The sequence below is a fragment of the Apodemus sylvaticus genome, chromosome 10 (genome assembly GCF_947179515.1).
Source record: "Apodemus sylvaticus chromosome 10, mApoSyl1.1, whole genome shotgun sequence".
Lineage (NCBI taxonomy): Eukaryota > Metazoa > Chordata > Mammalia > Rodentia > Muridae > Apodemus > Apodemus sylvaticus.
Genome location: NC_067481.1, coordinates 21,879,957 through 22,006,792, shown reverse-complemented (window position 1 = coordinate 22,006,792; position 126,836 = coordinate 21,879,957). Strand labels below are relative to the sequence as shown.

Below are 126,836 nucleotides of genomic sequence, written 5' to 3'. Positions count from 1 at the left end.
TCAAACCCCAGTACCACAAAAATCATGGTGATGGTATGCCCCTGCCATCCCAGCACTCCAGATGTGGAGGACAGAAGCACCAAGAGCTGACAGCTGTTCTCAGCTGCACAGCAAGCAAGAGGCTAGTCTGGGCTACATGAGAACAGGTCTCAAACAACAATAGAAAATTAAACTTTAGTATTTCTCAGTTGTATACAGCTACTCTTGAAAATGTTCCCCAAGTTGAGGTTAGATTGAATCATTCTGTGATGAAGAAATAAGTGAACTATTTATATTTATCCCATTAACACTTCACTTGGGAGGCAGAGGCAGGCAGATTTCTGAGTTCGAGGCCAGCCTGGTCTACAGAGTGAGTTCCAGGATAGCCAGAGCTATACAGAGAAACCCTGTCTCGAAAAAACCAAACAAAACCAAAACAAAACAAAACAAAAAACAAACAAACAAAAAAAGGAGGCAGGTCAGGGGCTGGAGAGATGGCTCAGTGGTTAAAAGCACTGACTCCTCTTCCAGAGGTCCTGAGTTCAAATCCCAGCAACTACATGGTGGTTCACAACCATCCATAATGGGATCCAATGCCCTCTTCTGGTGGCTATAGTGTACTCATATACATAAAACAAATACATAAATCTTTAAAAGGAGGAAGAGGAGGAGGAGGAGGAGGAGGAGGAGGAGGAGGCGGTAAGGGCCATAAGTCAAGGTGCCCGACACCAAGCTTACAATCTGAGTTTGATCCTAGGACCCTCAGGGTGGAAAGAGAGATCCCCTCAAATTGTTTCCTGAACTCCACAGGTATTCTCTCTCTCTCTCTCTCTCTCTCTCTCTCTCTCTCTCTTCGAGACAGGGTTTCTCTGTATAGCCCTGGCTGTCCTGGAACTCTGTAGGCCAGGCTGGACTTGAACTCAGAAATCCGCCTGCCTCTGCCTCCCAAGTGCTGGGATTAAAGGTGTGCGCCACCACTGCCCGATACATTCTCAATATTTATTTATTCACACACACACACACACACACACGTGTGTATATATATTAAAATAATTTTAAGAAATTGGGTTGAGGAGATAGTTAGGAGATGTACTAGGGAAGAGGTGGGATCCCAGATGGAAAGACATGGACTTTGCTGCAAGAAGCTCATAGTCAGCTCGGGAGCTACACCTGCACCCACATGTACCCAAGCAACTACAGTGTGATTAAAAAACACCATTCCCTCCCCCCCCCCAAAATGCAGCAGACGAGGAAGACCTGGTGGGACATGCTTATAATGCCAGCACTGGGAGGTACAGGCAAGAGGATCAGTTCAAAGTCATAATCAGCTACACAGATATTTCTAGACCACCAGGATACACAGTGAGACCTTGTCTCAAAATAACAACAGGGCTAGAGAAATGGTTCCGCAGTTAAGAACATTAGCTGTTCTTCCAGAGGACCCAGGGTCAATTCCCAGGACCCATACCATGGCTCACAACTGTCTATAACTCCATACAAGATCCAATACCCTCTTCTAGCCCTCTTAGGTACCGTGTACACACTGGTGTACAGACATGCATGCAGGCAAAACACACATACATGTAATTTTTTTAAATTACGATAACAGCAACAAATAACTAAGGATATTTCAAGGACAAAACATGTTCACATCTATGAGGAACACATCAGAACAGTTGATAGGATCTTGTGGAAACCTGCACCGCCCCTTTTCAATTTCCTTCACTTGAACCAGTCAAGGATGGGGTTTCCAGATAGTTCCTGATAAGCTTATGCTGTATATGAGCTGAGCCTCCTTTCTTTTCAACCTTCTGCTTGGAACCAAACCCAAACTTTCAAAACAAGCTGTTCTCTACAAACACAGAAGCGTTTAGCAGCTGAACTTGCTTTCAGCCACCGTGTCTTTGGTGGAATTTGGCCCCTTTCCCAGGAAACAGTGTTTCCATTTCACAATGTAACAACAGGAAGAGTGTGAACCTTGCTTGGGATATAGATTCCTGCAGGGCCACTAATTTCCACATCTCCATTGTGCTCTGCTTGGGAGCGTCCAGCTGTGCGTTGGCGGAGTGACTCATGTTTCCCTCAAGACACATATTCCTGAGTCCCAGGGGCTCTGACTAGTGTGCAAGGCCAATTAGCTCAGACTCTGGTCCTGGATCCCCTATGTGGCTTCCAAGATATAATGGCTTCCCCTTGAGATGAAATGGAAAAATGCCACTGAGCTATGCAGATACTTATGCACCAAACATTGTGTGGCTTACAAGACATTGAGTGACCGAGTGACCATTTGACAACGAGAAAGGTACCCCAAAGAAGCAGGATCTATATGTACTGTTCAAACGCCTAATAGTCTCTTGAAGGAAATGCACAAAAAGTAAAAGATGGCAGGTTTTTGTTGTTGCTGTTGTTGCTGTTGTTGTTTGGTTGGTTGGTTTGAGTTGGTTTGGTTTTTCCAGACACAATCACTGTATGTAGCCCTGGCTGTCTTGGAACTTACCATGTAGACCAGGCTGGCCTCAAACTCAGAGATCCTCCTACTTCTGCCTCCTGGGTGCTGGAATTAAAGGTGTGTGCCAACACCATGTGGTAAAAGTTTTAAATTAGATATGGTGACTCATGGTTATGATGCTAGCCCCCAGGAGGCAGAGGCAGGAGGATTACTACAAGTTTGTGGCCAACCTGGGGTTGCATAGTGAGTTACAGGCCCAACTGGGATATATCTATATCTAATCTATACACACACACACACACACACACACAGAGAGAGAGAGAGAGAGAGAGAGAGAGAGAGAGAGAGAAACTTTGTTTCAATAAACAACAAAGAAAAACAAGATGCTGGGGGCTGGAGAGATGGCTCAGCGGGTAAGAGCACTGACTGCTCTTCTGAAGGTCCTGAGTTCAATTCCCAGCAACCACATGGTGGCTCACAACCATCCATAATGAGATCTGACGCCCTCTTCTGGTGTGTCTGAAGACAGCTAGTGTACTCATATAAATAAAATAAATAAATAAATAAATAAATATGTAATAGGATTTCCAGAATAAAAGGAAGAGACTATCTTTTAAAAAAAGTTTTTGTTTTGTTTTGGAGACAGGGTCATAAAGTAGTAGTTCACGGCCCTCAGATTCAGTATGACTCTGAAGATGACCATGAGCCCTTGGTCCTCCACCCCAGTGCTGAGATCATGGGCGGGTCCCATCATATCTAGGCTAAAGGTTTTCAGTTTTAAAAAGTTTAAATGTACAGGAAGAAACCACTCTTGTGTCAGGGTCTCACTATGCAGCCTGACTGGCCTGGAACTAGTTCTATAGACTAGGCTGCTCTCAGACTCACAGACATCCACCTGTCTCAGCCTCCTCAGTGCTGGAAGTTGAGGTATGAGTTACACATTCGGTTCAAACCCCAGACCTTCTGCATGCTGGGTAAGCACTCCAGCCCCAGAGATACAGCCCCCGACTGGATAACTGTCTCTTTAAAGGGCTCCCTTCAACTGGGGTAATAGCCCCTCATTCTGCCCTAGACTTTGATAACGGACCTGTTGAAGGTTACATGACACTCATTCTGAAAGTGTCGCCCAAGTTCCCATGAGATTGGGTGGAGGGGATTTGTCATAGCAGGGACAGCGGGAAGTGTTCCTTTTCCGTCTAATCAGGTGGACAAAATATGTGATCTGCCCATTACTACGGCAGTTAACCTTGGTCACTTAAGGGTCAAGGATGCCATCTGCCAGCCAGATTTCCCGAAGGAAATAACTCTTTATCTCTCTTATAAACAGTAAATGTTTTTACAGGGCAATATTTTGAGACTATTTTGTAAAAGTATTATTTATTTATTATATGTAAGTACACTGTAGCTGTGTTCAGAAACCCCAAAAGAGGTCGTCAGATCTCATTACAGATGGTTGTGAGCCACCATGTGGTTGCTGGGATTTGAACCCAGGACCTTCGGAAGTGCAGTCAGTGCTCTTAACTGCTGAGCCATCTCTCCAGCCCTGAGACTAGTTAATTGTTCCATTTCCCAATAAACTTTTGCTCATTATTTTAAGAATGCATTGACTTTTCTGATTGAATTAATGATTTCTATGATAGCTGTTCAATGATAATTTTTTAATTTAACTTTTTTATTATTTACTTATTTATAGTTATTTATTTGTGGGTACAAATGTTTTGACTGTATTCATGTATGTGTACCATATGCATGCCTGTTGGATCCCCTAAAACTTTTTGTGACCTACCATACAGACGCTGGGAATTGAGCCCCAGTCCTCTACAAAAGCAACAAGCAATCTCTCCAGCCCTAGAATGGTAATTCTCTAATTCCATTTTATTTCTTTTAAAGATTCATTTATTTTATGCATATGAATACACCATTGCTCCCTTCAGACACACCAGAAGAGGGAGTCAGATCTCATTACAGATGGTTGTGAGCCACCATGTGGTTGCTGGGAATTGAACTCAGGAGCTCTGGAAGAGCAGTCAGTGCTCTTAACTGCCAAACCATCTCTCCAGTCCCCATTTTATTTTTAGGGGATCCAACAGGCATGCATATGGTACACAGTCTCTCTCTTCTATTTAACTTATATAAACTAGAGACTTTTGAATTACTATTTTATTTAATGGTGTATAATTTTTTTTTACTCTCACTATTTTTGTTTGTTTCAACTACATCTCCTATAGCCTAAGCTAGGCTTGAATTTTTTTTTTTTAGAATTTATTTATTTATTATATGTGAGTACACTGTAGCTGTCTTCAGACACCCCAGAAGAGGGCATCAGATTTCATTACAGATGGTTGTGAGCCACCATGTGGTTGCTGGGATTTGAACTCAGGACCTCTGGAAGAGCAGTCAGTGCTCTTAACCACTAAGCCATCTCTCCAGCCCTAAGCTTGAATTCTTGATCCTCCTCCTCCTCTACCCATTACAGGCCCGCTTCACAACCACCAGTATCATCCGTTTGTGTTCCAGATTTGGAAGCGGAAGGTCCTTCAGTCTAATTTATGTTCCGTTTTACCAAGTGTGAACCATTCCTCAGACTCTCTCATATTGTTTTCTACAAGATACTCCATGTTGCCAGGCAGTGGTGGTGCACACCTCTAATCCAGCACTCCTGAGGCAGAGAGGCAGGAGGATCTCTTTGAGTTCCAAGCCAAACCCAAACCAACACAAGATACTGGATGCGACCTTCCCAGCTCCTCCCTGACAGCGACGCTTTCTTAGACCCTGCTGTGGGCTCGCCTTGTCTACCTCCAGCACGGGGCAGCACGGCCGTAGGCTGAGGTGATTAGTAAAGGTCAGGTTTATTGGCGGAAGAGAAAGGGAAGAAGGAAGGAAAGGAAGGCAGAAGAGAGAGAGAGAGAGTTGGGAATCACAACACAGTGGTCAAGCGATCACTTGGAACACTTGAGGTCCTAAATTCGATCCTCTGCCCCGCCCCACGGTAACCCTCTCGCATCGCTAAAGGAAAGAAAACGCACTATCTGGTAGTGTTAAAATCATGCAGAACAATTACAACTCCTTAAGTTTTGTTTGCTTGCTTCTGAGACAGTCTCCTACAGTCCAGTCTGGGCCTGAATTCTCTGTGAAATCTGGGATGGCTTTAAGTTCCCGATTGTCTTGCCTCTCCTTCCTCAGCCTTGGAGTGACAGGTAGGCACTACCCCAACGCGTTATTGCTGTGCAGGGGATCCGTTAGTGCGTGCTAGACCAGCTCTCTATTAGAGGATCTGAACCTCCAGCCCTTAAATATCTTACCCAGAGAACGCTGTGCGCAGTGATCAACAGGCAACCAAGGAAGTCAAGGAGAACTGAGTCCCACCGGCTCCTCTTCTGCTTCTGGGAGAGTAGGAACAGCAGTCTCGACGTGTCCAAAGACCCTACTACATAGCACAATCAGGACCCCACCTTCGAGGAGAGTGAGGGGCGGGTCAGCTTCAGGCTCAGCTCTAAATTATTCCACCAGAGGGCGCTCTGTTGCAGCAATGAGTGTGCCTATTTCAGGTCTAAGGCAAAGATGCACTATCTGGATTTCCTCTCTGCGTCCTTCTCGGAACTCTTCCATTTGGGAACCAAACGCTGGGTAAAGTTCCGGGACACAGCTGCTTCTTGAGGAAGAAATCATCACCTGTTTGATGGGGTGTTTTTCAGGAAGGCAGGCCTTGTCTCTTTGTCTTAGGAGCTTGACGACAGATCCTATGTTCCACTGCAAAATGACTTTGACAGTATGTTTGGGGGTCCTAACAGACTCGGCTACCCAGTAAAGGTAGCCATGTTCCCTGCAGTTATTAATATAAATATGTGTCATACACTGGAAGCGAGCCGCCTCTTGGCTCCATGGGCTACACAATCTTCCCTTGCTTTGTAAACTGCCTTTTATTAATGATTCAGGGAGGGAGGAGGTTCTACAATTTTTTTTCATTTTTTTTTTATTCGATATATTTTTTATTTACAAGGTTCTACAATTTTAAACATATTATTTTTTTATTTTTCATATTAGGTTAAGTCTTAACTTGAAAAAAAAAGTCACAAGGTCTATGGTCCACACAATTTCACACTGAGTACCCCTGTTTTTAAAAGTCCTTACTGAGAGACAGACACTGAAACAGAGGTAACGGGACTTGCATGGAGTCAGACTGCAAGGAGATGCACAGGAAGGGCCCAGAAACCATCACTCTTCTTGTTATTTTTAATAATACATATAAAAACCAGAAAAGGGTATTTCAGTTAAGGCATGCTGTAAGCTGCCCCGTGCGGGTACTGGGACTCTGGAAGGGCACACAACACACTCTTTTGTTGTTTTTGTTTTGCTTTTTGGTTTGAGGTTGATGTTCAGTTTTTGGTTTGGTTTGGTTTTGGTGTTTCGAGACAGGGTTTCTCTGTGTAGCCCTGACCGTCCTGGAAATCACTCTGTAGACCAGGCTAGCCTCGAACTCACAGAGATCCACTTGCCTCTGCCTCAAAGGTGCTAGGATTAAAGGTGTACGCTGCCACTGCCTGGCAAAATTTATTAATTATTTGTGTGTGTGTGTGTGTGTGTGTGTGTGTGACCTTACTCCTGTGGAGGTCAGACTTTGCAACTTTGTGGCATTAGTTCTCACCTTCCATTTTTACTGGGTTCCGAACTCAGGTCCCTGGACTTGCTCAGCCAGCACCTTTACCTGCTGAACCATATTACCAGGTTGTGGGGGGAGGGGAGAAGGGCTTTCTTTTGAAACAGTCTTCTTACGAGGCTATGTAACCCAGGCTTGACCTCCTTATCCTTCTCTCCGAGTGCTAGGATTATAGATATGGACCCCCATGCCTGACGTTAGTAACATATTTTGACGGGTAAAAGTTCTTAATTTTAACTTGAAGTTAAAAAAATTAACTTGTAGACCAGGCTGGCCTGAAACTCAGATCTTAAACACCTGCCTTTCCCTTTCAAGTGCTGAGATTAAAGGCATACACCACTACTGCCCAGATGTGTGTCAAGTTTCTATGATGATACTTCTTTTATTCCTGAGATGGTTTCTTTTTTTTTTCTTTTAAGATTAATTTTTCTATTGATGTGTATACGATTTATAATTGTTGGGAGGTGAGTGCAATACCTTTAGAGGCCAGAAGAGGGCACTAGATCCTCTGGAACTGGAATCACAGGCAGTTGCAGGCAGCCTGGTATGGGTCTTGAGAATCCAATTCGGGTCCCCTGGCAGAGCAGACAACCTTCTTAACTGCTGTGCTGTCTCTTGACACAACTGGGTGCTCCTTCACCCAGCTTGGGTCTTGTGCCCCAATCACCTCTTTCTCTGAATTTCTCCAAAGTTTTCTAAATTTTACTAAGTCTAGGAGCAGGAGCAATGGCTTTGAGGTTAAGAACGCTCACTGCTCTTCTAGAGGATCAGAGTTCTGTTCCCAGAACCCAAGTCAGATGGCTCACAACTGCCTGTCACTCCAGCCCCATGGGCCCAGCGCCCTCTTCTGGCCCCTATAGGTACCTGTACTCACATGGTATACACGTATGTACACAAAAGTTTTTGTTTTTTGTTTTAAGGTTTATTTATTTTTTATATGTAAGTACATTGTAGCTGTGTTCAGACACACCAGAAGAGGGCATCTGATCTCATTACAGATGGTTGTGAGCCACCATGTGGTTGCTGGGATTTGAACTCAGTCAGTGCTCTAGAAGAGCAGTCAGTGCTCTTAACTGCCGAGCCATCTCACCAGACCATACACAAAAGTTTTAAAAATGTTTTTTACCAGTTTGCCAACTTTTGGGTTGGCTGGTCATTATAAATTTCCTTCCTTCCTCTCTCAGTGTTAAGGTGTATAAGTGTCTTGCCTGCATATACATCTGTGAGCCGTGTTTGCCTAGTGTCCAAAGAAGCTATAAGAGGACGTTGGCTAGCTGAGCAGTGGTGGTGCACACCTGTAATCCCAGCACTCTGAGAGGCAGAGGCAGGTGGATTTCTGAGTTTGAGGCCAGCTTGGTCTACAGAGTGAGTTCCAGGACAGCCAGGGCTATACAGAGAAACCCTGTCTCGAAAAAAAAATCCAAAAAAACAAACAAAACAAAACAACAACAATAACAAAAAAAACAAAGAGTTGCTCTGGTCATGGTGTCTGTTCACAGCAGTAAAACCCCAACTAAGACAAACTGCCCTGCACGATCTGGGAGCAAACCTACACAGTCCAGAAGAGTGGCCAGCACTGTAACTGCCGGGCTGTCTCTCCAGCGCCCTATTTTCTCTTATCTTTGTTTACTACTTCCTTGTTAATGCATTTTGCTTTTTCAATGTCCAGAAATGAATGTTTAGCTCATGAATTTTTAGCCTTTTCTTTTTCTTTTCTAACATATTCATTAAAAGCTATAAATCTCCATGCAGTCCAAGCTGGCCTCAAATTCTGGATTGCTTCAGCCACCCGAGGGCTGGGACTGCCACCCTTAGCTGTCGAGGTCTGATCCTCTGCCCCCACTCCACCCTAATAGCTGTAGCCACACCGAGAAGTGACTTGGCTCAACAACATGTTGACCACATCTCCTCTTTAGTTCTGTAATATCTGAATGTTCTGCATGAGGTTTGCCAATCTTAAAAAAATTCCACAAAGCTTTACATAGGACCCAACAAGTCAAGGTCAATATGAACTGTTATGCCCAAATATCTTGAGCCAGAGCTGACCACTGGGCAGCCCTTCCTGCACCTACGTATGAGCTCACTAGGTTTTTCATGGCTGACCCTAAAGAATGCTACTAATAAGCCAAAAAGTTACGACTATAATACGCATGCTCTGTTACCTCAATTTTCTGAAATCCCGCTGTTCACCACTGCCCCTTACCTGACTCAGGACCAATCAGCTTAAAGATTAGCTGATAATGCTTTGTCTAGTGAACCACCTGCCCCTCCATGCCCTTTAAGCTTTTGAAGAGGGTTTTTCCTGTAAAAGGTCTACCCCGAGAGCAGACAAGTTGTAATTAGGCTCCCGAGTCCTTCTTGCCGTCCTGGACAGTTAATGCTATGGGGTGCATTCAATAAGCTACTCCTGCTTAACTAAGATCAGGGTTTACACGGTTTGAGCAGAGATTCCTGAACATTAGCCTTGCAAACATTTTATTATAAAATAAATGTGAGCTTAGAGAATGGTCACAAGAAAACAAACATGAGAGGCACCCTGAGAGGCAGGTGTCCCACACAGTTGTTACCTTACCAAGATTGCTTTATCATTCTCCGTCACCTACATCTCTACATCACCCATACACACCACAGGAGAGTTGTAGACGCTACCATGTCCTTTACCCCAAATTCTACAGCACTATTTCCTAACGACAAAAACACAGTCTTTTATGTAACCACAGTACAACTGTTAAAATGAGGAAATTCAACACAGATGTGATACCATCTAACCCATCACAAAATCTCATCAACGGTCCAGTGATGACGCTGTGAGCTTTCTCTGACACAGCATCCAGTACAGGATCGTACATCGCATTAAACTGTCAAGTCTTCTTAACTTCATTTTTTTAGATTTTCAGTTGATGTCTATGAGTGATTTTGCCTGAATTTTTATACATACACCATGTGCATGCCCGCACCAAAGAGAGTATTGGCTCTCCTAAAACTAGAGTTATGGATGGTTGTGAGCCTCCGTGTGGGTGTTGAGAGCAGAACCCAGGACCTCTGCAAGAGCAGCAAGTACTCTTCACCACTGACCCATCTCTCCAGCCTCTTGTTTGTTCATTTCAGAGCAGCCTTTGATTATAAAAGGCACCCAGACCTTAATACAACTGACTCCGTGCTGGAAGTACTACCCAGGCCACAAAACTCAGCATACAACCATCACCGCTGCCAAAACGGAAAACAAAGACCTAATCCATCAAAATTACAGTTCTGGGAAAGTCTCTAAATGTACTTGATAGGTCATTTCTCCACCGGTGAGATGAACCAATTCAAGCAAGATTAGATTATATTAAAGGCAGGTTTACTGGAAAGCTGCTCTCTAAGGAGTTCGTTGGTCCCAAGGATTGAGGCCAGGGGAAGATTGAGGTCCCTGGGAAGAGAGAAGGGAAGGTAGAAGAGAAAGAGAAAGGGCATAGAGGAAGAGAGGAGAGGAGAAAATGGTGTGTGTGTGGGGGGGGCATGCAAAATATCTGGATTATATAGGGAGGAGCCTCTGGGGAAAGGGCAGCCAAGCCCCTGGGCTGGAAAGTTTAAGGTTGGGGGTTGGGTGTGACAGGTAGGGACAGAGGGATGCTGGGAGAACCTGGAGGCCAGGTCTGCTTTGATAGGTAAAATATGCACCTCAGTCCTTTGTTGGGGGTGGGAAACCAAACAGTACTAACCTTGCATTTTTGGCTTCTTTGGCTCTGCTTCTGGCTAACTGTCCTTGTTAACTAGAGTGTGTCAACCTACAATATGGTTTTGGTCTTAAAAGCTCACCCTGCCGGGCCATGGTGGCACACGCCTTTAATCCCAGCACTCTGGGAGGCAGAAGCAGGCAGATTTCTGAGTTCGAGGCCAGCCTGGTCTACAGAGTGAGTTCCAGGACAGCCAGGGCTACACAGAGAAACCCTGTCTCAAAAAAACCAAAATCCAAAAAAGAAGCTCACCCTGATACAGGCTCTAGGCTACACTGGGACCCCAAACATACAGTGCAGTTGCCAGCCAGCTAAAAGAGACTTTCTATTGTCTGAACAGTCTTCCCTGGTGGATACCCCACAACATCATGTCACTGGAAAATTTCTAACAAGCTAGTTGTTTTTGTTGCTGTTTTAAATTTTATTGTCGGCCTGGAGAGATGGCTCAGCAGTTAAGAGCACTGACTGTTCTTCCCAAGGCCCTGAGTTCAAATCCCAGCAACTACATGGTGGCTCACAACCATCTGTAATGGGATCTGATGCCCTCTTCTGGTGTGTCGGAACACAGCTACAGTATACTTACATATAATAATAAATACATCTTTAAAAAAACAAAATTTAAATGTTATTGTTATTGTTACTATTATTATTGGTCACACCCTAAATGTAGTGGTCAGAGGGCAGCTTGGTAGATTGTGGTTTTCTTTCTCCTCCTTTCCTTTTTTCTTTCTTTTTTCTTTCTTTCTTTCTTTTTTCTTTCTTTCTTTTTTTTTTCTTTTTTTTTTTTTTTTTTTGAGACAGGGTTTCTTTGTTTAGCCCTGGTTGTCTTAGAACTGGATCTGTAGACCAGGCTGGCCTCAAAGTCACAGAGATTTACCTACCTCTGCCACTAGAGTACTGCTGTGTGCCGCCACCACCACCCAGCCTCTTTCTTTCATATATGGGTGCCTGGGGATTGAACTCAGGTCCCAGGCTCGCACAGTAGGTACTTTAATCTGCTGAGGCATCTTGCGATCCCAGAGTAGGTCTTTTGTAGAATGCATGCTAATTTTAGTTGACTTACTATATGCTGTAATTAGATTTAGATTATGTAAGAGCTCAGATTGATTCAAGGGCGACAGTGAAGCAAGTTGCCCTTTGGGGCTTTTGGAAAGATAGCAACGCAGGGGCTCTGAGGAGAAGTCAGGCTCACAGGCCTAAGTGGGTCCTGCTCTTACATGGTTGATGGAGATGTGGGTGGGGGCAGGGGAGGTCTCATGACTCAGAGTTGATGAGTAGCCATGGTATGTGCTTGAAGTTGTCTGTGATCTCCAATCAGCAGGGGAAGGGGGAAGGTTCAGCCCTTTAGTTAATGCGTATCCATCAGAAAGCAAGCTCTGGATAGCTTAGGGCACTTGGTAAGCATCCTTTGGGGAAGTGAGGATTAGAGGATTACAGAGTCAGGGACAGCCACAGCAGGGTGTCTGATCTTGTGGAGCAGCTGTGAGGGCAGAGAATTTACTTAAGTAAATTAGGTGGTGCTTGCCTCCTCACTACACTGTAGCACTTTTTTTATTCTAATTAATAAGTCATTATAGAATGGCATTTTCATACATATACACAATATATATATATACACATACATACATACATACACACACAATATATATATATACACATACATACATACACACAATATATATATATACACATACATACATACACACAATATATATATATACACATACATACACACAATATATATATATACACATACATACATACACACAATCTTCTTCTATATACACACGTTTTTGCTACTGGTTTTAACATACATTAATTGATTTTTTATATAACATTATTAGCATTACTGTTATTTTGAGACTAGGCCTCACTCTTTTAGCCCAAGTGGGCTTTGAACTCATGGACAGGCAGTTCTCCTACCTTAGCCTCCAGGGTGCTGGGAATAAGGCTTATTTGTCCTCCTCTTTCCCTTCTTCTTCTGGCCTTCTTCTTCTCTCCAAATAGTCCCTCTTGCTTTCATTGTAACTATTCATACATAGGGTCTCCCCCCCAAATCAAGTATCACTAGTGTTGTTGTAAGATAATGATTTTCTTTCTTTTTTTTTTGAAAATTTATTTATTATTATGTAAGTACACTATAGTTATCTTCAGAGACCCCAGTAGAGGGCATCAGATCTCATTACAGATGGTTGTAAGCCACCATGTGGTTGCTAGGATTTGAACTCAGGACTTTTGGAAGAGCAGTCAGTGCTCTTAACCAGTGAGCCATCTCTCCAGCCCAGATAATGATTTTCTAACTCTGCCGTTTCTTCTACAACTGGTTGGCTCACTCTCACCAGCCATCAGTGTTTACCCTGCTATTGTTCAATGGATTATATCATCCATTTACTACTGAGTTGTTTAAAATTAGCCATCAAGTCAATAGCGATTTTCAAATGTCTTTCAAGACAATCCGAGACCAGTGAGATGGTAAAGATACCTGCTATCAGGGCCTGAGGACTTGAGTCCCATCCCAGGCACCATGGTGGAAGGAGAGAACTGGCCACTGTAGGCTGGTGTATTCATTCATGAGCAAACGTGTGTGAGCGCATACACAACCACGATGGAAAAGACATTGAGGTGTATTTTCTATATAAAACAGTTCACTCCTTCCAAATGGCCAACTTAACTTTGCCAAAGCCATGCAACGGCCACCGTAGATGAGTCTGGGAACATTTTCACGGCCTGCGTGGCAGGTCCTTTCTGCCCATTTATTTTCAACTCTATAATTTAAATGCCTGGACCTTATACAGTAGGATGCCATTTTTCGTCCAGGATGATTATCTCTGTCCTTTAACTGGATTGTCTTTTTTCTTTCTTTCATCTTCTTTTTGTTGTTGTTGGTTTGGCTTGGTTTTCAAGAGAAGGTTTCCTGTGTAGCCTTGGCTGTCCAGAAACTCACTCTGTAAACCAGGCTGGTCTTGAACTCACAGAGCTCTTCCTGTCTCTGCCTTTTGAGTGCTGGGATTAAAGACATGCACCCGCCACCCGGCTCACTTATATTCAGTAATGAAATTGATACAGTTGAATTTACTGTTATTGTTTCATATTTCCCTGTGCTTTCTGCTTGTGTCCTTGGTTGTTATTCTTCTGTTGTTCCTTCTCTTATATGGAATAAATTGTGTACTTTTTTAGAATTCTATTCTTATTTATGTGTTTGTTTATATGTGCATATGTGTGTTATATGTGTGCATATGTGTGTACGGAGGTCTGAAGACAACTTGCAGGAACCGGTTCTCTCCTTCTACCTTGTGGTCTCCAGGTTTCAGCTGTCGGGCTTGGAGGCAAGTACCCTTAACTACTTGAGCCATTTTGCCAACCATAGCGGTCTATTTAATTAATTCAATTTATTTTTGAGCCACAATTTCACCATGTGTCCTCAGCTGACCTGGAACTCATTATACAGACCAGACTGGCCTCAAACTCAGAGAGATCTCTCTGCCTCTACCATGCAAGAGATTCAAGGTGTGTGCCAACAGGCCTAGTCCAAATTCTTTATTTTATTTTCTATGCATGAATGTTCTGCCTGCATGTATGTCTGTGTAACATGCGTGTGTCTTGTGTCCTCAAAGTCCAGAATGTTACAGTCCCTGGAACTGAACGTATAGACTGTTTTGTGTTACCACATAGATACTGGGAATTTAACCTTGGTGTTCTAGAAGAGCAGCCAGGTAGCCAGTGCTCTTAACCACTGAAGGATTTATATATATACATACATATATAGGTATATATGCATACATACATATATAGGTATATATGTACATGTATGTGTGTATGTATATATGTATGTGTACATGTGTATGTATACGTTATGAATGGGTGTGTGCAGCTGTGCCTATAAGAGTCAGAGAACACCTTGTCACCTTCAGGAATGCTGTCCCCTCCGTTGAGACAGGGTCTCTCTTTGGCCTGGAGCTCATTGACTAGGCTAGGCTGGAAAGCAGTGAGCCCCACCCCACCTGCCCAGCACTGAGATTACAGGTCCACACTGCCACGCCCAGCTTCCCCCCTCGGCTCCAGGGATTGAACTCTGGTGCTCCTGCTTACTCCTGTTTAGCTGTGCCTGTTCACATCTTTTTGGTGATTATCACAGAGATTACAGAAAACAAACTTCCGTGTCTTACAGTCTACTTAACATTAACTCCGTGACAGTTCCCATGGAATATGAGACTCTTAGCCGTTTTTACAGCTCTGTTCCCATTCTTTTTTTTGGGGGGGGGGAGGCTGGAGTTGCTTTTATTTTATTTTATTATTTTATTTTTGAGACAGGATCTCTTTATGTAGCCCGGCTGTCCTGGAACTCATTATACAGACTGACTTCGAGCTCATAGAGATTCCCTGTGCCCCTGTCTCCCAAGGGCTGGGATTAAAGGCCTGGCCACCACTCCTGGCTATAGTTCCATTCTTTTTGCAATAGTTATCACCTGCACCGCATATGTCATACAATGGTCTAATCACCACACTATTTTTTTTTTTAATTAAGAAAGGAAAGAGTCAGACTAGATTGATGGTTCAGGGGTTAAGAGCACTGGCTGTTCTTCCAGAGGACCCAGGTTCAATACCCAGCACTCACACAGCTCACAGCTGTCTGTAACTCCAGAACCAGGGATCAGATGCCTTCACACCACTGAACATGAGATAAAATTAAATAAAATTAAAAAGAAAGAAAGAAGCCCTTTCAAGCGCCTGCGTGTTTACTCGGTGTGGTCCTTTCATTCCTGGTGATGGGAGGTTGCATCTTGTGCTATTTATCTCTTCCCTGCAGCAGAAGAACTCCTTTCACAATCCACAAGATTCACATCTAGCAGTGGCAAACTCTTCGTGTTCACTTATTTTCCTTCCCCTCTCTCCTCCCCTCCCTCCCTCTCCTCTCCCTTCTTCTCTTTCTGGAAACCCTCAAACCCAGGGCCTTGTATTTACCACCAACTTAAATCTCCGGACCCTGCTCTCTTTTTTTTTCTTTAATAAAGAATATTTTCACTGGATCTAGAATTTTAGATTAGCAATTTTTTTTAGTACTTTAGTAATATAATTTCACTTGCGCACACACAGAGAGAGGCAAAGATAGAAAGAGAGAGAGAGAGAGAGAGTTTCTGGCTAATTATGATGTGCCTATGCAGGTTTTCTTTGTATTTGTTCTGCCTGCGGTTAGGTAAGAATTTCTTGGAATCTTTTTTCCTGCCCACTTCTGACTCTCCCTCTCACTTCCCCTTTCCCTTTCTTCCTCTTCTTCTCCTCTTCCTTTCTTTCCCTCTCCCCCCCCCCCTGTCTCCCAGTGAAAACTAGGAAATGAGATAAAGTCTCTCTATGAAGCTAAGATTAGCCTGAATTTACTGTGTAGCCCAGGCTGGCCCCAAAGTTGAAATTCTGTTGGGATTGCAAGAATGGAGACTTCTTGCTCTGAATTCTTGGAGTTCAATTATACACCATCAATTACTTGTATTATTGCTGGGACAAAATGCCTGAAAGAGATCTACTTAAGGAAGGAAGGAAGGGTTTATTTGGTCTAAGGCATTGAAGGTGTAGTCCTCTCGTGGTACTGCACCACGTGGCAGGATGACGTCAGGGTGACGTCAGGATGACGCGGCGGGATGACGTGGCGGGATGACGTGACGGGATGACGTGGCTGGTCATACTGTGTCTGCATTCAGGAGCAGAGCAAAATGAGAGCGATTCCTCAGCTCCCTTTCTCCTTTGCATTGTCCTGAGCCCCAGCCCATGGGATGACACAGCTCTTTCAGGAGGAGTCTCCCCACTTCATGTAAGCCTTTCTGGGAACTCCCTTATAGACACTCTGAAAAGCATGTCCGTGGCGATCCCAGATCTACTCAAGTTGACCTGAAGATTAATCATTACAATGTTTTGCACATATTCTTTGACACAATCTCTCACTAGGTAACCTAGGCTAGCCTCAACCTGAAGATCCTATTTCAACCACGCTCTGTAGCCGGTGAGCTCCCAGGATCTGCCTGCCTTTGTCCCCCAGTGCTGGGGTTACAGGATCAAGCCTGGCTTTTAGGTGGATGCCGGGTACTCGAACCCGGATCTTCATGCTTGCATAGCAAACCATCTTACTAAATCTTATTAAACCGTCCTCCCAGCCAGCCTCCTCCTTTTTAGCCTGAGTTCCCCATTTCCTAGCTTCTAATTTTTATTCACAAAACTGTTCTGTTAGAAACGTTTTGTTACCTTTACTCCTCAATTTCTGTAGAGAAGTGGAACACTCCTGCACGAGTCCCCAAAGAGCTCAGCGTTTGTTCTCGCCTTCCACTGTGTGGGTCCCGGGAACTGAACTCTGGTCCTTGACAGCAAGCAGTCTTACCTGCCAGGTTTGGAGAAAAGAGCAGTGTTATGGATTTGTGTGTTTGTTTGTTTTTGTTGTTTTTTAATCAGGGAGACATAGTCTCGTTCTGTTGTTCAAGCTGGACTGGAACTCACTATGTAGCTCAGGCTAGCCTCCAATCTGCGGTGATCCTTTTAGCTGTGCCTCTTAAGTCATAGGCTGGAATTAAAGATCAGTGCTACCAAGGTGGGCAGTGGTGGTGCAGGCCGCTAATCCCACCACTGGGGAGGCAGAAGCAAGCAGATCTCTGTGAGTTTGAAACCAGTCTGGTCTACAGAGTGAGTTCCAGGAGGTCCAGGGCTGTTACACAAACAAAACAAAACAAAGGAAAACAAAGGAAAACAAAAAACAAACAGAGATTAGTCCCACCATGTCTGGTCAGATTTTTAAGTTAGAGTACAAACTACTACGGCTTTTCCTTGTGGCATTTTTCCTGTCTGGGGACTCCTTGTTTCTCGTTTTAGGAGCGCCTTTGTTTCCTTCTCTGTCCTTGAGCGCAGGTCTGACAGTCTCAGCCCTTCCAGCTAAGCCAGCATCTGCTTCATCCGAGGCTGCGCAACCGATTGCCTTTTCTCTTGAATATGGCTCAGAGTTCTGTGACGTCATTTTATCACCAACTTTGATTCATAGTGCGGGTATTGCAGATGACACTGTACAGAGAAAAGTCTGAGTTCTGTCACACTTCTGTGGAAATTATGAAAATGTTTATAGTCAGAGGAAATAAAGCCTGAAGCTGCTGATCGCCCGTTTATCTTTAGCTAAAGGCTGTCGCTTGCATGTTGAGCTAGAGACTTGGGAGGTTTTAGTCTGCCTCCCTTTCTCTTCTCCCCTCCCCCTCCCCTCCCCCTCCATTCCCCTCCCCCTCTCCTCCCCTCCTCTTCCGTTCCCTCCCCTTCCCCTCCCCTTCCCTTCCCCTCTTCTCCCTTCCTTCCTTTCTTCCTTTCTTCCTTCCTTCATTCCAAAAAGGTCTCACTTAATGGCCCTAACTAGCTTTAAGTCACAATCCTCCTGCCTCAGTTTCCCAAGTAGCTGAGATTTCAGACATGAAGCGCCTGTCTCTTCGCACTTTGTTCTCCATTCATGAGATTTCCTCCCAGAATCTCTAACTGCTTGGTTTATCTTTTCCCTCTAAGTTCATAAAATTGTGGGGACTCTTTCAGGGTTTAACTGTTAACATGTAGTTAGTCCAGCAGGCTAAAAGTCGTTGAAAAAAAATTGAAAAGGGAAACTGGAGCTGGGGGTGTCGTCCGCTTGGCAGAGGGCATGCCTGGCATATGGCTGATCTTTGCTTTGCTCCTCAGCAAGGCAGAATCCACAGAGAGCTTATGCTGGGTAGTTTTCATCCATTTGACACAAGGAAGCGTCATCTGGGAAGAGGGAACCTTAACTGAGGAGTTGCCTGGTCAGATGGGTCTACAGGGGGGGCCATCGTTTTTCTTGATTAATGATTCCTGTGAGAGGGCTCTGTCCCCTGTGGGTGGCACCACCCGTAGGGGAGGGGAGGATCGATGAAACGGTTTTTGTGTTAGAGTAGATATGCCTCAGCCTCCCACCACTACAATAGCCTTGGCAACACTTTGGGGACTCTCCAGGACCCCAACTATTGGCCCAGATATATTAGCCAGAATAACCGATGTTCTATAAGCTAAAACATAAAACTAAAATAAGAGAAAGTCTAAATCAGGAATAATTGACACAACCTGGCACAATGGCGCACGCAGAAATCCTCCTGCCTTTGCTCCCAAGTGATGGGATTAAAGACATGCGCCACTACTGCCTAAGAAACAAAATTTGTAAAAAAAAGAAGGCTCTCTCGCTTTCTTGATTGCTGCTGTATTTCCATGACGGAGCCTGGAGCCTAGCATCCGGCTTACATGTAATACATAGTTTTAAAAGAAAGGGCAAGGCGCCAGGCGGTGGTGGCTCACACCTGTAATCCCAGCACTCTGGGAGGCAGAAGCAGGCGAATTTCTGAGTTCGAGGCCAGCCTGGTCTACAGAGTGAGTTCCAGGACAGCCGGGGCTATACAGAGAAACCCTGTCTCGAAAAAACCAAATTCAAAAAACCAAAAAAAAAAAAAAATAAATAAAAAAATTTGAAAAGAAAGGGCAAGGTAAGGGAGATTGGGATGTAGCTTCTTCCCTCAAACTTTGATTATTTGTGTTTCTAATGTGTACCAGCAGTTTTAAGGCTAGAGAGCAGGACATGTTACAGATGAGCTCTGTGTTTTGTCTTCCCGATTTGTTTCTTTCTTTGGTGCTGAGAATTGAACCCAGGCCCTCCAGATGCTGGCTGAGTTCTCCTCTGTGGAAGCTGCTTCCTCAAAGCTGCTTTTTGGGAGGCTGTGGGAACCTCTGGGCCGGGGTCTTCTACAGACCAAACACTGTCTCAGGTTCAGGTTCCTGAATCTCTAATTTCCAGCCTGAGCACTCCCTCTGGCTCTTTTGTTTGTTTTATTTTGTTTTGTCAAACAGTTTACTGGTCTTGTGACATTTCAAGAGGGAGCCATGGGCAGCAGAACCTGTAGAGTGTGAAGGGAATGTGTAAAAGCTTGTGTTCTCCGACACACAAAATGTTTCCTTATTTATTTATTTTAGTTTTTTGTTTTGTTTTGTTTTTTGAAAAAAAGGTTTCTCTGTGTAGCCTTGGCTGTCCTGGAACTCTATAGACCAGGCTGGCCTCAAACTCAAAGATCTCCATGTCTTTTTGACCTGAATGTTGGGATTAAAGGCCTAAGACACCACCACCTGACTCACTGTAAGAGAAGAAAATTATTCAAAAAGAAGGGGGCTGGAAAGATGACTCAGCAGTTAAAAGCTCTTGCTGCCCTCACAGAGGATCCAGGTTCGATTCCCAGCATCCATGAGGCAGCTCACAACCACCTGTAACTCTATTCCAGGGACTTCAGTGACCTTTTCTGGCCTCCTTGGATGCCAACCATGCATACGACGCATATACATACCTACAGGCAATACACACACACACATGTAAAATAAACGTAAGTAAATCTAGAAGCAAGAAATCTGAGTGGCTCAGTTGGTAGAACAGTTTTCTAGCAGTTGAGAAGCCCTAGATTAACTTCCCAGCACTGGGTCAACTGGGTGTAGTTAGTAGTCCGTGTCTGTAACCTCAGCTACCGGAAGCAGAGGCTTGGAGAATCCTTTGTAGTAGACACAGAGACATTAAGTCTGAAAGGAAAATATTGGCTCAGCATCCCCAAGACTAAATTTTCAACACAAAGGAGATGTAGTTGCCTCAAAGGGACAGAGGGCAGACAATAAGAGACAAACACAGGAGACAGAGGGGCATTCTGGTGCACATCAGAAACACGAATATTCAAAGTTTGAGGGAAGAAACTACATCCTAGTCTCCTTTACCTTGTCCTCCAGGGAAAGGCAGGGAACAGGATGACAATGGACTGCCTCTGGATAGAGAGGAGACAGACCTGGCACACAGGAAAATGGCAGTTTTTAAAGATACATGGACACACACACCGTGCTAGGATGAGGTGTTTAATTTTGATTGGGCATGTTAATTAGTGAGCCAAAAGGGGCTTCTTTTTTTTTTTTTAAAGATTTATTTATTTATTACATGTAACTACACCGTAGTTGTCTTCAGACACTCCAGAAGAGGTCATCAGATCTTGTTACAGATTTTTGTGAGCCACCATGTGGTTGCTGGGATTTGAACTCAGGACCTTCAAAAGAGCAGACAGTGCTCTTAACCGCTGAGCCATCTCTCCAGCCCCAAAAGGGGGCTTCTGATTGCTGGACTTTAATACTTCCATACTTTCTTAGCCTCAGAAGGAGGAAGTAGCCAAATAAGGGAGTAGGCCTTGTGGCTAGCGTTAAAAATATAATAGCCAGGTGGTAGTGGTACATGCTTTTAATTCCAGCACTCAGGAGGCAGAGGCAGGCAGATCTCTGAGTTTAGGGCCAGCCTGGTCTACAGAGTGAGTTCTAGGAGAGCCAGGGCTAGACAGAGAAACCCTGTCTTAAAAGGGAGATGTGCAAGGGCATGCTGGCCAGAGTCTGCTCATAGTCCAGGCTGAGTAGGACCAGGAAGTGAGACACTGTCTCAAACAAAAATCAGAGGTGGGTGGGGAGCTCGGTTGGAAGCGTGCTTGTCCAGCACACCTGCAGCTGGGGCCCCCTGCTCCAGTCAAGGCAGGAGTGGCCCTGCACATCCTCTTATCCAAGCACTCGAGAGGCAGAGACAGGAGGATCTGAAATTCAAGGGCATCTTCAGCCACATGAGAGTTGGAGGACAGCCTGGGCTACATGAGACTCTGCTTCAGGAAAAAAGAAAAGGAGCTAGAGGAAGCATTGTAGCCACACAAACGGCTGGGAATCTCTTTATAAATACAGCCACTGTCTCTGCCTGTTGAAAAACCCCAGAAGCACTAAAACTATGCAACAGTGTAGACACTTGATTTTGAAATAGTATTCCTCTCCAAAAGGAAGCAGAGCTCCTTGGAGAAATGGACTGCAGGACAGGGAAAGTGTAAGCTAAACTGGGACATCCTCTTCTAACAGAAATTCATCAAGTCCCTCCAGCAAAGAGGGAACCTGTCAAAAAAACGGGAAGAAAGTCCCTTTCCAGTAAGGGCTGAGCTGTTCCTTCACAGAAAGCCTTTGCTAAATAAGAAGTAAACACGTGTAGATAAATATAAAAAGGAACTCCCTGAAGGCACCAGCCAGCAAACGTCAGAAGCCTGGAGAGAAGGCCTCACTAAGGCTTGTTCTCCTAGTCTCCGCTGAGCTGTCATGAGTGTTAGGTTTCAAATCTGGAAAGGCTGCTGAGGTGCCTGTTTAAAGACCTGGCTGCCACGCTCTCCCAGCATCCCTGAGTCCCATCTCTGAGTACAGGGCCCTTCTGGCTGGTACACCCCTCCCCATACCCTGAATTCTCCAGTGCAGGGCTGGGCTGCTCTTCCCTATATAATCTGGACATTTTGGATACTCTGTACCCTTGAGCCTCCCCCACTGTCTCATCTCCCTTCTCCTTCCCATCTCCCTACATGGTTCAGCTCAGCATGGTCATGTCGACTCTGGAGTCTCCCAGATGTCCCTGCCTCTGACTATGCTCTTCCGTATATCTAGAATAAGCCTTCTACTCCACCGAGGACTGTTACATTTCATAAAACGGCTGTATAATGCGGCCGGAGGGAGGATCTTGTGTTGGGGGAGGGGCATGCCAGGTGTACCTGAACAGTCAGTCAGTCATGCCAAGTGACAGGCTTAGTATAAAAGGGAGTTTATTGGGAGACGGGAAGGGGAGCTGGATAAGGGTAGAGACAGAGAAAGGGGGGACAGAGAAGGACAGAAAGAGAGAAGAGAGAGGAAGAGACTGGCCAGGAACACGTGGTGACAGAGAGAGTGTGAAGAAGCGAAGCGGGGAGAGAAAGAACAGGGGATGGAGAGAGAGAGCTGGGGTGCACCTCTTATGCACCGGGCTGGCAGCTGGTGGCAGGTGATGATGTAAGCTGTTGCTAGGTCACTGTTGCTAGGGTCCTGGGAGGAGTGAATTGTCTGTAAGCCAACCAGGACCTTTTTCTTCACTTTTTCTTTCTTTTTCTCATTCATCTGATGCTGAAACCTGGGACCAGTCATGTTCCTTTTCTTTCCTTTTTATTTCTGTTTTTTTTCACTCAGCAAATACACACACACACACACACACTTCCAGAACAGGTCTTTAATCCAGGCTGGCCTTGAATTTGTGAAATTGTTGAGGGGGTTTCTTGAACTTCTGGTAAAATGGTCCTCTGAAGAAAGCTATGATAACCACCTTAATTAAGCCAATTAAGAGTATATAAGTGCTTTTATTAGCCAGTGACCAAGAACGGGCTCTTGCCTCAGAGTCTCTTGGTGCTGAGGCACTGGGATGCAGCATTCTAAAGAACAAAACCACAATTACCACAGTGTGTGAAAGAAGTCAGAACCACATCTGTCTTCTCTCTTTTTTTTCCCAGAGTTTAACAGTGTTTTCCAGACACCACATGACTTTAATCCCAAATGCTAGGATTAAAGGCATGAACCACCATCACAACCACTTAGCCAACTCCTCCCTCCCTCCCTTCTTCTCTTTCTCTCTCTCTCTCCCTCCTTCTCTCTCTTTCTCTTCCTCCCTCTCTCTCTTCTTTTGGAACAGGCTCTCCTGTACACCAGGCTGCCTCCATTTCCCCAAGTGCCAAGATTATAGGCCTGGGCCACTGCATCTGCCTTAACTGAAAACTTTTTTTTCCTACTGGAACCTTCCATGTCTTTCTCAATCCAGATGAATCAATATAAAGCCAACACAGTTATCATTACTAGCTTATTTTTTCAAAAACCTAAAGCCGGTTTCTCAGTCTCATGGGTGAGTATTTGCAGTCTGAGGTCACAGAGACTTCTCTGGCCTGTGTGGTCCGCCCCACTGCTCATTCCCATCATACTTTGTACATTTCACTTCGTTAGGACTCCCCTCTGCACAGCATTCCAAGGCTCACAAGCTAAAGGACTTCCTGCCCCATGTGTCTGAGAGTCATGAGGGTTGCTTCAAATGCTGCGTGCCTCAGGCTCATTCACGCCTCCTTGTCTGTGTAATCATTAATGGAACCAAAGGGAGTTGGCCCTTGAGACATCAGAGACCGCCTCAAAATGCATTTTGAAACGTTGTGGGTTTTTTGTTTTGTTTTGTTTTGCATTTTACCCAAAGACCTTTCTCTTAAACGTTCTTGAGATTTGAAAGTAAAAGCCTGAGTGGCATTTTGCTAAACTCAAGAGTAAAACTGAAAAATAATCCCCTTCCATGGAAACAAACTGCCAATCAACACCTCAAGAATGCCCAAAGGTTTAGTGGGTCACATGAGGGTTCTTGTACAGGTCTCTTGCCTCACACTCAGATTCTTCACTGGACAAGGTAAGAAATAGAATTTATTCTTATATAAAAGAAAGGCACTTTAAAATTACTGGACTAGCTGCAGATGATCATTGGCTTACTGTTCTTTCAAAAAACCGCAGAGATAAACTTGTGTCTGTATTTGCTTGAACACATGTGTGTGTAGTGTGTATGTGTGTGTATGTGCATGCATGTGTGTGCCTGTGTAGACCAAACTCAACAGGTGTTGTTCCTCCGGTTTTGTGCAACTTCTTTTTTGTTTTTTTGTTTTTTTGGGTTTTTTTCCGAGATAGGGTTTCTTTGTACAGCCCTGGCTGTCCTGGAACTCACTCTGTAGACCAGGCTGGCCTCAACTCAGGAATCTGCCTGCCTCTGCGTCCCAGAGTGCCGGGATTACAGGCGTGCACCACCACCGCTCAGCTGCAATTTATTTTCTTATTTTTATTTTTTGAAACAGGGTCTCGCTATGTACCTCTGGCAGTTCAGGGACTCACCATGTAGATTAGGCTGGCTTTGAACTCACAGAAATCTGCTAGCCTGTGTCTCCTAAGTGTTGGGATTAAAGGTATGTGCCACCCACTCAATTAGACAAGTCTGGCTGACCAGTGTGTCTCGGATGGATCCTCTTGTCTCTTTTTCCTCAGAGTCGGGATTACTCGTGAGCGCCATGCCAGCCTTCTGTTTATGAGTCCTGGGGATTTGGTTCAGATTCCCATGCACGTGTGGTAAGCTCTTTACCACATGAGCAATCTCCCTAGCTCTCAGACGTCAATTCTTTTTCTTTTTTTTTCTTTTTTAAGTCTCTCACATCTTAGGACCAAACCAGAACCTTGTACTTTCTAGGCAAGGATTCTATCACGGAGTGAAAGCCCAACCCCTATAAATTCATACAGTTGAAAAATTATGTACAGCAAATTTCTTTACCAGAGTTTATACCAAAGGTGTAAGGACTAAACAGTTCTCCCTCAAATTTACAGCTGATCTAGACTAGTGAATGTCCCCTTATTTGGGGGTATTTTTCAGATGTAATTAAGACAAGGCCCTATTGGACTTACATGGGTTGTAATCCAGTAATGGATGTTCCCATAAGGTTGACAAAACGTGTATTCCAGTGTGTCTCCCAGAGTGATACACCCAAAAGCCAAGGAATATCACTGATTGGTAGCGTTCACCACGAGCTAGGAAAAACGGAAGGAATCTTTTCAGAATTGTGACCACACACACACTTTCATTCAAATCTGTAGTCTGCAGAATTGTCAGAATCTAAACAAAGTGCAGTGGGTTACTCCAGCAATACCAGCACGTGGGAAGTAGAGGCAGGAGGATTGGGAGTTGCAAGCTAGCCTCAGCTACATAGTGAGCTCCAGGCCAGCCTGAGCTACATACATGAGACCCTGTACAACAAAACCTTCACAGCCAAAACCCTCCGAAAATAAGCTACTCACTCTGTGATGATTATGGTAGTTAAAGGACCGCCATCCAGGAAGTATACAGACAGGAGTGATAAGGGCAAATATTATACTTCAAAACGCTTTATTACTCTCCTCTGGGCCCAGACACCTAAGTTGCATAGATTTAGAAATAGAACTAACTCCTCACTGGTGAAAATTTAGCTAATTACCACACATTCATTCTAAGGGAAAAATAGAAAGAAAAAAGGCGTCTATATTTATTATAACTACAGTAACAATTCTTATAACTTTGTGTTTAGTTTTTGAGACAGAATCTCCGGTAGCTGAGGCTGTCCTTGAACTCTTGATCCTTCCGTCTCCATCTCCCAAGTGCTAGGACTACAGACATTTGCCAGCATAGCTTCTGTTTATGACTTAAACTATCTATCTATCTATCTGTCTATCTATCTATCTATCTATCTAGAGTGTGTGGATGTGTGTTTACATGTGCACACAAACACAGGAGTCTCATCTCACTGGCCCTCTTGTGACTTTCCAGTGTTCTATTACTTCGATCCTTATATCGGCTCTCTACTTTGTCTTTGTGAAGAATTAATTAATCTTTGTTATTTAGGTGTCTAAGCCAAAGCTCAGTTTAGACTCGGTAGCTTTGCCTCTCAAATGGAATTGCTACGATCTTTTAGGGTGGTGGGCATACTCGACAACATCTTATTTTATCATTTTGTTTTTGTTTGTGTGTTTGTGAGATTAGGACTCACCCTGTTGCCCAAGCCAGCCTAGAAATTTGGGCTCAATGATCCTACTGCCTGTTTCCCACAGTCAGTAGACTACAGGTGCTTAACAATATACCAGTACACTTGACTTAACAGCATTTCTTTACCTTTTTTCTTTTCTATGCTTATAATTGAACATCTGTGGTAAGCATATGTTATCTTTGACCCATACCCCCAACTTCAAATGCATTTTTTTGTTTTGTTTTTGTTTTTTGGATTTGTTTTTTTCGAGATAGGGTTTCTCTGTGTAGCCCTGGCTGTCCTGGAACTCACTCTGTAGACCAGGCTGGCCTAGAACTCAGAAATCCGCCTGCCTCTGCCTCCCAGAGTGCTGGGATTACAGGCATGCTCTACCACCGCCCAGCCAGCATTTAATTTTTATCTTGTTGGATACTGTCTCAAACTGGCTATATCCTCTGATAAATGGGTGTATCTACCTGCTAGGGTTATTGTGATAGTTAAACAAGTCTGTATTTACAAAGCATGGAGGAAATTTCCTGGTACATAGTACAGTATTAATCACTGTACTCACCCTTCTCCCTTGTAATTTCTTTAGATGCTTTGTTGATCTACTTGGCCTGGTGTTCACTAGGAGGCAATCCTCCTGCATCAGCATTCCAAATTACTAGGGTTACTAGAGGTATGAACCAATTACCTTCCCCCCCCCCCCCCCCGCCCCCCTGTATTGAAGAGTACTTCTCAAGGATTTTTTTGTTTTGTTTTGTTTTGTTTTTTTGTGGATGGGAAATGTACCTGCTCCATTTCATAGTTGTAGACTTCAGCAAATATATTACCTGTGATGTATCATCTAACAGATAGAAATTCCCTCTCTGACCATAAAGAAAGGTGGTGGATAGAAAAATAGACCAAATCATAGACATTTGAAATTAGTGAGAGGCAAGATGGCCAGGAACAAAGCACAGGAAGAAAATAAACGAACACGGGGGGTGGGGGTGGGGGGAAATGTCTGGCAGGAGATGAAAGGAAAAAGAAAAGGAGCCGCCTCCGCGGCTTAACAGCTTAAAGCATTTTCAGACAAGCCTGAAGCCTGAGTTCAATCCGCAGGTAACATGGGGTTAAAGAGAGAACCAACTCCCACTAAGTTGTTCTCTGACTTCCATACCTACCCCATGCGCACAAACACACCTGATATTATTATTATTCCTCTAAGAGGATGTACTTTCAGGGAAACCATGGCGCAGGGTGTAGAAATGGCTCTCAAGTGAGTTATAGTCCAGGATAGGCTTTCTTACAGGTAGCGTATGAAACATTTCCTTGTGGTTAGGAAGCAGCTGACTCTGAGGTTAGCTTTTTTTTTTTTTTCCCAAGTCGATGAGGAAGGAAGTGACAGTCCTTGTGAAATACTTGGCAGAATTTCAATTGCCGGTCCCTGTCTGCCTTACCAGGACAGTAGAAGGAGCTGCAAAATGTCAAGATGTTAAAGTCTAGGTCTCAGAAATGCTGCCTCTCAAGAGAATTGTAAAGAAGCAACACCTTCAATTACCATATGCAGGGGAAAAATCCAAATAAAACGTTCTCTGTGTCCATCTCTTTGTTCGGGCTCCCAAAACACCTTTTGTAATACTTTGACCAGGCAGACAAAATTATCAGTATAAGTTTTTTTGTTTTGTTTTGTTTTTTAAATCTGAAATACCTTCCTCACTACTCTTGAATATCAATGAGTTCTGCCACCCGCAGAGACTGACTGACCAGTTCTCCGAGTTCCTCCAGATGTTCCTGCTGACTCCTTACTCCTAAGAGGGGAAAAGGACTCTATCAATATTTAGAAAGGGGGATTTTAAGAAAAACTAGGTAGGTATCATTTTGCATTCAAAAGATATATGAGGAACTGAAAACTCCTACGTGGTCAGATGGGTTCACAGGAACCTACTAAGCAAGATAAAAATAATTACTTTGTCAACATGTGGTCTTCCGGGGCTTTTCTTATCATTTGGATAAGAGTAAATCCTAGGTAGCTGTTGGAAGAATGAATCCGATACTTTGTACGTGGACGAGATCGTATGTCTCTATTACAGGATTTATCTTAAGTCGCTCTCCAGACTGGGGCTCAAATATTTTCAGAGGTCTAAGAACGACAAAGGATGTGTGTATGTAGAGAAGATGAGCTTTGAGCCCCCTTCAGCTCTCAGATCATTCTATAATGAATGTGCCCATTTCTTTCATGCTGCTTTCTCCATGAAAAGGTTGTGAACTGGTTCTCTAGAAAGTAGAGATGGCAGGTAACCTTGCTCCGCGGATAATAGAAAGGATTCTGATGGGCTCAGAAGGCAAACACTTCAAAAGTCACAAGCCCAGCCCTGCTGACTTCCAAACCGGGATAGAAATCACACCCCCGGAACAAAGATGGCGACTGCACACCAGGACTCGCCCGAGCCCCATAGACTCTGCACTGCGGCAGCAGGGGAGAGGCAATATCCTATTGGTCAACTGAGATGAAGTCATCTTAAGGGCGGGACTCGGCGGTGGCGTGGGGGCGGAGCCTTGCTTGCGTACGCTGGTCGGCGACTCTGCTCAACCTGAGCCGGGGGCTTTGCTGCGGCGGCTGCGGTCGCGGCGGCGGCGGAGCGGACGAGAGGTGAGCGAAGGTTGTAGAAAGAGCGCTTCCCCGAGTGGCCTTCGAGGGGACGTGGAGCGCACTCCGATAACTCGGACGCTTGTCAGAAGAATTAATTAGCCAGGATCTTAGGTCTCTGAGAAAAATATGGGGGGCTCATCTCCCTCTTCGGACACCCTTCCTGTGGGCAGAGGAACTAGAGGGCCACTGCCCAGGGATGACCCGGGAAGGGAGGAGGCGAAAGGACAGAGGAGATCGGATAGGCAGAGGGATCTGGGGTTATTTCTTAAAGTGTCTTACGATTTGGGGATTTCTCCCTTAACCAGGAGACAGGTTATGCCTGGTCCAAAAAAAATTCTGCTTTCTCACGGTGCAGCCTAGAAATGAAGAGGTGAACGACAAATGCTCCCTGCTAGAAAGGAAGGATTGGAAAACCCGAGCGAGAGTCCTCCTGGGAGGGTCTTGGGTTTGGATTACCCTTTTGCAGAATTACTCTTTCTTCGTATTTCATTTCGCGACCCCCGAAAACTGTTTTTCCAAATTCGTTTTGTGTTTGCTTTCAGTGGGGGTAGAGTTGGTCTGGGAGAGGCCTGTAATCATGAAGGAACAGGAGGAGGGCGGCAACTGGAGGTTGTCGTCGCTGTCAGCTCCCGGTCTGTGCCTGTCAGACATGATTTCATGTATTTTGTGGTTGTGGTATCTAACCTTATTCAAGGTGGAAAGGACTGGTTATAACTGATGTGGGTGATTCATATTCTTAAGTCAACCCACATAATCTCTTGAGAAATGCTTGCTTCAGTCGAGTGTGTTATTTTGCTCTCCTTGAACACCAAATGCAGAACGGATTTGTTATTTGGGTTCCTCAAAATGTCTTCCTGCCTTCCCGAAGAGCAAATTTTCTGGGAAACGTCAGTCTTTACCTATCAATTAACATGGAATATGCATGACGTTACGACATTAAATGATGCAGTGCATGAGCTGATGAGGATAGATGTTGCAGATGGTGCTGGACGAAGGCTGAACAAGAGCTTATAGAGAATAATTGCATTTGATTGCATGATAATTTCATTTTCAGTACCACTGATAGCGCCAACTGCTGACCTGACCGGAAACCTTCAGGCTCCTAGGAGAGACGTGACAGATGGAAGAGGGCAGTTGTCTTGAGGATGGGGATGAGTCCTAGGAAGCTGCAGGGGTGGAAAGCTTTTCCTCTGGCTTGTTAAAAGTGCTTTGTCATCACCAACGTATTCTGTCATGCCTGAATTGAAATTAAGTTGTGTGGGCTTCTTTGTCTTTTTTTTTTTTAATGATATTAATATGTTGGGATTCCTTAGAAGAAGAATACTGTTTTCCCAGGAGTTTGGAAGCTTGACCTCTTTAGCCATGGCTTTCGGATAGTGCTGGGCATTTTAGATGTTGGAAGTGGGCATTGGCAGTGAGAGGGGAAGCTAGTCACATCTTTTGTATAAGAGAGTAATTAAAGTCTCTTTTATTGTTTCCTGCTCACAAAACAAAAACAACCCCAAAATGAAACAGCAGAGAGGAGGGTTTTAGCAAGAAAGTTTGTGTCAAGTATGAAAAAGCAAGCAGTAAGGACTAAAAGCTCTGGGCATGCTGGTATAACTCTATAATCCTAGCTCTAAAGAAATGGGGACAGTGCCGTTGGTGGTGGTACACTATCCCACCACTCAGAGGCAGAGAGGCAAGTGGATCTCTGTGAGTTCCAGGCCTGCCTGCTCTACAGAGTGAGTTCCAGGTCAGCCAGCGCTACACAGAGAAACCCTGTTTGGGGGTCAGGGGTTGGGGAGCAAAACAAACAAACAAAAAAATATAAACAGAATGGAGGCAAGAGGATCAGGATTTCAAGGCCAACCTTCACTATATATTGAGTTTGAGGCAGGTTATGGGTTGTATAAAACCCTGTCTCAAAGAAAATAAAACCAAACCCTCAGGTACTGTGAATGTCGCTGCCTCATATTAAAGAGCTCTTTGGGCTTCTCAGTTCCTGTCCTTATTCTGGGTATATTCTTTTGTATTGTGTTGCTCCAAAACACTGTCAGTCAATCCTGATTCCTTAGGTAGATTACAAAGGAAATGACTCTTTGTCTAGGCTGCCTAGTCTGGGATTTAGTAACTGCTCTTGGCAATTTCTCTTTCGTGGGTTTCTAAGCCAGATAGCAAGATTCCCCTCGGGGCATGTAGGAAAAGGTCCTCACCTTGGGTCTTGTTGGCTCTTGGCCCTATAGGTTAATTCTCAAGCCACAGCATTTTCTCTCTTGCCTCAGGTTGGAGTGAAGTACCATCGCCACCATGGGGGAGCTTTTCCGGAGTGAGGAGATGACGCTGGCCCAGCTCTTTCTCCAGTCCGAAGCTGCGTATTGCTGCGTCAGTGAATTAGGAGAACTTGGGAAGGTTCAGTTTCGGGATGTAAGTGAAGAGCTTTGCTCGTTGTGTTGAACGGCTTTGTCATGAGGGTTTTCTCTCTTTTCTATTTGCAAAGTCACAGCATAGCACTGGCTTAATACTGGTGGACGGGAAGCTCAGGTCATTTTTTTGTCTTTCTAGAGACAGAAATGATTTTTCCTTGGACAGTCATCTTAAGCTGGACATGGAGGGTCATCTCTATAACGTTAGCACTTGGGAGGCTGAGGCAGTGAGGTGATTGATGAACCTGAGCTACTGAGTGAGACCTTGTCTAGGAGGAAGGGAGGAAGAAGAGGGGGAAGAAATGGAGGAGGGGGAGGAGGAGGAGGGGGAAGAGAGGGAGGAGGAGACAAAAAACTCAACTGAAACAAAAAACTAAGCATGATGGGAAATGGCCTGTGATCCCTGTACTTGGCAGGTAGAAGAGCAGTGTTTTGAATTCAAGGCTATCCTTGGCTACATAACTAGTTTGAAGCCAGCCTGAGCTACATGAGACATTGTCTGGAGGGAAAAAGAAGAAAAATATTTTAAGTACTCTTGAGGTAGTTGTTAGGAATGCTGGTAGAGAATTTTTACTTTGAGTGTCCTTTAACGCTACAGCCTGATATCTAAAACCAAAACCAAAACCAAACCAAAAAACAAACAAACAAACAAACAAACAACCCTGTAGTTTCCTATACAGTAGGATCTAAAAGAAAAAAAATTAAGACAAAAATCTAAGATATCTAGGTACATCAACTTACATAGTATGTAAATAAGAATATATAATAATTCACTGTTTTGGATCCTTGGAAAGGATCTCAAACTAAAATGATGGTCTAAGAGTTATATATATATATGCTCTGGGAGTTTTTAATCTGAGCAAGAAGGCACGGTGCACAGGACTGAAGGCTGTGGGTAGTCAGGAGTGGGGCAGCGTGTTTCCAGCTCAGATCCTACAGGCTCAGAGTTCCAGGTACTTTTTATAGACTTTATAATAGAAAAAGAAGAAAAATATTTTAAGTACTCTTGAGGTAGTTGTTAGGAATGCTGGTAGAGAATTTTTACTTTGAGTGTCCTTTAACGCTACAGCCTGATATCTAAAACCAAAACCAAACCAAAAAACAAACAAACAAACAAACAAACAACCCTGTAGTTTCCTATACAGTAGGATCTAAAAGAAAAAAAATTAAGACAAAAATCTAAGATATCTAGGTACATCAACTTACATAGTATGTAAATAAGAATATATAATAATTCACTGTTTTGGATCCTTGGAAAGGATCTCAAACTAAAATGATGGTCTAAGAGTTATATATATATATGCTCTGGGAGTTTTTAATCTGAGCAAGAAGGCACGGTGCACAGGACTGAAGGCTGTGGGTAGTCAGGAGTGGGGCAGCGTGTTTCCAGCTCAGATCCTACAGGCTCAGAGTTCCAGGTACTTTTTATAGACTTTATAATGGTCATGCCTTCACATTTATCTATGGGAACAATCGATTAAAGTCCCTCCTCAATGATCTTAGCCCCAGGGAGACGAGCACATTCTCCGTTTTTATACATTTTTGTGTCTTTGGTGCCTGTACAAGGTATTCACATTGCTTGGTTGGAACGAATTCATGAATTAAACAAGAGTGATCAGAACCGGGCAGGGTTAATTGATAAAGATCCCGGAGCTGGTAAGTTCTTAAGAAGTTAGCTGGCAGGTGCTTCTACTGGTACTATCACAAACATTGAGCTCTCCCTGTCTTCAATAACACTTATCATTTTCTTTAAAAAACAAAAAAAAATTTCCTAAAAACCAAACCGGACATCATAACTTGTATCTTCAGTCCCCTCAGAGTCCTTAGGAAGCCAACCTGGTCTACATAGTGAGTTCTGGGCCAACCACTGCTAGATAGTTTTTGTAACTAAGAGGTTACAGTGGGGTCGAGGAGGCAACTTAGCTGATAAAATGCTTGCCACATAGCAACTTTCATTGAATCCTTCGATGTAAAAAGGTAGTTGTGGGTGGGTAGCATGAGTCTGTGATTCTAACCCAAGGGAGGCTGAGACATGTGGATCCCTGGAGCTTGTTAGCCAGAGGGCCCAGTGCTATCAGTAAGCCTCCCGTCCCTACTGAGAGATCCTATCTCAGAAAGTAAAACCAAAACAAACCTCGGTAGATGACTCCTCGATGTGAAGGTTGACTTCTGGCATCCGTGTGAGTGAGTGTGCTCACACACACACACACACACACACACACACACACCACAGAAGCACCAAGGATCATGTGCATCTTTAACATTTTTGATGTTGTCATAGTGTTATGCTCCCGTTGGCTGTGTCAGGTCTGTAAATACGATAATTTTACAGGTATGAGATGGGCTTTTGTTTTAATCTGCACTTTCTGTGTGTATAGTTGGCATCCTTTTCTCTGCTTGTGGACGGGGACTTTCCTCTTCTGGGAACTGTGAGTCCCCTTCCTCTGCCTATAGCTGTCCCTGGGAGTCCCTGACTTTTGCTTATTGACTTGGGAGATTTGCAGAATTTCCTAGGTTCCTCTCTCTCTCCCCCTCCTCCTCTCCCTCCCCCTACACCTTTCCCTCCCCCTACACCTTTCCCTCCCCCTCCCTCTCTGTTTCCCTCTCCCTCTCTGTCCCCTCCCCTCCCCCTCTCTGTTTCCCCCCCTCCCCCTCTCTGTTTCCCTCCCCCTCTCCCTCTCTGTTTCCCTCCCCCTCCCCCTCTCTGTTTCCCTTCCCCCTCTTCCTCTCTGTCCCCCTCCCCCTCTCCCTCCCCCTTCCCCCTTCTCCCTCTCCCTCCTTCCTTCTTCCCTCCTATGTCTATCCTGCTTCTTTTTGTGACAAGGCCTTGATTTGTAGCATGGATACGTGGATGGTCCTGGGACTCACTAGGTAGTCAGACTGGCCTTGAACTCACAACAGTCTCTTCTGCCTCAGCCTCCCTAGTGCTTAGGTGTACCTACTATGCTAGTCTTCTTCTATTATTTGTGTGTGTATGTGTGTGTATTTGTGTGTGTGCTTGTTTGTATACACTTGCATGTGTACATGTATACACATGTGTGTAGAAGCCAGAAGTCAATATCAGGTATATTTCCCAGTTACTTAGTATTTTATTTTATTTTGTTTTGTTTTGTTTTGTTTTGTTTTGTTTTGTTTTGTTTTTTGACACAAGATTTCTCTGTGTAGCCCTGGATGTCCTGGAACTCTGTAGACCAGGCTAGTCTGGAATTCACAGAGATCTGCCTGTCTCTGCCTCCTGAGTGCTGGGATTAAAGACACGTGCCACCCCTACCCTACTTCCACCATAGTTTCCCAGATGTGGTTTCCTCCATGAACCTGGAGCCTGTCCAGCTTTCTTCCCTGGGTTCTAGATAGCAAACTCAGGCTCCTGGGTTCTAGATAGTGAACTCAGGTTCTCTTTCCAAGGCTGGCTCTTTACTGACTGAGCTGAGTCCCTGTTCTATTATTAAAGATAAATTTGATCACTCGGCTAATGCATTAGTTCTTAGATTTCAACAATGTAAAAGTATCTTATCCCTTGTATAATTAATAAGTAATCTGGGGTCATATTTCTGAAAGTTGTGTGACTATCTAGTTTCCCAGAACTTTTTTACCCAGAAATATTTTTAAAGTATTTTTTATGAGTATTGATATTTGGGTTTTGGTGGGTTTTGTTTTTGTTTGTTTGTTTTTTGAGACAGGGTCTCACTATGTAGCTTTGGCTGTCCTGGAACTCTGTATGTAGACCAGGCTGGCCTCAAACTCACAAGAGATCCTATTGCCTCTACCTTTTGAATGCTGATATTAAAGGCATGCAGTACTATACCCAGACTACTTATTATTTTAAAAAATATTTTTTGATGATGATGATAATGATTAAATTAATCCATTTTGCTTCTTCAAGACAGGGTTTCTCTGTGTAACAGCCCTGGCTGTCCTGGAACTCACTTTGTAGCTCAGGCTGGCCTTGGACTCTCACAGACCCACCAGCTTTGGCATCCTAAGTGCTAGGGTTAAAGGCGTGAGACACCATGACTGTCTTTATACATTATTTTTAATTATGTGCATTGTATGTGTTTGTATGTGGGTATGCACGTGCGAGTGCAGGTGCCTGAGGAGGCCAGACTCCCCCTGGAGCTGGAGTTACAGACAGTGTGAGCTACCGTGGACGTGGGTGCTGGGAGTTGAACTCAGGTCCTCTAGAAGAGCAACAAGTGTTCTTAGCAGCTGAGCCTAAGTTTCAATGTACCCCAAATAAATTTTTCCTTTATAGCTTGTGGGTTTTGTTTGTCTGTCTGTCTGTCTTTTAATGTTTGTCTGTCTATCTTGATTTCTTAACCTTTGAATACTTGGGAGGCAAAAGCAGAAGGCTAGCCAGCTCAGGGCTATCCTGGGCTATAGCAAGTTGTATTTTTGCCACTTTTTACTGCTGTGACTGAGTAGGCGGTGAGGTGCACTGCTATAATCGTAGCACTTGGATAGTGAAGACAGGGAGCTGAGGAGTTCAGTGTCGTTCTCCTCAGCTCCATATTAAGTTTAAGGCTATCTTGGCTGTGTATTAGACCTGATCTTAACAATGCAAGTGGAGGAGCTAGAGAGAGGTTACGATATTTGCTGCTCTTTCAGGAGACCTGAGTTCAGTTCCCAGCATCGCATCAGGCTCTGCAGCTCCTATTATTTTTACTTTAGAGAGAGGCACTATCATAACATTTATTTATTTATTTACCCATGTTTGTGTTTGCTTATGTATTTATTGTTGGTGCTGGGAATTGAACCTCGGGCCTCACATGTGTTAGCCTATGAGCTATTTCCAGCTCTTTTTATTTTGAGATAGAATCTTACTAAATTGTCCAGGCTAGCCCTAAATTTGCTCTACAGCCCTGGCTGGCTTTGAACTTAGAATTCTGTTTTGACCTCCTGAATAGCTATGATCATAAGGTCTGTACCACATCCAACTCTGTTAGTTTATTGTTTACACAGTCTCCTGTAGCCCAGGCTTGATCTCTAACTTCTAAGGGCTGAGGATAGTATTCAACTCCTAATCCTCCCAAATGCTGGGATTACAGTCAAGTACCTGGGTTTACATTAGTTTTTGTTTTAAGTTTTATTTACTGCTGCTGCTGGCGGCGGCGGTGGTGGTGGTGGTGGTGGTGGTGGTGGTGGTGTGTGTGTGTGTGTGTGTGTGTGTGTGTGTGACACATGTGGAGGTCAGAGGACAGCGTTTTGGAATTGATGCTCTCCTAGCCCTCTAGCTTTATGAAGGCTCCAAGGGCTGAACTGAGACCATCAAGCCACCTTGCCTCCAGGCACACTCCTTCGTGCGCTGAGCCTTGCAGTGGTTGAACATTTTATTCCTGGGCTGGAGAGATGGCTCAGTGGTTAAAGCACGAGCTGCTGTCATAGAGGAGCCATGTTTGGTTCCCAGTTTCACATCACTCCAGTTATGTGGAATCAGATGTTCTCTTCTCCATGGGTGCCTTTCTCTCTCTCTCTCTCTCTCTCTCTCTCTCTCTCTCTCTCTCTCTCTCTTTCTCTCTCTCTCTCTCTCATACACACACACACAAATAAAATGTATAACTGGAGTCAGCAAGAAGGCTCAGCAGGTAATAGGCTCTTCTTAGTCAAATCTGACAATCTAAATTTGATCCCTGGAAGCCCACGGTCACTTGGTGGAAGGAGCAAAGAAACTTCTGCACCTTACCCTGTCACCTCCTCCACATGTGCACTAGGCCAAGCATGCACCCACACACATACATACACACACATACACACACACACACAGTACATGAACAAATGTTAAAAAATGTATCCCTAATAGCTCAATAGCTCAAACTTTTTACCCTCGGTCAGCTACTTGTCATTTCCTCCCTATTCCCTTCTATCTGAAAATTTGTGAACTTTGACCCACACCTTCCCATACTGGCCACACCTCTTGTCTCCCTCTCCAGTAGCCATGTTGTAACCACCTTCCTCTCACGACTTCGGTGGATTCTAGCATCTAAAATGTCCGTGTCTGAGGCTGAAGAGATGGCTCCGAGGTTCAGAGCAGTGGCCGCTCTTCCAGATGGCTCAGGTTTGACTCTGAGCACCCACGTGGCAGCTCACAACCATCTCTCATTCCAGTTCCAGAGGGCCTGAGACCCTCTTCTGGCCTCTGAGGGCTCCTTGTATGCCAAACATACATGTACCACCTATACACATAAAAATCTTAAAAAAATAAAACCTAGATAATAAAGTCATGGTGTAGGTCGGATGCAGTGTGCCTGGTGTGTTCCATTCAGTATAATGCCTCCTGTTTTCTTTGTCCATGTATCTCTTGGTAGGTTGATTCTGTATATCAGTTATTGGGAATAACTCTGCATATTGATTTCAGTTCTTCTGTGTGTGCCCAGAAGTGGGGCTGCTGGATTATATAATAGTTCTCTGTCCGTTCTAATTTATATTCCCATCAACCCTGCACCAGAGTTCTCATTTGTCGACATCCTCAGCAATTCAAAGCACTTGTCTTTTCAGACAGGTCTTACTGTGTAGCCCAGGCTGGTCTAGAACTTGCTTTGCCCTCTAGGCTGGCTTTGAACTCTAATCATTCTGCTTCTACAGAGTTGGGATCACAGCGTATACCCCCAAGCCTGACTGCCATCTTTCTAACATTCTAACAGGTGTGAGGTCTTACGGCTTTAGTGCATAATAAAATCAGACTGTTGCCAAAAGATGACAGCCTGGGGCAGAAGAACAGATATTTGCCTTCGATCTCCTTTGCTTGGGAAGAAAGAGAGAGGAAAGCCAGGCAGAGAGCCTGTATGATATGGCTGCCCAAGTTCCAAGCAGAGGGAAGGAAGGGAGCTCACCGCTTCTGCTAATTTGTCTTGTGCTGCAGTCACACAGGAGGCTAGCTTTGCTTGTGTGGCTGGCACGAAGCCCTTTATATTGATCAGTAGACAATCGTGGTTAGAGTTGCACTGTACACTGGCTCAGAATTACATTTCCGTTTATGGCATGTGCTGCTCATAACATAGATTGCGGACTCGGTGTTTGAAGTCTTGCTGTTATGTTCTTGTTCTTTCAGTTAAATCCAGATGTGAATGTTTTCCAGAGGAAATTTGTGAATGAAGTTAGAAGATGTGAAGAAATGGATCGAAAACTCCGTATGTGCAGTGTGGTCTTGTATGACATTCCTATGCTGAGTCATTTTTTCAAGACAGGGTTTCTCTGTGTAGTCCTGGTCATCATGGAACTCGCTCTGTAGACCAGGCTAGCCTTGAGCTTAGAGATGCACTTGTCTCTGCCTCCCAAGCTCTGGGAGTTGAGGTGTGCTATATTCTCATGGGATTTTAACAGCAGAACTATGTTTCAGAATTCCAAAAGCTAGGACTTGGAATACTGTCAAATTTAGATGTCATCTGAGTAGTTTATGAGAAGTGTAACATTCTCTAAGGCTTTATGGATTAGGATATTGATGAATGATTAAAAACTTGATTCATACCCCACAACATGTCTTTAAGGTGTGGTGGCATCTGTCTTTAACCCTAGCACTCAGAGACCTGCTCTCTCTCTTAGTTCCACACCAGTGTGGTCTACATAGACACTGTCTCAAAAAAAAAAAAAAAGAAAAAAAAAAGAAAAAGAAGAAATAAAGAAAGAAAGAAAGGAAGGAAGGAAGGAAGAAAGATAGGTGTTACCCTCATGTGATTCTAAGGAGCCTGTAATTTCCTTAACATACTTAAGGGCATAAGCAGTCGTAATGGAGTCAGCATTTGAAACTAGATTATTCTGTCTGGGTCTAAACCCATGCATGATCTTGCCACTCTGCCAAGTTGATAGGTAAATTGGTCCCTATTTTTAAAAAAAGTCAGTAGTTGTCATGGAAACGTGTTTCTCTTTCAGTGTTTTGGGTCCTTTCGTGCTTAATTTTTGGCTTCTGATGTTTAAAAAATAACCCAGTTGTTTCTAAATTAAACGAATCTTTTTGACCTAGATTGCTTGCCTCACTTGTGTTATGTGTCAAATGCTCTGTTGATGCTGCATTCTTCTGGCTCACTGGTTGACCAGTCATACTTGCTGGGAGAGCTATCCTACCTGAAGGCAGTGCGACACATGGGGTGGAGAGGCAAAGGGACTGCCAGCCCAAGTCAGCCCTGGCTGTGCATGGCATGGGGGGTGGGGAGCTGCTTCTTTTGTTTGCCAGTTCTTAGAATGAAGCTCTTTCTAGCCGGGTGTCCAGGTCTTTGTAGAGATGTCTTCTCACTGAGAATTCCAGGCATGTGCACTACGTGTGAATGTTCTGCCTCTATCATTTTTAGGATTTGTTGAGAAAGAGATAAGGAAAGCTAACATCCCAATTATGGACACTGGTGAAAACCCAGAGGTGCCCTTCCCCCGGGACATGATCGACTTAGAGGTAAACAATTCTCAGATAACTTTTCTACATAAGTGCAGGAATCACCTTTTTCGCTGGTTGGCACAGAGGAGTTCTTGCCAATCTTGTGAGCGTTGTTTTTTATTGTTAAGTTTTTTTTTCTAGGTGGGACTGAACCCCTCTTTTATAATGTCAAACAACATCTCACACAGAGATAACATAATAGACCACCAAATTCATGCTTATTGGTTTCCTGAGCCCTTGTTGAATGATGAGCATCACAAACTAAATGGGTTTTTGATATTTTTGAGTGAATTACCACTGAGGGTATAGTGGAATCTGTAGACAAAGGCTCATTTAAGTGAAATGTTTTGCTTAAAGTAGCTAGGGAATCACAGCATTTGTTTAGAGCTGTAGATAATTCGTTACCATGGCAACACTTGGAGGGCCTGCAAATTCAGTTAAAGACTTTTAGAGTGAGCACAGTAAGCTGAGCAAAGTAAACCTCTTAATTTTTTTCCTTTCTTTCTCCTTCCTTCCTTCCTTCTTTCCTTCCTTCCTTCCTTCCTTCCTTCCTTCCTTTCTCTCTCTCTTCCTCCCTCCTTCCCTCCTTCTCTCCCTCTCTCTCTCTCTCTCTCTCTCTTTCTTTCTTTTTTTCTTTCAACCCTAGGCCAATTTCGAGAAGATTGAAAATGAACTGAAGGAAATCAACACTAACCAGGAAGCTCTGAAGAGAAACTTCCTGGAACTGACTGAATTAAAATTTATACTGCGTAAAACTCAGCAATTTTTCGATGAGGTCAGATGATTGTTTCTTCTAGTATTAGTGCGCATGGTATACCTGCGCACTTGGGCTGTGTTGCTATTCCAGTGATTCTTTTAACTTGTTAGTTTGGAAGCAGTGCCATTTTGCACCATTTTAGTTAAAGAATGTCAGAATGCATTCCATTCTCCATGTAGTACACGGCCAGCCATGGCTTCATATATTTTTACATTTTCTGAAAGTTTCCATCTCAGGATGGGGGGGTGGGGTGGGTGGGAAGGAACGTCAAGTTGATGTGCAAGTATAGTTCGTTGAAATGTTTGTGTGATACCTCTAGTTATGTGTTATAAGGTAAGTATAATTTACATGAAGCTGGAGAAACAAGTCTGGTTACGCACAAAATTACAGTGAGGTTTCCATCTCCGGATCTTTAGTCATGAAATTATTTTGTTTATTACATTTGGGAGTTACTCAGTACTTTAGATCGCACATCACCGTGTTTTCTTGAGTTTTCATTGTGTTCTATAGAAATATTGATATGATGCTAGTTTGGATTTCCCCATAGACATGATTTATTATTTATAAGGAAAAACTGTTACTAAGTTCTCCTCTGGTTTAATATAAAGGTACTGAGTTGCCAATGGCAGCACTGGCTTCCTTCTCCTAATTAATCTTGGGAAGGAACATTCGCTTCCAATCCAGATAAGGCTTTTCTGATGGTCTAACAGGTGTCTTTGCCAAACTTTAGACACTTTAGATATCACCCTAGTTACTGTTACTGTGTTCTACCCAGAAAGTTTATTTCCTTTACTTGACAAAAAAACCTTGACAAAGATTTTTAGATATGAAAGACCCATTTCAGTTAGTATCAGATGGGTTCTCAGTTTCGCTTTAAATCTGACTCACTTGAGAAGAGACCAGCCCTCCATAGTTGTTAAGGTTTCCAGCCAGCAACAACAGCCTCACCTGGAACCTTGGGAGAAGTGCAAATGATTAGTGCCCACCTCAGACCTACTGAGTCAAACACGGGTGAGGGCTGAGGCAGGAGCTAGGTAGCTGTTTTAAAACCTCTTAACTCGGTGATGCTACTTTGAAAACCACTATGCATTCTTTAGTAACCACGGGTTTTGATTCAGATGAGTCAGGTTAGTGTAAGGACTCTGGAGGGAGACAAGGAGATGAGGGAAGTTCATATGACTGTAACTTCCTAGTCTTCCCAGGAGCAGGAATCTGCTTGTACAGTAATAGAAATTTCCTAGGAATGTTTGTTTGACACCCAAGCTGAGAGTTTTAAGCCTGGTCGCACTAGGAGGCGTGAGGCAGTGAGATCAACTCTCTGCGAACGCTTACATCTTTGCCAGAAGCAAAGCCACTTCTGCCATCTGATCCCACTGATTGTGGACTCCTGGGTGCTCACTGCCACATCCACAATGCGGCAATGTGTTCTTATCTGTTAACTCCTTGGGTGTACAGTGAGCCCTTACCCTTTATGAAGTCCAGGTTGGGAAAGACCCAATCCCTTCAGTCAAAGGATACATCACTCGGTTATATCAGAACACTCCTGCGCATAGTGCTGTATATGCTCATAGATTCATGCTGTTCTAAATGCGCCCAAGCTGGCCTAGTATCTCCTACCTGGCCTCACAGTCCAAGCTGACTACTTTTACATTGTTTGTGGCTTCTTTTACTAGTTGTGCAGCCCTGAGAGAAAGGATCTCATTATATCGCTCAGGCAGGCCTTGAATTTGAGATCCCCCCGATTGCCAACTCAAGGCCAGCCTAAGCTACACAGTGAAAAATTTTCCCATTCCCAGGTGCCCCAAAAGAAATCACTAAAGATAAGATGAACTATTTAGAAAAAACAGAGTTAGGACCCGGGTGTGGTAGTACATGCCTGTAATTCCAGTATTGGAGAGGTGGAGATGGGGACCAGGACCAGGGATTCAAGACAAGCCTCAGGTTCATGATGGTTTTGAGTCCATACTGCACTACATAAAACCCTCTCTCAACAAACAAACAAACAAACAGGAAAACAGCCAGAAAGAAAAGAACATAAATGAAATTTTTTATGATTATTAAGCCTAAACATTAAGTTCCAGTCTTAAAAAGAGACTCCAGTCTTTATGACCTTAGCGCTCTCTCTATCCAGCTGGGTTGCTTTCTCTTTCTTATGCTAAGCTGCCCCAGCCCTGACCTCCCAGGCGCTTTGAGCACACAGCCTTGGCTCTGAGAGCTTCTCCACAGCTTTTTTCCATCAATCTTCCCTCATTTCAAGCTCAAGCCAGCAGCGCACAGCATTCTGGCCACAATCACCGTGCCTTCTCTCGACACGCGCAGCCAGCACCTGGCCCATTCTTGCCACTGTCCCACAGTCTCAGCCAGGTCCCTTTCCATAGACCTTGCCCTGCCCTGCCGCCAAATAGCATTTGCAGATGCTGCTGCCCTCACCAGAGGCAAAGTCTCACTGGGTGATCACGTTGTATGTGCAGCTGCACATTTAAGCAACACAGAAAGGCGAGCAAACCTGGGACCTCAGATGTCAGAAATTCAGTTCGTAATGAGATTTTGCTTCATGTTTGCAAATGGCATCAAACGCTGCCAACCACAAACCTCTCCTCTTTTCTTATAATTGGGTGGACGCAATCAATAACTCAGAGTAATCAGTCAAAAGTGGCTAAATCAGAAAACGATGCTTTCCTATTGGTGATGATAATTGGCAGGGTGTGTAGAAAGGGAAAAGTAAACATATATTGAATTTTCTTATGATTTAAGATGATTGTTAATTCGACGTAGCCATTTCTTACCCAGAGCATTTAAGATGATTTATTAATGATTATCCTTTTCTAGTCTTCTTGCTTATGAAGAACTGTAAGAGCTGGAGAGGTTTCTCTACATCTTTTACCATAAGCACCATAACATATGCGAACGTAAAGAAGACTGGGAAAGTAATGGTTAATGGCATGCAGATCCCCGCCTCCCTTTCCTTCTCTGTTCTCCACTCATCTGCTTTCTTTCTTTTTCTTTTCCATCTGCCATCTTCTCTGGGTGAATACTTCAAGTCGCAACATTTCGTTTCTTTCCTGCTGTAGCTAGGCAGCTGAAGTGTTTGCAGCGGCTGATGTAGGGACTGAACATGCTGTTCACGTCGAACTGCTGCAGGCAGAGCTGAAGCTCCATCAGCAGCTTGCTTCCTGTAAGGTGTGGTTTTCAGTGTTCAATGGAGAAGGGGCAACTCAGAGAAACAACAGATGATCTAGACAACTTGACAGTATTAGTGTTACTAGAGAAGCATTGCCGTGGGTTGGAGAGATGGCTTCAGTTCCCAGCACCTACCTAGGCAGTTCTCAACTGTCTGTGACTCCAGGTCCAGGGAATCTGGCACCTTCACACAAATAGACATCCATGCAGAGAAAACACCAATGCAGATGAGAGAGAGAGAGAGAGAGAGAGAGAGAGAGAGAGAGAGAGAGAGAACATAGGACATTAGGGCATCATGGTCTCTATGATCATGTTTTGCTTTTAGATCTTTTTTATATTAGTTTTGGTCACTGTAGTCTTCCAACAAGCACAATTTTATTTATAAGTTTTTGACTTTCCTATCTAAGACTTGGTGTTATTAAACATGCAGCAGTGAAATTAGTATTTAGAATTTGATCTGTTTAATTTTAATTCTGCTTGTTTTTAAGTCTCAGCCCCAGATATCATCTTTGGAGCAGTTGAGTCTAAGGACAGTCTGTTCTTGTCTGCTGTCCCCTGTAAGAGCACACATGCCACACTGACTCTCGTAGGAGCCAGGTTCTGAGAACCACATAAGCCAGTAGGAGAGTCTTGTGGGGAACAATTAGTGCTATTCACTTTGCCAATGCACATCTCAAGAACCATGGTAATATAGTAATTTGGTTTCAGTTGGCTGATTTGGTTTCTGGTTGCAAAAAGAAATCCTTATCTACCCATGTGACAGAAAGTAGTAGCCAGTGTTCCCATTATCTCACCTTAAATTCTAATCACATGGCAATGTTCTTCTGCTCCATGTGCCTTAAAAAAAAAAATCACCCCTGAACCTAACTTCACAAAGCAATTACTTTTATGGTTTTTGCCATTCAGAATTATCTGATTTACACTATTATTTGTTATATGTATGGTCCATGACTTTACCATATAAGGCAAGCATGTGCCTTTGTTTCCCTTCATAGTTTATTTGACGGGATTAAGGTGAAATTGAAATTTGGAATGAAAATGAAAGGGAATTTCTCTCGGTGTTTTGTTTGCTTTTTGAACAGCTGGGTAGATTAGGCAGTAGAGGTCGATATTACAGCCGGGTAGATTAGGCAATGGAGGTGGATATTACAGCTGGGTAGATTAGGCAGTAGAGGTGGATATTACAGCTGGGTAGAGTAGGCAGTGGAGAAGCTGATCAGAGTTCATGTTCTAGGGCAGTTTCTCCATTCTGATGAGACTAGAGGTGTTAAAGGGAGAGAGGTGAGAAACAACAGACCTCTGTGGGAAATCCTTTGCCTTCATTTCATTGTATAAACTGTCCTAGTGGAAGTCATTTTAAGTCTCACCAACTAAGCAAGGCCAGTAACTCTAGACTGTTTACCTGTGGCCCTTTAGTTACACTACTTGATTGTTGTTCTCTGCTGTAACAGAACAGCAGACTTCTCAGTATCCCTGGATTTGTAGCCAGAAAATGTAAATGTTGGATGTTTTACCTTTTTCTTGCCTTTATGAGTAAAACAAAGCCCCCCCCCCCCCAGTCCAGCTGCGTTTCTTATCCTCATGGAGAAGCTCTCTTTAAATCCTGTGCTTTGGGGCATTTGTGTGTGGTCATGCTGACAGTCCTCATGTTCTGCATTTACCAAAAGCTAGCCACGCCCTTTCTAGCTCCAGATTGCTGCTTACTTGAAAGAGTGTCCCACCTCCCTCATGCTTGCACAGACACATTCTACTTGGTGGCTGTCTAGAAATGAAGTATTCTCAATATCTGCAGAGCTGTTTGTTTGTTTGTTTGTTTGTCCGTTTTTCTCGCAAAAAGGAAAACTTTTTGGCTTCCTGCCCAGGTTTATTCAGGAAAGCATTAAAGAACAAATGACTTCCAACTAGTAACAGGTTTATACATGTCACCATCACCTCATGTTTTTCTTTTGTTCTCTGATTCCCCAGATGCTTCTCTGGGGTAAGTTTTGCTTTCTTTAGCTCATGTGTAACTTTTCTCCTTTCTTATTACTCTTCTCTTCTTTTTGTGGGTTTGCTCTATCTTTTGGTGTTTTGGGTTTTTGTTTTGTTCTGTTTCAGTTTTTGTTTTTTGTTTCTTTACTTCTTTCTCTTTTCATTTTTATTTTCTGAACCCATTTCCTGGTTCCTCCTTCCCTGCATGCCACTAACTATTTTCATTAGATATTAATTGATTTGTGAATTCAGGCTGAATTGCATCATCAGCAGATGGCGGATCCAGACCTGTTGGAAGAGTCCTCATCACTCTTGGAGCCAAATGAGATGGGAAGAGGCGCACCTTTACGGCTTGGGTAAGCAGCACTTCAGCCTTTGTAGGTTTGTGTTCTTCTCTGCTGTTCAAAAGAACAGTGAGTGCTGCATGATTGTAATCCCTCCCCTCGGCAGGGAGAAGCAGAAAGACCATACATTTGAGGCTAGCCTGAGCTACAGTAAGGTCCTATTTAAAGCATGGCCTGGAGACATAGATCAGTGGTAGACTGGGCCTGGGTTTAATCTGAGGTAGGGCGTGTGTGTGTGTGTGTGTGTGTGTGTGTGTGTGTGTGTGTGTAGAATCACGAGTCTAGGAGCTTCTTTGTTCTAAGACACTGAGAGCTTACCCTAGATTTGTCTGGATTTTCTGGCAACCCTCTGATGTGTCCAGAGATGATGTCAGGAAGAAGAGAGTAGCAGACAGCCCTCTTGACTCCACAGTCCCTCGTCTCCAGTGCAGTATACACTCTTTCCTCTTTCCCTCTCACTCTCCTGCTTTGTCTTAAGTCTCCCAGCCTGGAGTTCCCAACCTGACTCTTCTCCCCACAGCTTCGTGGCTGGTGTAATTAACCGGGAGCGGATCCCAACCTTTGAGCGCATGCTTTGGCGAGTGTGCCGAGGGAATGTGTTCCTGAGACAGGCTGAAATCGAAAACCCGCTGGAGGATCCTGTGACTGTAAGACAAGGGAATTGTGTCTTGTGGAGTAGGTCTAGGCCAAAGCAGAAGCACAGCATGGTGTTCCCTAGATCTGCCCTTCATTGAAGGAGTCCTCGCTTGACTGACAATTGAAGGCTCATTCCCTTCTCTAACTTAGCTCCTTCCATGTCTACACATACGTAGACATGGCATACACATATTTTCAAACATTACCCACGTAAGGCTTTTTTTCTGCATGTTTTTTTTATATAATTCTTGTTATTAATCTGAGCTGAAAAGAAAAATGGCCTTTTATGAAAATTAACATAAAACCAAGATGCCTCATTCCAAATTTGGTAATATTATGTATAAGACGGTAGATTTCCTAAATCTTAATCTTTATAAGCTGATGAAAACTTTACTCTCAAGATCTTATTATCTGCTTGTTTCTTGAGAGAATCAGAAACTTAATTTAAGCGTAGATACATGCATGGTGAGAGCAATCTTGCCCACCCAGCTCTTTGGAAAGTAGGAATTGTCTAATGTCTTGCCACTAGATACAGGCAGGACAGTGCATAGCAACATCAACATGGTGTAGGTTCAGGACTGCATGTTGTTCCTGCCTTGCCTGAGTATTAGAAGCCTACAGCTAGCTTACCTTACAAATGTCTTGAGCTTTTTTTGTCCTAAGAGAAATTTAACTTGGAAAGTTCTCGGCTTTGGTGGGGAGCACTCTGTGGCTTTTGCCCCAGCTCCCCTCACCGAGTGAGTAGGAGTGTGGTGACAGTGTAAATGCTTCAATCTTGGGGTGTACTTTTTCAGGCTGCCTTGGGTTGTGGAAACAGGGTAATTTTCTGTAGCCATGTATAATATAGAGCCCTTCTCGGGGGTGTTCAGTCAATTTTCCCCTTCATAGCAGAAAGATTATTTTATCACAGAGGCAGGAAAATGGGGCATGAATGGGCCCTGGTTTAGCCAAAAGAGTGAGGGATTGATTATCTAAAATCTAACTTTCTTCCCTCTTTATCTTGAGGTAGCTGTCTGAAGTTGTTGTTTTCTTTTATGAAAGCAGCACACACTCTGTATGTGAGGTGTTATAGACAACCTGAGGAATGGAATCTTGGTCAATAACTCACATGCATTATTTTTTCTGATTTCCCCTGCTGCCCTCATACCTGAGGTGTGAGCTTGGTGCTAAGGTTGTGTCCCTTCTTGATCCACAGTTTTAAGTTGGTGCAGTTCTTGAGATTCCACACGGCTGTTTCTGCCGGTGACTTAGTGCCTTGCGTTGAGGCAGCTCTTTTTATTTGTGTCTTTCTAAGCCCAGGAACAGACAGGCTTCCTTCTGTTTCCTCGGTGCCTTTGTCATCCTGGAAACACAGGAGTCCAAGTAGAGCTGGAGCAACAGGCTCCTCTGTGCTTCTCTCTCGGCCTTCTGGTTATATCTGAAAACAGGAAGGTTTGTGAGTCGGGCTATAGGGCAGATAGTCTCCAAATGAAGCTTAAGAGATGGAGTACGGGTAAAGCACAGAGGCCGTGTCCTTAAAGAATTCACCTGATGTTACCCAAGTTTAATTGTTCTAGAATTTAAAGCTAGGCCTGTAAGCCCAGCACTCAAGAGCTGCAGGGCCAGCCCGAGCTGCAGCGTAGACTGTCTCAAAGGAAGTTGTCACCCGTATTGAGAGTTCTGAACTCTTGGTTTTCCTTCTGGGGCCCAGGGCGACTACGTGCACAAGTCCGTGTTCATCATTTTTTTCCAAGGTGATCAGCTGAAAAACAGGGTGAAGAAAATCTGTGAAGGGTAAGAGATGTCACCTGCAACCTGAGGCATGGCCGTGCTGTCTGCTAAAGGCTCAGAAAGGGAGGCGCAGATCCAGCAGTTCTGTTGTATACTGTGAATGATGACATTAGGAGTATCTAAACCCATCAGAAGTAGCTCAGGTTGTATTTTGTGTACTTTCCAAGTATCAAAAGCCGTGGAGATAGCTCTGTGGGTAAGGTGCTTACTGCACAGGCATTAGGCCTGGAGTCTGGATCCCTAAAACCCACATACGTGCCAGGTGCGCGTGGCTGCTATCAGCCCAGCATTTGGGAAGGTGGCGGATTCTGCCTAATTAGGTTCTCTGCATGGGCAAATGCTGGGCTCAATTGAGACCCCACCTAAATGACTTCTGGTGTCAACCTTGGGGCCCCAAGACATGCGTGCGCACACGCACATACATGTTCCTGTCCACACACATATATACACACATACACGCTACGCACACATACTCATGTCCCCACCCAAAATCCCAGCAAAGTCAAAATTCCTTTATTCAGGGGCTTACATGCCAGCATAGTGCTGTGGGCACTGTATAAACTGTCTGGTATTCTGGTTATGGACAGAAATTTTACCATGCTATTTTTCTCTAGTAACTTATAATAAAAATTGGTTTTTAAGTTATTTTTTTCAACATTCTTTTGCAAAGATTTGTTTATTTTGTGTTTATGAGTGTTTTGCCTGATTGTGTTATGCACACCATATGCATGCCTCCTGCCTTTGGAGGCCAGAAGAAGAAGTCAGTCCCCTAGAGTGTCAAATCCCCTAGAACTGGAATTACTGGCAGGTGTGACCCACCACACTGGTGTTGGGAACGGAACCTGGGTCCTCTGAAAGAGAAGCAAGTTCTCATAACTGCTAAGCAATCCTTCTAGTCCTTTATTATTTTTTAATCTCAAAGTCATTTCATAGCTGTAGAGAATGTCAAGACCATTCAGCATTACTGCTGTCTGTGGGCCGCGTCACACAGGTGATCAACGCTGATTACCACAGCAGGCCAGTCTGGCTGTGCTTACCCTAGAGTAAGCTAGGATTATTTTCCAAGGGGATTTACATTCAATGCACTAAGGAACTTCAGTGTTCCTAAAGCTGTTCCTGTACCCTCCAGGTTCCGAGCCTCCCTCTATCCCTGTCCTGAGACTCCACAGGAGAGGAAGGAAATGGCTTCTGGGGTCAATACCAGGATCGACGACCTCCAAATGGTACGGGGGACCATGGGAACCGACTTTGGGAACTGCTGCAGTAGTGAGCCATGCTACTCCCTTAACCCCTAGACAGGGCATCTGCAGCAGTTGGACACCAAAAAAAGAAATGTGTGTGGGTGGGAGGTCCCCCTGGGAACTGACAGAAGTCTCAGGATAGGACAGTTAAAAATAGCATTAGCCATCCTCCAACAAGAAAGGAATGTTATGCCTCTGGAGTCCTTAATGCTCAAGAGCAGTCCGCTCCCCTCCATTTCATGAATCTGAGATGGGTTTTACAATAATATGTTCTTAAAATATGCTGCATTAAGAAAAAGAAAAGTCAGTCGGGGGGGGGGGGGGGGGTGGCGCACGCCTGTAATCCCAGCAGCCTGGGCAGGCGTATTTCTGAGTTTGAGGCTAGCCTGGTCTACAGAGTGAGTTCCAGGACAATCAGGGCTACACAGAGAAACCCTGTCTCAAAAAACCAAAAGAAAGAAAGAAAGGAAGGAAGGAAGGAAGGAAGGAAGGAAGGAAGGAAGGAAGGAAGAGAAAAGTCAGACAACCCAGAAGTTCATGTAAAGTCAACTCTATCCTCACACACTCTTTCTAGCAGCCTCTTATAAATTTTTTTTTTCTTGATTTGGTTTTTTCGAGACAGGGTTTCTCTGTATAGCCCTGGCTGTCCTGGAACTTACTCTGTAGATCAGGCTGGCCTTGAACTCGGAAATCTGCCTGCCTCTACCTCCCTGAGTGCTGGGATTACAGGCGTGCACCACCACCGCCTTGGCCTAGCAGCCTCTTATAACAGCATGATATATCTTCTGGTTACCTTTGATCTTAACCACATGGTCCAGTCAAAGAGCCTGGAGCTGACTCTTGAACCCAATAAGAGACTGTCAGATTTTTATCCGTTTACAATGCGAAAGTCATGCACATCCTAGTCCTAAGGGGTTGTAAGGGAATTGCTGTGATTTGTGCTTATTTGGAAGGAAAGGGTGAGCAGGGACTTGCTACTTTAGGAAAGAAAGAGTGCAGTAGTCGTTTGTTTTCCTTAAAACATTAACAAATAACTCCGCCCACCCCAAGGCAGTTGTTTGCAGCAGCGGCCGTCACTGGTATGGAAGGCTCTTGTTTCTCCTCCAGCCTCCACTGTCTGGGACCCACCAGCTTGACTTGCCGCTGGCTTCTCTGAGATACCCGTTTAACCATGGGAAAGACAGAAGGTTGATGTTTGTGGAGAGCTGCTGTTAGGTGGTATAGGCTGTGTTTACCACATTCTGGTGTCTAAGCCGTCACACTCCCTCCTAGGCTTGTGGGTAGGTTTAAAGAGCGTGTGTAGGAACCATTGTGAATGACTAGAATTTGAGTTTTTAAAAGTCCGGCTAGGGTAGGGGCTAACACAATGACATAGCAGATAAAGGCGTCTGACACCAAGTTTAGCATCTCAATCACACACTGTGACACGGCATGCTTTTTTAATAAAAAAAAAGATTTATTTTTATTAATTTTAATTATATGTATGTATGCATGCATGCTTATATGGTAATATGTGTGTGAGTGCTTGGGACTTTGGAGACCAGAGACATTTGCATGGAATCCCTGGGGCTGGAGTTACAGGTGGTTTGGAGCCCCCTGGCATGGGTGCTGGGAACTGAACTCTGGCTCTCTGGAAGAGCAGCAGTGGCGGCAGCAGCAACAGCAGCGACAGCAAGAGCTCTGAGCTCTGAGCCATCTCTCCAGAAAGTCACTGACCTTAAACAATGCAAGCGAAGCCAGGGCTCTTCCTGCGTTGTGCTTTGGATTAGTGGTAAGATTGAAGATTGAGGGAAAAAAGAAAAACTAAAAAATATTTTTCTGTTTGTCATTAGCTTGAAGCTAAAAGAAGATAGATAGTTATAATCAGAACTCATTTTCCTTTTTTTTTTTCTCTTTATTGTGGTGGTGCTAGGAATTGAACCTAGCTAGGTCTTCATGCTTGCTGGACAATTTCCTCTACTTATGAGTTATTTTCTCCACCCCAGAACTCAAATTTTGTGAGCTAGAGACATAATTCCATGGTAGCCTGCTTTCATAGCATACACAAGGCCCTGAACTCCATTCCTAGCACTGTAAGAACTCACATTTCTTGCGATTTGATTCCCAGAACCCTAAACCCACAGAACCCTAAATAATACACTATGCTAGGGGAAGAATAAGACTGTTTCCTGGCAACCCTTTTTAGAAAGAAAATGCCAGTTTGCATTCTGTCCTATGATGGAAGACTTGTGTTGGAAAGATCCCTTCCCCTACTCCTTCTCCCAAAAGGTCCTGAATCAGACGGAGGACCACCGCCAGAGGGTTCTGCAGGCAGCCGCGAAGAACATCCGGGTCTGGTTCATCAAGGTGCGGAAGATGAAGGCTATCTACCATACCCTGAACCTGTGCAATATAGACGTGACCCAGAAGTGCCTGATCGCGGAAGTCTGGTGCCCTGTCACGGACCTGGACTCCATCCAATTTGCACTTCGAAGAGGCACGGTGAGTCTCAGCTAGCAACGACCTGGTGGGCAGGAGCCTCTTACTAATCAACTTCGTATTTATGACATTTTTGCCTTCAGAGTTCTTTAATGTGCTCTTCAACCCTGAGAGTATATATATCCTATCTGTCGTCTGGAGGACTGGCCTCCTTTTACAGAGGGGAAACTGCAGCTTAGTAGTGTGAAGGGATTGGGTCATGGCCGTGAGTCCTCAGGGCAGACCGTGCTAGAGCATTAGCTTCCTGACTTGCTCTCTCTGGTGACTGCTTCTACTTGGCAGTTACAGCAACCTACTAAGACAGTGACCTCAGTAAGCCAGGGAGGGCATTACATATGTATGTCTATATATATGCACATATATATGAGTGCAGGGCAGAGTTCTCTCCCTTCCTAATGCTGCGGCCCTTTAATACAGTGTCTCATATTGTCGTGACCCTCAATCATAAAACTATTTTCATTGATACTTCATAACTGTAATTTTGCTACTGTATTGAGTGGTAATGTAAATATCCAATATTTGGATATCTGATGTAAGACCCTTGGGAAAGGGTGGTTCAAAGCCCAAAAGAGGTCTTGACCCACAGGTTGTAGAGGGAGGACGGACTTGTTTCTTACTAATGTGACTAGAAAAAGTGTCAAGAAAAGGTGGAGTTTGGTAGGGGTGTCACTCAACAGCAGAGTATTGGTGTGGCATGTGTGAGGCCCTGGGCTTGGTCCCCAGAGCTGAAAACTAATGAACAAACGAGAGGGTGACATGTGATCAGGAGCGAGAACGGTACAGTGGGCACATACACGGGAAACCGGATGGGAAGGTATAGTGGGTGCGTACACCGGAAACCGGATTGCCAGGGCAAGGGAGGCAGCTGAGGGGGGAGATTGTTTGTTGCATGTACAAAGCCCTGGTATTTTTGTTTGTATGTTTTGCTTTTCAAGACAGGGTTTCTCTGTATAGCCTCTGCTGTCTTGGCACTCACTCTGTAGACCAGACTGGCCTTGAACTAAGAGCTCCACCCGCCTCTGCCTCTTGAGCACTGCCAGTCCTTGCTATCTGAAGCCCTAGTTTGATCTCCAGTGCTGCATACGCCAGGGATGGTGGCATATCCTTGTAATTCTGGTATGTGGGAAATTATAGCAATCAGGAATTCAGGGTCCTCCTTGGCTCTCTAGTAAGTTTGAGACCAGCCTGGGCTACATGAGACCTTGTCTTAACAAACAAAACCTCCCAAAACAAAAGGAAAATCACTGCAGATAGCAGCCGGAAGTACCGTGCGCCAGTGCACAGTGCTGGGTGAGAGCAGGGTTTATGTGGTTCAGCTGGAAGAGCAGCAGCCAGACGTGCACCCAGTGGATGAAGGCAGTTATGAACGACCTTTCAAAGCTTCCAGGATGTAAAGCTTACTCGGGAGGCTAAAGAGGCAGTGAGTTCTGTAGCTGTGATCAAAGCAGATTCAAAAGTGTGACCAGCAGACCATGAAGAGGGGGAAATCTGGAGGGTCAGTGGCTAGTCACGAGGCTACTATGAACATAGAGTTGTCATTAATGAGGGCTGTGGACAGGACTTGAAAAAACCTGATATATTTATGAGATGTTCTCAAGGGGAAAATGAGTGCATATCTATTATCTATCTATCTATCTATCTATCCATCCATCCATCCATCCACCCACCCACCCACCTACCTACCTATATTTTAATAAAGTATAGGATCAAGAATTAAAAATAGTTCTTAGGCACCAAAGCTGTGTGTCCTAGGCACCTAAAGTTCCTGGGTCGGCGCCCAGCAGGAGGGACTTCTTAGTGGGAAGGATGGTGGTTGAGCGGCCATCACACTGAGGCCCTGAATAGGAATCATAGAAAATCTAGCAGATGGTGGGTCTAAACTAACGTGGAGGCCTCAGGGGACCTGGGGAGACCCTGGAGAGGAGTCTCCAGAGCCCTGCAGACAGTGGGGCTAAACTAACGTGGAGGCCTCAGGGGACCTGGGGAGACCCTGGAGAGGCGTCTCCAGAGCCCTGCAGTATTGCTGGTGGGGGATGGGGAGTCAGAGGAAGAACTGGCATTTGTGTGGTTAGTCTCTTCAGGGGCATCTTAGCTGAACCTCAGGCCCTCAGGAAGGAAGAGTAGGCAGGGAGCAGGGCAGAGCGTATGTTTTGCTTTCTCTGGTCTCAAACTCTCGAATTCAAGCGATCCTTCCCCATCAGCTTCCTGGCTTACTTTTTTTTCACCATAATGATGTACTTTTCTAAGAGTTTATTAAAGCTCACTTTTTATTTTTATTTATTTATTTGACTGCAGATATCTACTCTGTTTGCTTTATATATTACTGCTTTCAATTGTTGAAACCTTTTCTCACTATGTAGCTCAAGCAGGCCCTGATTCCTAAGCCTCTTACCTCAGCCTCGTGGAACGCCTGGGATCACAGGCATGTACCACCATGGCGGGCTCCAAGACTTAACGTAAATCTTCTGTTGTCAGTTTTAGATCTAGTCCCAAAGACTGAGAAAAACATAAAATAATCTTGATTTTTCTTAGTTTAATTGGAATGTATGTACATAAAAAAGATACATGTTTTATAGGTGCAGGGTGAATGATGATATGTATGTGCACCTGCATAGCCATGAGGACTCCCTATTCTGACATGTTGCTAATGCTCCTCAGGAACACAGTGGGTCCACTGTCCCCTCCATTCTGAACAGGATGCAGACAAACCAGACACCCCCGACATATAACAAAACCAACAAGTTCACATACGGCTTCCAGAACATAGTAGATGCCTATGGGATCGGCACTTACCGAGAGATTAACCCAGGTACGGTATTTGATGTTTTCCCCTAGCAGGTGTGTCTGGTCCTCAGCCTACTTGCTGCCTATGTCTTACAATAGCTATGAGTGCAGCCTAGCACAAAATCGCAAATTTATTTAATGTTTTAAGGTGTGTGTGTGTGTGTGTGTATGTGTGTGTGAGTTGTAAATGACAATATTATATCACAGGGTCAAAAGACTTGACATGTCTAACACTTTGTTTGATTCTTTTAATATTAAACTGTTTTTGTTGTGGTGGTGGTTTTGTTTTGAGACAAGGTCTCATCGTTTATCCCTAGCTGTCCTGGAACTCACTCTGTAGACCAGGTTGGATTCCAAATCACAGAGATCTGCCTGTATCTGCTTCCTAGTGCTAGGATTAAAGGTATGCCCCACCATGCCTGGCAAATATTTCAGTTTTAAACTCTGTTGGACAGCTGTTTTAAAGATCTAAAGATGGCCAGACTTGCTGTGAAACATGCCCATTGGGCACAGCAGATCCATCACCAACCAATTGTCACTATGAGCTTCTTAGAGGATGCTTGTGTGTCCTCAGTGCCACAGAATACCTGGCCTCTCAAAAGAGTAACATCACTGGGAATGGTGCTATACACCATTGATCCCAGTACTCAGGAGGCAGAGGCAGGCAGATCTTTTGAGTTCAAGGCCAGCCTGGTCTACAGAGCAAGTTCTAATAAGCCAGACAAGGCTACACAGTGAAATCCTGTCTCAAAAAAAAAACAAAAACAAAAACAAAAAAAAAACCAAACCAAACACACACATGGCTTCGGGGGAACTGCTTTAAACATGCTTTTTTCAAGTTGTCTTCTATTCTAGAATGATTTCTTGGTTTCCTTGTCCTGAGGCTAAACAGAAATAGGAACTGTTTTCAGCGCAAGTCAGGGGTCTCCTGTGTTCAGTTAATTATTGGTACAAGAGTCTGAGCATTCATCTTTAGCCTGCAGCTCAGGAATTGTTGCTGCACAGAGAGGCAACAGCTGGCCTAGCCCAGAGCGGAGTCCTGGGGCTGCAGGAAGGGCAGAGAACAGCACGCTAGTGCTGTCAAGGCTCTCTGTTTCTCTTCATCCTCTCAGAGTGAAGTGTCAGCTGCTCCGTGAGGGTGTGTATCTCACTGTGACAGATTTTCCTGAGAGAGGGTCTGTCCATGCAGCATGCAGGAATCAGCATCCTACATCAAGTACAGACAGAAGTGAGGCATGTGGGGACTCGTGCCTTTACTTACCTCGTGTCTTTCCCTCTGGCTCCCTTGTAGCTCCGTACACCGTCATCACCTTCCCCTTCCTGTTTGCTGTGATGTTCGGAGATTTTGGGCACGGCATTCTGATGACGCTGTTCGCTGTATGGATGGTGTTGAGGGAGAGCCGGATCCTCTCCCAGAAGAACGAGAGTGAGGTACTGTTCCAGTGACCCCTGTGCTGGACTGGGTGGTGTGATCTCTCCGACATTCGTGATGAAAGTAATGATCAGAAGGTCCAGGAAGTTACAAAAAGGGAATAGGACGTTGCGTGAATACTGAAGAAGCCATGTGCTGATCCCGTGAATTTATTTCAGCATTCTTCGTATTCATTTGTAGTTCTGGGGGTGATTCTTGACTTCACTGGGGCTTGGCTAGTACTCTGTCACTGAGCTACTTCTCCGGCTGTCTTAGCCTTATATCTTAGTTGTTGGTTGAAGCTTTCAGAGCCAGGATGGGTGGGCTGCTGTGTGGTTGGTGTGAGTAACTCGTTACCAGGAACGCTGCCACATGTCATCCTGTCACCCCTTTCCTCCAACTCCCAGATGTTCAGCATGGTGTTCAGCGGCCGATACATCATTCTGCTGATGGGACTGTTCTCCATCTATACTGGACTCATCTACAACGACTGCTTTTCCAAGTCTCTGAATATCTTTGGGTCATCATGGAGCGTACGGCCAATGTTCACTCTAGGGAACTGGACGTAAGTGGCAGAAGCCAAAAGCCAAAGCTAATTCCTTGTCTGTTCAGCTCTGACTTGTAGGGCCAGCAGTAAACTAACACCTGTTAGGAAGTAATTGAAAATGTTTGGTTCAGATGGACATTTATACTCCAGTCTGTGAAGGGCTATATGGTTTGTTCAGCAAATATCAAGGATCTGAGCTTATAAATCAATGTGATCTCTCTACATAGTGCCTTGTACATTAAAGCAAGTTACCTAAGTGCCCTACTTAGTTCTGTTAGTGATTAATTTTTCTTTTCTTTTCTTTTTTTTTTTTTTTTTGGATTTGGTTTTTTGAGACAGGGTTTCTCTGTAGTCCTGGCTGTCCTGGAACTCACTCTGTAGACCAGGCTGGCCTCGAACTCAGAAATCTGCCTGCCTCTGCCTCCCAAGTGCTGGGATTACAGGCGTGTGCCACCACTGCCCGGCCCCTCTTGTTCTTAACAACTAATTTTTCTTCTTTTTGTGTGCTCCTGTGTGTGTGTGTGTGTGTGTGATTGTATAGAGATGCATGCATGTGTGTGTGTGTGTGTGTGTGTGTGTGTGTGTGTGTGTGTTGTGGAGGCTCAAGGCTGAGGCTGGTTGTCTTCCTAATTGACATTCTCCTTACACATGGAGGCTTCAGGGTCTCCTCCTGAACCCGGAACTTGCCATTCAGCTAGGCTGGCTAGCTGGCTTGTCTGTCTCCTCCTGCTCTAAGGGCTGCTTCTCCCGCCCGGCTGTTATGCAGGTTCTGGGATCCAAACTCTGGTCTCCATGCTTGTCAGGCAAGCACACGCCCCCCTACCCCCAGCCACCTTCTTCATTTTCACTAAGGAATCGAGATAACTGTAGTCTTAGTTTTTAGTTTTCTTCTCTCAATCAAAAATACATGTGACTTTCTCTACCACAATAGGGAGGAGACGCTTCTGGGGAGTTCTGTTCTGCAGCTGAACCCAGCTATCCCTGGAGTTTTTGGTGGCCCGTACCCGTTTGGCATAGATCCGGTAAGTGTGCCTCTTTCTGATGTTCAGTGTTTCCCTAGAGATTGATGCTTGTTTGTTTGAGTACTAAGAGGTGAAGTGAAGGCCGGGGAGATGGCTCAGCGGTTAAGAGGACTGACTACGCTTCCAGAGGTCCTGAGTTCAAATCCCAGCACCCACATGGTGGCTCACAACCATCTGTAATGGGATCTGATGCCCTCTTCTGGTTTCTCTGAAGACAGCGAGAGTGTACTCACTTATAATAATAAATAAATCTTTGGGTCGGAGTGAGTGGGGCCAGGGTGAGAAGGAAAAAAAAAAGAGTTGAAGCAAAGGCCTGTGTGTGCTTGACAAACGCTCTCTAGCTCTTGAGCTGTGTGGACCAGCCTTTTGTTTTGTTTTGTTTTGTTTTGTTTTGTTTTGTTTTGTTTCATTTTAAGGTTAAGTTCTCTGCAGGCTGTCTTTGAACTCGCTCTAGCTAAAGCAGAACTTGAACTTTTTAATCTCCCTGCCTCAGCTTTGAAGTTTTTGACTGATCTTGAAATGAGAGGTTTAAGGTAGGGATATCTGGAGCACACCCGAAATCCCAGCACTTGGGGAGCTGAGGTGGTAAGTAACCTCACCCCAAGTCTGAGACCAGCTCAGGCAATGTAGTGAAACCTGTACAAAAACAACACCAGCAAAACCAAAAACACCACCACCACCATCAAGAAACAGAAAACAAAACCCAAAACTGACTTAAATATTAAAAATTAAAGCAGGAACTGGAGATGCCCAGTCAATCAAGTGCTTGTTATATAAGCTCAAGGACCCGGGTTTAGATCCCAACAGCCACGCAATGGCTGGCATGTTGGCATTCACCTTTAGCCCAAGCGCTGTGGAGCAGAGACAGGCAGAGCCTGGGGGATCATTAAACAGTCACCAGCTGAATCGGTGAGTAGTGGGATCAGTGACCGACCCTGCCTCAAAACATCAGGTGAAGGGGGCTGGAGAGATGGCTCAGCAGTTAAGAGCACTGACTGTTCTTCCGAAGGTCATGAGTTCAAATCCCAGCAACTACATGATGGCTCACAACCATCAGTAATGAGATCTGACACCCTCTTCTGGGTGTCTGAAGACAGCTACAGTGTACTTACATAGAATAAATAAATAAAAATCTTTAAAAAGAAAACAAAAAAGGTCAGGTGAAGGATGACTAAGGAAGATCAGCCTCATCCTCTGGCCTCTGTGTGGACACACACACATAGACACACATAGACACACTCAGACACACACACATAGACACACTCAGACACACACACATAGACACGCTCAGACACACACACATAGACACACTCAGACACATACACATAGACACACTCAGACACACACACATAGACACACAGACACACACACATAGACACACTCAGACACACACACATAGACACATTCAGACACACACACATAGACACGCTCAGACACACACACACATAGACACGCTCACACACACACATAGACACTCAGGATTTTTAAAGTTTAAAACAAAATGTAAATAAGTGAAGATTTGTTAAAAAAATTGCAGTTTTTTTTTGTAATGTGGGAGGACTTTTGTTCTCGTGGAAATACAATCGTGTGATTATGGGAAACAAATGATGTTTTCCTGTCATCACTTCTCAGCACTTAAGTCTCAGCTTCGCTTTGGGTTGTGTTGTATTAGAATGTTTTGTTTTTATTTTTGTCTTAGTGTGGATGGAACCCAGCGTCTCAGGCAGGCTAGCCAAGCATTCCAGCCACCGAGTTATGTCAGAATGTTTGAATTGCTTGCCTTCAGTTCATTTAAGAGGAAAAAAAAAAGGCACTAAGTTAATCCTGCATGAAATTAAAATTTCCAACAATTTTTGCACTGATGCTTTGTTGCTACTTTGTTTCCAACCTAATTCCTGGGTAAAAGAAAGCTCAGCTCAGTCAGTAACAAACAAGCTACAAGCCTAGATTGGGCAGACCTCCCACTACTCTGTTCCATCTATATTATCCCATAGAATTTGCGGTTTCTCCAGGCCTTGAGCTTCTCTCTCTGCAGCCTCTCTGTCAATCCCTCCTAACTCCTCCAGGTCCTTTTGATCCCCCGTCGCTCCGCCCCTAGACCCTCAGCTCCTCCCCCTTCCTCCTGCCCAATCATTGGCTCAAGCCTTTATTTGAAAAGTTAAGGTGGGGAAAAAGGTTCACAAGGCAACTCCTCATCTGCAGCCCAGGGTTATCCATAACAATGCTTCCGCAATTTTGTACTATGTCCTCTGCCAGAGCAGCATTCTAGGGGTGATGGTTATAAAGTTAGACTATTGATCAAGTCTGAAAAACGTTGAAGATGCTTTATATCAGACAGTATCAAATGCTCAGTCAAGACCTAACTCCCATGTTTGTCTTTTTGAGACAGGGTATCACATAGCCCAGGCTGTCCTCAAACTCTAATGTAGTGGAATGTGGCCTTGAACTTCCTTCTGATTCTCAGGGACCTTCTACCTCCTAAGTGTTGGCATTCCGGAGGTGTGCTCCATGCCTAGCCTAGGATTTAATTCTTTATCTAAAATTAAGCACACCCAACTCATTGCTGTATTAATTTGCTTTCTTCTTTAATAAATGATGAAATTATACCAAAATTGTTTTCAGATTAAGTTTATGATTCACTTTGATGGAGTGTTTGACTGCCCAGCCTAGTTTATGTTCCTGTCTAACCAGGGCAGTGTCACACTGCTGAGACAGAAAGGGGTTGGGAAAAAACCTGTGAGACCTTCATTTAGGCAATGTGTCTTGATGGCTTCACAAGGGAAAGATAAAGAACCTGGCAGTGTAGCAAGACTTCTTACAGGAGCCGGGCAGTGGCGGTGCAAGCATTTAATCCAAGCGCGGCGCTCAGGAAACAAAGGCAGGTGGATCTTTGAGTTTGAGGCCAGTCTAGTCTACAGAATGAGTTCCAGGACAGCCAGGGCCACACAGAGAAACCCCCGCCTTTGAAACAACAAAACAAAATAAAACTTCTATGGCAAGACCTATGCCAGATGTTAGTGGTGTTGCCTTTGTTTTTCTATGTTCTGCGTATGGTGTTTTGCCTCCATACATGTATATATATCACATGTATGTGGTACCTGAGGAGACCAGACATTAGGTGCCCAGGAATTGGAGTTATAGATGGTTGTGAGTCACCCTGTGGATACGGTGAATTGAAACCAGCCCCCCTGGATGAACAACAAATATTACTAAACAACCAAGCCCTCTCTTTAGCCCCCAGCTGATACTTAAAAAGTAGGTGGTCCAGTCATGGTGGCATATACCTGTAGTCCCTACACACTGGGGAGATAGATAGAGCATTGGAAGTGCTGGGGGCTTAGTTCCAGAGTATAGCACTTGCCTAGTATATACAAGATATATAAAGCCCTGGCTTCAGACTCTAGCACATACACACGCACACAGACTACACATACGTACACACAGACCACACAGAGAGAGACTACACACACACACATACACACACACACACACACACACAGACTACACATACACACACAGACCACACACAGAGACTGCATACATACATACACAGACTATATACACATACATACCCACACACATACACACACAGCACAAACACAGCATACACACACCCCACACACATGCACAACACACACACACACACACACATATATATATATACATACATACACAATAACTGTTGATACTTTTGTTATATGCTGACTGTATTGTAGTCATGTTTTTAAAAGAAGTCTTTACCTTTTAGAGATCCATACTGATAAGTGTATAAGTAAAACACTAGGCTATTTTAGCTTTGTCCCAGAGTAATGTGCAGGTGGGGAGAGAGTATGTGGAAAAGAGGTTGGCGAGCCTCTGGAGTGACGGAAGCTGAGGCAGAGTGCGGCGGCACGTGCTTTTAATCCCGGCACTTGACAGGCAGGTGGATCTCTGTGAGTTCGAGGCCAGCCTAGTCTACAAGTGAGTTCCAGGGCAGCCAGGGCTACACAGAGAAACCCTGTCTTGAACAAACAAAATTCAAATCAGATAAGCTGACTGGAGGGATCAAAGCTGGCTAATAGGTCCATCAACGTCTGTTTTAGTATCATCTTTATTTGAATAAATTGTTTTGAATTTTCAATAAAAAGGGTATTCTTTAGGCAGATGCAGAGTGTTCTCCCACTCGAGAATTCCTCGTGTAATGCCTTCTCCTTTTCTGTCGTTGTAACAGATTTGGAACATTGCAACCAACAAGCTGACCTTCCTCAACTCCTTCAAGATGAAGATGTCTGTTATCCTTGGGATCATCCACATGCTGTTTGGAGTCAGCCTGAGCCTTTTCAACCATATGTGAGTCCCTCTGTCCCTGTCTTCATACACTGGTCAGGTCACACCTTTGCCTAAAGAGAGAATCAGTGACTCGGGGCTCCGGTCTGTATTGCAGGAGCAATCTCTGGTATACAAATCTCATGGTCTTAAATGAAGCTTCGTATTAGTTCCTTATCTGTTTATAGGTACCAAAAGAAATCATTGAAAAAAAGATGTAGCAATTTTCTTGCGATTTGGTGAATTCTTATTTTGAACCATGTGAACATGGTGGTTTTGTGCACATGGTGTGGGTGCCCACAAAGGCCATAGGCATCAGATGCCCTGGGTCTGGAGCTGCAGATGGGAATGAACTGCCTGATGTGGGCGCTGGGAATGTGTACTGGGTCGTCTGCAGGAGCAGTCAGTGCTCTTAACCGAGAAGCCATCTCTCCAGCCCCGTTTTTTTCTTCATTGATGTGTAATTTATGCAAAATTATGAATCCATATGTTAGATCTTCCATAGAGGGCAGTGGAGGTGGCTCTGGAGCCATTCAAGGCCCAGAAGTTTGGAAGCGTAGTCTCTGTTGTCTCCAGCTTTCTGGCTGTTGCTTCAGTGTGACACAGACAGAGCTGAGGGGACGTGTGTGGACAAACCTATCGAGCGCTCCCGTCAGTGCAGGGCGCCCTGGGCATGTCGCTCTTAATGTCATTTCTTTTTCCCCTCTCAGCTATTTCAAGAAGCCCCTGAGCATCTACTTTGGCTTCATTCCTGAGATAATCTTCATGTCCTCGCTGTTTGGCTACCTGGTCATCCTTATCTTTTACAAGTGGACTGCCTATGACGCCCACTCGTCCAGAAATGCCCCGAGCCTCCTGATCCACTTCATAAACATGTTCCTCTTCTCCTATCCAGAGTCTGGTGACGCAATGCTCTACTCTGGACAGGTATGTCAGCCCCGAGGAGGGGTGCTGTAGGTAGCTACCCAGGTCACAAAGCCCCATGGAACTCTGACCCGAAGAAAACCTAGAAACATTGTTCTGTTATATACCTGGTTTTCAGTTTGTACTACAATATAGTGTGAACTATATAGTACCATATAGTCAAACCACTCCCCCTATACTTCTTAGCTCAGGAGTGTTCACTAATGATTCCATACTCTAAAGGATAGAATTTGTAGAGCTGTAATCTGAGCACTCAGAAGACTGGGGTAGGAGAGGCCAGAGATCTAGGCAAGCCTGGGCTACCTAGTGAATTCTAAGCCAGGGTGAGTTACATAGTAAGATCCTATCTCAGACAATTAGATAAGTAAAGGGGGCGGAATTTAGAACTACCGTTTGACGGGACAGTTACTGGGCTTGTCACGGTGCCTGCTCACTCTGTAGAGAACACAGGTTAATAGTCATGGAACAATAAGAATATATTGTTTTGGGCTGGGCGGTGGTGGCGCACGCCTGTAATCCCAGCACTCTGGGAGGCAGAGGCAGGCAGATTTCTGAGTTCGAGGCCAGCCTGGTCTACAGAGTGAGTTCCAGGACAGCCAGGGCTATACAGAGAAACCCTGTCTGGGGTGGGGGGGGAAGAATATATTGTTTTGGGGAAAATTTGTGCTGTTGTTGGAAACAGTCTGTTCCACTAGTGGACTTTGTTGTCTCTCACTTTGCAGAAAGGAATCCAGTGTTTCCTTATAGTGGTGGCAATGCTCTGTGTCCCGTGGATGCTGCTGTTTAAACCACTTATCCTCCGCCATCAGTACTTGAGGAAGAAGCATTTGGTGAGTGAGTTTCTGTGGCTGAAGGCTACTAGACTTTTTCCGTTAAGACAGAGGCAGCTCCTCAGAGGACATAGTTAATTCTACACACGTGCATGTATTCTGTTATGGATGTGGGTGACATATGAGCATGAACACTGGCCTGCCAAAGTCAGAGAATTACATATTTCTTGCTCAGACACCTGGATCGGAGAGAAGAAATCAAAACTTTGTATCTTTCCTGGTCATGATTTTTCTAGACGGGGGCCCACCCATCTAGATGCAGCATCAGCCAAAACAAGGTTAGAATTGCTGCAGACAGTGAGCTCACTCGTGTGGTTTGCCTGGGCAGCCACAGGACTGACACAAAGACATTTTTTTTTGTTTTTAAATGAGACTATGACACTTTCACCAACCCTGGGAAAGGGTCTGGCTTAAAAGCACACTGATATTTTTCTTCTTCTTCTTTTAAGAAGTAGCATATGCACACACAGGTGTTTACTTAGCATATGTGTGTATACTAACTAACTCTACACATGGACACACAGAGTTAAGCTTGCCAAATGTTCGAGACTGCCTGTAATTTCTGGCTATCCAATAGCGCTTACTGCATTGCCCAGGGAAACCCAAGAGATCTTGTTGCATGTTTCCCGTGGCTGTGAGACGGTCCCTCCTTTGGAGAGCAGCTGAGTTACCAGACCCTCCTTCTCCCTCTCTGACCATCTTCATCTACCCTCCATTCGTCTCCCCTCTCCCTCCCCGCCCCTCTCTCGTTCTCTTCTCCCTTCTTTTCTCCCATTCACTATCAGGAAGGGCAACCCGTGGAGGCCCCAGTCACACCAACCCCGAGCCAACAGGCACTAGAGGCAGCGCCGGCTGCAACAGTGAGTCGCTTAACTCCGGCAAAGCAAAATGCTTGTTTAAAGAGGTGGCAGACAGTGCAGCCGAATTCTTGCTTAATGCTGTCGAGCGCGTGGCACGTGTGCTCTCAAGAAGGGTGGCCTTGTGCTCACTGAGACCATGACAGAGGAGCCGTCTACCTCTTAGGAATAGATCAGGTATCCTCTTTACCATTGGCCTGCTGAGTGTCTGTTGGGATGTGTAAGTACAATCCTACCTTCAGGAGCCAAGTGGCCGCTGTAGTCCCCTCTTCGAGTCCCATCATCTTATTCCAAAATGGCAGCTTTTGGGTGCATCCACTTTTGTGTCTGTATCCTGTGATTGTGTGTGGGGTGGGATTTGAGCATGGAAACAAGAGGGGCTCTTTCATTGACGTCTCTGTTCTCTGTACTTGCAAGCCCTTCATTAAGGGATACTTGATCTTGTTTTTTTGGGGGGAGGATCAGTCGTGACTTGCCTTCTTTAGAGAAGGTCTGCATCTCTTTCTCTTACTGGGATGCAGAAGGCCTTGTATACCCAGCTGTTTTCCTGAGCAGCCCTGTATGCTGCACATCTGTCATAGCCACCAGAGCCTTCTGCGAGACCGTCCCTTCTTCTGTACTAACTTACAGTCCAGTGACAGCACATCGAATGGTAGACATTTGACATCATTTCACCAGAATCTCAGAATGCACTGCGTCTATGCAGTACAACATCTGAGATTTTCAATCTCGCTGGTCAGGATCGTTCTGTTAACATACACCGCTGTGAGGGAAACGCATGTTTATGCCAGATGCAACTTTACTCTTGCTGTATGAAATTACTTTCAAGTTGAGGGACATAACCTTCCAGCATCGATCTCCCTTCCACAGGGTTTGCCTTGCCTGCTCTGCATTGTTCTCGATGCCTTTTAAGTACGCTCCATTTCCATGCTAAGCTCCACAGTAGCCCCTCATCTGGAAGCGCTCACACTCACGGCGCCTGCTCAGCTGTGTCTGTAGCTGAATCTCTCTCTGAAGAGCAGCCCAACAGCCTCAGGATGACCACACTCCAAGAAGGACCCTTGACCCTTGACCCCAGGGGCCGAGGCTGCCCCTGCTCTGTTTCTTGTCCCCTCGGTTGCCTCTGTCAGCGACGTTGTCACAGCTCAGCATTCCTTTCCTTGTCTTTGCTGGCCATGTCTCTCATCTCCTTCCTGGAACTATTGTTCCCTGAGCTTTGTATGGTGCTCATTAGAGCCTGATCAGGAGGTCTAACCTGTCCGTTCTCACTTCTGCTGCCTAGGGACATCTTAGGGAAATGGACTCTGTTTGGGGAATTTTGAATTTGGAAGCTTTCCTCCTCTACCCTGTATGACCCAGGCCAAGATACAATGGAGTCTCCCCTGCACCCTTCATAATACTTAGAGACCTCCTTTTGAAGGTAGTTAGGTGTCATTTGAGGCTGACCTAGAAGTGCTTAGATTTTAGTGAGTCCCAGATCCAAATCACCTAGCAAACTTTGAACATGGGCATTAAAACAAATGGAAGGAAGAAAAAAAAAAAGGAAAGTGACCCATAGTTCCATGACCCCCCTGAACTGCGGGGGGCAGAGAACTTTTCTACTAACCAAGAAGCCTCAGTACCCCGCCCCCACTCTCCCCCTCCAGGATGTTGCTATCAGATGAGGCTTTTCCTTCAACACTGTCTGTCATCTGCTGAGACACATGTAGACAATATGTATATAAGAGTTGTTTTCTTAGAGGTTGCCAATCTTCTTATGGTACCTAACATTGCTGGATGTGCCACAACTATGTAATCACTATTGAAGATGCATACGGTAATTGTTTCAGTTCTTTGCTATTATAAACAATGATGCAGAGAGTATCCTGATACTGTGTGTCCTCCTGGATTTTGTAGTCATAGATGTTCTGGTGTTGGGACTGCTAAATCTCCAGGGTTAATGCATTTTGTATTTTGGCATACCCATCACAGTGAGTAGATCATTTCTCAGCCGTGCATTCCTGCACCCTTCCCCAGACCTACTGAGTCTATACTTTCTGGGGATAGCATTTGAGAATCCATTGAGAATGTAGCTTCCAGCTGGACATAGTAGCAGATTCCTTTAGTCCCAGGCAGAGGCAGGCAGATCTTTGAGTTCAAGGCCAGCCTGGTCTACAAAATGAGTTTCAGGGTAGCCAGGGTTACACAGAAAAACCCTGTGTCAAACAAGGTCGCTTCCATAGAGCTCCCCCTGTGGCCTTTTCTGTGAGCCTTTTAGGACTGCTGCTATAAGAAAAGAGGAATCTACCACATAAACCCTGGGGTCTGAACTGCCCAGTGAGTTGTAGTACAAGAGGTACCCCAAAAGCTGAAGCTAAGGAGGGGAGCCACAGGGAAGTTCCCAGCCCTGTCTCCATTGGCCAAGCTTACTGGAGCAGTCACACTTCAGGTAGGCAGTCCTCCAGCTTTGGGTTGATAGAACCCATAGGATATGGTCCAGGGGCTGCTTCCTAAGTCCCTTTTGCTCTGCCAGGACCCTCTGATGGAAAGGGGTCTCTGCCTTACTTTACATTTTTAAAACTCAGAATTCTTTAGCTGCAAAGAATGTGCAGTTTAAAGTGTGTCTGTTGGGATGTTGTGATGTTTTGTTTTGTTTTCTTCCAAGACCTTGGGGAGCTCTTTGCCCCTAGACAGGCCTGGTATATTTCTGGTATAGATGTTGCTGGAACCCTTGGGCTCCTGTTGAAAGTCTATCAGAGCAGGGTATAGTCATCATGTCACCCACTGCCATCCCTACCCCCACACCGCATTTGGAAAGTCTCATCTTCAGTTCCAGCAACACCTCTCGGACTTGACAGATCAGCTGTGCTCATTGTGAGAGAGTTCCTGTTCCGCATCTCACTCACGCAGAGCTCTGTTAGCATTATCCAAGGCAAGGTTGCTTTGTCTTGGCGTCACCAGAGGAGGTGGTAAAAGGCAGGCTGCCACTCGTGGGGTCCAGAGTGGTGGCAGTGGCTGGGGTGGGACAGTTACTTGTTTTTTTATGTAGCGTGTCCCTTTGGTGGCCATTGCTTCTGTTGATAGGATGTATGCCTTCCTGAGGATCGTGTGTACTAACCACCGCCCTTCCCCACCTCACAGAGTGCCGTATTAAAGCCCAGACAAATACTGCTCTTTCTGTTCGTCTGTGTAGGGAACTCTCAACTTTGGTGGGATCAGGGTGGGCAACGGACCGACGGAGGAGGATGCTGAAATTATTCAGCATGACCAGCTCTCCAACCATTCAGAGGACGCAGAAGAGGTAAGAGCGGTGCTGTGGGCTTCCTCTCCTCACCTCGGGCAGCTCTAGGTCTTGTTTCCTAAGAGGCTTATTCAATCGGCTCCTTGAAAATTAAAACTACTAATGATTGGCCGCTGTCGGCCTGCTTAGGGTGCGGGGCCTGCCCTGCGGGGCCTGCTCTAATCTGTGGCCACAGAGCCCACACAGCTCTGCTCTGCTCTTCTTCAATTCCTCGGGTCTGTGGCACCCTGCATGTGACCTCAGTTGCTAACCGCTCTCACCCAGGCAGCGCCTAGCATCTCACCTCTTGTTACCCAGAAGTGTGGGAGCTTCAGGCTAGCTTCATCCTCCGGTCCCAAGCCTCACACACAAGCTGCCCAGGCTGTGTTCAGGGCTTCCTTTTGAGGCCTGCCCCATCCTCGTGTTCTTGAGCCAGGGGGAGTTGTTTGTTTGTTTTTCAAGAGCTTTTAAATGTTGCTATCTGTCTTCTCTTTAGACTGAGAGGAATCAGGCCAGGCTAGCATTTCCTTTTGACCCTACTTCGAGTTTCAGCTATTTAAAATTCATTCTCCTTGCCTGAACATTCGTGGCGTAATACCTGCAAACTGAACTACTAACTCTCACCTATTCGTTGTATTTTATTTATTTATTTATTTACTTATTTATTTAGCAAATAAAATAGCAGCAAGGGACCTAGGCTGTTTTTTGGTCTAGCCACTTTGACTATAATTTTGATTTTTCATATGTGTAGTTTTTTGGTTTTGTTTTGTTTTGTTTTTTAATCGCAAGAGTTGGAGTGCCTTTAAAAACACATATCTTAATTCTGCGACTTCCCCTATGTGTATGCTAAGGAAGAGTGCCTCCAGCACTCCCCGTTAACCACCCCCCCCAATAGTCAGAAGTGCGCGCTCATAGCTTGTGACCTTGTGTGTGGCACAGCTTCCCACTAAGTGTGCATTTGTGTTTTCAAGCCTACCGAGGACGAAGCGGTAAGACCCGAGCCTTCATGTCTGTCTGGGATTCTCTCTCCCCATCCTGTGCTCACTGTGTCCACCCTACTGCACCCTGGGGCCACACACATGCACTGTGCATCCCGCATCTCACTGGCCATGTCTAACCAGTTTGTGAGCCCGCATTCCGGAACAGTCCATCTCCACTCACTGCATCCTCTCGTGTCGGTCACCTCTGTCCTTGTGCTGTTGACTGCTGATCTAATACCTCTGAACCCGGCTTGGCGGGGGGAGCTGCAAGGAATGTCTATACTGGCATTCTTGAAGTCATTTCCCTCAGGGTTAAGTCCCACAGTTCCTCTGCCACCGAGGGATGGGGGTCCCTGCCCTGCTCCTCCAACTTCCCTGTCTTCCTGTCTGAGATGCAGCCCCTGTCAGCTCGGTGGCTCGTCAGCTTAGGGCCACCAGACCCTTGCTTGGAGTTCGTCTTAGCTCCTCATGACCTGGTTGAGAAGTAGGCAGCTTTCCAGATGAGCTTTGCCTCTCGAGTCCGTGCAGGGAAAAGAACTCCATCTGCATGAAAGGCCTCCCGTGTTAACTACATGACGAGTAATAGAATAATAACAGAATGCCGGACGCTCAGGCCATGTGCAGAGTACCCGGCCTCGTGGCTCAGTAGCCATCCGTTTACCAGCACTCACACTTTGAGACAGGTTTTAAATGACCTTCCTCCCTGTTTGCACCTTTCCCCTAAACTTCTCTCTAACATCCCTGTACCTGTGAACCGTTCCCTTCCCTCTTCCGGGCTCTCCAAGGGGCAGTGCACGACCATGGGAAAACCTTTGCTGTTCTGTGTCTAAACAGGCAGTGTTTGGTCCCCCTGAAGGCTGCGGAGGCTTCCTCGCCTGTGTCAGCAGCCATTGCTCCTGGACCAGGTGTCTGTGCAGAGCTGCTGGCTCGGCTCCTGGCATGGCTGAGGGAAAGGGTGAATGGGGTTCCGAGTGGCTGAGGAGCCTGGCCCTCTACCTGTGTCACCACCTGCAGCCACACTGCTTTCCAAATATCCACCTGATGTGCCGGTGTCATCACCATCGGCAGAATGTTCTAGTCGGCTGTCTAGTGCCAGTGTCCTCAGATAGCCATGTCCCTGGGAGTTAGACAGTCAAGAAGATGGCTTCCCATTCTCCAGCCACCGAACACACTAAGGAAGCTAGCTCTTCCAGGCGTCTGCCATGCTCATGACTTTGCCTTTTTCCAACATTGATTCCCCACAGCCAAATTTAGAAAACTGATTTTTGTGTGTGTGTGTGTGATGATTTCAAACAAAAGACTCTTGAAAAGCAGTGCAGTGGACCCTATAATCCCCACATTGTGTGGATGTAAACACGTGTTTATTCCAGGCAGGGCAACTGTGCCCTTGCCCTAGGAGGCACTCAGTCCAGGTCCAAACCAGACCCAGATTAGTTGATATCTGGGAAATCCTTGAAGGCTGTAACCATTCAACAAGGGTCGGTGGCCCCTCCCCCACTGTGTCTTCTCACCCACTGCTTTCACCAACTCACCCCGCTCCCTCACCATCTGCCAGTCACATACCCTCAGTGTGTCAACTCACCCCCGCACCCCCACCATCTGCCAGTCACTCACCCTCAGTGTGTCGAGCACCGTGTAGTGCTATAGAAACGGAGAGATCGTCCAGACAAGGTAGGGAGCTGGTCTGTTGACAGACTCCATGATGGATGTGTGCCCGGGATGCTTTGGGAGCCTAGAAGGGCGCCTGACAGGCACTGTGGGGAATTGGAAAGACAGCAGGAAGGATTCCCTTGAGTTCCTCCTGGGCTGAGGCTGGCTGAGCAGGAGTGTTGGGAGGCAGGGAGAGGGGAAGAGGGGCCAACTGCTACCTACACTGTCAAAGAGGTGCGAGCCTACAGGCTCAGCCCATGCTCAGGAGTCCTCCATTTGCTGGAGCTGATGTGGGAGCTGAGGACTCCTGAGAGGAGGGCTTGGCTGAGGGTGACAGAACTTGTAGTCTCACTTTGGCAACAAGGAGCGAAGCTGAGGTGCACGGGCTGCTGCTGAACCCGTGGGTGGAGCTGTGGGGTGCATTGGGAGGGAGAGGGGCCCAGCCTGGAGGCAAGGACATCTTGTAGTGTGACTGGATTTAGTTCAATCTGTAAAGGACTGGGCAACTTACAGTCATGTGGGGGAGGGGATGAAGGAACGGCCCTGGCTTGGCTACGGGACAGCAGGCATAATCTTGATGGGACCAGAGGACAGACTGCTGTGTTTCAGTGACATTGTGTCTAGAGGCTTGTGGCACACCAGGATACAACTTAGTTAAGCAGAGGGTGGGCAGCGCAGAGGTGGGGGGGTGGGCAGCACAGAGGTGGGGTGTCTGCTTGAGAATTACTACTGGGGTCCCCTTGACTGGCTCTGTCAGTCCCACTGAAAAGACTTAGCGATGGGGCCATGACTCCAGGAGATCTTGGAAGGCCATGATGCAGAGGAAGGAGCATCAGAGAGGGGGGAGGCCAAGAGGCAAGAAGCATCTCAGGGAGGAGGAGGGCGCAGCCACAGGGACAAGTGCCACACCATGCAGCCAGGGGTACAGAGTCAGATGGAGCCTCTGGGAGCGGTGTCACCACCTCCCTTAGAAAAGCCATTGTGGACAGTGGGTGAGAGCCAGGCCACAGAACAAATGGGCCAGAGAGGAGCTGGGGGAGGACAGATGGAGATCGGGGAGAGCTCGCTGTCTCGGCGAATGACGACTCCTTCCCAATGCGGGAATGCATTTCTCCCTTAATTATCTTCCCTTCTGAGGAAACTGAGAAGGGAGGAACACAGTGTCTCCTGTAGCCTAGGCTAGCCTAAAACTCACTATGTAGCCAAGGATAGCCTTGAGCTCTTCCCCTTCCTGCATCTACCTTTCAATTGCTGGGATCACAGGTGTCCACAACTATTCCTGAGTCTCCTTTATTTTGCTTTTTCCCTCACACAGTATACACGACCATCATTCTCCTTTTTCAATGAGAGAAAATTGGGCTGAACGAAATGAAAACACTAAAATCACCTTCCTCTTACTGAGCCCAGGAATAAAGGCCAGGTCTCCTCGGAGCTCCCGGCTTTCTCCTGCATTAGTTCATGCAGCGGTGTAGGAAAGGGTTCTTTTGGCGTTGCTGGACTGAGGTAGCTCAGCAACAAGTCCCACTCATTTTCAGAGTAAGAGGCATGAAGATGGAAAAGTCCATAAATCGACGGGGTTAGACAGAGACCTGAGGCATTCCCCAAGGCAGCTTGCCGGAAGCTGGCCCTGCCCTGTGGCTTGCCAGCGCGGCCCCTTAATACTGTATAGAGATTATAGCATACAACTGACCCTGAATTAAGACAGGAAGCTGACGGAGCCTCAGGAGCCCCAAGGCTGAGAGTGATGCTGTGCTGCTCTCCGAGAGGCAATGTCAGGAAGAAAAGGATGCCTTGATCTGTGGTGGACTTTTTGATATCTCCACCTGAGCCTTCCAAAACATACCGAGTTCAGAACACGGCTCCTACAGTGTACTCTAAAGACCTTCGTCCAGATCCTGAGCGCCATCCCAGCCACACAAAGTCAGATTGAACCCAGGCCAGGGCAAGTGTCCCAGCTGCCTGGTCCCTGTTCCCCCACACCCTTGCTTTGTTACAGGTTTTTAGGGACATAATCTTACTGTGCTGGCCAGGCTCTCCTTGACCTCATGGCCCTCCCACCTCAGCCTCAGCCTTAGTGCTGGGTTTACAGGACGAGCCACCAAACCACCAAGCCAGCTACACCTACAGAATTTCCCAACTAGCTCTTCAGGTGGGAAAATTGTGGACTTTTGGCAAAAGTTTCTCCTAGTGATCTTCTCAGAAGTCAGAGAAGGAAGCTGTCTAGATCTCGGAAGACTGGGAGGAGGAAGTAGGAGGCTTGCAGAGCTCAGTGTGCGAGCAGCTCCCTGCCTGGGCGCTGCCTCACTGCCCTTGCCATACTCCAAGCAGAATATGCACAGAGCTCTGCTGTAAGGTGGGGGTCAGCAGGGCCCTGTGGCCTCTCGGCTGACTGCGTGTGACAGCTGATGTTAACTGTCAACTTGACAACATCTGGAGTCACTCGTGAGACAAGCCTCCAGCCACACCTCTGAGGGGGTTATTGCAGTTCGGTTAACTGAGGTGAGAAGACAGAGCTTAAAAACAGGTGGCACCATTCCTGGGTGTGGGCTCTGCCACACACACACACACACACACACACAGACACACACAGAGCAGTCAGACATGTGTTCACTCAGTACCCTCTGCTTCTTGGCTGTGGGTGTGACATCACCTGACATCACCAGCTGCTGAGAGTGCCTGTTGCCTTGAGTCCCCACCATGATGACTGCCCTCCGAGCTGTGCACCAAGTAACCCTGGTTCCCCTAAGTTGCTTTTGTTGGGATATTTAGTTCCAGCAACAGGAAAGATTAATAATACAGTGTTGATTGACTTGGTATGCTCCACTGTGGAGATCAGAGCCCACCAGAGAGAGAGAAAATTGTTGAAAACTGTGTCCAGGCAGTGGTAGTGCACCCCTTTAATCCCAGCACTCGGGAAACAGGCAAACAGATCTCTGTGAGATCACGGCCAGCCTGGTCTACATAGCAAATTCCAATATAGCCAGGAGTACACAGAGAAACCTGTCTGGAAAAACAAACAAAAAAATTAGAAAATAAAAAAGATATACAAGGCTGGGCGTGGTGGCACACGCCTGTAATCCCAGCACTTAGGAGGCAGAGGCAGGCAGATTTCTGAGTTCTAGGCCAGCCTGGTCTACAGAGTGAGTTCCAGGACAGCCAGGGGTACATAGAGAAACCCTATCTCAAAAAACAAACAACAACAACAAAAAACCCAATAACAAAAGATATACAATATGGCGGAGGTGGTGGCTCACACCTTTAGAGGCAACTGGAACTCCAAGTTCAAAGCCAGCCTGGTCTATAGAGTGAGTCTACAGGACAGCCAGAGCTACACAAACCAAGTCTTGAAAACACAATCTCCCTCCTCCCAAAAAGATATAGAATGTGGACCTGGAGAGACAGTTCACTGGTCAAAAGCACTAGCTGCTCTTTCAGAGAACCTTGGTTCAATTCCTAGCACCTACATGGTGACTCACAGTCTCTTAATGCCTATTCCAGAGGCTGTGGTGCCATCTACTAGCCTCTGCCAGTACTGCATGCACTTGGTGCCCAGACATATCTGCAGGAAAATAAGTCTTTGGAAAAAAAAGAGAGAGATGCACAGTGTGATGGGCATGGCTGCACACACCACTAAGTCACACTTTAGTCAGAGGCAGGCAGATCTCTGAGTTCAAGGCCAGCCTGATCCACAAGGTGAATTCCAGGCTAGCCAGGACTATATAGTGAGACCCTGTATTTAAAAAAAAAAAAAAAATGCACATTTGAAGCTGGAGAGATTGCTGTTCTTCCAGAGGACCAAGGTTCATTCCCAGCATGGTGGTCACAGCTACCTGTAAATTCATTTCCAGAGATCCAGCCCCATTTTCTAAACTCCAAAGACACTGAATATGCACCTACGTACAGGTATAATCTTACACACACACACACACACACACAGAGACAGACAGACAGACAGACAGCTGGGTGGTGGTTGTGCACACCTTTAATCCCAGCACTTGGGAGGTAGAGGCAGGTGGATTTCTGAGTTCGAGGCCAGCCTGGTCTACAGAGTGAGTTCCAGGACAGGGAGGGCTACACAGAGAAACCCTGTCTCCAAAACAAAACCAATCCAAAAGATAGACATTTCCTGATGTGGTGGCCCACACGAGGGGTGGCCAGCCCAAGGGAAGCCAAGGAGGTAGGGTTCTAAGTTCAAGATCAGCCTGAAACTACATAGTGAAATTCTGTCTTTACAAAAAAGAAGATACAGTGTGCGTATTGATAGGTATTAGGGTGCCCCGGTTAGAAGCCAGGCCAGGAAGGATTTCTGGGGACATCATTGCTGAACTCAGCACTCATGGTCAGCACCAGTACTCAGCCCCTCTGCAGGTGAGAGATCGGTCAGCCATGAGAAATGCAGTCCCTGCCCCGGCATGGGCTCCGGGACCATCAGCCCCTGAGCAGCCTCCTCCGCACCTGACCATCTCCTCTGTGGTTTCCTCCCATGCCAGTTTGACTTTGGCGACACCATGGTCCACCAGGCCATCCACACCATTGAGTACTGCTTGGGCTGCATCTCCAACACAGCATCGTACCTGCGGCTCTGGGCCCTCAGCCTGGCGCATGCACGTGAGTGAGCTCCCTTTCTCTCCAGTCCTCTCCTCTGGAAGCTCCCTTAGAGGGGTGGGCCTTCCTCAGCACGGAAACACACATGAAGGTTCTGGAATCTGTCCAGCTCCTGTCTCTAACAACGAGTGCAGATAAAGTGTGTCATCAACTCTTACTCAAGTTAACTGTTTATAGTGATCCTGCCCAAAGTGGCAGGAATACGGGCTTCAAGGAACTCACCACAGAAGTGGTGGGAAAGCGAACTGCAGGGTCCATGCCCCTTCCCTTTTGCTAAACTCAATGGCACCCTGTGTCTCCCACCCCCAGAGCTCTCTGAAGTACTCTGGACCATGGTCATCCACCTGGGCCTGCACGTCCGGAGTCTGGCCGGGGGCCTGGGGCTGTTTTTCATCTTCGCTGCCTTTGCCACACTGACCGTGGCCATCCTGCTGATCATGGAGGGCCTCTCAGCCTTCCTCCACGCGCTGCGGTTACACTGGTGAGTGGCAAGGGGCCGGGGTGGCGGGGCAGGCTGCGCCTTTGCTCCCAGAGAGTAGACAGTCCTCTTGCTCAGCACCGGAAGTCTGTCCCTCCTCCAGTTCTCGCAGCAGTCCTCCTCCCCACCTTCCCTGGTGCAGAACCCTGAGAAGGGGCCACAGCAAAGCCCAGCTCGTCTTCCTGGCATCAGGAAAGGCTCCCGCTCCTCAGTGCTTCCGATTGTGCTTGTGAAGTGGAGAGGGAGTTGTGGTATCAGGTCTTGTTTTGTTGTTGTTTGTTTGATGTTTAAGTGGGGTCTCACTATATAGCTAGGCTGGTCTTGAACTCACAATTCTTCTGCTTCAACTTCTCAAGTGTTAGGATTATAGGCAAAAACTACCATACACAGCTAGGAGTTTGGTTTGTGTGAGGGTATTTCTGTTTTGCTCTGGCCTGTGACTCCTGTCTATAGAGCACTAGACTGGACCCCCATCCAGGAACTGCTAAAGCACACTCTATCCCAACGGTCCCTTTACTAGGCCGCTTTGCCCATGCTGCTTTGGTGGGATGCTAGGTACACTAAAGCAGCTTTTCCAAGGGTGGTGTGTGTGTGTATGTGTGTGTGTGTGTGTGTGTGTGTGTGTGTGTAGGAGTGTGTGTTCTTTAATGTACTGTGTGACCCTTAGAGACTGTATATGAAGAAATGGCTCAGGAATAGGGGAACTAGAGGCTGGGCTGTGACTGTGACTTCAAATGAGGGTTGCTAGGCCTGCAAATACGAATACAAGAGAAGTTCGGCCACCTAGCCCAGTTAAAGCATTTGCCTGCCGAGTTCAATCCCTTGGAGCCACATGGTGGAGGCAGAGAGCCAATCTTTGCAAGTTGTCCTCTGACCTCCAGATTTCTACACTTATACCCCCTAGCCCCCAGATACACACACACACACACACACACACACACACACACAAGATAAGAAACTGTGATTTAAGACTTCTTTAATAATACAGTTAGATTGATTGAGTTTCAGATAAACAGTGAATAATTTTTCTTCCTGCCTCAGACTCAGCCTCTTTGGGGCTCCTTTTACTCCTTTGAGTTGTGTCCCCCATTTCAGCATTCTGGGAAGCTCTAGTCGACCCCACACTGTGAAGGGGTCACAGACTCTGAAAGCCCTGGCTGAGGTGATGGATGGTGTGGGTGATCTCAGGTTCCAGAAGGGCTTTGCCCAGCCCTAGCCCCAGAAGTCTCCCCTCGTGGCCCTCACCTTCCTGTCCTGGCTGCGTTGCAAGTTTAAGATCCTGCGCCTGGCTGTACCAAGCCTGGGGGCGGGGGGATTGCAGCATGTCAGGGTGGGCTGTAGTCCTCCCTCCACAGCTGCTTTAGAAGGCCAGTGCTGCGTCAGCAGAAGCTGCTCTCTCTGAGCTGGCTCCTCCTCTGCACCCCGCAGTGTGTTTACTGTAAGCCTGGGGTGTGGCCGCCTGGCACCCTCCTGTCAGTTTATCAGCCAGCGCCCTGTAGCATCCTTCCTCAGCCACTCCTGTGAGGACTGTCTGTGTGACCAGGCCCCTGCCTCCTGCCCCCCTCCCCCTTCCCCCCCCATCTGACCCCTGACCCCTGACTCGCTTTTTCTTGTCCTCTTGGTCTCCTTGCTTTCCTGTTCACACCTGCGTCTCCTGAGTCTAGATCTAAGGGAAGAGCGCCTACCTCTCCTTGATTCCGGCCTATGTTAAAGCCCAGTTGCTTCTCACTTTGGGTGATGAGGAGCCGTGAAGGTTGGATCAGAACCATCAGGCAGATAACAAGGCAGGACGCTATGTGCTATGTCATGAGTGAGGTGGTTGCTGGCCTTGGACCTCACTGTTAACTGTTATCAGGGGATGAGGCAGTTTGGGATATTCTTCTTTTTGGATTTAGTTTTTTGGAGACAGGGTTTCTCTGTGTAGCCCTGGCTGTCCTGGAACTCACTCTGTAGACCAGGCTGGCCTTGAACTCAGAGATCTGCCTGCCTCTGCCTCCCAGAGTGCTGGGATTACAGGCGTGCGCCACCACGGCCAGGCGGTTCAGGATATTCTATTGCCAGATCACCCGTGACTGACCTTTAAGTGACGGTGTGCCTCCCTCTGCTCTCCTAAGGAACATGGAGGAGCAGCGGTGGTGTGAAGTAGGCTTCTGAGACAAACTGGCCTCACTGGCAGGTGATCCTGAGCTCTCTGAGCATGACTTTGTCTCGTGGAGAGAGAAGGCGGCAGCTACATGGCAAAGTTACTGTGAGGAACAGAAAATCATATACACGCTAAGTGCCTGTTGCATGGGCTCACACACAAAATACATTGCCCTAGAGAGACCTGGCTGCATGCCTGCCCCATAGACAAGCTTCTTAGGCTGGTTAGAGAATGAATGGTTCGACTCTAAAGGAGGCGTGTGCTGTAACCTGAAGGCCTTTCTGCATCTCTGCGAGCACAGGCTTGAAGACGTCTCTCACGTTATTTGTCTGTATGGTGGTGTAAGTATTGAGCTGAAGAGGAGGAAGAGAGGAAGCCTCCTGCAACTTTGAAAACCCTGGCTTTGGAGAGATGAGATCCACTGAGACACAGGATCGCCACCTTTAATTGGTGCTTGGGCGCCCTCTATTGGCCAAAGGCAGAAGTATGCCAAGACCTAGAAGGAGCTGAGCAGGTGATAGGCGAGAGGTAGTGCTGCTGATTCCTGGCACCAGACACAAGCACCCTCACGCCTCACACACTGCGTCTGGCATTTCCCTGATACACAAGTTCTGAGTTTCTGTGCTGGGATTGAGAAGAAAAACTTTTGATTTTGATTTGATTTGATAGCACAAGCTACTAGTAAGATCAGTGGCATTTGAAAATATGGTTTCTTTCTCCTAGATGTGTCTCTTCCCACCTACCACGAAAAGTGTGCTTGGTATTCATGCCCACTGTAATTGGACAGGAAGCAGGGATCTGGCTGGAACCAGCCATCAGGATGATACATAAGACTGTTGTCATGGCAAGAGTCCCTCTGTGTCCACGCTGGTTGATGAAACAGAACAGGCAGGCATGAGAAATGGTGTGGTCCGGAAATAAAAATCCTGGGAAAATCGTCCCAGGCTGACAGGGCTGCCTGGTGTCCACTGTGAACAGTGGAGGGAGGCGGAGCCCAAGAAGCAGCTTCTCCAGGCCTCTTCCAAAGCTGCCTCCCTCACCACACCCCACCAGGAAGGGGAGAGGCCCCACAACCCTTCCCTTCACCCAGCCCTGAGAAGAGGTTCCCTGGACCATGGCAGGAGCCCTCATATCTGCGCTCTCGGCCCCGCCCCCACCCCATGGCTTTCTGGACGGCCTTTGCCAGGAGCTGAAGCTGGGCAGGGGTGACAGAGACGCCTGTTGTCCTCCTGATACTCTTGAGTTGTAGGTTCATTTCAGTGGCGGGGTCTACCAGTCCCCAGGCTGTGCTTAGAAGAGCTTGCAGGAGTCGGCACCCCTCACCCCACAACTTTGGGTCTGAACTTTCTCAGGAAGCACACATTTCCCTGCTTGGGGGAAGAGGGTGGGGTGGCCAGAGGGGAGTTGTTTTCCATCTCTGTACTTGGAACTTGAGGTGAGGGCTCTGTGGGTGGGAGGTAAAGTCAGATTTGGCCTCTAGATAACCCCAAGATGCTGGCCTCGAGTGTGTATGTGTGTATGTGTGGTGTGTTTGCATCATAAACACTATGGAAACAACAGAAACTTTAAAAAAGCCAACATGCTCCTGGTTCGGACTGCCCCGTGCTCCTGCTGGTGGGAAGGCACACCAGAGGGACCTTGTCTGTCAGCCCGCATAACACAGCTTTCGTGACTCAAGCCAAGCATAGGCAAGCAGGGCTTTTGCGGAACAGGTTGGGACCCCTTAATCCTCCAAGGAAAACTCAGGCTCCATTTGCCCTGTTTGGATATTAGAGTTGTCTGACTTTACAATCGACCAGCCAGGGAGTTGGAGTTCTGGATGTCCTTAGAGTTGAAGGCAGGAGTTGAGACCCGTGACGGCCCTCAGGCTAAACAGTGTAGAAGACAGAGAGATGCACATCTTTTGTTCAGTCCTTCGGAAATACCCATGCTACACGTGAATGAGGCCTGTGAGGCCTACTCAAACCGAGTGGGAGTGAGAGCACAGGAGGCCAGCCGCACTCCTCCAGAGCCAGCTCTTTGCTGGACTTAAGAAGGACTTAGAAGCCAGCACTGCACTGGTGGCTCTGGGCCCTGGAATCCTGCAGCTGATGTTAGCTCAGAGCTCCATTGCCGGGTTCCATTTCCCTGGGCCCTGCCCCTGCAGGATGTGGGAGCCGAGCACCATACAGACCACCAGCTCTGCTTCTCCACACCTCTCCCTCCAGGTGCAGCCTGTAGCTCTGACACCACGACCTCAAGCCTGGCCTCCTCGCTGTTGTCTACTTAATAACTAACGCTGAAGGGTGGGCTGTGGAGCTGGGTTAGTCTCAAGGCCTTGAAGCGTCCTGAAGCCTTTGTCACCTGTCCCTAGAGCCCACCAGGGTCCCATCCCTGTCTGTTCTTGCAAGAGTCACAGGGTGCTGAGTGGAAACTGTCTCCAGAGCTGTCCAGCCTTTTCCTCTGAATCATGCTGCATGTTTCTGCCCATATTTGGTGGTGGTTTGGCTGCTGGGCTGCGGTCCAGGGGAGCGTGCGGGAGGAAACAGGCAGGCGGCCCTGCCCCTCTGAGTAGGAGCAGGCCCCAGAGCCCAGCAGGACAGCTGCTGATCTGCTGGAAGACAGTTAAGGCCCTGTTTTTCCCTTTAGTCTCTAGAGAAGAATTCTTTCTCAGATGTTTTTGTGGTTGGAGAATATTTTTGCTTTGAGAAGACTATCTATCCCCCCTCCCCAAGATTCCCCCTCCTTCCTAAGAGTTTCCTCCTCTGAACTGACCACCTTCAATGTTTGCTTCCAAGTCTCCTCTCCTGGGGGGTGGGGTACATTTACCCAGAACCAGAATTCTTCCCAGAGGCTTCCCTGAGAGGTGGGCTGTGTGGGCTCCTACCAGGAAGGGGCTCGGGGGCTTTTCTTCGTTAGCTCATTGCTGTCACACTGCTTTCTGGGCCGCTGAAGTGGTTAGCACACACATGAGAGGACAGAGAGAGTGAACTGTTAGGACAGACAGACTTACCCAGGTAGCCCCTCCTGATGGCTTGCTGAGCGTGGGCCTGGGCTCTGAGGAGGTGGCTAGGTGGGCCTGTGGCAAAGATGCAGCCACAGAAAGGTGGAAGAGGGAACCGATTCCACAAAGCTTGACCTCTGACCTCCCCTTGTAATAAATTTGAAATGTTATTTTTTTTAAAGATTTATTTATTTTATATATGTGAGTACACTGTCACTGTCTTCAGATATGCCAGAAGAGGGCATTGGATTCCCATTACAGACAGTTGTGAGCCACCATGTGGTTGCTGGGAATTGAACTCAGGACCTCTGGAAGAGCAGTCGATGCTCTTAACCATGAGCCCCCCCCCTCCCCCCCCCCCCCCCCCCGCAGCCCCCAGGCCCAGAAATGTTATTTTTAATTTAAAAGATAAATAAAAACAGAGGTCAATGAGATAGCCCAGTGAGTAAGTGCTTACCTCGAAAGCCCAGTAACCTGAGTTCAGTCCCCAGAGCCCTCGCAAAGGTGCGTTTCAGGGTTAGTACTGCTGTGGAGAAACAATATGACCTCTGAGGAGGAGAGGGTTTCTTTCGCTTACACCTCCACAGCACTGTTCACCACTGGAGGAAGTCAGGACAGGAGCAGGAACCTGGAGGCAGGACTGATGCAGAGGCCATGACTGGGTGCAGCTACTGGCTTGTTCCTCGTGGCTCGTTCTGCCTACTCTCCTGTAGAACCCAGGACCACCAGCCCACAATGGGTTGGACCCTCCCCCATCCATCACTAATTAAGCTAATGCCCTACTACAGGCTTGGCTACAGCCCAGTCTTACACAGGCCTTTTCTCAGTTGAGATTTTCATTTCTCAAATGAGTCTAGCCTGTCAAGTCAGCATAAGTCAGCACGAGGCGGGAGAGGCAGAGAGAGAGAAGCGTCTCCACAGAGTTGTCCTCTAACCCCCACACATACTGCAGCACGCGATGCCACAGACATACCACACACACTAAATGAACAAGTTGAAAGTAGCTCCGGGCAGTGAGCTGCAAGCCCAGAAGGGTTACCTCAGGCTCTCCTGGGAGGGCAGAGGTGGAGGGAATAGAGAAATTAAAACCTGAGGAAGGTTGCTCTGGGCCAGGCGTGGCGGCATCCCATCTAGTCCCAGCTATTCCGGAAGCTAGAGCAAGTGGGTGGGTTGAGCGGGGAGTTCAGGGCTGCGTTGTGGGTGCTGGGATTTGAACCTGGGGCCCCTGGAAGAGCAGTCAGTGCTCTTAACCACTGAGCCATCTCTCCAGCCCCCTATTATTTTATTTTTAAAGCATTTTTATTTATGTGTCTGAGCAGGGGCGTGGAGACCAGAGGAAGGTGTCGGAGCTCTAGGAGCTGGAGTCACAGGCAGCTGTGCGCAGCCGCGTGGGTGCTGGGCACCAAAATGGTGCAAGAGCAGCCCATCCCTACCACAGAGCCATTTAACCGCTTGGTTTTGTTTTGTTTTGTTTTGTTTTGTTTTGTTTTGTTTTAGACAGGGCCTCACTATGTCACCCTGGCTGGCCGCAGCCCCAGCTGCCCCTGTCCCCACAGTTGAAGTGTGGCCCCATTTCCTCTTCCCCATAAATGACACCTGTGCCCTTCTTCGTTCCAGGGTGGAATTCCAGAATAAATTCTACACTGGGACCGGCTTCAAGTTCCTCCCCTTCTCCTTTGAGCACATTCGGGAAGGGAAGTTGGATGAGTGAGTCCCAGGCAGGGCGCATGCCCAGAGCGGCTCTCCTGCCTGCCTCCACAGGGAATGTCTGTGTCTCTCCTGCCTGCTGGCCCTGATCCCTGGATCCCTGGGCCTTTGTGTCGCCCTGCAGCCCCTGTCCCCGCTGTGACTCATTTAGGTAGTGCTGGCCTGCCCTGGGTCTCTCTACCCCAAGCCTTGTGTGTACCGTACCGACTTTCTATTGAGAGCTGGATGGCTGGGCCTTATACCCACCCATGCCCACGGTGCCAGCTTGGCCTCCTTGCCCCCAGACAGACTGCTCTGTTCCACCCCCTGCTGGTGAGCCAGCCTGCACAGCACCTGGGGCACAGAGCCCTCAGGATGCAAGGGGTCCCTCTTCAGTCTGGGAGTTCTTGGTCACACCTTTGAGGATGATGGCAGTCAGTTCTCTTCTAGAGGGGAGCATTGCTTATAGAGCATACCCCAGTCCACTATAGGGGACAGTCAGGAAGATGTCCGCTGGCCCCATCTGGGCCATCCCAAAGGTCCCAGGATAACCATCGCCCTCCTAAACACCTTCCTCCCCTAGCCCTGCTGGCGCAGTATAGAATCCCTGGGAATGGGAGGGGCTCACAGACTTGCAGCACCGGACTTCCGGTTCTTAGATTCCCCTCGGCCTAGTCTGTACGTGAGTGGGCCTTGCCCACACTGCACCCCAAGGCAGAAGTTAAAATTGGCACTCTCCCGAGCATCCCTGAGCCCTTCTCCCTGATCATGATGTCCCGAGGCTGTGGTCAGTAAGGTTGGTTCTGCCGGCAGGCCTGCCTTGATCTGCCCACTAAGACTCCCTCCCCAAGCCCCACACTGACCCCAGCTTTCAGGAGTGGTGTCCTGGGCAGAGACAGTCAGTGTCATTTACAATTTGCTAATCGGAGGTGACCGCTGGGCTGCTAGCGCAGGTGTGGGAGTGCGCCCGCCCAGGCCTGCCAAGCCCTCGCCGCCTACCTCATGGATCTCAGACCCTTCTAATCATGTGCTGACTCCCGCAATTCACTCACGGCCTTCCCTGTGGAGGTAACACTAAATCAGCAAGGTCCCTCCCCTCCCTCACCCCGGCGCCCAGGAGAGCTGCTCCCACACTCGCCCAGGCAGGGCTGGCCCACGGTGACCCTGTTCCAAACCCCTCTGTCCTTTTGTGCCCAGTTTCTGTGATGATCTTTGCTCTGTTTACACAGAAGCCTGCGGCAGAGCCCTTTGTGGGGACCCTGCCCAAGGCCGTCTGTTCAGACATTCTTATCCGGAATAAAGTGTGTTTGACTCTCACAAAAGCTGCCTGTCTCTGAGTGGGTGGGGTGGGGTAGGGGCTGTCACTCTAGCTCTGCCCCCCCAACCCGCGGGGTGCCCACACCCTCTTCCTCGGGCCAGCATTTCTGCTTTTCTTCCTGAGCTCAGGCCACAGTTGCCATGGCCCCGGCTGGGCAGCGAGTCTGTGAAATTAGCACCTTATCTCAAGTTGCCCAGGCGCCTTCCCACTGCCGAGAGCCAAGTTAACTTTTCGAAGCCTGGGCAGTCCTTATCTCCCCTCCCTTCCCTGTGTATCCCAGCCTGGGCATCTGGGGCCTGGGTGTCCGCCCCGACTTCTCTCCAAGTGCCTTCTCCGGCACGCGCTCCATGGCCTGGCTATTTTGAGCCCTAGTGCCTTTGGCCTTGGTGTAAGGACAGGCTTGGCAGGCTCCTCAGCGCAGCTGAAGCAGGCCAGCTAAGGGCCAGAGAACCAGAGGGCTGGGCGGGAGAGGGTGGGGTGGGGGTGGGGGCCACTTCCCTTCCCTGAGACGTGCACATTCTTTCTCTGCCCTGCACACACACACACACACACACACACACACACACACACACACACAGTTGCTTTATGGCACAGGAATGTAACACCTACTTCTCACAAGGACAGGGAGAGGCTAGGACTTCCTGTTCATTCCACCTTCTTAGCCCACCCTAGCCTAAACCCCTCTCTCTCCCAACCAGCCCGTCACCTCCCCCCAGCAGTGCTCCCCGACTCCATCTTTAAACGAAAACCCCGAAGGGAACGCTGATCCTCTTGCTCACAGGGAGGCCTGACTAGAATGGCAGAGTCAAAAATCCAGGATCAAATCCTAATTTATAGTCAGCCAGGTTAGACCGAAGCCAAGGTAATTCATTCTCTGTGGAGAGAACAGAGCAGGGCACTATATGCCTCTAATCACAGCCCTCTGGGGGTGGATACAGGATTGGGAGTTCAAGGCCAGCCTGAGCTACATGAGACCCAGTTTCTAAAACAACACAACAAAAACCCTTTGTTTCATTAACTGGAACTAGTACAACTGAGTGCTCGCCTGCAGGGAGAACACATTTGGATAGCTCCCTAACTGTAACAATAAACTCCAACACCCGGCCTGGGCCTGGGAGCCCAACACTCGAGGGTCTGGGACAGAAGGATCCTGAGTTTAAAGCCAGCACATGCTCTGTAACTAGGTCATGTCTTATCAACCACAAGTTAATTAATCAATTATTAAATTTTATAATTAAATTAAAAAAATTTAAGAGTGGATCATAGACCTAACTGGAAAAGTTAATGCTATAAAACTCAAGTGACCTTCAAGCTAGGCACTAAGTCTCACAAGTGAGTAACAAGATAAAAACGCAGATGTTAGCCTTCAAACTATTGGTAAACTTTTGTCATTGAAGGTCAAAGCCAAAGCTTGGAGATACAGAAAGATAGAGCAAAGGACACAGCCAGATACCCAGGCGGTCTGAGCTGTGCCAGTCAAGGAAAGGGTGAAAGGCCCCAAAAGACTGGAGAAGGTGAAGGGTGCGAGATACGCAGCCACCTCCAAGGAGCGTGTGTCTGGGCAAGGGGAACGCAGCTGCAGGGCCTGTTCGCTGCTTCTCCAGCCCATGCACCCCTCCCCACAGAAGATGGGCTCTGTGTGATGAAGGAAGGTTGCTTGCCTTCCCTTTAAGAAAGAAAAGGGATGCCTTCCCCCACCCCATGCCTGTAGTTCCGGGGACTTGAAGTTGAAACCAGAAGGAATACTGTTGAAGGTCATCCTCACCCCTGGCTGTACAGTGAGTGTGAAGCTAACCTGGGCTGCATGAGACACTGTCAAAAACTTAAAAAAAAAAAAAATCTGGCACGATGGCTTAGCAGGTCAAAGCACTCTCCACACAAGCCTAATGATCCGTGAGATTCCCAGACAGACCCAAGTAAAGTTGAAAGGAGAGTGTAACTCCAGAGCTGCTTCTGAACTCCACTATCCACCCAACCCCCACCATACACAACGATGATAGTCAAAATATTTTAAAATTTAGAATAAAACCTAGAGCTCTCTCTGATTTTTTTTCAATATGCTCTTTTAAAAAAGGAAAACAGCGACAGGCATGGTAGTTCACGCCTCTAATGCCAGCATTCAGGAGGCAGAGGTAGGCAGATCTAGATCTCTGTGAGTTCGAGGTCAGCCTGATCTACAGAGCCAGTTCCAGGACAGCCAGGGCTACACAGAGAAACCCTGTCTTGGAAAACAAGAATCCAGAGATCAACGCTGGATTTCTTCCTCTGTCCTCTCTGCCTTGTTCGAGCCTCCCCGTCTGGCATTCCTGCGACAGAGTTCTGTCGTATCCCTGGTTGGCTGAGATGTATCCCTGAACTCACTGAGATGTATAGGCGTGCCCCGCCATGCCTGGCTAAAGTACACACCTGGAAAACTTGTTAGTTTATAGCTTAGTTAACCTCTCTGCTGCTGTGTACGCACCCTGGCTAAAATCAACATACAGAAAAGTTTGCTCTGGCTACGTCCCCGAGGGAGGTTCTGTAATGGTTGGGAGGCGAGGCAAGAGGCAGCCGGAGCATATTTTTGACCTGGAAGCAAAGAGAGAAAACCAGAAGAGGAGTGAGAATGTAATGTACTCTCATCAACCTCCTGGAGCAGGGCATGTTGTGGTGACCCCCCAACCATAGTTTTATTGCTCCATAACGGTAATTTTGCTACTGTTATGAATAGTAATATAAATATCCATGTTCTCCAATGGTCTTAGGCGACCCCTGTAAAAGGATCTGTTGACAACGTCAAGGGGTCGCGACCCACAGGTTGAGAAAACACCTCTCTAAAGGTTTTTTTTGTTTTTTGTTTTTTTTTTTTAATAACCTCTCCCAAACACTAACACTAACCCAGGACTAGGCATTATAATATATGCACCTATGGAGGCCATTTCTCATTCAAGCCACCACAGTCAATCAAGTAAGAGGAAGGAGAGGCCTCAAACGTCCTTGGAAAGAAATGGCTCTCCAGTCTAGCTGATCAGAGTCAGGCGGGAGAGAGCAGAGTCCTAAGCTAGGCTGACTTCTCAGAATCCAGTAGCTTCCGGTTTCCTCCTGCCCGCTAAAGATGGGATGACCTAGGCTGGAATGTGTGGAAAGTTAGGGGTGACGAAATGGCTCCCTTGTGCCTGTTTCTACCCCGCGTGTTCCTTTTCCTCTACAATTTCCAAACGCCATCCTGAGATCCTAGAACAAGCTTTAGAGATGGCGGGGCTCCTGGAAGGCCCAAGCTTCGCAGCAGCGGGGACAAATTCATCACCTTCAGTGATGGAACCGCTGTCGTCCCGCATCCCCGGTGAGAGGTTGTAGCATCAATGACCCACCTGCAGGGACAGCTGCCAGCCTACCCAAATCATGTGCTGGGTGTAGACTGCCCCCTGGTGGTCACACAGGGAAAGAACGTCTCATTCTTTACACCAAATGGTTAATGAAGATTGTAGCAGGCCTTTGGTGGGGGGGGACAGGGCAGGAAGAATTTTGGGGTTGTTCTGGAGTGCGTAGGCAGAGGGAAAGGATGGTCAGAGACAAAACCAAACAACAACAATAAAAAAAAAAAAACCAGATCTGGAGAGCGAGCTGAGACCCAGCCATCTTACTTCACGCATTAGTGAAAGAGTGGTAACACCTGTCACACACTAAAAGGCTCACAGTGTGCTCAAGCCCTATTGTGAAAGTGAGTTCTGTCTATGCCGGCACCGGAGGAATGTGCTAGCACCCAGGAAGCAGTGGCAAGAGAACTAGCAAATTTGAGATCAACCTCATCGACATAGAAACTTCATGCAAGCGTGTCTATTTAATGAGATCAAAAAAGGAAAAGGAAAAAAAAAAGAAAGAAAAGAGAAACAGAGGCAAAACCACCACCACCAAACCCCCATGGCACATTCTTTATTTTGTTTTTCGAGATAGGAGACAGGGTTTCTCTGTGTAGCCCTGGCTGTCCTGGAACTCACTCTGTAGACCAGGCTGGCCTAGAACTCAGAGATCCGCCTGCCTCTGCCTCCTGAGTGCTTGGATTCAAGGCGAGCGCCACCACTGCCTGGCTGGAGGCACATCTTTTAATCCCGACACTTGGGAAGCAGAGCCCTGTGGAACCAAGGCCAGCCTGGTCACAGTGAGCTCTGTGTATCTGGAGCTGCACGATGAGACCTTGTCTCAAAAATAGGTGGGGGCGGGAAGGGGGTGACTAAAGAAGAGATGGTTCAATATTTAAGAGCACTGGCTGCTCATCTTCTACCAGAGAACCTAGACTCTATTCCCAGCACCCACATCGTTCCTCACAAGCCTCTGTAACTCAGGTCCCAGGATATCTGTAGTCCTTTTCTGGCCTTGCAGGTGTCAGGCAAGAGTGTGGTACACAGACATATATGGGGACAAAACATCCATAGAGACTTAGCTAGTTAAAAGTAGGCCATCCATCCCTAGTACCCCACTTTAGTGCACCTGTGCATATGTCATGATTGGTATGTGAAAGTCAGAGGTCAACTTCCAAGAATCAATTTCCTTCCTCCTCTTCCTTCCCCATGGGTCCCAGGGACTAAATTCAGGTTGTCAGGCTTTGTGGTAAATGCATTTGTCTGCTGAGTCATTTCACTCTGCCCTCCCTCCCTCCTCTTCCTTCTCCTCCTCCTCCTCTTCCTCCAAGACAAGGTTTCTCTGTATAGCCCTGGCTGTCCTGGAACTCACTCTGTAGACCAAGCTGGCCTCGAACTCAGAGAGCTACCTGCCTCTGCCTCCCAAATGCTGGATGAAAGGCGTGTGCCACCACTGCGCAGCTTCCCTACCAGTTTAGATTTGCTCTTGTTCAGGCTGGTCTTAAACTCCTGGGCTCAAACTACTATCTGCATACAAGTCCATAAACTTACCAAAATTTTTCTGCTCTTCAAAAAAAAAGATAGATAGAGAAAGAAAGAAAGAAACAAACAAACAAACAAAGATAGAAAAGTTAGGTATACCTATAATCACAGAAACCTGAGATTCTGAGGCAGGAGGTTTACCCTGACTTCAAGGCCAACCCAGTCTATAGAGTGAGACTTTGTCTCAAAACAACAAGAAGAAATTAGAAAACAAATTGATAAAGGAAAGTGGATTGGTCTATAGTTTGGTCTGAAGTCAAAATTTCTGACTTCTTTGAAGACACCTTTGTTTAATGTGATGTTTTTCTAAAACCGTCTTATGAGAAGATGTTTTTGCTAAAGCAGACATGTGAAAGGGTGTTTTTCTAAGAACACACACATGATATTTTTCTAGAGACAGCCTTAAAAAAGGGGGCAGGTAATGTTTTACTGGAGCAGATGCTTGAGAAAACCCATGATGTTTTAAAATGACATAACTACAGCCCAACAGACAGCGGACAATGCTGACAGCATTGTGTTGGGTCACCACTCTTTGTTGGTCATCATTTGTCATGACTTCATAGAGAGAAACGCGCCAGGACACTTCTCGTGGTGTTCCGACTCCTCACCAGTTCCTCAGACTGGCGCCGATTGGAAGAGCCTGGGGATCTTTTCTAGATTGGCCTGCTGTTGCTAATTCTCATAAATAGCATTTAAGAGTAGATCAAGCAGCCACTACTGATTCATGAAAACTGAACTACAAATATCCTGAAAACAGAAAATTAGATTTGCCCCCCCAAAATTTTTCTAAACAGGTCCATATCTTCCTTTGCTTTATTAACTTTTCCTTTCCACTATGGTGGATGATAACATAAAAAAAAAAAAAGATGTCAAAACATTTGAAAACCCCTTATTAAAAGTTAATTTTAGCCGGGTGGTGGTGGCGCACGCCTGTAATCCCAGCACTCTGGGAGGCAGAGGCAGGCGGATTTCAGAGAAACCCTGTCTCCAAAAAACCAAAAAAAAAAAAAAAAAAGTAAATTTTAGCAGCTGGAGAGATGGCCCAGAGGTTAAACACAGTGACTGCTCTCCCAGAGGTCCTGAGTTCAATTCCCAGCAACCACATGGTGGCCCACAACCGTCTGGAATGGGACCTGATGCTGACTTTTGTTGTGTCTGAAGACAGTAAGAGTGTATGTACTCACACACATAGAACAAGTAATTTTTTTTTTTTTTAAAAAGTAGATTTTAAAAACTCCAAGCCTACATTGGTCAGCTCGGGAGACATTTTCACCTTCTGTTGCATCTGTCTTCCTCCCTTTGGCCCAGCTGCTTCTGCAGCCGATAATCTCCCCTTGAGTAATCCACCAATCTCATCCTCCTCCAAGGGTAACAGAGGACTTGTTTGAGTCTTTTGTTTTCGGTCCCATGCTGTTCTTGAACTCACAAAGACCTGCCTGTGTCTGTCCCAACTGCTGGGATTAAAGGGAGGTGCTACCACCACGCTTGGCTGCAGAGGGCACAGCCTGTGGACTATAAGGCACTCAGCAATTAGGATGTCCACACAAGATTTGTCTTCTGGATATGCTTGGTAATGTGGTGCTAATATAAAAGATGAAACGGGCATCTCAACGAGTCAGCAACAGTTAGGGCAGAAACTCTCCTAGGTTCCGCTGGGGAATCCTCTCCAGTGAGGATGCTTTAGAAACTAGCCAGTTCGACTCATATGTTGTGAAGCCTTTCCACTGTGGCAGGCAGGAGGATGGCACTGATGGAGGTCCAGGAGGTCCTTGAGTGAGTGTGTAGGCCAGTGGCTAGTGCTGTCTTGTGAACCTATGCGGGCCCACCGACGGTGCCATTGTCACTGAAGCCAGAGACACGCAGAGAGAGAGAGTTTCAAATTCTCTTGTGGATGGATACCAACACACAGGCTAGGGAAGCTGTGTCTCAGGAGCACAGCAGTGCCACCCTGGAGACCAAAGTTCCAACTTTTGCATCATTTCTTTGAACAGTAGCTTTGTGCTCACAGGACTCACGACCCTGGTAGCACAGCAACACCATCATTGGTGTCTTAGTCGGGGTTTCTATTCCTGCCCAAACATCATGACCAAGAAGCAAGTTGAGGAGGAAAGGGTTTATTCAGCTTACATGTCCGTCCACACTGCTGTTTATCACCAAAGGAAGTCAGGACTGGAACTCAGACAGGGCAGAAATGGAGGCAGGAGCAGTGCAGAGGCCGTGGAGGGATGTACTTACTGGCTTGCTTACAGTTCCCCTGGCTTGCTCAGCTGCTCTCTGATAGAACCCGGGACTTCCAGCCCAGGGATGGCACCACCCACAAGGGGCCCTCCCTCTTTATCATTAATTGAGAAAATGTCTTACCGCTGGATCTCATGGAGGCATTTCCTCAAGGGAGGCTCCTTTCTCTGTGATGACTCCAGCTGGTGTCAAGTTGACACACACAACCAGCCAGTACAATTGGCATATCAAGCCCTGGCTAGGCTGCAGCTGGCCTGCAGCTGGCCCTGTGGCCTACCTGGAACTTGCTTTTGAAGCTTAGCTCCTATCAGAACTTCCTGGTGGCACGTTTAGGCTTCGTATTATTCTAAGTCACATAAAACGGCTTGAGTTAAAACAGAGTTCCCTCTTTGTTTTGGTGGTGTTGTTTGCTTGCTTGTTTGTTTGTTTTTGAAACAACCAGGCTGGACTGGTCGCCTCTGAGTCCTGAGCACCACCGCGCTGCCACTGCCACCAGCCGCCACCAGGCTCCCAAGTCCAAATTCCTTTTGGTTGATACTTTCTCACAGCATCAGCAAAGCTAACTAGAACAGACATCAATCTCTAACAACAACAGCATTCACGGTGACTCAGAGCTCACCTGCTGATGTTTCTGGATGAATGAATATTTAAAGTGTCCTATAGCACAATTAGCACAAAATTAAATATTTATATTTTTCTAAAAAAAAAAAAAAGGAAATTACCACAACTACAGTAGCTCTTCTAGAGTCCTGTTTCTATTTCTTTCTCTCTCTCTCTTTCTTTCTTTCTTTCTTTCTTTCTTTCTTTCTTTCTTTCTTTCTTCCTTCCTTCCTTCCTTCCTTCCTTCCTTTCTTTCTTTCTTTCTTTCTTTCTTTCTTTCTTTCTTTCTTTCTTTCTTTCTTTTTTTTCAATTAAGAAAAACATCTTTATCCAGGCAGTGATAATCCCTGCACTCAGAAAACAGAGGCAGGCAGATCTCTACGAGTTCAAGGCCAGCCTGGTTTACAGAGTGAGTTCCAGGGCAGCCAGGGCTACACAGAGAAACCCTATCTTGAAAAACTAAACAACAACAGAAGATCTTGGGGAAGGAAAGAGCCCCCCCACTGTGGGAACCCATGGCAGGAGCTCGAGCCAGGCATGAGGACCTTGTTCCTGACTGTGTAGGTGACCCTAGTTTGTGGCAAGTTGGTTGTAATGACCGCCATGCCTTTTGTGTGGTCTGGATAACAAGACCCACATCCAAGCCAGGTTCAGGGTTCTCATCTCCAACACCAGCACCCGGGACGTGGGGCAGGTGGAGACAGGTGAATCCTTGGGGCTTTCTGGGCACCCAGCCTCATCAAACTGGAAAACTCCAGGTTCTGAGAGAGACCCTGTCTCAAAAGCTAAGGTGGAGGATGAGGTGAAGGCAGGCCTCTGGCCTCCACACAGCAACTTCTGCTATGTGAGGAGAGAGTCGGGGTGAGGTCCCAGGGGCAAATCTTTCCATTCCGTCCCCATTCTGCTTCCTCAGAAAGAATGAGAAGGTCCCGGTGAAGGGAACTGAGAGGGAGCAGGGGCCTCTCCTACTCCAGGAACTACTAGGAATAGAATTAGGAATAGAACTCTTTCTCTAAGCCCCACCCCCACCCCAGCAGAGCTGGTCAGAAACTCACCCAGGTCTTGAAATCTAGGTCCTCCTTCCTCAGCCTCCCCAATGGGACCACAGGCATTGCCACCACACCTGGCTCTAGTCCATTGCTCTCTGCCAGCACCCAGCCCCAGGTCCCCGCCCCTGCCCTTCGATGGGCAGCCTGAGCACTTTGGGGGCCTATACTGAGCTCTAGGAACTAAGAGTCTCCATTCTCCTTCAAGTTCCAGGAGCTAAGGCTCCCATTTTCCTTCAGCTTCTCTCCTGCTGGCTCTTACCCAGGTCACCTCCTCTCCTCACTTCCCAGGCCAGCCAGGTAAACTGACAGATTCCTGTCCTGCTCCCTTTGAGGATCTACTGGAAAGCCCTTCTTGATCTCCTGCTGGCCAGGCTGGGCTCATGTGCTCGCATTAGTTCCTCAAACCTCCCCGTTCTCATCTCTCCGTGCGTCCCTCTCTGCTTAGAAAGCTTTCCTTCCGTCCTCTCCAGATTCCTAGTCAGCCTTGGGTTTCAGATAAAATAACACTGCTTTTTTGGAGACCCTGACATTCATCACAGATTTACAACCCAGCGAGAAGTTCTGCTGTGGTGTGTGTGTGTGTGTGTGTGTGTGTGTGTGTAAAGAGTGTAGGTGTCTGACACACAAGTGATGGTCAGAGCTTTGAGCCAAAGCTCTGGGAAAGCAGTTTCTCCTGAACCTTCTGCAGTGCTGAGTGGCTCATCAGAACTTCAAGGCTCTGAAGAACTTGAATTGTTGCCCAGAGCCAACCTGAGCCATTCCCAGCCTCCTCAATAGCCACTGTTACCTACCTACCCTGCTCTGTAAAGCCTGCCCAACCTGAAAGCTTTATGACAATGGCTAAGTCTTTTTGAGTGTACCAAACACACATTTTCCTTTTTTTTGTTTTTTGTTTGTTTGGTTGGCTGGTTTTGGTTTTTCAAGATAGGGTTTCTCTGTATAGCCCTAGCCATCCTGGAACTCACGCTGTAGACCAGGCTGGCCTCGAACTCAGAAATCTACTTGCTTCTGCCTCCCAAGTGCTGGGATTAAAGGCGCGCGCCACCACCGCCCGGCCCGAGTTTTCCTTTGAAATGCATTAATTTAGCAGACTGCCAGCTTTTAGCATCCTGGAAGCTAAGAATGGTATCTAAAGTCTGCAAGTGCAATTTCCAGATTCTCTATAACCCACTTCTGATGTCTCCACCAATGTATTCGAAAATGTGTCTTCATTTATGGCTTTGTGCTCTGTCACTATAAAAACTTCATCAAATTATTCCCACACTGGAACATGGAAACTGGGGAGACCTAAAACCGTTCCGGGGCCATAGTCATTTGTATTTGGCTTCAGAATAAGCTCCCGGTCTTTTTGAAGTGCGAGTTGTCTCTTTTGGCGTCAATAGAGGACAACCTCAGGTGCTTCTACCTTGAGATAAGGTCTCTTCCCTGTTTGTCACTTTGTACACCAGGGCAGCTGTCTCCAGCGCTCATCTCCTCGGAGCACTGGGGTTACAGATTCCCAGTACTGGGACAGCTTTATGTGGGTTCAGCCGATTCAAACGCGTGTCCTCACGTGCAAGCGCCTTACCCACTGAGCCATCTCCTCACCCAGAGGAATCCTTATTTGGTTTCCAGAACTTTAGCCAGAAATAACAACTGAAACCATCCTTCTCTAATATAAGCAACAGTCTGATACGAAATAAAATCCAAGCACACATTTATTAGATGAGTGGTTAGAATACAGCTTAGTGGTAGAGAACCCTTGGCTAGCTTTAATTCTCATCACTTAAAAGAGTGGCTAAATATTTGGAAGGGAAGTGACTTGCAGAAGAAAGCGAGCCGCGTCCGAAAGGGCTTAGGCATGCGCAGCGTCCCGTCTGACCGATGATATCTCATAGGGTCACCCACCCTCCAGCCACGCGCGCGGTCAGCAGACCCGGAGGGTCTGGGTCCGGAAACCTGGTCCTCCAGGCGGGTAGCAGGAGCCCAATCTTCTAGGCCACGTGGCCCGAGGTCCGCAGCCGATTGGATGCTGGCAGCCCCGCCCCGCGGGCCCCGAGCTTGGTATTGGTTGTGAGCAGGCCAGGGTCGCGCGGTTGGCATGATGGGAGCCGCGGGGCTGGCTGTGATTCTGTGGTTCCTACTCCTGGCCCGGGGCTCCGTGGGTGATGAGGCTCGGGAGGCAGAGGCCGTACGGGAGCTGGTGGTCCGGCTACTGGGACCCGGGCCGGCGGCCAATTTCTTGGTGTCCGTGAAGCGCGCGCTAGCGGACGAGTCGGGCCTGGACACCTACAGCCTGAGCGGCGGCGGCGGGGTGCCAGTGCTTGTGCGCGGCTCCACGGGTGTGGCGGCCGCCGCGGGGCTGCACCGCTACCTGCGTGACTTCTGTGGCTGTCAGGTGGCCTGGTCCAACTCTCAGCTGCACCTGCCGTGGCCGCTGCCCGCTGTGCCCGACGTGCTGACCGAAACCACTCCCAACAGGTATTGATGCCGTGGGTCCCAGCCGGCTGGGGTCGCTGCCTGCAGCCTCCGGACACCCACCGATGGTGCGATGGTGCGGACCTGTACGCCTGGGTCGGGGCTGCAGCTACAGGCACGTTTGGAGACGGAAAAGGAAGTGCAGGCTCGGGCTGTCCGTGCCTTCAGATCTAGGCTCCCCTCTAGCTGTGTGGTCTTGAGCCAAGTTGGAAATAATGACGGAGCCCTGTTGATTGAGAACCAGCTCGTGATAGTAGAATTTCAAAGGCATTCTCGTGATCCATGCATTTCATGTCCCCTCCTTTGACCTCTCTGAAGATGCTTTGGAGTGACCCTTCCCAAAGCCCTGGGCCTTTATTCTAGCACTTGCCACACTGTAAGGGGATTACGCCTTCACACATCCATCTCCTCCATCATACTATAGGAGCTGTGAGTTCTCTTCAGGACAGACACTGATTTTGCCTGTGGCACTGACACCCTAAGACACCACAGGAAGCACAGTAGGAACTCTGGGCATGTTGAATGAAAATGAAGTTATGTATTCACAATAGCTACTAGGCTGGGGAGCCCTTTGGGAAATTCCAGGTTCACCTGAGGTAGATGTGGAATTAGCAGGAGAGGGGTCACTTTGAAACCTTTGCCCCACTGTCCTGTATGAATACTGTGTTGGGGGTAGTATTCCAGTACCAGGCTGCCTCTGAAGGGTTACAGAGCGGTGAGTAAGGCATCCCACATGTCCCCAATAATGTGCCCATACCCGCAGGTACCGCTATTACCAGAATGTGTGCACGCACAGCTATTCCTTCGTGTGGTGGGACTGGGCCCGTTGGGAGCAAGAGATTGACTGGATGGCGTTGAATGGCATCAACTTGGCACTGGCTTGGAATGGCCAGGAGGCCATCTGGCAACGGGTTTGTGCCAACCTGGCCCCTCACACTCTCCTGCCTTCCTCACACACCCCACTGGCCCTGGGGAACCGAGGCTTCCCAGGGTGGGACAAACTACCTGGTGGTACATGGCCTGTAATCCCAGGACTCAGGTAGAGGTAGAAAGATTCAAGATTGAGTGCCAAGGCAGGAACCCCATCAGGGCAGGAACCCGGAAGCAGAGACCTTGGAGGGACGCTGCTCGTGTCAGCCTTCTTCCTGGCTTGGTCGCTTTGCTTTCTTATATACCCAGAGCCACCTGCTCAGGGATGGCACAGCCTACAACAGCCCGAGCCCTTCCATATCAATCACCAGTCAAGAAAGTGCCCCTTCAGGCCAATCTGATGGGGGTATTTTCCCAATGGAGGCTTCCTCTTCCCAGATGACCCTTGCTTAAGTAAGGTTGACCAAAAAAAAAAAAGAAGCCAAAGACTCTCCCTGGATTGAAGAAAGCCTCTTTGTGTCCCAGATCCTCACCCATCCACAAAGTTGACACACTTTAGCCTGTGAGCTCCCTGTAGACTGAGATGCAGATCTTAGTAGCAGTAATACCCAGCTCGAGGTCATGAGCAGTGTTCAGTGACATGGTGAAGGAGGGTTCGTGTGTTTATAGGTGGGGCCTCTTCCTGCTCCACAGGTATACCTGGCCTTGGGCCTGACCCAGTCAGAGATCGATAAGTTCTTCACTGGTCCTGCCTTCCTGGCTTGGGGACGCATGGGTAACCTGCACACCTGGGATGGCCCCCTGCCCCGTTCCTGGCACCTCAAGCAGCTCTACCTGCAGGTAAAGAGCGACAAAGGAAAGGCTCTGGGTGCTGGGTGTTCACAGACCAGGGATGGGTGCTTAGCTAGCCTCAGAGCTCTTGACTGATCTAGAGATCTGTATTCCCTCCCTGAGTGAACAAGGGTCCTGTCACATTGACCTCTGTCCCTCCCAGCATCGAATCCTGGACCGGATGCGCTCCTTCGGCATGATCCCAGTGCTGCCTGCCTTCGCGGGGCATGTTCCCAAGGCCCTCACCAGGTGAGGTCCTCCCTCCCTGCTCAGCTCCAAGGGAAAAGGGTTGCCCTCCAAAGCATGATATAAACGCTGAAACTTTGGATGTCGGCACAGCTTCACTCCTGCCTCTGCTGTCAGCCACTGCTGTGACGACTCTGTGACTTGATTTTCTTGCTTGTAAAGTGGAATTGTCGCTGGGTCTGATGGTACACTCTTCTGATCCTGGTACTTAGGAGTCAGGGGCAGGAGCACCACCAGTTCCAGGCCAGCCTGAACCACATAGAGAAACCCAGTCTTCATGTATATATGTGTGTGTATATATATATATTAATATTTATATTTATATCTATATTTACTTACTTATATATATATATATAAATATATATATATATTTACACTCAGGGGATGGCGGCTTGCTAGAGAGATGTCTCAGCTAAGGGCACCTGCTGCTCTTGCAAAGGACTGTGGCTCAGTTCCCAGCACCCACATGGTAGTTCCCAGGCATCTATAACTCCAAATCCTGAGGAGCTGATGAACTTCCGGGCACATCATGCACGCGGTGCACAGACATACATGCAGGCAAACGTTGATACGCATAAGATAACAATAAATCAATCTAAAGTATTCCCAGGAGCCCCAAATTGTTAACATCAGATTTAGAAAACTCACCAGATTTTAAAAAGGTTTTCATTTCTTTTATGTGCATGGGTGTTTTGCCTGCACGTAGGTCTGTATACCACATCCACGCCTGGTGCTCTTGGAGAACAGGAGAGGGCATGGGATGCCCTGATGCTGGAGTGACTGTGAGCTGCCACGTGGATGCTGGGAATGAAACCTGGGTCCTCTGGAAGAGCAGCCAGAGCTCTTAACTGCTGAGCTATCTCTTCAGTCCCTAATTTTAATATGCATACGTGAATAATTTATATATGCTATATATAAATATATAACTTAATTACTAGTTAAGGGATATTTAAAGAAACAGAATGAAACATTACTAAGTAACAAGATAGCTCCTTCACCTGCTGTGCTGGGTGTGCATACTTCCAGGCACAGAATGCTAGTGAGTAGCTGCTCTTGCCGGCAGCCTAGCGAGTGTGTTCATCTCTGTCCTTGTTTTTGAACTGTCTTCTCCTCTGTGGCTGGAGAGAGACCTTCAAGGCCTGGATGAGGCCCCTCCTCCTTTGTGAAGCTTTGCCAGGCTCTGTCACACCTGGGAGCACCTGGCCCCCCGCCACTGTCACAGAGTGTGGTGCTGGCTGCTGGTGGCCTCTCCATCTTGCTCACCAAGCTGTGGGAACTTAAGTCTTTTCGTTTGGTGAACTTTTGCCCAGGGGTCTACAGATGTCAGGCCCGGTCCTGCACTAAGTCCTGGGGTCACCCATGTCTGCCTGTGGCTCTGTCCCTAACAAGAGATCATTGGCAGAGGGAGGCAGCAGAACCTTTTTAGACAGGGACAGTGAGGAAGAAGCAGGTGGATAAGCCTTAGGGGTGGAGGGAAGGATACCAGGCAGGGGACAGACAGAGCATGCGTGAGCATGAGGAAAACCACAGCTGTGAGGCTGGGGAGGGTGTCAAGCCAAGCCAAGCACTGTGTCAGCCTCTTTCAACTCTAAACCTTCCCCCCTCCCCCAGAGTGTTCCCACAGGTCAATGTCATCCAGTTGGGGAGCTGGGGACATTTCAACTGCTCCTACAGCTGCTCCTTCCTTCTGGCCCCAGGAGACCCCATCTTCCCCCTCATCGGGAACCTCTTCCTACGGGAGCTGACCGAGGAGTTTGGCACAGATCATATCTATGGGGCTGACACCTTCAATGAGATGCAGCCTCCCTTCTCCGACCCCTCCTACCTCGCTGCTACCACTGCAGCTGTCTATGAAGCTATGGTCACTGGTACGGTGCTTGGGACAGAAACCCCCCAGAACATGAGAGAGGGAGGCTGGGTGGGAGGAGGACAGGTACCCCGGTGATAGCGTGCTTTTCTGCTCAACGGCGTTTACGCATACGTGCCATCCCACTTAACCACACTGGGCACTGAGCATATGACCTTGGGCATATTTTTTCCCCTCCTGGGGTTTGTTAAGCCATCTGTGCAGTGGGGCTTGCTCTTAGACCAGGATGCCTAGCCCTGTAAAAAAAAAAAGAAAGAAAAAGAAAAAAAAAAGTCAGGCAGAGGCAGGCGGATTTCGAGTTCGAGGCCAGCCTGGTCTACAGAGTGAGTTCCAGGACAGGACAGCCAGGGCTACACAGAGAAACCCTGTCTAGAAAAAAACAAAAACAAAATCACTGAGTGAAACCTAATTGAGAAGATTTTAAGCCAGGCATGATGGCATATGCCTGTAACACCAGTGCTTGAGAGATAGAGGCAGGAGGATCAGGAGTTCAAGGCCAGCCTGGGCTACTTGAGATCCTGGGCTACTCCTTGGGGGCAGCAAGGAGAAGGCTTGGCAAGTAAGGCACTCAAGCCTGAGGAGCTGAGTTTGATGTATGGAACCCACAAAAAGATGGAAGGAGAGAACCGCCTCTACAGAGCTGTCCTGTGACTTGCACATGTGTGTTCACATATACATGTCACACATGTGAACAACAACCATCACCATCAACACCACCGCCACCAGCAGCAGCTGCATCAAAGTTTTTATTTGGAGCCAGGCACGGTAGCACATGCCTTTAACCTAAGCACTCAGAAGGTAGAGGCAGGCATATCTCTCTCAGTTTGGACCAGCCTGGTCTATGGAGAGAATATCAGGACAGCCAGGGCAATATAGAAAGACTCTGGCTCAAAACAGAACAACAACAACATTTTTTTTCCTTTCTGTTTGTTTATTTTTCAAGACAGGGTTTCTTTGTGTAGCCCTGGCTGTCCTGGAACTCACTCTGTAGACCAGGCTGGCCTCAAACTCAGAGACCCACCTGTCTCTACCTCCCAAGTGCTAGGGTAAAAGGTGTGTGCCACCACTGCCCAGTAACAACAAAAATGTATTTGTTCTCCACCTCATTGTAAAGTAGGTCATGTAGGTCAGAGGTTACACATGTATCCTGTCCCACAGATGTGAGGCCAAGACTCCTTTCTTCCGCTTATAGAGGAGAAGGGGACCGATTGATAAAGAGCTCTCTGAGAGGTGCCCTGTCACCCTGAAAGAGAGTGACACACTGGTTTATGCTCCTCTGAGCAGCATTCTCCAAGCATGATCTGGAGCCAGAAGCCTGCACCTCGCTCTAGAGCAGGGGGTCTCAACCTTCTTAATGCTGAGACCCCTTAATACAGTCCCTCATGTGGTGACCCCCAGCCTTAAAACTATTCCATTGCTACTTCACAACTGTATTTTTGCTACTGTTCTGAATCATAAGATAAATATCTGAAATGCAGGATATCTGATATGTGACCCCTGTGAAGAGATCATTGACCCCCAAAGGGGTCCAGACTCACAGGTTGAGAACCGCTGCTTTTAGAGCCTTTGCTTTTTCAATTGAATGTTACATTTACGTGCCTTTAATCCCAGCACTCTGGGAGGCAGAGGCATGTGGATTTCTGAGTTCGAGGCCAGCCTGTCTACAGAGTGAGTTCTAGGACAGCCAGGGCTACACAGAGAAACAACAAACAAACCAACAAAAACAAACAAAAAAAAAAAAAAACCCCAAAATGCATTTATTTATTTGTGTGTGTGTGCCACACCCGCTGCACATATGAAGCCCTCAGGTAGCTTGTAGGAGTCTGTTCTTTTCCCTCCGGGATGTGAGCTCGAGGGTAGAACTCTGGTTGTCAGGTTCAGCACGAAATACCTTCTCCAGCTGAGCTTCTCAAAGGCCTGATCTTGACCTTTTTTTTATTTCCGCAGTGGAGTTCAGGCATGAACTTTAACCTTTAATCGTGAGCCTTTGGGAAACAGTTAAGCTTTATGTAAACCCAGATATGCTGGGATTTGGATATAAGGACTCCAACTCCTGGATGTCTAATTGGCAGGTCCAGAATTTGGGGGCCAGGCATCTGCGTCTTAAGTTTTCTGGGTTGCTCTGATATCCAAGCTAGATCAGTGGAGTCCTGGAGTTTCAGGAGGCAGGATGGGCAAAGGAGCCCTGGTGATGGTAAAATGGAAGGTGGACATCATGGGAGATGTGTAAGCTGTAATAATCACCCGATTTCCTCAAGAAAACCACTCCTCTCATCACCTCTCTGTCTCCTCTCCACTGTAGTGGACCCTGAGGCTGTCTGGCTGCTCCAAGGCTGGCTCTTCCAGCACCAGCCCCAGTTCTGGGGCCCCTCTCAAATCAGGGCTGTGCTGGAGGCCGTGCCCCGTGGCCGCCTCCTGGTTCTGGACCTGTTTGCCGAGAGCCAGCCTGTCTACACGCGCACAGCTTCCTTCCACGGCCAGCCCTTCATCTGGTGCATGCTCCACAACTTTGGGGGCAACCATGGCCTGTTCGGAGCCCTAGAGGATGTGAACCGAGGCCCCCAGGCAGCCCGCCTCTTCCCCAACTCCACTATGGTGGGCACCGGCATAGCCCCCGAGGGCATTGGCCAGAATGAAGTGGTCTATGCTCTCATGGCTGAGCTGGGCTGGCGCAAGGACCCTGTGCCAGATTTGATGGCCTGGGTCAGCAGCTTTGCCAGCCGCCGGTACGGGATCTCCCAGCCGGATGCAGTGGCAGCCTGGAGGATCCTACTCAGGAGTGTCTACAACTGCTCTGGGGAAGCATGCAGTGGGCACAACCGAAGCCCGCTGGTCAAGCGGCCGTCCCTACAGATGAGTACAACTGTCTGGTACAACAGATCAGATGTATTTGAGGCTTGGCGACTGCTGCTAACTGCGGCTCCAAACCTGACCACCAGCCCAGCCTTCCGCTATGACCTGCTGGACGTCACCCGCCAAGCAGTGCAGGAGCTGGTCAGCCTGTGCTATGAGGAGGCAAGGACTGCCTACCTGAAGCAGGAGCTTGACCTTCTGCTCAGGGCTGGAGGCCTCCTGGCCTATAAGCTCCTGCCTTCACTAGACGAGCTACTGGCTAGCAACAGCCACTTCTTGCTGGGAACCTGGTTGGACCAGGCCCGGGAAGCGGCCGTGAGTGAGGCTGAGGCCCAGTTTTATGAACAGAACAGCCGCTACCAGATTACCCTGTGGGGGCCTGAGGGTAACATTTTGGACTACGCCAATAAGCAGCTGGCAGGACTGGTGGCTGATTACTATCAGCCACGCTGGTGCCTCTTCTTGGGGACTCTGGCTCACAGCCTAGCCAGAGGTGTCCCCTTCCAACAGCACCAGTTTGAGAAGAATGTCTTCCCACTAGAGCAGGCATTCATTAACAACAAGAAGAGGTATCCCAGTCAGCCCCAAGGGGACACTGTGGACCTCTCCAAGAAGATCTTCCTCAAGTATCACCCCCAGCCTGACTCTTTGTGACAGATCAGCCACCTCAGGGACCTGCTGGAATAGGTCCTCAAATCCAAGCAAGCCCAGGATGCTCCCCGTGCCTGGGAGAAGGAGCCAGGGCCTGACAGTGAGTGGCGTGACAGTAATGGCTTGGAGGGAAACGGGGTGCTTCCTTCCACGCCAGACTTGGGGGTTAAAGTACAGTTTTCTGTTAACAATAAACTGCTGAATCCGCCTGGGTCTCTTCCATTAAAGTACTGTATGTTGCTGGCATGCCTGGAAGGGCTCGGGTGCACATTCGGACCCTGGTGTGGAGGCAGCCCTTCCCAGGCCTCACCTCAGCTCCATTTTAATTCTGGTCCCCAGCCTTAGAAGGTGTAGTGCAGCAAGCTGGTGGTTATAATTGTCCCTGAGCGTGTGGTGGTATACATCTGGAATAACAACCTTGAAAAGCTAGAGGTGGGAGGATCAGAAGTTCAAGGCCAGCCTCAGCTCCGTAGCGAGTCTGAAGGCAGCCTAGGGGATGCAAGGTAGCCTGACTCCAAACAGCTAAAAATGAGGTCCCTGCCTTTAATTCCAGCACTCAAGGGTCAGAGGCAGATGGATCTCTGAGTTCAGAGGCCAGCCTCGTCTACTTGATTGTCTCAAACCCAAATAAGTTCCTTGAACAGAAGCATTTTCCCTGTGGCCAGATCTTCCCAGCAGTGCTCAGTTCAAAGCCAACAACCTGGCTGCTACCTATAGAAAGTGCTGCTTGCAGGCACCCCTTCCCCTGACCCACTGAGGCAGTTTAGGGTTACAACACCCTTTTCTCCTGCTTTGACGCACACCAGCCTGGGGGAAGCCTTCCAGGGACTCGACTCAGCCTTGAGATTGCCAACAGACACAACAAGGGGCGGGCGCACTGTGGGGCAGGAGCAGAGCCAAGCAGATAGGCAGCCCTAGCCTGCCACTAGGACCCTGCACACTCTGGACTTCAGTGCTTTTTCACATGGAGCCCACGGTAGTGCTCATCACCGGCTGCTCCTCCGGAATCGGCCTGCACTTGGCTGTTCGTCTAGCTGCTGAACGTTCCCAGAGCTTCAAAGGTATGGGAGGGGAAAGGTCTGGAGGCCAGGGGAGAGCCCTCAGAGGGCTTCATCCTCTCCTGAATCTTCATCCTCTCCTGAATTTTAGTTTATGCCACATTACGGGACCTGAAGGCACGGGGACCACTGTTGGAGGCAGCTAGGACTCATGGGTGCCCTCCTGGCTCCCTGGAGATACTGGAATTGGATGTGAGAGACTCCGATTCTGTGGCTGCTGCCCAGGCACGCGTGACTGAGGGTCGTGTGGATGTACTGGGTGAGCCTCTCTGAAACATGCTATAGGAGTCTTTACCCTCCAGCGTCCAAACTATGTCCCGAGTGAGTTCAGGGACCATGCGAGGACAACGCAGGAGGAGAGAGTGGTTCACAAGTTGGGTCTGCGCTCTCTCCCCTCAGTCTGTAATGCTGGCCGCGGTTTGTTCGGGCCGCTGGAAGCGCATGAGTTGAACGCTGTGGGTGCTGTGTTGGACGTGAACGTGCTCGGGACCATTCGGATGCTGCAGGCCTTTCTGCCAGACATGAAGAGGCGCCACTCCGGGCGTGTGCTGGTGACCGCGAGTGTGGGAGGCTTGATGGGTGAGCGAAAGGGGCAGAGTAAGGGGTTCAGGGTACAGTGGGGAGCCGCAGGGCCTCTGCAACCTTGTTTCCCCTTCTAGGACTACCATTCCACGAAGTGTACTGTGCCAGCAAGTTTGCGCTGGAAGGTTTGTGTGAGAGTCTGGCGATCCTGCTGCCGCTCTTTGGAGTCCAGTGAGTTACCAATCCTCCAGAACCCTCCGAGGCTTGGGAATCCTGGCACCAGATCTTGCAGATGCTCTGCCTCTGGCCCTCCTCCGACTCACGTTGTATGCTAGACACTATGCAGGGCGCTTGACACAGATTATCTCACTAAGAGCCACCCTAGCTCTTAAGGCATACTGGGATAAGTAAATAGAGCGAGCAGGTGACTAGACCCCAAATGGGCAGAGGAACCCTTCCCTAGCAGCCCCATAGCGCTGGGGCAATGCGATCACCATGGTTCTGCCAGCATCTGCTACCAGCGTTCAGCCCCTTCAGTCCCTTTGTGAAACTAGGGCCAAGTTTGTGGTCCCGCCACTAACGGTCGCTGTTGTCACCACCCCTTCCCTTCAGCGTGAGCCTCATCGAGTGCGGGCCAGTGCACACAGCCTTTTATGAGAAGCTGGAGGGCGGCCCAGGCGGGGCTCTGGAGCGAGCAGATGCTCAGACCCGACACCTCTTTGCTCACTACCAGCGTAGTTATGAGCAAGCTCTGAGCAAGGCGCAGGACCCAGAGGAGGTGACGGAGGTGGGTACAAACCGAGTCTCCGCGCAGTCTCTGGGTGGGGCGTGATGACACACCCCCAGGGGTGCCCCGCAGACACATGCTGCTCTTCCTTCTTCAGCTCTTCTTGACTGCAATGCGAGCCCCGCAGCCCGCTCTGCGATACTTCTCCACGAACCGCTTCCTGCCGCTGACCCGAATGCGCACGGAGGATCCCAGTGGCAGCAGCTATATCGCGGCCATGCACCGCGAGGCCTTCTCTGATCTGCTGGACCAGGAGGGTGCCAAGGCTGGGGCCCAAGCCCCGGGAAATCCAGACGCAGCCTCCAGAACCCTCATTTGCCCTCCTGAATGTGCAACCCCTCGGGTGGTATCTGAATTGGGGTGGTCTGCATCGGATAAACTGTGTCGGGACAAATCATGCTACCAGCAAAAGATCTAAGCCAGAATCTCTTTCTTCTTACTTTAGAATGTGCTTTGTTTTAAGACAGGGTCGCACTCTGTAGCCCAGTCTGGACTGTAACTCATAAAGATCCACCTGTCCTTGCCTTCCTCCTGAGTGCTGGAACCTTAGGCCTATGCAACCACACACTTCTCAGAATCATTTGAAATAGTGCAAACCTCTTCATGGGTCAAGATAAGAGGGCTGATATCCAATGTGCTAGGTTAAGAAGTTTTTTTTTCTTCCAATAAATGTATTTATTCATTATTATTATCATCGTGTATGATGTAGAGGGGGACACATTTCATCGTCACACAGAGTACAGAGATTAGGTGACAAGTTTGTTTCCTCTCCCACCATGGAGTTCAGGGATTGAACTCAGGCCTTCAGGCTTGAGCTATAAAAACTTCTAACCCATAAGCCAGCAAGTTGGGACCAGGCTGTAACAACCACCACCAATTTTTGTTGAATAGTGTCTTATATAGCCCAGCCTGGTCTTGAACCTGCTATGTTGTTGAGGATGACTGAAATGTCTAATTCTCTGTCCTCCCCTCATGAAACTAGGGTCAGGCTTGTGGTCCCCACCACTAACACATTAACCATATGTTCCCATGTATATGGGCAGGTGTGTGTGTGTGTGTGTGTGTGTGTGTGTGTGCATGTGTGGAGTCTGGAGTCTTGACTTGTTCCTTATTTGTCGACGCAGGGTCTCACTGAACTTGGAGCTTATGTTTGTCTGGACTAACAGGTTGCCCTCAAGGATCCTAGGTCTCTTGTCTCCCTAGTGCTGGCATTACAAGAGGACATGAAGGGAAGCCCTGGGTTCTGGGGATCCCAGTGGGCCTCCCTGGGCCTTTAGCTGTGACACAGGCATCCTTTCTCCATCTGAATAAACTTCAGATCTCATGGCTTCATTGACACTTGTTTTTGTTGTTGTTTCTTTGTGTTTGTTTTTTTGAGACAAGGTTTCTCTGTAGCCCTGGCTGTCCTGAAACTGGAACTGTAGACCAGGCTGGCCTCAAACTCCACCTGTCTCTGCCTCCCGGTGTTGAGATCAAAGGTGTGCATCACCAGCGCCCAGCCCTTGCCATCTTTTAACTGGTTCACTCTCCCTGGTCTGTGATTGTATTGGGTTATCAGGTCTTCGCTGTTTTCCTGAGCTACCCAACATATATATATATATATCTTCCACTCCAGCATGGGTCTTTCCATCTGTTTTACTCTTCTTTATTGTCTGATCACCACCAGATATATTCTGGATTTATGATGTAGTCATCTTATTCCAAGCCCTCCAGGAATCTATTTCAGAGAACTTTGTTCTCTGTTTTCTTCTTTCTACCTAGAACAGTGCACTAAATAGACACTCACTGGATAAAAGCAACACTCTGTGGGGCACACAATGAGATTCTGTTTCAAAACAAACAAACAAACAAATAAAAGATATAATCGTGCTAAATGTAAGACTAACACTGGCTTTGATTCCCTTAAACGCCTCTCTAAAATCCAGTTTGAACTGTCTCCTGCAAGAAGCGTAACAAATTAGTTACTTTCCAAGGCCAGGTTTCCGGACCACAGCACAAGTGTCTCCTCTCCTACTGTCTAGCTGCAGCACCCTCCCCTTCCCACGCGCCGCCTCACCCCACCCCCCACCCCCAATAGTCCAGGCGATGCTTCTGGGATCTCACAACAGCGCTCGGCTCTTCTAGGAATCTTGAGGCTGGTTTGTTTTCTTTTTTGCTATCTCCGGGAGCCTGAGGTGTTTTCTAATGGGTGTCTGGTTTCCCCTCCACGCCCGCGACTACCAACTTAACTTTCCAATCCTCAGTAACTTCTGAGAATCCTGACCTCTAGGTCTTCTTCCTCGCCCCCGCCCCCGCACCACCCCCCCAGCCCCGAAGCGCTACTGAACTATCTTTGCAAACCTAAGCACAGGGTTACATGACGCCCAGAGAATTCTATAGAAGGCACCAGACTTCGCCTCTAGGTGTTCCAAAACACTCAGAAAACCAACTGCCCGTGTGTGAAATGGGAATGTGGGTAGACTGTCCAGTAGCTTCCCTGGGAACGCTGGCCCAGAGCAAGTGCAGCAAAGCGATCCAACTATCCCTGGTCCTGGCTTTGCCACCGCCTCCTGGCAAACTGGAGGAAGCAAAAAACACCAGGAATCCCCGAAACGAGCTTTGCAGCCCGCTCTGCCCGCTTCCTCTAAGTGGATCCGGTGCCAGGGATTCGCTCATCCCGGAAGCCTCTGCGCTCAGCCCCGCCCCGCCCCGCCCCGCCCCGCCCCGCCCCCACAAGTCACTCGGAGTTGCATTGTTTGATTGCTCCGAGTTCCCGTAGCTCGGAACTGTGAGACTGGAGGGTAGTGCTTCCGGGCCGCAGCCTAGGACGCCTCCACGGCGGTGTAAGTAGAAGCAGAATCCCAAGAACTCAGTGAGTAGGGAAGCAGCCCGAGCCACAGCGTCCCCTCTAGTCCCTGCCTCCGAGTCTTCGCAGATGTCGGTTCAGCTTAACAAGAGAGGCTAGGATTCCTGAAGCCCCAGGCCCCATGACTCAGGGGTTCCTGGCCGGTTCTCCCTGCCAGGATTCCGCTTTCCATCGGCGAATGGCCCCCTGCCCTGCTCCAGGTCCCCCCTCCTGAGTCCGAGTTCCCCTGCAGGCCTCGGCCCCAGCCCGCCTAGTCACTCTCGCTTCGTCTCCCTGACTGTCTGCAGGCCTGGATAGCATGGCCGTATTCCGCTCAGGCCTCCTGGTGCTGACAACGCCGCTGGCCAGCCTAGCTGCACGCCTGCCTCCCATCCTGACCTCGGCGTCCCGCCTGGTGAATCACACCCTCTATGTGCATCTACAGCCGGGCATGAACCTGGGGGGACCCGCTCAGCCCCAGGCCAGCCCTGTGCAGGCCACATTTGAGGTTCTGGATTTCATCACGCACCTCTACACTGGTGCCGACCTGCACAGGCACCTGGACGTCAGAATTCTATTGACCAATATCCAAACCAAGAGCACCTTTGTCCCTGTGCTGTCCTCAGTCCAGAATCTGGCCCACCCTCCAGAAGTAGTTCTGACGGACTTCCAGACCCTGGATGGGAGCCAGTACAACCCTGTGAAACAACAACTAGAGCGCTATGCCACCAGCTGTTACAGCTGTTCTCCGCAGTTGTCTTCCGTGTTGCTGTATCCGGATTATGGGACTGGAGAGCTGCCTTTGGAGCCCCCGAATGCCCTCTTACCCTCTACCATAAGGCCAGCTTCCCCGGTTGCCAGATCTCCAAGGCAGCCTGTGCGTGGCTACCACCGTGGGGCCGTGGGTGGCACCTTTGACCGCTTGCACAATGCCCACAAAGTGCTGCTCAGTGTTGCATGTGTACTGGCCCAGGAGCAGCTTGTGGTGGGAGTAGCGGACAAAGATCTGTTGAAGAGTGAGTGGAGGGACCCTGGCTTAGGGCAACGGAGGACACACCCTTCATATTTTCTTGTCCTCCCCAATGCTGAGAGCAAGGGAGGGTAGGACCGCTTCTCAGCCCATGATGGCGGACACTCTGTTATTGCTAAGGGACGTTTGTTTGTTAAATGAATACATGCGGTATCCTTAGTGTCGTGGTTCAGTCACCTTTTAACTGAAGTCAGAACTTCCCAAATGGGAAACCAAGAAATCTGCCCCTCATGGTTGTCCAAGTGGCTGACTCGGAGGTTTGAGATGCTGAGGATAAATGGATAGGAGATGATTGTGGGTGACCCAGTGCTGCCAGCAACAGTGAGGGGACTCTAAGAATAGAGTAGTTCTTGGGGTTCTCCACTAACCGATACCTAGTGGTACTGCTGCTCTGTAGGCATTTCTTGTTCTTGGGGTACATGCCCTCTCAGTGACTGTGATGCTTGTCTGCCCTCTGTCCCCCAAACCTGTTCCCTTTTCAACCTTTCTTGCTGCCACTGCTTGGGAAGATTTCAGTGCTGTGGGACCCCCTTCCCCAGCGGGCCCACACGTCTACCCCAGTCGAAAGCGCTCACGGTTGTTCTCCTTCCTCAGGCAAGCTGCTCCCGGAGCTGCTCCAGCCTTATGCAGAGCGTGTGGAGCGTCTGACTGAGTTCCTGGTGGACATCAAGCCCTCCCTGACTTTTGAACTCGTCCCGCTGCTGGATCCCTATGGGCCCGCCGGGTCTGACCCCACCTTAGAGTTCCTGGTGGTCAGTGAGGAGACCTACCGCGGGGGGATGGCCGTCAACCGCTTCCGCCTTGAGAATGTAACTCCCGAAGGAGACTGGCAGAGGGGATGGGAGGGCGAGACCTGTGAGAAGTTCTGTGGCCCCGGAGCAGGGACGGGAGGCTTCAGGGTGGAAGGAGCCAGAAGGGACTTGTCTGTGGAGTTGGAGGAGGAGAGGGGGAGGTGAAGGGCAGGCTGGGGCTCCAGATTCATTCTCCTATCTCTTACTCCTTTCCTCCTTCTCCCTTTACCTCAGGGCAAAGAGGAACTCGCTTTGTACCAGATACAACTGCTGAAGGACCAGAGTCACAATGAAAACGAGGAGGACAAGGTCAGCTCCTCCAGCTTTCGCCAGCGAATTCTGGGAAACCTGCTTCAGCCTCCAAATGTGAGCCTTCCTTCCTCCTCACTGGTTGGGCGCGGTGAAATGCTGAGGGATAGAAACAGGCCCTCCATTGGAAGCTGAGCTCCCTGGTCACTGAGGTTCCCTCTAACCTGTCTCTAGGAGAGGCCAGAGCTCCCGTCAGGTCTCTATGTGCTCGGCCTGACGGGCATCAGCGGCTCCGGGAAAAGCTCCGTGGCTCAGCGGCTGAAGAACCTGGGCGCATACATCATTGACAGTGACCACCTGGGCCATCGGGCCTACGCTCCTGGGGGCCCTGCCTACCAGCCTGTGGTGGAGGCCTTTGGAACAGGTACTAGCCGGCCAAGGCTGGAAGGGGCCTGAGGTGAGAAGATGGCGTGACCTCTTTGCTCAGCCTTCTTTCTCTGTCACCCAGATATTCTCCATAAAGATGGCACCATCAATAGGAAGGTCCTGGGCAGCCGGGTGTTTGGGAACAAGGTAAACGCACACGGAGTTCTTCAGCCGCTCCCACCAGAGCCCTGGGCTGGACTCTGGACTCCCTAGTCGCACAGGAAGTCAGTCTCTGCTCACCTGCTCCCACCCCCACCTCCCAGCTGTATTTCTCAGGAAAGTTAACCTCTGCCCACCTCCCTCTGTCCCCCTCCCCAGAAGCAGCTGAAGATCCTCACAGATATTATGTGGCCAGTTATCGCAAGGCTGGCCCGAGAGGAGATGGATGTGGCTGTGGCTAAGGGTGAGTGGGAGGGACGGCGGGAGCAGCCGTAGCGGGACAGTGAAGTAGCAACGCCCTTGGGGATCTAGGCCCCAGGCAGACCACGCACCACCTAGGACAGCATTTGGTACGCTGGCAGGTAGCAGGTTTACGGTGCTGCTGGCAGTGACTGGTGCTTCCCCACAGGAAAGACTCTGTGTGTGATTGATGCTGCTCTGCTGCTTGAAGCTGGCTGGCAGAATATGGTACACGAGGTGTGGACCGTCGTCATCCCCGAGACTGAGGTACCTGATCCCCACTCCACCCCATCTGAGCCCACTGCAGACAGTTTCCTGCTCTGATCCAGTAGACTGGGCTGGGACCCTTCCTGACCTGTGTGTCATCCATGCCCAGGCTGTCCGGCGCATCGTTGAGAGGGATGGACTGAGCGAGGCAGCCGCTCAAAGCCGGCTGCAGAGCCAGATGAGCGGGCAGCAGCTGGTGGAGCAGAGCCATGTGGTTCTGAGCACCTTGTGGGAACCACACGTCACACAGCGCCAGGTTGGTGCAAAGGGAAAAACTAGGTTAGGTTGTGGGAAGGGACAGTTCAGTGGTTATCTTTTCTGACCCTGCCTTTTCTTCTATCATTCTGGACTGGCCAAAGGTGGAAAAAGCTTGGAATCTTCTACAGAAGCGCCTCCCGAAGGCTCACCAGACCAGGAACTGACAGCGGATTTTATATAGCGCCAAACTGGCCCTTGGAACTAGCAAGTTTAATGGTGAGGAAAAAGGGGGGCCTCGGTGTTTACCCTGTATCAGGCCTCAGGGACTTCAAGCTAAGCTGTGCAGGACACAGAGAGAAGCTTGGAAGTCCGCCTAGCAGGCTGGAATTTTGCCAGCAATGAGGACACAGCTAATGGGGAGTGGCCCCCCTCCCGGGTTCTGTCCGCTTTTTGGTGGTGGATGTGATGTCTACCTAGTGTTGATGGGTTTGGTGAAGACTGGACCCAGTAACTGAATTAAAGATGTTTCCAAGTGCTGCTTGTGTGGTTTCTGTTTCCTCTCCAGTGACTCTAGGTATCTCTGGATCGTTAGTCTCCAAATTCAGGGCCAAGTCCTGAGCTGGAAGCCAAGGAATGCTGTGGTTAAGTGTAATCTACTAGTGACTATCTATGTGCTTTTAAAGACTTTTCTGTAAGCTTAACTTAAAAGGCTTTTTATAAGACAATTCCACAAAGTGTCCTGTCCGACACCTGTATTGGGAGATCGACGCTGGAGGTGGTTTGTGCCTCCTTGGATCAGATCATGTGATGCAGGGGAAGTTCTTGACCCAGCTGCAATTGCCGGGCGGATCAGCTGTGCGCGTGCGTACATGGGACTGTTCAGAGGATTTTTTTTTTTTCCTGAGATGTTAGGGCTCTCACATGGGTTCTACCACTAAACTAATTATACTTCTAGCCCTTCACACGATCTTTTTGGAGGTGCTCCATTACACAGAAAATCGCCCCCAATAAAGATTCTTATTCAGAGGCGAGTAGGGACCTTCAGGGGCTGACACTTCTACATTAATGCGAATTGGCCAGATTTAGCCAACTCCAGTATTCGCTTAACAATTTGAGCCGCAGAGCCGCGCAAGCGCAGCGCTTTCCGCACCGCTCTTGACTGTAGTTGCCGATTGGTGGGCTGGATCACGTGACTGAGCCTCGCCTCTTCCTGGAGGTTGGGGGCCAGTCCCCACTGGCTTGTTTCCGGTTCGGTAGGTCCACGATGACGGAGCTGGGCGCCTCTCCGGAGGACCCTTGGGTCAAGGCAAGCTCCGCGGACGCGCACGCCGGCGAGGGGAGGGCGGGTCGGGCTCGTGCACGTAGGGGGTCCGGAAGACGCGGGGCTCCCCAACTATCCCCAGAGTCTCCCCTGCTGTCCGGGCCCCGGGGCTGCAGAGAAGACAGCTCTCACCCGGCCTGTGCCAAGGTGGGGAGACAAACGGGGCGTGTGTGCGTGAACAAGGGGGTCATGGCTGGGAGATGGGGCGGGGACGGTAGGAGGCGTACCGAGGGGGCGGCACCCCCGCGGCCTAGCCAGGGCTTGGCTTAACCATTCAGTGGTCCCTGCACCCGTGGTATGTGCCTTTGCGGGTTACGCCTGCCTTCCCAGAGGCAAAGGTCTGACAGGATTCTCCCTTGCTTGGTGCTGCAGGTCGAGTATGCCTATAGTGACAACAGCCTGGATCCTGGTGAGTGCCTCCCCGACTGACTGTGTAGATCGGGAATGACCCCTTTTGGCATTGTAGAATCTCGTGGTCTTGCCTGCCACACCTGAGCACAGTCCACTGTCACTGCGCCAAGGACTTGGCTTGAGAAGTGAGGGTGGAGCTGGAGAATAGGCAGGAAGCAACCGTGGGTCACACCTGGTTCCTCTGCTTTAGAACGGGAAATGATGGAAACAGTGACAGGTGGTCATGTTCGCTGCATCCAGATGCTCCTTTGTGAGCCAGAAAGAAGTCCTCTGGGCAGTGTAGACACTAGGATGGGAGCATTGCAGCCTGAAATGGAAGGCCCGTGGGGGCTGGCTTTGGAGTTGATGGGGAGAGGTCAGCATTTGAAGCCATTGTGCCCATAGGTGACTGAGCAATGCTCCCCACTCCTTAGTGACTGAGGCCTCTTTCTTCCAGGGCTTTTTGTAGAAAGCACCCACAAGGGGAGTGTAGTGTCCAGAGCTAATAGCATCGGCTCCACCAGTGCCTCTTCCGTCCCCAACACAGGTAGGCAGCAACATAGCCCGTCACACAGCCGGCGAGACAGCTTTTCCATCATTCTAGTATCTTTCCTAGCTAGGGAGCCCGCTGCCCGCATGGGGGTGGCCAGAGCAGTGCCAAGCCTGAGTCTCACCATCTCTCACCTCATCCGCGATAACTAGGCTCTTTCCATTCAGCGTCTCTGGGCATCAGGTTCTTCCAACGGGGGAAGGGTGGGCTAATTGGATTTAGTGTACTCCAAAATGACCTCCTTCCTCCATCTCTGAGTCCAGATGATGAGGACAGTGATTATCAGCAGGAGTCCTACAAGGAGTCCTACAAAGACCGGAGGCGGCGAGCGCACACTCAGGCTGAACAGAAGAGGAGGGATGCTATTAAGGTGACTGGGAGCCTTTACCCAAGGCAGCGAGGGAGGACCCTGCCCTGACCCTTCAGCCCCTGATGTCTGCAGGGCTGGAGTGGGGTCGGTGGGGAGGCTGGGCACCTCTTCTAGCCCTCTATGCTTTCAGTCTGAGGAACTGGTATCAAAAGTGTGTGCCAGCCCTTGCTCTTTCTGAGCTGAACCCATTCCCCTGCTATTTCCAGAGAGGCTACGATGACCTTCAGACCATCGTCCCTACCTGCCAGCAGCAGGATTTCTCCATTGGCTCCCAAAAGCTCAGCAAAGCCATCGTTCTACAGAAGAGTATGTCCAGGGCAAGGGGGTGACAGTAGTGGCTAGGACCTGGTCTCACCCAGGGGGTGGTGGCAATAATGGGAAAGCTGGTTTATAGGGGAAGGGCAAACAAAATAAGCCCTCTTCCTGGTTCAGCCTTCCTCAGTGCCCAACCCCTCTCTTGGCTCCTCCTCCAGCCATTGACTACATCCAGTTTCTACACAAGGAGAAGAAAAAGCAGGAGGAAGAAGTATCCACACTGCGCAAGGATGTCACAGCCTTGAAGATAATGAAAGTGTAAGAGGGGTGAACTGGGGGCTGAGGTCAACTCCAGTGCACTGTCGTTCAGAGGCTGTACTGGAGAACACATGAAGTGACACTGAGGGCAAGGCAGTCACTGTAAGGCACAGCTGACTGGCCCACCGGTCTTGTACGTATGACATACATACAGGAAATAAACACCCATCAGGATAACAAAGAGACCTCACTGTTTGATGTAAGAGTGTCTAGCTGATAATGACTGTGCCCCCAACGTCCCCAGGAATCCCTTTATGGTGTGGCCCACTGGGTTATCCCACCACACTTCTCAGGTTGACCGAGCTGCCATAGCACCTCAGCCCTGTTTCCTTGCATGCTTCCAGGAACTATGAGCAGATTGTGAAGGCACATCAGGACAACCCTCATGAGGGAGAGGACCAGGTCTCTGACCAGGTCAAGTTCAACGTCTTTCAAGGCATCATGGACTCGCTATTCCAGTCTTTCAATGCCTCCATCTCTGTGGCCAGCTTCCAGGAGCTCTCAGCCTGTGTCTTCAGCTGGATTGAAGAGCACTGTGAGCCACAGGTACGTGGCCGTTGGGGTCAAGGTGCTGACTGAGGTTCTCTTACCACCTCCAGGCAGAGTGGTCCAAGCCGGTCAGAAATGCAATGTGGCTGCCTGAGTTTCTTCAGGTGTCTACAAAGCTTAGTACTCTGTCTTTGCTGCCTAGCCCAGTGTCAGACTCATCAGGATGTGGGCATTCAGTGCCAGGTCTAGATTTGGCCATGTCATTGGTGACTCATTGGCTACTCTACTCCTTGGCTGTCCTTGTGGAAGCCAACAGCTTGAAGTTTCTAGAAGCATGAAACATGCAGATTACAAGATGCCCTCAGCCCCCTGGTCCCAGGGCCTTCTATTGTGCTGGCTTCTGCTCTTGAGGCCTGGCTGCTGCTTCTCAGATTTTCCACTTTCTCTTATGTTTCTCAACATTTTCATTGTGAAATACTTTATACAAACACTGCAACACTCGAGGGCTGTTGGAGTGAATACCCACACCCACCATGTCAGCTATACCAGTGACATACTCATCTCTGTCTGTCTTAGTTCAGGGGTTTGGAAATTAAAAGTAGGCAACACCCCATTCAGGGGTCTTTTTTCCTTAAAAAAAAAAAAACAAACAAAAAAACCAGAAAACATTTTATGTACATGGGTATTTTGCCTGCATATATCCGTGTACCACATGTGTGTGCCTGATGCCAGAAGAGGGCATTGGATCCCTGAAACTGGAGCCACCAGCTGAGAGCTGGTCCTCTGGGTCCTCTGTAAGAGCAGCACTTTTACCCAGGGAGACATCTCTCTAGCACCCTCCCCATCCCAGATAAATAATTTATTAGTGTGTGAGGTCAGAGGCAACTTTTTAGTGAGTTGCTTCCACCTTTATGTGGGCTCCACAGAGACCAAGCTCCAGTGACCAGGCTTGCGTGCAAGGGGCTTTCCTGCTGACCCATCTCACCAGCCTCTTTTCGAGTGCTAGGAAGTAATCCACCAAGCTGCCAAACATTAATGGGACTATTTTAAATGCTTTCAAGAACATGGCCAGTCTAGGCAGGCGTCTTAAAGGCCTGTGTGTCACCTCAACATTGTCTTTCTTAGACTCTACGAGAGATTGTGATTGGTGTCCTTCATCAGTTGAAAAACCAACTCTACTGATGGTCCCTGGAAACCTGCAGAGCAGCCAACAAGAGGCCTTTGAGTGTGTTTGGCCATGGAACTGCAGGGCCTGAGATTGGACTGCAACACCTCACACCAGTCAGCTGGTTTCTACTTGGTGTTTGGTTTTTCCAGCCCTGCTGCAGCTTCTGTGGGGTTGAGTGTTTTGTGAAAGCTTTTGATTAATTTATTATATTGCCTACAATGTTGAACCTGCCCAACCTTCCCCTTCCTAGGAAGAGTTTCTAGGACAAGAGTCTGTTCTGGGAACCTCACAGAACCCCAAGCCTCTTAGCCCTTTCTCTACCCATCGGGTTCCTGTTCACAATCTATATACATCATTTGGAAATTGTTTGCCTCTGCTTGGTCTCTTGGGCAACACTTGGCTCAAGTTTGGGTATTTTGGCAGTTCTTAAGTTAGAGAAAAGGAAAAGAAATAGCCCCATGGCCATGAAGGGCAAAAGGCCACCGTGTGCCTAGGCTAGGGCTGTGTGGGCAGTACTGAGTAAGGGCAGGGTGTTCTAGCCAGCTCAGGCTAGGCCTGCCAGGTTCCTGGTGCCCTCACGTTCTGCCGCCCTCTTCCTCAGCAGCTGCAGGTGCTGAGGAAGGAACTGTCCCATCAGCTCTTGCCCTATCTTCCCGAAGGCAAAAGCAGCATTGCATATTTGAACTTAAACCAACAGTGCATTTTTTTGTTATATGTAGTTTTCCAAAATTCTTAGCGGACCTCCAGAGCCCCCAGCCTCCTCTGCATACCGTGTGTCACCCCCACTAGCATGGTGCCTCCAGTTCTCCTAGGGCCAGGCCAGGGTGATTGACACCTTGGGATTCTCAAACGTTGGTGTGTGACACCCTTCCTGTACTTTTATCATGTGTTCCCTACTGCCTTCCCCAGGTTTGATATCTGGGAGATTTGATCATCCAGAGGAAATTAAGTATTTTTATATCAAATTATATTACAATAAATATTACAAATACTTTAAGGTTGTTTTAAGTCCTTGTTGAGGCCTGTGCAAATGGACATGACCGTCCTTTCTGATCACCAGTCTCTACCTAACACTATGCCTTTCTTTGTGCTCCTCCGTTCACTGCTCAAAGGTGGAGAACAGTGAGGTGGCCAGCGCAGGCCGGCCTGTCCCACCTCCACCAGGGCCTCAGGGGTCGGGGAGCGCGACGTTATGATCTTCATCTGTCTCAATGCCAACTTCCTCCTGTGGGGCAAAGAAAGTAATGAAGGAGTCCTTTGTGCAAAGACCCCAGGGGAGCAAGAGAGGAGAGCCACTTACAAAGAACTGCTGCTTGCTCTTGGGGTATCCTTCAAGGATTGCATCACACAGCTCTGTGGTCTGACAAGAAGCAAAGCCCCCTGAGATGAGCACAAGGCCCTGCCCGCCGGCAGGACCCTTCCCACAAACTTCTGTGGTGACTGTCACGTCCACGAGCACCCTTGGGACTCCCACTCACCATTCTCTTCCGCTTCCTCCACTCTTTACAATACTTCTGTCTGTCTTTGTACACCTGAAAGGAAGGAGCGTGCTGGTCTGAGCGCCTGTGTTTGCTCAGTGCGCACCCGCACGGCAGCCTGCAGTCCTGCCTCACCTTCTCCTTCTCTTCTGGAGTGACATGGTTGGTAGCTGCTTTGATGTTCTTCAGTCTCTCTGTGTAGCGAGCACACTCCTCCTTTAACTCCTGAATCTCTTTCTGCATCTCAGGAGTGGTCAGTGCACTTGTTAATTCCTTCAGCTCTGAAACCACATGCCCTCACAGTTACTTGGTATAAGTGAGGAAGGGATTCTGCCTTGCCCAGCAGGTGCTTCCCAGATGTGGGAGGTCAACTTCCATCTTGCTCTGGGATCTCTCTAGAATAGAACCCCATTCTGGAAAAGCTTGAGAAAAGGCTTATAGCACAGTTTGTTTTCCTTTTTTCCCCTCATCCATCTAAAAGCAGCAGTGGCTTGTAAGGCTGCGCAGAGCGCTGTCCACGTAATTAAAGAAGTGGGAATAAGATGCGGTGTGCTTGCTGGGGCAGGGAGCCGTGGCTTGTCTTGCTCTATTTTACACAGAAGCTATAGCTAAGTCTGTGTTTCTTTCAGCGTAGTATCATAGGCACCCAGCAAAGGTGTCTTAGCTGCAGTAAGATGCTGCAGTCAAGGAACCATTCTGCTGGCCATTGATGACCTCCAAACCACGGCACCCTGGCAGGGGTGCCCAGTCTTACCAGCCTCCATGTGTCGGCAGCTCTGCTGTAAGCTCTGCACCTTGGCGCTGAGGGCCACGATGCTGGCATCCAGGCTGTGGAGGTCCGCATCACTCACTGTGTCAAACTGGTCCTGCCAGCCAAGAGAAAAAGAGTCAGTTCATGAGGCATGGAGAGAAAAGCACACCCCAGGGGAGGCAGCACTCAAAACGTGGAAGAACCAGTAGGCACACCCCTAAACCCTACAGTAAGAGAGAATGCTGGGGCTAGTGGTACAGACCCCCAACTCCAGCAACCTGGAAGGCTGTGAGGCAGAAGGACTATCTATACATTAATAAGTGGCTGGGCATATATGGCAGAGTAGAGCTGAATAAGTGAGATCAAATGCTTTAGAAAGTCTAAAAATACAGCGAAGCTCTTGAGCCATCTTACCAGCCCCGATTTGCATCTAGATGAGTCATTCTGGATACAACATCCAAGATGAAACCTTAGTACATGACTTTAGACAAGAGGGTCTGACAGAGAGCAGTGATGACAGGTTAGATTCAACAACTGCAAAAAAACTTGAGCCGGCCTGAGCTACATAGTGAGGGCCAGTCTCAAAAAGGTGGGTGGATGGGAGTATCAGATATAACTGAGAAACAGCCTCACACAGCAGATGTGTAAGGTAAAAGAAACAATTACATTCTAATCTCGGGTTTGAGAAGAGAGGTTCCCTGACAGAACAATGCTAGAAAGCCAATGGGGACAGAGTAAGCATTCTACATTGACCACATTGATACTGGTACTCAGTATTACCTGGATAATGATTATCCAGAGAGAAGAATGGGCAGGAGAAGGCAAATTTGATGTGTTTGGGGTAGTGGGGCAGACGAAGAGGAAAAATAATTTGGCAGAAGTGGGGCTAAACGAAACAATAGTAGAAATGAGGCTGCCAGTTGCGAATCAGGGTCTTCTGTTGTTCATAGCTCAAGTGAACGTTGATTAAGTGTTATTACAAGCAGCGTACACCTGACTTAAGAATATCTGAAGCCCTTTCATAGCACAAATTAGATTAATTTTGTGAGGTGCTTCAACACTCTTAACTAAATGCTGAGAGTCGATTCACTCAGACAGGCTCTCGGGTGGGTGTTAATCTGCTGAGAGCTCACCTGATCGGCAAAATATATCTTCTGCTTGCCGTACGTCTTCTCTTTGACCTTGCCTTGCTGGGCGAGCTGATCCAGTGCCTTCACCACAGCCTAGCAAGAGAGGAGGGTGAAGCAATTAGAGCGAGTCTAAACAGGGGAGATTTCTGTTGGTGAAGGGGAGGCGGGACACAAGGCTAACGAGGGAGTTCAGCTGGGAGGGAGGGGACCCCGCAAAAGGGGTTCTCACCGCCTTGCCCAGTCCATGTTCCTTCTGCAGGTTCCCGAACACGTCCTGGGCGCTGTAGGGCCGGTTTTGTTCTTGCAGGTACCTCAGGATGATCCCGGGGGCTGCGGGAGACGAGGTAGGAGAGGGGCTCACCTCCGACCCCTCCTCCCACTCCCCTCCCGGGTCCTGCGGGCGCTGCCGTTACCTCCAGCCGCAGCCTCCGCACGGCTTTTACTCATGGCCTTTCCCGCCACCAAACTCCAGAGCCGGATCGGTCGGTTGCTCCGGGAAACGCCTCCTTCCGGAGAGAGGGCGGGACCTCAACGTTGATTGGCTAAGGAGAAAGTCTTCCGCAAGAGCGCCCAGACCTTCCGCGACCCCGTAGTCCTAGTAGCCGTGGGCTAGAAGTCGCAGTCCCCGGTCTTTGCGACAGGTCGGCCGCCGCCTCCTGGGCCCGCAGTGCTGGCTGTAGAGAGTGGCCCCTTCTATTTTAAGCCGCGAGGCCCGGTCGGGCCGTGTTTGAGCACTTGTGACCTTGAGCTAGACCCGCCGTAGTGTGGGAACGGGAAGAAACTTTAGGGGTCAACTCCCACGCCGCTCAAGGTTGCACAGAGCCAGTCATCCAAGGGAGTGGGACTAGTTTTCTCACGTGTAAAGTAGTGCCTGTGGGTACTTTTGTCAGAGGGTGGCTGCGAATGCGAGCACACTTAACGATTCCCGTTTTCGTGTGTCGCATGTAGGGGGCGCTCGACACCTGTCGTTTGAACGCCCATGAAAGATGGTTAAGAGTGGGGGCCACTGAAGCCGCAAAGCTTGACGTCTCCAGTTAACTGACCAGCAACACCTGGCAGGTGCTTTCCATTCCTGACCACAGTGGCCAGTCCGGAGGAGCCTGAAATAAATATTTCTAGTTTCTGAGGTCTGCTGATGGCCAAAGAGCAGCTGTCCTTGCAGCTCAGTGGAAGGGCACAGTATTTCCAATCCTTCAACCTAAAATTTCATTAGCCATATTCAGAATATCGTTTGTCCCTGCTTGTTTAAGGGGTAAGGTTAAGAATAAAAATGGTGGAACGAGGCTGGAGAAATGGCTCAGCAGTGGCTTTTCTATGCAGAGGGCCCTAGATTGGTTACTAGCAAGCCATGTGGCTGCTAAAAATTCGTAACTCCAAATTCAGTAGATCAGACTTTCTTTTCCTGCAGACACACAGACATAACACTCATATACTTAAGATAAATCTAAAAGAGGAAAAAAATAACAATTGACAAATGCCAGCAAGGGTGTTAGCTGTATTTATGTCTTGGTTGTAGGGGGAGTTGCGGCCTCATGAGGGAAAATTAGAAAGGGCAGGAGGGCCCCTGGCTTCCTCTTCTGAGGGTCACCACCCCCAGATTAGCTATTATGAGATCAATGAGACCTATCAAGGAAGTACATGACTCAACAGCAGTCTCCTAAAGATTGTTCTCATACAAGATTTATTCCCCAGCACCCCCCACCCCAGCCCAATTCACAGTGGAGGAGTTGGGAGATTGGGAGCAGGATCCCTCGGGTACAAGACAGACCTGATTTGCTTCCCTCCCTCCCTCTTCCTCTTGCCAACTCCCAAAGCATAAAGCTACACACACTCATGCAAACACGCAAAATCCCAAGCCTTTCCCTCACCTCCCTTTGTTTGTTCCACATCAGAGTTCAACTGTAAGACATCTGGCTCTAAGGAAAGAGATGTCCAAAGTAACTGAGAACCCGGAGTGGGGAGGTGCCATTATTAGGCCTAACTTTCACACCCACTGACTGTGAAGCAGGCACCTGCCATTCCTCTTCTCACTGTTAAGTATTTTCACTCCCTGGCCTCTACCTTGTCCATCACCAAGAGCAAAAGTGTTAGCACAACCCCCAACCTGCAGCACATGAAAATGGGCTCTGTCCAACATCCCTCACCCAAACATGGGAGTGCTGGGGGAGTGGTCCCTGAGGATCAGCAAAGGGTTAATGCAAGAGGGAAAGAGGATACAAGAATTTGGCTTGAGCTCTGATTTGGGAGACAGAGAGGCAGTGCGCTGGCACAGGTTGAGAACCAATGATCATTTAAGGGGTTGTTTCACATGATTTGATTCGGGACTGCAGAACACCTACCCTTCATAAGGTCTCTGCTGATTACCAACACCTCCTTACTAACTGGGCTCCTCCTTACAGGAGTTAGGAAGCAGTATGGGAGAAGAGCTGGTGGCTCCTGGATGAATGCCATGCCATTTGTAAAGTGCTACTTTGCCATCCATCCCCTGTGGGATTATTGCTTCTCCAGAGGAGGAGCAGAGGAATAAAGAGGAACATAAAAATGGATATGATATTGCTTTGCTCACTGCTCAGACTGATGGCCAAAGGGAGCCAAGGGTTAACAGCACCAAAGACAACCACACAGCTCCAGAAGATTCCATGAGACCTCAAGATGGGCGCTCACCAGCCCCACCAGCCATTGGTCCTATAGCTCAAGGTGATACAGAAGAGGCTCAGCCCCACATCATGTTCACACTTCTCAAACTCTGCGAGCACTCTGGAGTGCTCAGGGTCAGCCATCTAGAAATGAAGATGGGCTCAGGGACAGGAAGTGGGCCTGCTCTGCAGAACCAAAGGACACAAATCAAATCATGGTAACAGACACAGATGATGACTCCTGTAGCTGCTGCCTGGCTTCTGTGGCTCCAGTGAGGTGAGAAGAGATGGGCTCTTGTATCAGTGAGGGCCCCTGAGCACCCAGACTAAAAGCAAACAGCACTACCTCCTCAAAGGGGAATCAGATCCCTTTGGTGCCCGCAGTACCACCCTGATGGAGAGAAGCCTCCCTGGGGGGCGTGTGTTCTCACTTCAGTGACTAAGCACAGATACGGCGTCTCGCTGGCAGCAGGGTAAGAGTATGTTCTCTCAGCAGGCCTCTGCGTCAGCCAGGCCACCCAGCACACAGATAAAATTCAGGGAACAAGACTGAGTTCTTCCCTTGCCCCATCACAGTAAGTGGGGGGAGGAAAATAACCTACATCACAGTGACCCCCTCAAAGGAGTCTCAGTGGCTCCTAGAACTGGCAGAGTCTAGCTGATTCAGCTCTGATTGGTCCAAAAGTTCAAAATCATCTCCCTCAGCATCAGTGTCCAGGTCTGAACTAGGGGCCCGGAGGAAGCCTCTTGCTGCTCTTCGGGGAGGTGGGCCAGAAGAGTCTGTTTGGGAGGCCTCTGACAAGGCCAGTTGGATCATACCCTGGGAGACCAGGCTGGCAAGGTTGCTGGTAAGGTTAGATCCTCCGGGAAGGGAACTAAGCAGGAGCTCTGGCAGTGCAGCCTCATTCCGACTAGCAGGGAGGCCCTGGGTGTCCCCAGGCCCTGCTGAGGAGCGGTACATCAAGCTAGGCATCCCAATGCTGGTGTCGTCCTCGTCGTCCAGGCCAGCAGGGTCCACATTAATGGAAGGGAAGTCTGGAAGGTCTCTGGCAAACGATTCCTCTGGATCACTGTGACCATCTAGGTCTGAGAGAACACAGTTGTATGAAACATGGTAACCCCTTGGTCTCTGTGCCCAGACCCACAAAAAGTCAGCCCCATAGAACCAGGTTTTCCCACCCTGCACTGCTTAAGATGAAGCAAAACCTGTGGGACTGGTTAGTTTTTTGTCACCACTCAGATGGCCATGACTGCTGACAGGCAGAGAACTAACTGCCTGTCTTCCTCTACTGTGTCCATGACTAAGGGTCTGGGGCTTCGAGGGTAGCAATGCCTGCCGTGTCATATCACACCCTTGGGCTGTTCTACCACTTAGCCACAACTCCATGAGAGGCGGGGGCACAAGCCCCTGTCCAAGGAAGCTACGCTGCAAAGTCAGAGTTACTATCAACTCAGGTCAAGGTTCTCACCTTCAGAGCCTTCTGTTAGAGGTGTCTGGCCTCTTGACAGGTTAAACGTGCCATTTTCTGTACAGGAGACCTCAGCATCAGAGTGCTCCGAGTCTGTGATAGCCAGTTCCCTGGCAGCGGTAGAATCGTCCAGCTTAGGAAAAGAAAACAAGACTGAGATGACGTTGTCTGCATCAATCAGCTGTACTGATGAAAGCCCCGGAGACCCTCGAGCCTACCCATGAAACTGTACACACGGTCTTGACTTGTGAGGCTGCTTCCCTAAAGGGAACACTCTTTCTCAACAACCTCCTGAGCTCAGGCAGTCTTGGGTCACCAGAAAAACACACTTATTAACCAAAACTCTAGACAGGTTGGCTGCTAAAAAGATGTTGTATCAGTTGCAGGTTCTTCCTTGGTAGCAGGGTAAAAGCAGACCCAGTGCGTGTGCCACTCTTCAGGCTCAGGCTGAGTCCTCAGGCCCCCCACATATGGGTTCTCTCCTCAGCTCTGAACTAAGGGGAATCTGGGGTCTCTAAGGGTCCCTGACAGGCATGAAACCTGGTCACCATCTCAATGCACATTGCCAGATGGATTAAAGGGCCAGTGGAGCAGGTTCCATCCACGAGATACCTGAGGACAGAAGGCAGCAAGTTCCTCTTCACTGTCACTGTGGTTGTCCACCACACGTTCTGAGTATAGAGCTCTGCGGCGCACTATGAGGAAAGAGAAAATCCTGATGCCTTTGAGGGAAAAACCTTCCTTTGGACTCCAAAAGCATGTATCACAGTACAAGAAGAAGCCCTCTAAATATGGCCCTAGGTCTCCATAGCAATGTCTGAAGGTAAGGTTGCTAAGTCTGAGTAGTAACACATGAGACTACATCTCTCCTCCAGCAACCTCCTTCTTCCAACCCAAGGCATCTCTAGAATTCTGACTAATGGTGAACTACCAATCTACCAGCAACTCTGAGGATCTCCCAGGGGTAAGAATAAAGCAAGGTGGTAAGTGGCACAGTCAGGGGGAGGGGGAGGGGGAGAGGGAGGGGGAGGGGGAGGAGGAGGGGGAGACTCACCTTGGGTAAATGAGGCTTTTAAGGACTATTTTTCAACTAGCTGACCCAGATGAAGCTGGGTTTGGTAACCACATACAGGATTCTTTGAAGACCAGTGCTTAATCAAACACCCAAACTGATAAGACCAAAGAGAGGGACATGTGTGCACCACTCTCTGTGTTAGGTAGAGCTCAGGCTTAATAGTACACTTCTGGCATCTGTGTGACTGTTCTCAATCATCTTTGGAAACATTTTGTCAATGGAAAGAGACTGGCTTAGAAGTGTCAAAAGCCTGCACTAACACTTACTGTTGAAGACCACTTGAGTCTCATGGTTAATGTAGATTATTTAAAAACAGTACACAGACAGTCGATCCAGTGCTTGGACACTTGGAAGGAGTTTCATAATAGCAGATGGTACTCAAGGCATCTTCCGTATCTTTTACTCAACTTGGGAGTTTTTCTCAAATCAGTTTTTTAAAGCCTTCGTAAGAAAACCTGGTAGGCCTACCTAGGTTTCTCAGAAAAAGAATATTGCCTTTTGGGGCTGGAGAGATGGTTCAGCAGTTAAGACCACTAACTGCTCTTCTGAAGGTCCTGAGTTCAATCCTAGCAACCACATGGTGGCTCACAACCAACTGTAATGAGATCTGATGCCCTCTTCTGGAGTGTCTGAAGACAGCTACAGCGTACTTACATATAATAAATAAGTAATTTATTTTTTAAAAAGAACACTGCCTCTCCTTACTTTTACTTTGTTCTAACCACCCCCCCCCTTCTACTTGAGAATTTTACAACCACTCCTCTACACACAGATCCCTGTGGCAGGAAGAACAAAACAGTCATGAGTGCGTGTGTTAGTTTCTCCATTATAAGGATCCTAGAATTAAACTCAGGGCCTCAGGCTTGGTGGCAAGCACCTCTACCTGCCGAGCCACCTCATGGGCCCTGTTCTCCCACTTGTAAAGACTCATGCAGTTTGTAAGGCCTGGCTTCCCCTTGTTTCCTGTTAGGTAGAAGAAGGCCATCCATGACACTCACATTGTCTTTCTCTCTGCTTGGACATCATGTAGCCGCGGACACTGAAGTCCAGCCGCTGCAGAGCTGGCTTCAGGCGCACATAGGCTCGATCCCACAGTCGGTGATAGACAGCAAGAGGCCACGTCATGATGATGACAACTGAGAGGAACAGAAGCAGAAGAACATGGAGACTACACAAAGCAATCTTACCTGCCTCCTACCCCACTGTGTCCTTAGGACTGGGCAGAACAATTCAACTTAATTCTGTTGGTCACCAGTAGTGACCCCTATCATACACAGTTTTTGAGAGCAGGGACTTCTGCAGCCATCCAGAGGATCCACATCACAGCTATACACAACACAGAATGCTACAGAGCCAGGCAGTGTGGGCATACAAAGTAAACCAGTGACAACTGGCCCCGTGAGTCTGAGATAAAATTACGTAAATAAAATACTACACATGGATGTCCATCCAGCATGGTGACACAAGCCTTTAATCCAGCATCGGGAGACAGAGGCAGGGAGAGCTCTATAGTCTGAAGCCAGCCTAGTCTACATAATAAGTTCCAGAATAGCTGGAGCTGCACAGAGAAATCCTGTTTTTCAAAACCAGAAAGAAAAAGATCTAAATCAGTGGCAAAACACTTGCCTACTGTGTGTGACGCCCTGGACTGGATTTCCCAGCACTGTCAGCTCCCCAAAAGGAAATGGAGTTTATCCCTTTTATGTGAAGTACCAGTTCCATGTGAAAAGACATTTAACAACACTAATCATGTCCTGTATATATGGGAAAGTCATTGTTGGAGAACTAAAACATGGGGGGGGGGCCTCTTCCTAGATAGTAGTTCTCAACCTGTGGGCTGTGACCCCTTTAGGGGACAAACGACCCTTTCATAGGACTCTATGAATAGGACTTCATATCAGATATTTATATTATGATTCAAAACAGTAGCAAATTTAGAGTTATGAAGCAGCAATGAAAAAAATTTTATGATTAGGAGTCCTCATAACATGAGGAACTATGTTACAGGGCCGCAGAGTTAGGAATTAGGAAGGTTGAGAACCTCTGTCCTAGAACCACAACTATGACAAGAAAAGCTATGCTCAACCTACACCTTGTAGGGGGAAGTACTTTCACACTTACGCATCAAGTAGGACAGCAGGAGCCCAGGGATGTAGCGGCCCAACATAGCCAAAAAGGTCAGTATCCCACAGCTCAGCAGGCAGAACTGGGAGAAGAAAGCAGCAGCAATTACGTCTCTGCTACAGGGCCAAGGACTGGTAGGGATGGGCACTATGGAGACGGGGTTAGAGGCTGGAATCGGAGTCCAGCGCGGACATGCAGAACGTCAGCCTCAGCCTCCCGTCCAGTGGGGACTGTTGTGGCAGACAGAGAGCACTCCCTGCTGCCCAAGCCTCCTTCACAGAGAACCCCACACAGCCATACCTTTCATGCCAGGAAATTGAATTAAGTTTGAGCCAAAAATTCTCTCTGAAAATATGCATTGGTAGTGGGTTTTTAAAGTAAAATAAGAAAACAAAAATATTAAAACCCACTTATCATATTTAATTTGCCACAGAACGCACACAAGTA

At 47.9% G+C, this 126,836-nt stretch overlaps 7 protein-coding genes across 20 annotated transcripts in view; 5 read left to right on the top strand and 2 right to left on the bottom strand.

Annotated features, from left to right (window-relative positions):
* The first annotated feature begins 28,744 nt into the window (after window positions 1–28,744).
* Atp6v0a1 (ATPase H+ transporting V0 subunit a1) lies at window positions 28,745–83,776 on the top strand. 10 transcript variants are annotated; one of them, XM_052197706.1, is made up of 23 exons: window positions 28,745–28,849; window positions 31,114–31,255; window positions 38,300–38,378; window positions 39,534–39,631; window positions 40,260–40,388; window positions 45,774–45,877; window positions 46,386–46,512; window positions 48,192–48,274; window positions 49,401–49,494; window positions 51,781–51,993; window positions 54,649–54,799; window positions 56,066–56,205; window positions 56,593–56,750; window positions 57,664–57,754; window positions 61,965–62,083; window positions 62,770–62,986; window positions 63,706–63,813; window positions 64,599–64,673; window positions 67,843–67,950; window positions 68,901–68,918; window positions 75,050–75,167; window positions 75,474–75,645; window positions 82,386–83,776. In XM_052197706.1, the coding sequence occupies exons 2-23, from the start codon at window positions 31,139–31,141 to the stop codon at window positions 82,477–82,479; spliced, it is 2,613 nt and encodes an 870-aa protein (XP_052053666.1). In that variant the 5' UTR covers window positions 28,745–28,849; window positions 31,114–31,138; the 3' UTR covers window positions 82,480–83,776. The 10 variants fall into 10 exon arrangements, 9 of the variants coding, with proteins under 9 accessions (XP_052053666.1, XP_052053665.1, XP_052053660.1 ...); XM_052197700.1 differs by lacking the exon at window positions 64,599–64,673 and having other exon boundaries at window positions 28,746–28,849; window positions 45,795–45,877; XM_052197699.1 differs by lacking the exon at window positions 64,599–64,673 and having other exon boundaries at window positions 28,746–28,849; window positions 45,792–45,877.
* A 10,796-nt stretch (window positions 83,777–94,572) lies between these two features.
* Window positions 94,573–102,522, top strand: Naglu (N-acetyl-alpha-glucosaminidase). The gene is made up of 6 exons (XM_052196413.1): window positions 94,573–94,999; window positions 95,760–95,907; window positions 96,560–96,706; window positions 96,861–96,946; window positions 98,555–98,811; window positions 101,113–102,522. Exons 1-6 carry the CDS (start codon window positions 94,620–94,622, stop codon window positions 102,315–102,317), a joined length of 2,223 nt encoding a protein of 740 aa, XP_052052373.1. The 5' UTR covers window positions 94,573–94,619; the 3' UTR covers window positions 102,318–102,522.
* Window positions 102,523–103,080: 558 nt separating this feature from the next.
* Hsd17b1 (hydroxysteroid 17-beta dehydrogenase 1) lies at window positions 103,081–106,013 on the top strand. The gene is made up of 6 exons (XM_052195527.1): window positions 103,081–103,375; window positions 103,464–103,631; window positions 103,772–103,951; window positions 104,032–104,125; window positions 104,507–104,681; window positions 104,779–106,013. The coding sequence occupies exons 1-6, from the start codon at window positions 103,279–103,281 to the stop codon at window positions 105,097–105,099; spliced, it is 1,035 nt and encodes a 344-aa protein (XP_052051487.1). The 5' UTR covers window positions 103,081–103,278; the 3' UTR covers window positions 105,100–106,013.
* Window positions 106,014–107,412: 1,399 nt separating this feature from the next.
* Window positions 107,413–111,401, top strand: Coasy (Coenzyme A synthase). 3 transcript variants are annotated; one of them, XM_052195742.1, is made up of 10 exons: window positions 107,413–107,503; window positions 107,814–108,521; window positions 109,130–109,344; window positions 109,561–109,692; window positions 109,810–109,999; window positions 110,084–110,148; window positions 110,320–110,404; window positions 110,570–110,667; window positions 110,777–110,923; window positions 111,027–111,401. In XM_052195742.1, the coding sequence occupies exons 2-10, from the start codon at window positions 107,825–107,827 to the stop codon at window positions 111,087–111,089; spliced, it is 1,692 nt and encodes a 563-aa protein (XP_052051702.1). In that variant the 5' UTR covers window positions 107,413–107,503; window positions 107,814–107,824; the 3' UTR covers window positions 111,090–111,401. The 3 variants fall into 3 exon arrangements, with proteins under 3 accessions (XP_052051702.1, XP_052051703.1, XP_052051701.1); XM_052195743.1 differs by having other exon boundaries at window positions 107,426–108,521; window positions 109,130–109,287; XM_052195741.1 differs by having other exon boundaries at window positions 107,426–108,521.
* Window positions 111,402–112,057: 656 nt separating this feature from the next.
* Window positions 112,058–116,723, top strand: Mlx (MAX dimerization protein MLX). Of its 3 annotated transcripts, none has more exons than XM_052195747.1 (8): window positions 112,058–112,333; window positions 112,559–112,595; window positions 113,034–113,123; window positions 113,390–113,496; window positions 113,703–113,802; window positions 113,970–114,069; window positions 114,414–114,615; window positions 115,684–116,723. In XM_052195747.1, exons 1-8 carry the CDS (start codon window positions 112,130–112,132, stop codon window positions 115,738–115,740), a joined length of 897 nt encoding a protein of 298 aa, XP_052051707.1. In that variant the 5' UTR covers window positions 112,058–112,129; the 3' UTR covers window positions 115,741–116,723. The 3 variants fall into 3 exon arrangements, with proteins under 3 accessions (XP_052051707.1, XP_052051709.1, XP_052051708.1); XM_052195748.1 differs by having other exon boundaries at window positions 112,063–112,171; XM_052195749.1 differs by lacking the exon at window positions 113,034–113,123 and having other exon boundaries at window positions 112,062–112,171.
* On the bottom strand, window positions 116,661–120,480 carry Psmc3ip (PSMC3 interacting protein). Its single transcript, XM_052195750.1, has 8 exons — window positions 119,499–120,480; window positions 119,315–119,415; window positions 119,089–119,178; window positions 117,959–118,070; window positions 117,340–117,485; window positions 117,205–117,258; window positions 117,027–117,086; window positions 116,661–116,951 (listed from the first exon to the last, which is right to left on the bottom strand). The coding sequence occupies exons 1-8, from the start codon at window positions 119,530–119,532 to the stop codon at window positions 116,895–116,897; spliced, it is 654 nt and encodes a 217-aa protein (XP_052051710.1). The 5' UTR covers window positions 119,533–120,480; the 3' UTR covers window positions 116,661–116,894.
* Window positions 120,481–120,567: 87 nt separating this feature from the next.
* Window positions 120,568–126,836, bottom strand: part of Retreg3 (reticulophagy regulator family member 3) — a 20,457-nt gene continuing 14,188 nt past the window's right edge. The window contains exons 3-7 of the mRNA XM_052194669.1: window positions 126,387–126,588; window positions 125,264–125,401; window positions 123,803–123,885; window positions 123,191–123,323; window positions 120,568–122,807 (exon numbers count right to left, since the gene is read on the bottom strand). Of these exons, the coding sequence (XP_052050629.1) occupies window positions 122,350–122,807; window positions 123,191–123,323; window positions 123,803–123,885; window positions 125,264–125,401; window positions 126,387–126,588 (1,014 nt within the window). The 3' untranslated portion in view covers window positions 120,568–122,349. The remainder of the gene's footprint in view (window positions 122,808–123,190; window positions 123,324–123,802; window positions 123,886–125,263; window positions 125,402–126,386; window positions 126,589–126,836) is intronic.

Bases quoted from the DNA above. Each gene is read 5' to 3' on its own strand.
- Atp6v0a1 (XM_052197706.1), top strand. From the start codon at position 31,139: ATGGGGGAGCTTTTCCGGAGTGAGGAGATGACGCTGGCCCAGCTCTTT. The intron at 40,389-45,773 runs GTCAGATGATTG...TTGTGAATTCAG, and splicing joins CTCAGCAATTTTTCGATGAG to GCTGAATTGCATCATCAGCA. The intron at 57,755-61,964 runs GTAAGTGTGCCT...TCGTTGTAACAG, and splicing joins ACCCGTTTGGCATAGATCCG to ATTTGGAACATTGCAACCAA.
- Naglu (XM_052196413.1), top strand. From the start codon at position 94,620: ATGATGGGAGCCGCGGGGCTGGCTGTGATTCTGTGGTTCCTACTCCTG. The intron at 96,947-98,554 runs GTGAGGTCCTCC...CCCCTCCCCCAG, and splicing joins GTTCCCAAGGCCCTCACCAG to AGTGTTCCCACAGGTCAATG. The intron at 98,812-101,112 runs GTACGGTGCTTG...TCTCCACTGTAG, and splicing joins CTATGAAGCTATGGTCACTG to TGGACCCTGAGGCTGTCTGG.
- Hsd17b1 (XM_052195527.1), top strand. From the start codon at position 103,279: ATGGAGCCCACGGTAGTGCTCATCACCGGCTGCTCCTCCGGAATCGGC. The intron at 103,376-103,463 runs GTATGGGAGGGG...CCTGAATTTTAG, and splicing joins ACGTTCCCAGAGCTTCAAAG to TTTATGCCACATTACGGGAC. The intron at 104,126-104,506 runs GTGAGTTACCAA...CCTTCCCTTCAG, and splicing joins CTGCCGCTCTTTGGAGTCCA to CGTGAGCCTCATCGAGTGCG.
- Coasy (XM_052195742.1), top strand. From the start codon at position 107,825: ATGGCCGTATTCCGCTCAGGCCTCCTGGTGCTGACAACGCCGCTGGCC. The intron at 109,693-109,809 runs GTGAGCCTTCCT...ACCTGTCTCTAG, and splicing joins ACCTGCTTCAGCCTCCAAAT to GAGAGGCCAGAGCTCCCGTC. The intron at 110,405-110,569 runs GTGAGTGGGAGG...GCTTCCCCACAG, and splicing joins GGATGTGGCTGTGGCTAAGG to GAAAGACTCTGTGTGTGATT.
- Mlx (XM_052195747.1), top strand. From the start codon at position 112,130: ATGACGGAGCTGGGCGCCTCTCCGGAGGACCCTTGGGTCAAGGCAAGC. The intron at 112,596-113,033 runs GTGAGTGCCTCC...TCTTTCTTCCAG, and splicing joins TGACAACAGCCTGGATCCTG to GGCTTTTTGTAGAAAGCACC. The intron at 114,616-115,683 runs GTACGTGGCCGT...TGTCTTTCTTAG, and splicing joins AAGAGCACTGTGAGCCACAG to ACTCTACGAGAGATTGTGAT.
- Psmc3ip (XM_052195750.1), bottom strand. From the start codon at position 119,532: ATGAGTAAAAGCCGTGCGGAGGCTGCGGCTGGAG. The intron at 117,486-117,958 runs GTAAGACTGGGC...ATGTGGTTTCAG, and splicing joins CTGCCGACACATGGAGGCTG to AGCTGAAGGAATTAACAAGT. The intron at 117,087-117,204 runs GTGAGTGGGAGT...GCTTCTTGTCAG, and splicing joins GGAGGAAGCGGAAGAGAATG to ACCACAGAGCTGTGTGATGC.